The 144,179-nt window shown below is 40.3% G+C and overlaps 2 protein-coding genes across 3 annotated transcripts; one reads left to right on the top strand and one right to left on the bottom strand.

The window, feature by feature from the left end:
- Positions 1–27,723: 27,723 nt before the first annotated feature.
- ctnna1 (catenin (cadherin-associated protein), alpha 1) lies at positions 27,724–114,861 on the bottom strand. 2 transcript variants are annotated; one of them, XM_050041773.1, is made up of 18 exons: positions 114,740–114,861; positions 112,640–112,757; positions 111,982–112,177; positions 102,997–103,163; positions 102,291–102,410; positions 100,175–100,444; positions 95,097–95,300; positions 68,872–68,952; positions 68,400–68,552; positions 61,018–61,110; positions 59,069–59,225; positions 58,065–58,265; positions 54,598–54,749; positions 50,980–51,090; positions 48,170–48,351; positions 41,959–42,064; positions 30,609–30,743; positions 27,724–29,624 (listed from the first exon to the last, which is right to left on the bottom strand). In XM_050041773.1, the coding sequence occupies exons 2-18, from the start codon at positions 112,742–112,744 to the stop codon at positions 29,334–29,336; spliced, it is 2,724 nt and encodes a 907-aa protein (XP_049897730.1). In that variant the 5' UTR covers positions 112,745–112,757; positions 114,740–114,861; the 3' UTR covers positions 27,724–29,333. The 2 variants fall into 2 exon arrangements, with proteins under 2 accessions (XP_049897730.1, XP_049897729.1); XM_050041772.1 differs by having other exon boundaries at positions 114,527–114,811.
- On the top strand, positions 73,364–79,536 carry lrrtm2 (leucine rich repeat transmembrane neuronal 2). The gene is made up of 2 exons (XM_050041774.1): positions 73,364–74,154; positions 74,817–79,536. The coding sequence occupies exons 1-2, from the start codon at positions 74,151–74,153 to the stop codon at positions 76,457–76,459; spliced, it is 1,647 nt and encodes a 548-aa protein (XP_049897731.1). The 5' UTR covers positions 73,364–74,150; the 3' UTR covers positions 76,460–79,536.
- Positions 114,862–144,179: the final 29,318 nt, after the last annotated feature.

The following is a 144,179-nucleotide window of genomic DNA, read 5'->3' on the forward strand; positions in this document are numbered from 1 at the left end:
TAAAATCATCAAGTTTTGAAAAAGTATTGCAATTTAATTTTGTCTTTAATGTTATTATCTTATATATATTATCTTTGCAATATGATTATCTTATATAATGTTATTACTATCCTAAAACATTCTCCAGGTCCTCTGAAACTCTGCAGGACTTAAGCCTCTTTCACACAGAGCTTTCGCGGCGCCCACCGCAGGGTAGGGCGCAGAGGACAGGATTTGGGGGAGTACAGGCTCGTTCAGGAGCTACAGCTCCATGGTGACCGCTTTCGGGTCTACTTCAGGCTCTTCTTTGCTATTGGACGCGCGGCACCGAGGTGTCGTCACAGCGCGTTGCGGTGAAATTAAAAAAATTTCAATTCGAGCACAGGCTGGCGGCGCGCACCGCTCAGCTCGGCGGCAGAGCGGTGCGCTCTTGCGCCGTGGTAGCACATACACAATGAATGGGTTTGTCGGTGAAGTTCTGCGCTTTGCGCGCTCTGTGTGAAAAGGGCTTTATTTCCACCCTGCCCAGCAGCGGTACCGTGGCGAACGGTCCCTAAAGGCCTCTACACATGATCAGCTGTAAAACCGCTTTTTTAATGACAAAAATATAGGCTGCTTCGGCTGATTTATTTATGCGCACATGTGCCCCTAAATATTTTTTACAGTTTGCACACACCTATTTTTAGTCGCAAATGTGAGTGAAACGCTCGCACTGTCGAGCCCTGCGAGGGTATCGAGGGTCTGAATAGTGTAGTTCACCCTTCACTACATAAATCTCTAATGTCGTTATAGGGCTGCACAACTATGGCCAAAATGATAATCACGACTATTTCTGATCAGTAATAAGATCGTTATTTGTCACAATTATTCATTGATTTTATAGACAATGTTTTTATTGCACTTTAACATTTAAACTAACAGAGCACTGCTTTCACTTCCATGTTTTGCTACATTTATGCAACACAAATCTTGACGTCAAAATAAGGCTCGTACTTATTCACAGTGCATCTCCTAGAAGCAAATAAATGTACCAAAACACTTTACCCAAGATTAAAAAGGTCCAGTATGTAGGATTTAGGGGCAACTATTGGCAGAAATGTTAGGCCTATATAATATTCATAATTCATAATAAATATTCATGTGCAACTCAGTTATATACAATATTTGTAGAAGGGGGTCCCTGCTCTGTCTTTCTTTGAGAGAAGGGGTGGTTGGTCTGAAAAATGTTGAAGACCTCTGCCTTAGAATGAGCCATTTATATCTACATACAGAGGGGGTAGTCTTCCTCAGAGTCCATGATGTTGTTCAACGGTAGCCCTGAACAGACAAACCAAATACTGGCTTTAGATCGGGCCATTCCTGTTGGCTACCATTGTTTTCCTACAGATGGCAAATAGTGGAAGTTTCGGTTCTGCAACCTCACTGTTAGATGCCACTAAATCCTACACACTGGACCTTTAAATCAACAGAGCACTGCTTTCAGTTTCACATTGTGCTACATTCCTGCTAATTAACAAATCTGTGCATCAAAATAAGACTTAAAATAAGGTTCTTCTTCACCTTAATTCAGTGCCTCTCCTAAATGCAAGTAAAGTATGGGTGAAAGTGTTAACTTGACACACATCATTTGACAAATTAAATGAGAAGCACTGGTTATTTCTGTCCATCTTTAAAAGGCTGGATGGATATGGTGATGCACTGTACAGCATCACTGGGTGATTGAGTTGATGCTGGACACGGAGTGGGATTCAGTGAGGCAACATTATTCTTCTTTGCCTTGATGCATTGATCATATGCAGTTTGTGGTTTCACATGGTCGAACAAGTTAGTTGTGTCGCTTTGCTGCGCAGACAAAAGTCTCATGCACTCTGAATCTGAAATACTTCCAAACAGCAGATGATGATTCGTATAGAGGGACTAGCACCGGCTTCTGCTCCAGACATTTGGTTTTTGTTTTGCCCATCTGCTCTCTGTTGTATAATCAGGGTTCCCACACATTGCCATGGACAAAATTTCAAAACTTTTCCATGACTTTTCAAGGACCCATAATAAAATATCCATCACCATTTACAACATATAACATGAACAGAACTGTGTAGTATAGCTTGCTCCAAATGTTAATTATATTAACTTGCCCAGCGTTATTCAAACGTATCACATTTAGACTCTGTGCAAAAATAATTCCAGCTAGCTGGCATACATGGAGAGAGAGATGGAAGGCACAGGGACAGTGAAGAAACATTCATATTGGTAAAGAAAATGTCACATGCTACATTATGTAAACAGCTGCAGAATATTAATTTGCTGTTACGTTATATTACATGGAGGGTTATGCATGGGAAATCAGTGTAACAATCTAATTTCACAAAACAATATCCAATGCCTTTTCCAAAAGTTTAACAGATTTGACTAATTCCATGACTTTTTCAGGCCTGAAAGATAAAACCGTGATATTCCATGACTTTTTCAGGTTTTCCATGACTGTGCGAACTCCATATAATACTCTACCGCTCTACTCTGGACTGCAGCCACAACATTCAGTGTAAGTTTCTTACAAGCTGCTGCTGAAGGGAGCTGCTGCGCACAGCGGCATGACAGCTGCGGCTGTTAGTTTAGGAAGTGCTTGATTTGATATGCAGCGGGGTTTTCTATAAGCAGGTATGCAGCCGAGTTTTCTATGAGCAGAGCCGACATTTTAAACATCATCATCACAGGTGATCATCTTCATTTATTGTGGTTAAGACTATTATTCAATTAATTGTTCAGCCCCATGTCATGGTCTGACAGGTCCCTAGAGGTCAAGTCCAATGGAGGGGCCGTCAGTAACTTCTCTTCTTGGTTTGCTTGCAATGCAGGACAAAGAGAAGACATCCACTCTACATTCCACATTTCACTGTGAATGCTATTCTTCTGTATAAGTAGTTCTTCTGAATGATACCCTTTTATGTCCTGGGAAAATTGCTCCCACTCCCACTCATGACTGACACACAGACAGACACACAGACACACACACAGACACACACACACACACACAAGAAAGGGTTCATGTTTGTAACACAAGTTGCATGTTAACCCGTCATAAGAAAACAACCTGGATTACTGACAGGGTCAATGGAAACCTACATTAATGAAATAAAAAATGAAACAAAGTTAACCTTTCACCTTTCTGTTATAATTTGTTTTAAACAACTCATTTATGTGAACAAGTCAGCACATTTGATCTACAGCAGGTCTGCAAACCTACATCTAACTACACCTACACACGTCACAGGACACGTCAGATTGCTAATAAAGGATGGACATTTGATTCAATAGTAATAGCAACTGCAGTATTATGATTCAGAGATGGGAACTTTCAATTTCTGAGTTGTTTAAAAACGTCTGAGAGTCAACTTACAAAAAAAAAAAAAAAAAAACACCCTTTGAAAGTGAGCCGTGTCCAGGTTAGCAATGATTGGCTTGTGCAGTGGAAGCGACAGCCCATCAATAACACCAGACATGGCAGCTGGGCCGGTGTTATCTGTGTGAGCCCAATACTTCAGTGCTACTGAGAGTGCTTTTCTGGTGCTTATTATGCTTTAGTAAGTAGCTGCAAAAAAGATGGAACCAAACAAAGCTGCATCTGTTTGGTCTCTGGTTCTGCTGTGGTTATGTACCAGTTGTGTAAACATCAGTAATATTAAAACAAATTCACATCTCGAAAGTAAATATAATATTGCAGATAGTTTGAGCAACTTCCAGCTCCCTCAGCCAGAGATTTCACCCGCAGCTGTAAAGCTACAACAGAGCTATGGAGTGCAAATTGGCACACAGAACTCTGAAAGCTGAAAAGAAATTAAATGACACCACCTTTTTTTTTCTTTACCAACATCTCAACATGACACACGGTTGGGCACATTACACAAGGGCGTGTAAAATAATTTGAAATTAATGAACTACAGTTGTAAGGACTAGGATTCCAACATCCTGTTTACCTATTACCATCATTTTGGTATGAATGAGTATCTAATATCCTGCGCGATACACAGTTTAGTGTGTCAAAGTGGTATAAGACACATCAGCTGAGAGAGAGAGTGTCACTAGTTGTCAGAGAGCCCAGAATTCATAGTGGCTCTCCTCCAGACAGTGCTGCATGGTTGTGCAGAAAAGACATCCGATATAAGTCTCTTACTACATTTTAATAGCCCACACCTTAATAAAACAATGTTCTTTCTATATTTTGCATGAAATTACAAGTCATTTACAAGTCAGTCAAGTCAGTTTTAATGACTGAACTTCATCCTTAAATACCTTAAATCAGCATATCACAAAAGGGATTTTGTGGGTTAGGTTTCATGGTGAGATGGCTTGATAGAGACTCATAATAATGTAGCCACTGCTGGTTTAACTTCGTACTTTCCTGAGTTTGAAAGGAAATAATGACATTTTTCTAAACCTCTCAAATGGAAGAGGTTTAGCAACTGCTAAGTTACAGTTGCTATGGTACAGAATAATTAGAGAGCGTGCACATGAGGGTGTGACTCAGCACTATCAGTGTACGAATGGCAGCCAGTGAATAAACATTAAGAGGATGTGAAATAAAGCATTGTTTATGCAGCTGCTGCCTCCGTCGAGTAAGTAGCCTATGCCAGCATCTCAATTCTATTCCTGTTCTTCAAGACTGTCCAAGGAAGAGGGAAGCAAAAAGACCAGAAACCAGCTTTTATGGTTGCTTATATAAATGCAGATGAGGAGTCCAGGAGTCCCTAAATCTGTGCAAAAGTGAGTACACCCTCCAGATAAGATGCAGAGGTTTGTGCTTTGAGCTGTGAGAATGCAGTGATCTGTTCACAGCGTTGATATATTTAGCAGAGATTAAAGAACCATGTGATGCAACAGCAACACAAATGGCTGAAAGATGCACTTTCTGTTTTGTGATTTTGTATGGTTCAGTGTGTAATTCATTTAAAAGAGGACAAGTCGATTCTACACAGTGGCAGGTAACATGAAAAGATGACTCATTCAGCACTTCTCTACGTCAAGGTTCTCTCTTACCTTTCCCTCTGCTGTTCTATTCCACACTTTAGGATGAGAATTACAGTCTCATAATATATGTCATGTATATGAAGCCAGACCTTCATTTCCGAAGCTACATCGTCTGTAATTTACTCTTTTCATTTTAGGACGAACATTCTCTCTAACATTACATTTCACTTAATGGTATGTGAGAATTTATGTCCTTAAGGATTTTTCACGCTAGGGCTATGTAATAACCACACTGTGAAAAAAGCAGCTCCAAACATCCATCACTCCCTGCTCTGCTATGATCCACTTTAAACACTACTGGGCTTTGGCAGCAAAGCTGCAATAAAAGCAACTTGACATTGCACATTGTCACATGATTCCCTGCCTACAATAGTCTTTCTATGAGAGCTCAGCACAAGAGGGATAAATATGAATACGCACTGTAAATATATAAACAACGTTTCATGAAAGATTTTCTGGGGGATGATATTTGACAGTTGTGTTGCATCTGTCCTCTGTGTTCCTGTCATGTAAACAACATAAGCTCTGAAGTTTGGGTTAGTTTTGATTATATCTGTAAATCCTCAGGGCCATCCTCAAGAAAAGCACAATGTACTTTAGTAGAGGCAAATGGAGATCTACTGGTGCATGACCCGATCAATAGGCGAGACACAGACTCTAGGTTGGGGTGTTACGGATTTCTCCGTATTTATCTATCTAATTCTGCCGGCAGCAACCAATGCGTCACTGTCAGTCTGCAACTGGAAGGCTACAAAAGAGTAAGACTCAGCCAGTTCCAGGTCACATGGGGTGAGACGCTGGACTTCACAAAACTCTCTGAACAGGACTGGAGAGAGAACTGCCAGAGGCAGTGTGGTGCAAAGCTTCGGATCACACCCTGGTGGAGAAGCTAATTGGCCAGTGGTGTGTTTTAAGGCTAGTCTGCTTATGATTTAACTCCTTCATTAATTGGAGCCTGCTTGTATGTATCCTCTGCAGTTAGAAAAAAACAAAAACTAAAGTGTCCATGGAAATGATGCACTTACCCACAATGGACCTCATTTATGAATTAAACAGTGATGAAGTGCACCGTGTGCTATAGCAGGACACAAATTCAACCACCGTTCTCCAAGCACCATGGACAGTGTTACCGCTAGTAACATCGTCCAGTCCCTCCAGTCTGTCCCAGGGTTGCCTTGGTGAGTAAGCAGTTTAATTTCAAGCCACAAACCCCCTTTAGCATTGATAACTAGCCCCTTTTCCACTGCACAAATAACAAGCCAACACCTGCTAACATCTGGCTTTTTAATGTAATGGGAAAGGCAGTCACTCCCAGGTCATGCTACTTTCTACTATTTACTACCCTGTTTTCCAGCCTGTCCATGACGCCAAACATGATAAACCCATACACACACAGAAAGGTATACTGGTCTGCTGCAGAGCCGTGTTCACAGCTCTGGTGTGCTGGCAATGGGATAGCCTATTTTTAGCGAGTTTACCTGTGTTTAAAAAAAACAATGTACACACGCTAATTTTGGTGAGAAAGAGGTATAATTTATCACTGTTAGCTCTATTAGCACCGACAGCAGTGTCAGCATGGCTAGTGGTGTTAGTGGCTCAAAATGACTCCACTTACCCACCAGGGCTACCTGGGGGTACAGGGGAAGGCGGCTACCATGTTCCCGCAGCAACACCATCTCAGTGGCGGGACTGCTTTACCAGCAGTAAACACAAATAAGCAGCACTGCTTGCTATGTCCCAGCAGACCCAGGTAGTGCGCAGTAAACTGAAGAGCAACAAAATAAACCTATGGACCAACATGCATAACCAGTCACACATATTCTCAGCAGTCAACAGATAACCTTTGGCACCCCTGGTGTCAAGTAATACACTCTTGTAAAGGTCTAGGGTGTAGGATTTAGGGGCATCTAGGTCAGCTTTAATTAAATTATCACATTAATAAATGATAATCTGGGTTTACGTTAGCCAGCATATGCTGGTTTTTAGCTGGTATCACATATAATTGTCCAGCAAATGAAAATAGCAATGGCCAAAATGTCCAGTGGGAAATATGCCAAATAAATAAATAAATTCATTAATAGCACATTAAATAGAATAATATTGCATGACCTATAAGATATGTTGCCAAGAAAACTTAAATAGAAACGTTTATGCAGGCTATATGCAGGCCGGATTTTAGGATTTTAATTTCCAGAGCATATGCCACAGCCACAGTGAGCATTGTCTTCCTTTGAGCATGCTCGGTGTAGTTAGATGACAGCATCACGGATCACGTTCTCCAGGAAGACCTCCAATGCACTGCGGGGCACTGCGAACAGAATGGAGATAAAACTTCACTCCACAATGGTAAGCAAGATGGTGGATAGCGGGCTTGGTGATTTACAGTGCCACTGTCACTAAACCTGTGATTAATCACTTTGTTCAATAGGCCGCTTCTTCATTTAGCTTATTTTCAATTTATTTAATTAGAAGGATTTTATTGCTATTTAAATGTAAGTGACTATATGGCTATTTAAAACATATGTCCGATACTTCTTCTATATGGCAGGGAATTCTGGAATATTAACGGCCATATTGGCCATCAAAAAAAAAAAAGTCTAGCATAATCCATAAAAGCATAATATGAAATAATATAAATAATACAAATTTCCCATTATCAGTCGACTGTATTGGCCCGATATATATCATGCACCCCTACGAAACTGTTATGAATATTATGTACCATTTCTCCCAATAGATGCCCCCAAATCCTACACACTGGACCTTTAAAATGATGCAACAAAGAGAATTTAAAATAAAAGGCAAAACATTTGCATCACAAACATAGAAATTTCACTACCTCTAAATGGACAGCACTTTAAAATGCAGTGCTAGAGCTCACATTGAGTCAATGGAGCACTGGACTAAAAGGAACGGCCTCTTGTATTTCATATCATTATGCTTTTTTTCCCCCTTTAAAATTAAAGCTGCAGTAGGTAGAAAGCCTGAAAACGGTTGATTTTTGAGTCTCATCTGAGTTAGGTTTCATTCGTCTCCGCCCTGAGCCCCTCCTACCAGACGAGCACGCGAGTATTTTATCCTACTTGGTTCTATTTCTCCCTCTCTGGGAGCCTCGGCTCTCCCTCACCGTGCAGCAGCCTGCCCCATCCCCCCCTCGCGGCCCCGCACATACTCCCGAGCCTCGGCTCTCCCTCACCTTGCAGCAGCCCGCCCCACACATACCCCCAAGGCTCGGCTCTCCCTCGGCCGACCCTCGCGCCCTCCGGCCGGACCCAGCCCCACCTCACCCTTCCTCTCCCTCCAGTGCTCCGGGGAACCGAGTTCTGTCTTCCTTTTTTGGGTTTAGCCATGTAGGCAGTTGTAGCCAATGCTGGAATAGCTATTTTACCTGGTGCACTGTTCGCCATTGCCGCTTGCTCTCCCCTTCTGGGAGCGCGCATATGCAGTAGAACAGCCAATAGAAATGCAGTGGTCTGAGCTGACCTTTGATTGATTGATGCACACCGGCACGATACTGGTGAGGTGCAGAAACCTATTGTTTGTCTCAGACCACCTGATTTACATTATGCTTAGAGGATATTACAAAATTTTTACTCAATTATAACAAAACAATGTTGCCTACTGGAGCTTTAACTAGTTATCTACCGTTAATGGGTGTCAGGCTATTAAAAGCAAAATTAATGGAAACTGACATCCCTACCTGACACAACAAAAAAAACAGGCACAAATTAAATTTTGAGTGATCAGTCTTGTGGGAAATTTGAATTAGCGGATTCTTCAAATGTAAAGGTTTGGCTGCAGAGATGGAACAACCAACCTTCAACATTGGAGACATTTTAACAAGGAACTCAGGTACAATTATTGACTGAACAGATGTTGTGCTCTTATTTCAGGGCACAGTTGTCATGTCAACCGACAGAACTCAAAGGAACTCATCCATTTCACTTTTTAGACCGACACTTATTGAGGGAAAAACTAATAAGCTTTTGGGTTGTGCTGCATTACTGTTCCTCAGTAGCGGCATGTTTTTAAGGCTTTTTAGCCTGGAACAGAACAAGTGTGATGAAAAGAAAAGCAAGATCCGGACGATGCATTTGTGTCTATTTATAAATGGACTCAACCCCAGCTCTTCAGAATATATTTGGACTTGTTTGACCATGCAGGGAGGCAAAGATGGCCTGCTGACCGGAGTTATTGCAGGTCAATTAACCAGTGATTTTTGCAGTCATGGGCACTGAGTTCAGAACAACATCAGTGATGATGTGCAGTGATGGCTGCCAGTGCAGCTGTCACACTGAACACCAGCGCAGTTCAGGTGGCCACTGGCTGGCTATGGCTGACTGCTACAAAACATTACATTTTCCAAACAACACTATCACACCTCACTAAAACCTAATTTAAAATAGATAAAACCAGATGGCATAAAAGTAAATGCATTCAAAGATGAAGCCAGCCGTTTGCTGTTATTCACATACTGTCATAGGGGTGTGACTTTATGTCTAAAATAAAGTACACATTAATGCAAATGGTGCTTCGTGTAACGTTTAATTCAAATCGGTGCCTGTATCCTTATCACATATTCATAGGGCCACTCAGCATGCTATGAAGTATTTACATTAGGACCCCTTGAAAAGCATTCTACATACTGGAGCACTTCAAGTTAGTTGCACCGCCTGGGGCAAGAGCAAAAGCAGGAGGCCTCTGCAGATGCCACCGACTCACTGATTACCAAAGTCCAAAAATCACTGCTGCCGCCAGAAACAGTGTGTGCTCTTCATTTTGCTGCACACCTATTACTTTGCACTCTGTCTGTCTGGGCAGAATCTATAGGGCAACAAAAATTACCCGCACGCAGATGTTTGAGTGTTTCTCCGAAGCGTTTAAGGCTTGATGTATGCTATTATAAAAGCAGTGTGACGGCGGCTGCATTGTCAGCACTCTGCTGTTCTACAGGCTGATGGGGGCTGGGGGCTGTTTGAGAACTGGCTGACTGAGGATATGACAAGATAAAGAATATTAAATTACACACTTTCAACAATAATTACATTTTAAATCAAGCCTCTACATATTAAGAGATATTGGTTAATTTCTAATGATACTTTTGGGACAACTTGTACTTTTTTCCTTTTATATTTGACATGGTAATTACAACATTTCCGAATGTGAAATGTTGTATTTTTTCTACATTTTCCTGTTGATGGCCAAAATAAAAATAATCCATATTTCTGACAGGACTGAGACGCTGCTAGGAAAGCCCTGCTTGAATTTACTGATCCTCCTGCATGACAGACAGACTTGATATCATCATGTCTGTCATATCATGCTTAAAAAAATCCCATTGGTTGCTTTTAAATTGAAAATATGTCTGCAGCATCATCCGTGACGCAGTGTGAAGTAGTTCTAATGAGGCTGAATCATGTTGTAATATATGACTTCATCCTAAGCCTATTTCTGTGCGACGGAATCAATCTCCAGGAGAAACAGGATAGGACTGTTGGTGTGCGTGTGTGCGTGTGTGCGTGTGTGCGTATGTGTGAGTGATGCCATGACAAGTTCATTCAACCCTTAGACGAGTTTAATAGTACTCCCTCCCTCTACTTTCATATTGAACTGTCGTCCATATTACACAGCCTTTGAGGAACACGGAGCAATCAAGACAAAAAAGCAGACACTCCTGAGGCACTGCTCCAAAGCAGAGCCTCATTTTTCTGTTGTTCTGCACCTCGCTTCATCAGATATACAGTCGGACAATCATCCTGATTCACTACTAGAAAGTGGTGGTGGGGGGTTAAACGTACAAATCCAAATTTAATGTTATGGGTGGTTTTCTTAGGCAAGATAAATACTCTCTTTCTGATAAATACAGCTTCTCAAGTGTGCATGATGACTGAAATCAGCCGTGGAGAAGAGTACCAGGTCGCGCTGTGAGGCTGAGCCGAGTTCACGGCACCATCACCACAGAGAAATTATTTAACATCACTTTTAATTAAGTCAGCCCACACAGCAGCTCATTACAATGGAAGGCTGATTTACTCAGTGCATTTCGAGCTCAGTTCAGTTCAGTGGCGTTTATGCCTGTGTCTGCGTCCGCTCAGGCTCACCCCCACGCTCAGTGGTGTCACTGCAGGCCTAAAAACATTACAACATACATGGCAGCAGTAATATGGGACCTGACAGCAGCATAAGAATAGCACTGGTCTTTGCCATGCATATGTCTAAATGACCTCCAAAGAGATACTAAGTAAAGGCCGCGCAGGCATTTTGTGCGTGCATTGTTTTCCTGAAGGTTAAACTCGCCCTTCATGGAATTAATTCATTCTTAATGCACCAGTCTGGTCCTCCAAAAATGTTGTTGAGTAAGGAGGATACGTGCTCCATGCACAAGTGAGAAACTTTTCACAGCATGAAAGGATTAGTGCTGTTGTTTGACACTGGAAGAGAAGTGCAAAACAAGGGTGTTGTGGTTGGAGATGAATCACCGTGTGTATGCCTTCCTCCTCGGCTTCCCTACCTGGGCTCAACTCCCAGCTTGTTCCATAACTATTTTATTATGCCTGAGGCTGAATTTTTTTATTTACTTATTTAACATTGACCAACACATGACATTCACCTTCGCCAAGCTTGTGAAAATACTAAACAATAAAGGATCATGCTGAATATGGTTAACCTGAGCCTTCATTTTGAAGTTATGCCGTCACCTCAGTTCAGTAACCATGAAGTATAACACTGGTGATATTTTATATTTTACTTGTCATTAGTGTATCACAACCAAAAACAACAAGTATTGCCTGTGTAGCCAAAGCCTGATAAAGCATTCTCCCTGTTGCCATAGAACACTATTGTTGCCCAAAAATAATTAACACATTGAGTCACACTGTCGCACTGGGTAACATGTTCTGTAATTATGTTTAATATGGCATGTAGTTTATTTGAGTGCTTTGATATTACAAATTATTGCCACTTTTGTTGCCTTTTTTAACACATGATCATGGGAAAAAGTTGAATCATACATCTCTAGAGACTGTATTTCATGAGATATATTTTTTCAGCAGCATCACTGCACAGAAAAGTGGGAAATAAACTAATAACTGTTTTAACGGTCTTATTTTTAAGTCATTTTGTTCCAGTTAAGTAGTTTGTGACCTTGCTCTGTGGAAGGTGCCATATTAAATATACCTAAATTATTTAGGTGCCTAGTAAAATGGATGTTACATGTACAAGAGAATGAAAAGAAAATACATTAAGTTAAAGTGCTACATTCAGATGTCCCTGCTTTTTTTGTATTATTTAAAATGAGTAAAACCTTAATCCATTGTAGAGCTGCGTGCAGTGCATTGATTCACTCATCCCCTCACCCCGCTTTTGCTCTCTCTTTGTTTATCAGACCAGAAAAAAGACAAGGATTAGCTAGATAGCTCAACAGTTCCTCCGCCTCTCATCGCTGCAAGGAGACTATTTGCAGGGGTGGCTGGCTCCAGAGAGGAGCTCACAGTAGTGGGTGTAGCAACAGCCTGGACAAACCCCAGTGCCAGGGTTCCCAGCAGGCTGGGTCTAATCTGCGTAACCACAGCAAGAACGTACCCGGCAGGGTGTTTGCGGTGGGCTGGTTGAATTCAAGTTGCTATTGGAGCTAGGGCTGGGCGGTATTCGCGGTGATGGTAACATACTGTACCACAGTAAACATGAGCCGCGGCACTGCTTTTGTGGTTACCTTCATTCCGGCCTGCCTCATGCACCTCCCTCGCTACGTGACGGAGGTGGCCTGGCCCCAAATCCAGGCCCGCAGGAGAAGGGGGCCCGGGAGCCGCCGGCCCTCCCTCTTCCGTCTTATACACAGTAATAGATGGATTAGCAACCATTGTACTTCTGACGATAAATAGTTTCCATCCTAGACTTGGATGGCTTTTTAAATTGTTTTATTTAAGGTGTTAAAAAAAAGAGAGAAGACGATACCGCGATATCATACTGTCAACCCCCCCCCCCCCAAAAAATAATACCTTGATATCGATTTTAGGCCATACCGCCCAGCCCTAATTGGAGCACATGAAAGGCCGCCTTTGGCCCATCAGCCACCATCTGTTGTCTTGCTTCAACTTTGTTTTCCATGAAAAGGATAGAAAAGGAAAACAACAACTTCTTCCCACCTCCACATTTGAATTATATTGACTCAGGCAATTAAAAAAAAAATGCTAAGACAATTGTAAAAAGAAAAACTGGAATATTTACAAGAACTGACACTGTCATTAAATAGAATAATTGTGTTTTTATTATAGATTATAAAAACAGTATTCACTTCCATTTGATTTTTTTTTTACTTGTTACTTGAAAACAAGATTATATACGAAAAAAAGACAGAAAATAAGATTGCAGTTTTGTTTTGCTTATACTTTGCACTTTATTGCTGTGACAATCAGAGGCATATGAACATGTGCACTACCTCGAGAAGACTATAGTTTTCATTAGGGCTGCCCCCGACTAAGAATTTTGCTAGTCGACCAATAGTCGTCATTTAGGGCAAGTAGTCAAGTAGTCACCCACATGTTTACGATATTAATCTAAGTATTACATTATATATTTTGAGCGGGGCAACACAATGGTTCGAGTTCAAGGTGTGAGAAAGAATAGTATCAGTAACATTGTTAACACTGTGCTACATTACAGAGAAATACAAACCGTACTAATGAACCTTCATTAATATAGGCCTATATTTTATCTACAAGTGCACGTCACACACTGAGCGAGCCGCCTGTTAATGACGCTGTCAGCAAAGCAGTAATGATTGTCCTTCACCTTCTCAAAATGATTCCACACTTTGGATTTCCTGCCCGACATGTTATTAACTAGTCTGTGGAATAACCGCAGGTACCAGCCCTGTAAATTAGGGGCCGTAATCATGCTGCGTCTCAAACCACCTGGAAAACCCAAGGTCGGGGACTGGGCGCTACTCTTGTGCCTTTTTTGTGCCAGCTTTCAAGCGCGTGGGGCAAGTTGCGTCTGAGGTTGCTAAGCAACCTTAACAAGCATCCTATAGCCTATTTACCTGAAATCCTGAGAGCAGAGCTGATCTTCTTCCAGGTGCTGTTTATAAGTGTGTAGGCCTATCGTCGGTGGGACAGATGTAAAGCTCTGGGTAGCCCTGCACTAACATGATCAACTTTTCCATATTTATCACAGACTGAATATTTACAGAAGAAGGGAAAGATATCTGTCACTGTGATTGGTTTGTAACATGACTTATGCCTCACAGCTGAGCGTGGCCTCTTCCTGTGTCTGTCCTTCCAAGTTAAATTCCCACATGTTCCAGTCATATCGGTTTTGATTTATTTTGACAAGGTGCAGCTCCTAATAGAGTTCCACGTTTCTTTGTTGTTGTTTTTTGTGACTAAGTGACCAATGAATGCTTGCTGACTAATGACCTTTCTGGTTGACAAACGTTTGGTCAACTGTTGGGGGGCAACCCTAGTTTTCATTAATTTTTAATTTAATTGTAATTATTGTTAATGTTTACTACAGTAATTTTGTTTGCCTCCACTACTAGCCAAGACAAGAAACGTCTTCATTGTCATGTTATAGCCTTGTTAATCTTATCTTTAAATAAAAATCTAAAATGTTACGCCCTCAATGTTGTGTAAATTTCCCCCTTTGGTATTTTTCCAAGGTAAGGTATCGAAGTTGGAAATTCCAGGATTGTGACAACACTACATTGCTAGTTTTAGTCTTTTCACAAGACGTATTGACAATAACAAAAATATAGAATACCATCCACCTTATACCTAACATAATGTGCAAAAAATAAATACATTTTTAAAATAAAGTAAATTATTCTTTAAATTTTAGTGGCACAAAACAAACAGCCACCAGTTATTTTAGTTGGCTACATGTGATCATAAGCTAGGCTAACACTTCCACGCCATGCACAGATGAAAATGACTTGTCCAATTTGAGTTCTTGCCATAATCCAATCTATGGTGGAGGAACATCACCTTCATATAATTCCTGTCCGTGAGAACTAATTTGCATTACAGTTACATTACAGAGTTTTATAAGAGTCTTTTGGAAGCATTGGCGTTTAGCTCATTAAATATTGAAATACACATAAAGCGTTAACTCCCCACCTGAGGGCTGCATTAGCCACTTTCATTTGGATGCGGATGATTTAGGCCAACACAGCAAAATAGCTGCTTATATAGTTGGCAGAGAAAGCACTCTTGGTGGGAAAAATACAGAATAAACAATTCTACTAGTGTAGAGGGACAGGTTTCACAGCAGATAAAGTTGAGAACTGAGGAGGGATTATTAAGTGAATAATAAGCTGGGTGCTTTGCTGCTGGAGTTGTTGTTGTTGCAGGTCTTGCTCATGATAATTAATATGTGACACCAGCGGTACACAGCATCATAGGGAAAGCAACAGACCAATTAGTGATTTATATCTTCACTATCCTACTCTATCACTCCTAATTCTGGCTCTATCGCAAATAATTCTAGACTAATAAATTGGTTGTCATGCATGTTCCTGGCTGAATGTCACAACTTTCACAGGTAACCATGGTGACAGAGGCAACTGCTCGATTGGTAAATCATCTCTTTCTGAGAGACGTCACAATGCTGCTCTCCCGTCTGGTATAGCAATAACTACACGACATGCTGGTCTTTTCATCTGCACTCTGTATTATATTAGATAGCCTTCGCCCCCCAGTTTTCAAAAGGAGATCTGGCCCCGCTGTGTACTGTGGCCCTCACCATTGGCCAACTCACTGCCCCCCCGGGCAAACATACATTTTTGTGGTCTAACTAACTCTCGCCCTAATTAGCCACAAATCACAGAGTGCATTTGAAAATCATCACTAACCTTACCTATAAAGAACACCAATAAAAATGAGCAGGTCTTCGATTAAAGCATTTAAAGCCCATATGTAGAGTGGGGCAGTAGAGTACATTAAGTGATTGTAGTGGATTTCTATTGACATTATGCTATGAAGAGAGAGGAATGCACACACACCCACACAATTCTGCAACCATGAACTATGAGGTCCATGGTTTCTCTGCTAAATTACTCTATTATGTAGTGCAGGGACTCTCTGCCTCTCAAAAACAACCCTCAAAGTATAATTCTGCCTTCCTTTTTACTTTCCAAGGTGCAGAAAACATCTCCACTCTAAGGACAAAACATCATTCAACACTCTGACTGTGTGCTTGACAAAATATTATTCTTGTAAATTGTTTTTGAATTATGTCAGGACATAATTTTTATGCTTTTCTGTACAGCCTAAAACACACAGCAAAATACCAAACCAAGATAAATAAGAGCAATATTAATGCAATCAATAGGTCACAAGCACGTTTCCCAGCACCATATATCTAAATAACCTTCACTCTGGCTCCCTTTCAAAGCTCCCTGCAATCCTCTTGACCTGTCAAATCTGTGTACAGTATGTGTGAGACGCTTACTAAACAAATAACTGTGCTGCTTCACAGCCTGTTACCACAGCGGAAGGCATGTAGGACACACTCCCTCAATCTTCAAATGCGGAGAATATGTCTGGCTATTTGATTAATGCTGCAGCTGGGAGCAAGATCTAATTGTAAAAGCAGGATAAACACTTACTAGGAGAAAGGAAACGGTGCAAATCAGACCACTCCCCAGAGTATTGAGGAAGGAAATTGGTTTAAGGATGCGACACAGGCTTGCGTACCAATGCAGAGCCCTGTCACCCCTCTCTTACTCTCTCTATCTAACCTTCTCCACCCCTTCTGCGGCACCTTTGATTCAAATTTTCACAAAAAATTGGGAATGTGACACAGCTCTTTTTATTTTGCCTCCCCTCTGTATTAGCTATGCTTGTCCAGCGAGCACAAAGTCAGATCCTTGGATCCGATTGTAACTGATGACTTGAGAAGATATAAATCACACTTGAATTGCAGCCCTGAGATGTCAGCCATTAAAATACAGTGCAGGGTACCCGGAATACATATGAGATGATTGGTAGTCAGCAATGCTGTATGACACCACTGGATTACCTTATGCAAAAGGTGTTCGACTGAATGTTTAATACCTGGGTCTGTTTAAATAGCTGTCAGGATGTATTTCAACTAAAGCACCAGAGTGTATCATTGAGGAAATCTTAACACCTAGAATAAGGAATAAGGAATGTACTGTATGTTTTAAAGCAGCTCTTTCTTGAGGTCAGAGAAATCACCTCCACACAAGAGAGAGCTGAAGAGCTGATCGAACAAGTCCAGCTCAAGAAACTGGATTTAGGTGTTTGCAAATAATCCACTGGCCTTGACTGGAGACAACACCGTGCCACGGGGGAAAACCTGATAGCCACAAATCACTCTAGCCAAAAGTCAATTAAAGAGCCAGCTAAAAAGCATTTTACATCTAATTACATCACACAAATCGTCCTGGACAGCACACACATGTTCACCACAGCCATTTATTTGCAATACAATGACAGCAGCCCTCACTGTGAGGCTTACAGTACAAGCTTTTTTCTGAGCTTGCGTTGTGAAAGGAGTTTTTAACATAATTACCTATGTCTGTGCCACTGCTGATTCTATTACTTTTTACTGCCTTTTTTTTTGTGATTCCTTGGGAGCTGATTATAAAAGTGACTTTAAATGAAAAGATAGTGCTCTTTTTAATGCTGGCACCATTTCACCAGATTACATAGCATCCAACTCTACAATGTTTTCAGACTCACAGCAGTACCCTGAGCATGCACTCACATTAGAAAGAGGTGATTTTAGGATATAGATTTTATATAACTGGTCTCAGAAGCCACGCATGAGACAAACATGTGGGTGGGGGTTCTTTATGAGGAAAAAGCAATGGATTCAGATAGGTAAATTACAGGCAAACTACCTAAGAACTAAAGTTTCTCCACTAGGATTTTTCCAGCACTGGTTTTGCACTGCCAGAAGATATCTAACGTGCCTGCTGACACAGGGAAGGCTTCAGACACATATGTACACAGGAGTAGATGTCAAATTGTGTTTAATAAAATGCTTCCCATACCCCACATGCTGTTACATCACCCCTGCACATGGGGGCAGATGTAACATTTGACATTTCAATCACTATTGTGTCATCTGATCACTCTTCTGATCAGCTTTCAAACTATTCAGAACAAATTGAGATCGACCAGATTGATCGCAGCCCCCTTATCTGGAGGTGTTCAATTTATAACCCCTGCTCATCCCTGACTCCATTTGCTTAAAGTAAAGACAGCAAGTTAATTGTGTATGGGAAGATTTCTATACAGCAACGGCGCTAATCATTTCCCCCTGTATGCTTTCATCAGCGACACTACTGCTAAATGCACATAGGGGAAACACTGAACCATGATTTTCAACCCGGAGTCAATGTTTCATTTTCATTATCATCAAAAACATCCATTTTCCAATGCACCATTAAAAGTCTAATTTTAAATTTAATTTCATCCCTATACTCAGTCACTGGTTTATCACCATGACCAGTGCCGACAGGCTGAGTGGTAGTGCTGCATGTGACACTGAACTGCTTCTCATCTTTGGCTAACATGGCTCACCACTGGCAGACTCATGCCTATAAAAAGACTGGCCATAAGACTCAGCAGTCACAATAAAAATCTCTGACCAGCCAACAGGGGAGGTTTTTTAAACTTTATGAGATGAACGCTGAGGAGATTGAAAGCCCCATACCACATCACTAATTACACTTCTACCAAGAAAAGCAAAATGAAATCCCCCAAAGGACAATACTTCCATTAAACATGATAGGTGGGTTACTGTGCCACTATAAACCTGACACAGGCAGACCAATATACAATGCAGTACCTTACAACAGTTACCATTTTTCCTGCTGGCCCTCAGGTAATTAATGTTCTCCCAAATTCCCAGCTCTCAGCCTGAAGCAGTGGCTTTCGGGGACTTCTGGAACCTTTTTCCTCCAGACAGCTCCTGGCAATTTTTTTTTATTAATGTGAAGATGTCAGTATTAATGATGCCCTGGAAAGGTTAAACTCATAAGGTCAGGAGACCTTCAAATTGGATTAAATACATCCCATTTTCTTCAGAGTTTCCACTCTTGCAAGTTGCCCCTAGTGTTTGTTAAATAAAGAAGAGACATTTCATTGTCTGTGCAGTGACTATTAAGTAACTCATCTGAATAAACAGACTATGCTCCAATACCTTGTCTGGTTTGATATTGTACATCTGAAACCTCCACCTGTCAAATGATTCTACAACAAAGAGGCTCAGCACAACGCATAAAAGAGCTGCTCTGATGTGTCTGTGGGCACTGGAGAGTATTAAAGCTCAGCCTCCCTGGGTGTCCTGCTGAACTCACAGGACTCTCTGATGCTGTGTAAAGCTATTGACATTTTAGTAAGAACTACCTTATTTGGCATGATTTCACTCTGGCATCTGTATGGTGTGGTTCACTGGTCCTTTCAACCAGTCATATTTAACATTTATACTCCACCAGAGCCAAGTCTATCTATCTAAGACGTCCACCTTGGCACTGACAGATTTGCCAGTCCAGCAGCCTGTGTTTATTGCCAATTCTCTCTCACTTGGTTCAGGGCTAATACTTCAGAAGCCTCTCTATTCCTGTTTATGTACAGCAGCTCGACAGCTATAAGCCTGCCCCACCCCTTCCTCCACAACCTGCTCCAATTTGTCCCTGCCTCCCCCAGCCCAGGTCCTCTAATTTCAAAATAATGGGAATCTCTGGGAAAACTTACTCTATTGATTAAACTGTCACACTTGACCACTGTGATTGATAAAACTTCATTCAAAAATGTCACGCGACGACAGCAGTTTGAGTGACACAGCGAAACACAGATGGGAGGAAACCGGCAGTGTGGGGGGGCTGACACGAGGGGCTGGCCTGTGCTGTCACCTTTGCATCATATCTGCATTCACATGTCTCGAACTTACAGCTACACTGTATTGTTTCACTCCACAAGGCCTTGGAAGATTTAGGTCTCCTGTTTCACGGCAGAGGAGAACCCATCCTCTTATTATCTGTCAAGATTCAACTACTCTCTGGGGACCAGCCATATTTACAAAGATGTATACATCTGGGGACAACTGTGGAGGGTTCTGGCTTAAACTTGAGGCGATGCCGGAGCAATGACATGTTAAACCAGGTTTAGAATCTATAAGCCTAGCCACATACCAATGTGCATACATTTTTCACATACATCAGACAACTCTGACGTTAATCGTGTTTTGTGTGACTTCATTTTGTGAACATGACTGGGAGTCTTGTCTAATAGGGCATGAATTTCCCTGAATTGTTGTGATGGGAGAAACGAAGCAAAAACCACTCTGAGACAATGCCCTGTAAATGTGTCATATCATTAGAAACTGATTTGAATAACGGACTGTAACACCAGGTCTCGCCAGTATTTAATCCAGTTCCTACTAAATGGACATGGTGATGTATGATTTCGCACTTGCTTGATGGCAACGAGAAAGCAAGATGTTTTTTTTTGTTTTCACAACAGATTACATGTTGACATCTGCGAGGTACATAAAATATTTAGGATTGTTCTGCATAAAATCAGCTAGAGTTGGGCCAAATATACAAGATCCTCTAACACAGTATGTATTACTATATCAATATGTATTGTAATAAAGTACATTCTTTAGAAAATCAATTGAGAAATAGTTACCAGACAGGAATGTCTGTCTTGAGCTAATCCAGTTAACTGAACACCATACAACAAAAATTGGATAAAAATCCAATTCGCTCGCAAACAAGTACCTCTTACTGATTTGCAATATTGTCCTCAATGACCTAATACACCGTGAGATATAAAAAGGATGACTACAATGGTGTAATCTGTATGGAGAAATCTCTGATGGCAGTCATAGTGCCCAACCCTAAGTGCATCTATAGTGAACACTACTTATATTTTCATGATTACAAAGCAGCAGATTTGCCATTCTATTTCACTCAACTAACAGTTTAACGAGACAATACATAAGCCGTGCATAACTGAGCAGTTTGCCTTTCTCTGAAATAATAATTATAAAATGCACATTCACAAATTAGAATGATATGGCCTGGATCGAGCATAATCAACCCACTGTTTTCTCAATAAATCTATTAATCATTTGGTCTATAGCCTGTCAGAAATCAGTTTAAAAAAAAATGTTTGTTGTTTCCCAGAGCCCAAGTTAACACTTTCAGATTGCTTGTTTGGTTCTTCCAACAATCCAAAACCCAACGACATTCAATCTACTATCATACAAGACTAAGAAAGCCAGAAAACACTCATATTCGCAGGTCTGTCTTTGTAATCTAATGCTTAAAAAATTACTTAAACAAATTCCCGATTATCCAAAAAGTCAATGAATGATTTTATGTCTAATGATTCACAGATTAAGCCGATCGCTGACTGAGCCCACTGATCATTTCAGCTGTAGCTGAAGCTGTGTATTAGACTCTGACTAGCTCTGACTTAGAGGGAAACCAGCCTCTCTGCCCAGACAGTAATCAGCACCACAGCAGCCTGGACAGCTCCACCTCAAGCACAGCAAGGTTCACCATCAGTCTGAGTATACATAGAAATAACAGTGTCAAACATATAAATCTAGGACAGGGCTTTAATCATTTGGGACTGAAGGCAGCCCTATGCGAACATGTTTAATGCTACATGTGAAATAGCCTACAGTGAGTAATCTGATACAAGTTTATATTGAAAACTTGACGGTTACTGTGATTGGACCATTGAAGGTTGGATTTGCGTTGGTATGGAATTGTACAATTTTGCACAAAGACAGGAGCACCAGAGAGCCGTGGGGAAAATGGGCTGCAAAAGAATGCAAAGTTTTTTGAGGGCAGACTGAAAGTACTGCAAGGGACTGCAAAAGTTATCTTTAAAAAATTCTTACGGCCCTTGAGGGACTCCATAATACAAGGACGGTATTGCAAAGTATTAAAACTATGCAAACAGTAATGAAGAAAAGTCAAAAGTTATTGCAATGAAATGTAAAATCATATTAAAAAAATCCCACTGTGACCTCCAAGGGTTGAAAACTTTCTTAGCCTAATGTATCAGGCTTTCTGGATTAAGCAGGAACTCGTGGCGCAGAACACAACAGCAAAGAATGTTTGTGAGCCTGATGGAAATCAGTCATATTTTTGGGTACGTTTGCATGACAACATTGTTGTCTGCACATTCTGTACAAATACAGTCCCTACGATTTTCATTGTCCTATGTAGTTTGCTACTAGGGTCTACCTGTGCACTAAAAAAACTCAAGTCAAAGGCTACATCAACACTCAGAACTCACTGAAATACACAGGAGATTTATTATGACCATTAACTGATGTGTGAGGCCTTTACAGTTTCAGACTTTACTGCTTTATCCTACAGGCAGACTAATTCAAACCACCCTGGATATATTAACATTGTAGGGAGCAGATTTTCTCCTTACGTGGCCACTCATAATAGTCAGTGAGGGCCCACTTTACACAGAGATGAAGTGGAAGATTTATATTTTAAAATTCTATTCATGATAATGAATATGGGTAATATTGAATGGGTCATTATGGAGCTCCAATCCTACAATGAATTTAGGGTACAAGCCTAAATACCACTGAGACAAGAACAGCCCATGCTGACTCGGTCTACCCAGGCTTTTCTTTTCCTTCTCTTTCTTTCTTTTTTCAGTCAACAGTGTGTGCATGGTAGCACATACTGATTCATTTTATAAAGCACAAGTTCAGTGAAGATGTCAAGGCCTGGTGTCAGTGACATTTCTGGAGTGAGGAGGATAGTTTCAACTTTGTGTGGTGGTGCAAGTAGATCCTTAACTTAGAGATGCTGCAGCACAACAATCTAAAAAGTGTGGATTACAAGTCCTGCACTCAAACTTTTACTTGAAGCTGCATTTTAACAATACTCGTCTGCTAAAACGCTGAAGGAGATCTGGTAGAATCACAACCCTCATTTAGATAGCACTGCAAAAGGCTGCATCCTAACACAGGCACCAGACATGAGCATCCTGCTTTGTGTATAACTGCATGAGAAACAAGATGTATAGGTATGCTTCAAGGCTGCTCAACAAAGAGAAACAACTTCAAGGCCATCAAGGGTTTTGACATCAAACCAGAAATACAAATACACAACCACATCAAGCACCAGCACACTGAAGATGAGGCATAACCAATGTGTCCATGTCTTACATCCATCAATAGCACAAAAAAAATCTACGAAGAACATACAAAATCAGGCCGCAGCTCGTGTGTAGTGTGCAAAAAAATAATAATACCACTCGTAAAAAAAAATAAATAAGGTTTCACTTACCATTGAAACAGCTGAGGGCAGTGAGTGTAGGTGTCGAGCCATCTCATGATAACATCCATTCCCTCCAGTCATTAGAGCACTTGCAGGTAATGTTTCTCTCAAAGGTCAGCTGGACCCCCCAGTTATGCAACTAACTGGTCCGTCAGTGTGTAAAGCATGACTTGCTGATGTTCATTGAAAAGGTTTTCACGAGTGTAAAACAAAAGTTTAGGGAAGGAAACAGAAGGGATTCAGGTATGCGTGGTCTTTAAAACGGTATATTAATAAAGCTGGGCACAACACTAGCCAACGGTTGTTCCGGCTAGTCTCTGTCCATATACAATACACTTCGGGGTAATTTATCTTTGTAAAAATGAAAAAGGTGTAAGCAGACTTGGCTTGGTTTGTCTTGTTAGTCCCAAACCTCACAGCAGAGCAGCAGAAACGAGCGAGGGACCGAAGGTTGACAGTCTGCACCGACTAGCATTAGCCGCAGAGCCGTTAGCTCAACTGAAACCGTTATGTGGTATGCTAACGGCTAATGCTAACTTTCTTCACAGGTGAAACAGCAGCTTTCCTCCATGCTGGTTTAAAAACTTTTCAGTCTCCGGGGGAAAAACGTATATTTTTTATGTCACATAGCTAGCTTGCCTAATTTTGGCAGTTTCTCGGTCATTTTAAGACGACTCGCTTCATGGCGGACATTTTGTCTTGTTAAAAGCAGCTAACAGGTGAAATTAATGACGTTAATTAGGTGAGTTATGCTGCATTCAGGTGCTCCTCGGATAATCCCCTTTTCCCGAGTTGGGGCGTTTTCCTTCTGACCTTTGGTGTAGTGTGGAAAAAACGGACGCTACCAAGGGCGTAGCTTTCATTTCAACATTGGTGGGGACACATATTAAGGTGGGGAGGGTTGGGGGTCAAATACTTAATTTCCTGCATTCTGGTGAAGTTTTATGCATAAATATATGGTTGAAATGTCTTTATGTGAAGAAAAACACAAAATGCAGGCAATAGGTGACAATCAAATATAAAACTGTTATAATAGAGTGTTCCACGAATGAGTTAGCATTTAACCATTCACGGTTCCTTTGTCTCAAAGCCAGTTTTTTTAAATGTGTTTTTGGTCAGATGCTTGAAATAAGGTCTGTGGTTAACACATGCTTAGGAGACTTTCAGGCGACATGGTGTTGCAATGGTTAGCACCGTCGCCTCACAGCAAGAGAGTTTCTGGTTCGAACTTAGTGTGGGATGTTTGAACCACATTTATGGCAAGCCATTTTAACATTAAATCGACCATGCTTCTATCTGTAATTACATTTAAGGAGCCCTTATGTGCAGAGTTCGCATGTTCTCCCCGTGTCAGCATGGGCTTTCTTCGGTACTCCGGCTTCCTCCCACAGTCCAAAGACATGCAGGTTAATTGGTGACTTAAAATTGCTCATAGGTGTGAATGTGGTCGTGAATGGTTGTCTGTGTTAGCCCTGTGATAGTCTGTCAACTGGTCCAGGGTGTACTCCACCTCTCACTCAGTGTTAGCTGTGATAGGCTCTGGCACACCCACGATTAAGCAGTTACAGAAAATGAATGAATAAGAGTCTTCAGTGTTTTGTTTTTCAACATCAAATACATCAACATCAACAACATGAGTACATACCCCACACGTGAACAAGGCGGTTGCTAGCAAGTGGTTAATGAAACTACAGAACATTAACACACTGAGCACGGCTTTACAGTCTTGTTATGATAGTGGTGATGATAAGTCATCATATAACAAAGGGATTTAACAACGATATTAAAAATTACGTGAGCAAAAACTGACATGCAATGTGTGAATTAATAGCTTATTGTTAGTTTAAAAGTTAATTACCATCGACTAAACAATTACTTTTGCTCGCCATGTTCCTGCATAGGCCTACATGACGTCACCTTGGCAACTCTTGTACCAAAATTTTCAATTTTCAGAGTTGCTGTAGGACTTGAGGGGGCATTCACGTGAATTTTTCCAGTCGCAACCTAATTTTTCAAACTATTTTGACACCCATGAATGCGGGGTCATTTCAGGTGCTCACTGATAGGTCTCACTGGAATGCTCAATGGAATGGAACCATTGTTATTAATGTTATTATATAGCAGTATGAGTGTCATCACTCTGGAAGAATAAAAGCTGTTGCAAGCGCTGTTCCGTGTTGCAGCCATCCCCAGTCTCCCCTACTTGTCAGTACCCTACAAAAGGTCTTCACATTTATTGCATTGTCGTAGATAGTCAGAAATATGTGACCAAAAACATCTTTCTAAAATGTGTTACAAGAAGCTTTTTGAATATTTTGGCCTAATAGCCATCGTTTTGGATAAAAAAACTAAAATTATGACAAGTAACAAGTGGGTTATAGAAATCTGAAAAGGATTTTTTTTCTGAGTAAGAACTCTATTGAAGATACCCAGAATGTTCACTCTGGTTATCTAAAATGATGTGGATATCTAAAATTGACAGCCCAACACACATAAATTGCAAAAGGAACATAATTTGTCCGAGTTAGAATGATGTTTCGGATATCTCAAATGGCAATTGTGGATAGGAAGAATGTCATTGTTGATATCTGAAATGTTCATTTTGACCAGGAAGGATTGAATTATGGATATCGTCAATATATATCCAGTATAGCTATTAAATGTTAAAACGGCCACTTACACTTTTTAAGGATATAAAGATATTTTAAATGTAGTTTTGACAAGTACAATCGAAGCTGTAGATATCATGAAATACAATTTCTACTGGTAAGAATGTGCTGAGCCTATCCCAGCAGTCATTGGGTGAGAGGCGGGGTACACCCTGACAGGTCGCCAGACTATCGCAGGGCTGACACATAGACAGACAACCATTCACACTCACATTCACACCTACAGCCAATTTAGAGTCACCAATTAACCTGCATGTCTTTGGACTGTGGGAGGAAGCCGGAGTACCCAGAGAAAACCCACGCTGACACAAGGAGAACATACGAACTCCACACATAAGGGCTCCCCCACCCCCAGTTTGAACCAGGAACCCTCTTACTGTGAGGTGACAATGCCTGTCTGAAATCCAAAAATGTATGGAGCAGTGTTTGTTGGGTCCTCCTGCATCGGTTCCAATTCATTGCTCACTTTTGTTTTTCTGCAGCTACACGGCCAGTTGTTATTGTTTGTTGAAGTTAGATGAAATGCCTTATTTGTGGTTTAAACACAACACTGGGTCACAAGGGATGTTATGACCCAGGGATTTTTATAACATTTTCCCAGAAGACTTCATATTATTGTACAATCTCAAACCATGTGGAAAAATGTGCCAACGACGATGAGTCAACAACACCCACCTTATACAATGTGACAGGAGCGAGGTTTCTATTTATAAAGTTCTATACCTCCCAAGTGTNAGGGATTTTTATAACATTTTCCCAGAAGACTTCTTATTATTGTACAATCTCAAACCATGTGGAAAAATGTGCCAACGACGATGAGTCACAACACCCAGCTTATACAATGTGACAGGAGCGAGGTTTCTATTTATAAAGTTCTATACCTCCCAAGTGTGATCCAACCTCTGGCTTTGTGATAATAATCCTTATTTGTAAATTACATCTGAAAGTAAGGCTGCGTTCAAGAAGTCTGATTACCAAAGTCATCAAGCCAGAGAATGTCTATCTTTTCGCTCTGCTTCTATTTCACATCTCCTGTCTGTGGGTTGTTCAAAGTTATACTGAGAAACTTTAGAAATCAAAAATCTTGCGCGCAAGTGGTTGAGTTAGGGTAACTCAATAAAGAAATATCACACCCCCACCCACCCCCAACATAGTGATACTTAACATGACCTGCATGTGTAAGACTATAAAAAAGTGGATTTGTCTTCTCGGTGTCCTCTCAGAGATGAGTCAGACTGACTCTGATGTGCGATTGCTACAGCAGTCTGGAAAGAATAGGCAATTCATTCCAAATACTGTCTTGCTTCAGATATATTTATCCTCACACTGTGCACTTTGGTGGGTCTCCCACTGCATTTTCTTCACAAGCTATTGTTAAAGAGACACCACCAGAAGACTGAGGAACATGTTTGATGTTAAAAGCTGCACTTATTTCTTTTTAGGAGGAAAATAACCCACAACAGCAGAGCAGCCAAATTACAGGAGTTACAAGAGCATTCTGGGTAGAGCCCTCAAGTCAGTAATGCAGACTGTATGGGAGGTATGTATACATAATATAATGCCTTAATTATGCACAGCAGCATATTTGGGGGGTGCTAAAACTCATTTTGCCTTTGAGAGCGAGAATGACTCTTAAGGGCTTACACTTTCCACTGCTAAACCTTGTTACAACACAAATCTGGTATAATGGCAAAACAAAGGGGAGGGGAGGAAACATTACTTCAGTCTGCAGATCAGAAAGAAACAAACAAGTGCTTTGTTTTAATTGTTTATTAAGATATAAAGCAGGCACATGAATATAAGAAACGTGTGCACTAATAAGTCAGCTCTCAATAACAAAAAAAAAATCCACAGCAAAGTAGTTTGATATCACTCAAGAGTCAAATCCAAACTCAAATACAGCAAATGACAAACTGTCAAAATGCCTGGTTCTACGGTAAAAAACAAATCAACCCACCTGTCAGATATTCATACATGCCCATCCTGCTAGAGTTCACAGATGTCAAATGAGCAAAACAAAGATTCAGCCCAAGACCAAAGCAGCCAGCTTTCAAAGCCTCGCTGTTCGTCAATGCTGTACTGTGCAGCAGAGTACTATGTATGACTGAAAAACATCCCGCAGTTCTTACCTGAAGTTAGAAGAAAAAACAACTCTTTCCTGTTTAATTTTAAAGCTCCAACTCCTGGAAACTTGTTTCTAGTCTTCTATAAAGATTGTGCCCGACATAAAATCTTGATTAGTGTTCAAGCTTACGGACAAGGAAAATACACAATAAGCAGAGTTTAAAGAAATCCCCCTCATCTCCTCGCCTACCTCTAATCTGTGAAGAGAAAACATATTGATCCCTCAATTTGGACACATTCTTAGATTGTGGAGGCGTTTGGTCTCATTGACAGTTAATGAAGCTTGTCGGCTTTGGAGAGTAACGACACGGGGTCTACTCATTGTTTAGCCCACTGGGTTCTCCCAGACTCTGAGGAGTCGAGGCTTATTTACAAAGTTTGACTGAACTGGGTGGATCATCGGAGTGCCTTTAGTGTTGGATTAAGCACATGTACCAGTTACGCCGCAACACAAAAGGCTGGAAAGAATCACTTTTGGTTTGCTGCATGATGTGAACATAAAAAAAATACATTAAAAAATATAACTTGAGATGCTTAAATCATAATGACATTTATCAGTCCAAATGTTTAAGGGGGTACAAATCATAGTGTTTAGGTCAGTTCAAAACTGTTTATAGTGGCATAACAAAGTCTGTATAAAGTTAGAAAAAGACAGGCACACATGGAAATATATCCACTTTGGTTCCTTAACCAAAATATATTTAAAATCTTACCAGTTAGCCCAGCACATCCAAATGAACTACAGTTATTGCTCAAGTTAAAATAAGGCAGACAGATTTGCATAGTTGATATTTGCAGTACAGAAGGTATTTTGCCATAATCAAACATTGGAGTGGAAAACACCAGCGACCCCACGGTATTATAAAACTGGTTAGAATACAAAACAATCAAAAGCCTCTTGGAATTAGTTCTTAGAGTATCTATGAAATCTGCTCCCCTTCCTCCCACAAACACATAGGGAAAAAGTAAATGTGTATAATAAATGCAATAGTCCAGTTGATTTCCCTCAAACTGCATTTTCCAGAGAAGAGACAGTTAATGCTACAGACTAGGGCAAAACTGAACTTATGGAATAGACATGAGGCAGTGTAGGAATATAATAGGTCAAACAGACAAGCCGTCTATGCAATCGTGGAACAAACATAATAAAACTTTTTCTGTTTGATAGAATGACAAGCTCTATCTATATATAAACTCATTGGTCAATATTCTGTGTTCTCTTGAATGGAAAGTAGGGCAGTCTAGATGCTATCCATGGCTTTGAACTCACTCAGAGCCTGCACGGGGTTAACGTGCTTCTTCTGAGAGGATCTCTTGACCCTGTTGGTTTGGCCGTCGTCCTGCTTCTCTCTCTTCACCAGAGGCTTCTTCTCGGGAGCTTTCATCCTCCAGGAGATGGCTGGCATGTTGAGGGACTCCATGTTTTTGCTCTTCTGGTACTTAGTAGATGCGACGTAGGAGGCCTTGACGGTGGACACCACTGTGTTCATCAGGTTCTTTGCGGCCTGGATCAGGGACATAGCGCTGTCCAACTGAGTGAATGGAAGAGACAGGAGAGAGCACCGGAGAAGAAACGGTTAGCCTTGTGAAGTGGTGAAAGCAGAGCCTGTTTTTTATTTATTTATTTACATCTGTTTTGAATTCATGTGGAGTAACAGTAAAATATTCCTATCTTTCTAATGTCTTCCAGTATTGTACTGCAAGTTTTCCTGGGGAAAGCCAAGTGTTTGTACGGAGGACCTTTCACAGTTTGTCTGGCATACAAACAGATGTGAGAAATTTGAGAATATGGAAAAAGGTCACACTAATTTAATCTCCACAGTTTAATAGCCTCAGAGACACCGGTGACACTTGACTGGAAGTGTTGGAAGCACAGGCTCATTTCAGCCCTACAGAAAGGAGGGAGGACTTCATTATTTCCTACGGACAGGGACAACCTATTTTAATTAATTTGACTGGCAACTAAGTAGTTAAGTAATGCTTAAAGGGTCCATAAACATTGGCCTTGTACAGTCTTATCTTAAGTAGCGAAAAGGTTAGAAAACATTTGGGCAACATTAGTCCTTTCCAGCACAGAGAAAGCCATTATTTCTGTTATCTGTTTATTCGATATAAAATAAAAGCTGCAGATTACAGTGCACAGAATAAATCACTAACTAATCACAACCAACAGCCAATGCCATTAAGTCTTAGTATTTTTAATTAATGTGGGCAACACCAGATAATATAACTTTAGAAAGTAGCCAGTGCGTTTTATTGATTTAATTATCTTTCTAACAAGAGATTTCATTGTAAATAAACACAGTTCTTTTAACTGTCATTGTTTCTCGCCCAAATACACTGTTTGTATCCTTAAGGCTTCAGAAAAGACTGCACTTCCTTCCTCACTTCACATTTACCCTCCTTTGTGAGTGCTTTTAAACCTGCATCAACTTTCTGTCTTCTTGCTCTCTTCTTCACCTGGTACATTTCCACCTTGGACAATGTGTCCATGGTTTAAATGATGTTGAACTTACCCCAGAGACAACCAGCTCTCCTCCCAGATTCTGCACCTCAGCCTTGACTTTGCTGCAGATGTTCAGCTGGTGGCAATACAAGGCGATACGCTGCAGGTAGGCGAGCAGGTCCTGCTTACAGGTAGAGTCTGGGCACTGCGGGGGAGGAAAACAACACGTGTCAACTATTGTGCACATCATTTAGTATCTAAGCACAAACAATGTCTGTGGTTCTAATACTACCTGCACACAGGTTGCACAATGAATCAATTTAGTCATTTGCTGGTACTGCTCAATCTGAATATTGATGTGATTCTACTGGCGCAATGATCTCACACTTTATCAAGATGAGTTAGTAGCAGTGTGACAGGTAAGGTAGACACCCACATTAGGGACGTGCTCAGAGCCAAAATGACAAACGCACGCCCACAACCTGGTAGATTGATAACTCATCTTCACAGGGTTAAGCACGATCAAGTCACACAGAATGCAAATTCTATTAGGAGGCAAACACGGCTGTCAATCAACTACTTTTAGGTGGTGGTAATAATCTTGTGTGAAGTCTTATTTGAAACAAAAATACTTGATCTAAAGTGTAAACAGCAGCCGTGTCCGCAGATAAGAAATGTTTTTAAACTTTAACAAAGTCATCATTCTGATTCCTGCCTGTCAGTAATCGGAGTTCTTGCGAAAAACAAGTTTGGGAATGCTCCATCCCAGCAATTTAAACAATGACTGTAGGGTGAAGGTGCCAATACACCGCTCGGGGCTGGAGAAGCACTGAAACATGCTTAATTCTCAAAGGAAACATGCAATGGATGAGACGAAGCTTAAAATGGTGGCAAAACAGCGACCAATACAAAGTGGAAAAAGCTTCTTATTCTTGTTTCCAACAAGGCATTACAGTATTGTCAAACGTCAACTAGGAACACAAAGCAAAATACATTGGAGCCATAAAAAAATCCATCAACTTCAAGAAATCCAATAAATTATCATAAAACCCACTTGAAAGTGGCAGTATGGGAAGAGCTCCACAAATGCATGTCATTTAGCATTGGCAATCTTATTGAATTATTTCATCTCATCATAATTACAGTCGGGTTCTACCTTGAAACGCCATTTCCAATCTCTTTCCTAGTTTGCTAAACAAGCCCCCTGCCAGCAGAGTAATTAGGCCACAGTACTCTTATTAGCTGCTCATCAAGTGAGAGATGTAAACACCCTGATGGGGCTCTGACGCTTTACATCAGATTGTAGATCTCCTCAGAGTGACCTGACATACTAACGGTTTGTCAGCGATGATCATGACGTGGCGAGACAGTCTCTGTTACAGATAATCAGAGGCTGGCAGCTTTTCGCATCCCCTACTAAACTAACTATACCTGTGAAAAGCACCGGGGTGACCATGTGAGTGAGCAAGCCAAGAGAAAATACTGGCTCAAACACCAGTGTTTGCAGGTGCTTGGCAGTCTGGAGGAGGAGTCCTTTGGCAGCTGTTAATTCTGAGTGCAGGGAAAAGGTGAAAGGGAGGTAATAGCAGCCAATCTTTTAATTGATGGAATCTCTGCAGAAAGGAGTCGGTGAGGTCAGTGCTGACGAACAGAAGTGTGAAAGAGTGTTTGCATGTGTCTAGACAAACTGGAGAGGCATTTTGTCTGGCTATAAGTGAGCAAATGACACAGAGACTCAACATCTCTCAATAATGGCCATTACCACTATTAAAGGGCAGTGAAAATCCACACAGAGTGAGGAATAAGGCTGCTCCCTTAAAGTCGAAGATTTGAATCATCAGTTTGGAGACCCCTCAGTCGACTGAGATTCTTCAAGCAGTCAATTTCTTTTTGGTTTTAATTTTCAGTGTGAATCGTACGTCTGGGGACATTTCAGTCGCCAGACGTGGCTGCAGAGTAAGCACTCTTCGCTTTCAGGTTGCTCTCCCTTACAGGCAGCTGCAGACCCAGACCCAGGGTGAGTATGAGTAAGACAGGGGCAGCTGCCTGGACGAGGAGAGGCTCTGCCCAATAAGGCTCCCAGAGAACGTTATCTTTCGCTTTCAGCTTAGAGGTGATGAATTTACAGTTCACAGAAACTTAAAATTAAAGTCTCTGTTTTTTGTTTGATATCTAGTGTTGGCAAAAAAATGTTGTTGCACATTCCTGATGGGTCGTTAGTGTAGTTAGCACACAAAAATATTCAATATTCATATTGAACAACCATAGCCGATTCAACTGACATAATTCTGAGTTGGGTACAGCCTTAGTGAGGAAACCCCCGTTTCCGTCTCTCTATGCAAAAAAGAAACATCTCTGGTATCAAGATTTTTTGACACTTCAAACAGACTAGGACTTATGATGCCTCTAATCCTGCTGAGAACGCCATCCCTGGTGGGAGTATAGAGCGCTCCGCTGAATACAGTAAACTCACTTCCAGACATACAGCCATGCACGCATGCATTTACACACCACCACAGCCAGCACGACTGTGCTCCTTCATACACATCATGAATCAGATCTATCAGATGGATAGAAGAAGAAGAGCACAGAAACATTTAAGCAACATATACTTTCACCTTACTCAAAGAAACCCAACCCATCTACGCACATAAACACAAATGAAATAAATAAATGCAGCTAAACCCATTGCACTTCTGCCCTTATTGAGAGCTCTATAGATGTCCTGTGACAATATTAATAAAATTGTCTTCTCTCACTACCATCCACTCCTGATTAATACAAGGATGGGCTAAGTAGGGAGAAGGAAAATGTAAGAGTTGACATTCTATTAAAGAAAGGTATGCAAGAGGAGATGAGGGGAAAGAGAGCTGGAGGGGATGATCATCATACATGGCTGAGAGACTGGAGAAAATGGGAGAGGGAGGAAGGTTGAAAAAAGAGGAAAGAACCAGAGAAAAATAAGTAGTTGGAGAAAAGACGAGGATGTGAGCCAGAGGGGGAACGGTATGGAGGAGTAAATAAGGGGGAGAAATCCAACTGGGGAAACGGGACATAGACAGGAGGATTCAACTGCAGTTGGGAGGGGGGTTTAAGTAAGTAAGAGAGAGAATGTGTGTGTGTGCACAGACACACACATGCAATAGCAAAGACCTGGGATGTGGCTGAATGCAGCAGCCATGCTAATGAGGGCTTGGGGAAGTATTCAGACGGCTGAGAGCAGGGCACTGTGAAAGCATCACTTGTGCTCATACTCAGCTCAGCTGCTGGCTTCACTCAGCACTCAGGAAACTCTGCAAGGCTGCTCTGAGTGTGACATGTGAATACAGAAGTTGCACAGAGAAGAGACAAGAACACCTTGGATTGTTTTGGTAATGCAAATATAAGCACCGTGTGTGTGATTAACTCGGGTGGTATTTACAAGCTGATCTTTGTTTCGGGGGCTTAAGTGCCTCGCTGACTACCTGCACTGTGCCGTTGCAATGTTTCCACTAACCAGATGTATCAGTAGGTAAACATTTCACAAAGACTCACAGGTCATCAGTGCAGTGTGTCATTTTGCTACTACAGTTTGCTTTGGTTGTGCATTGTGCAATGCCCTCTGCTAATGACACATCCTTAATTACAAAGTTCCACTCAAAACTGGTGAAAGGGCAGACTGGTTCTCTGTTTAGCACCAACTTTCCAAGAATCCTGAACGTTAAGATCCAGAGCTAATTTGGTGGAAAAAGAATATGAGTGATGCTCTCCTCTAATAGTGACTTCAACCATTAGAGCCCAATATTGTACTTTTTTTTTTTTTCGTCTCCTCTGAGTGCTGCTGTAAAATGTTCATCAAGCCTGATGATATAGCCTCCTGCAGTTCGCACATGCTGTGTGTCCAGTTATGGTCTGGGACAGTTAACCTTGCTTGGTCAGCTACTATTGAGAGATGGCACAGCAGAGAGAGGGGCACTAGAGACTTCATCACAGGACTCTGGATATCTTTTCAAGGCAAACTAATAGAAAAGGTGAGTCACCATCTTTCAAACAGGAGCCAGCAGTACAGGTAGAAATGTCAATGATTCTTGTGGAGTTGCCCCCGTCTCCTCACTGCTGGCTGTAAGTGCCTTTTTTACAAAAATACGGGTGAAACATCAAAGTTTGGTCACAGGGCAGCAGATCATTATTCTAATTTGCTAATTGAATCTCTTGAATAACAATGCCTTACATGACTTTTAGTACATTTCATATTCATGAGGGTCTCACTTCTTAAGTGTGTGGGTAGCTTTTACTTTATTTTGCATTCCCTAGCATTTAAGCTTTTGCTCGAGAGACGGTTCAGAGCACAGTCTAAACCAAAGCAAAAACTCTTCCTCCCTTTAACAACATACAGCCCACGAAGTAAGCAAAAGGAAATGAGGCAATAACAGTGACAGAGCAGGATGTTGAACAAAAGGATTTCGCTGTGCTACGTGTTGGGTAATGTCCATGATATAAATGATGATCAGGAAGGTCAGGTCCCATCATTGGAAATGCCATGCAGTTCCGCTGAATTCCATTATACAGAGGCAGAGCCACTGTGCTGCTGCCGCCCAGGACTGACCTTTCAGGACGCATCACCCAGAGGAAATGCCAATTTCCAATATTTACTGACAAGGCAGCATTCTAATGTGCAACTGCCAGCAACCTGTTGGGGGGTGCCACAGGGCAGTGAGCACAGAGGTATTTTCTGATATGTTTTGTTTTCAGTCACTTCCTGTCATGAGAAAATTGATACTTCCACTGTTCTCAGATCCCAGTGGGGTCATTTTGACTGTTTCTGCTTGGTGTTCTCATTAAGGGGTTCTCTGTCTGTTGCTTTATCCTTTAGACTTTGGCCTGGTTATTGGAGAGCTGGAGACAGTACAACGAAAAAGGCTAAAAAGAATGCGTTTCTATTTCCAAAACTATACTGATAACTACGCCTCAACCATATAAATCACTCCATATCATAACGTACTGACAGCCCAATTTGTTCTCCTGTCACAGTTAAAAGACAAGCTCAAACACAAAAACCTTCATTCAGGCAAGCTTCACTGTGTGGTGTTGTGGCTGGATTTTCATAGCTCAAAGGGAAGGAAACAAATCCCAAACCTTAGATCAGCCAACATGTTTCACCATGCGGCTTTATTGGTCTGACACACAAAACATCTACTGGGGGGAGGGGGATAAAAAAATCTGACATTTGTGTGCCTGTGTGTGCGGTAGACGGTTGTGGATAACTAACTGCGCCTAACCTGAGAAAGGACCTTCAGGACAAGAAGCCACCGGAAACCTTTATCTGCCTTTACACCACTCAACACTGCCACAGGGGATGCAGGGATGCAGTGATATATACAGTAAATATATATATATATATATATATATATGCTACAATGTGCTGACTGCCATGGGAAAAAATAAGTGTGAAGGAGATCCATGGGAGATCCATGGAAAAGTTTAAGGAGATACAGGGACCAAAGCACTGAAAAGAACATTTTGTTACTCGAGGTGGAAACTGAAGTAGTAGATGTGCCAACACAGGGATAGGAAATAATTGAGTCGGAGCTTAAATTCACGATAAATACACTGCAATATAAAACATGTTTAATATATTAAACATAACTTAAAAGTCTAAAACAGTGGTGGTGAATACAAAGGTGAGAAATGACTGAAAAGTGTAAAAGACGAGATCGCTTCAAAAGCACTGAGGAAAGTGATTTTTTTTTTTAAATAATCTTGAAATTAAGACTGCTGGAAAGAACCTTGAACAGAGCAGACGTCCTATATACGAGAAGACCTCTGATGAAGTTGAGTATGCTGATGTTTTCTGTGTGCACAGCCTAGTTAATGGGCTTTACAGTTAATGTGCTGTACATTAGATTTTGTCAGTCTGGTGCTGATTCTGTTAGTGTTGATGGCTAAATATAAATCTGCCATGGTCTACCAATATCAATCAGGATCCATTTCAGACATAATGATGATGGCCAGATCTCCCCTCCTCACTGCATCTGCTAAAAAGATGCTCCGTATTTGCGTGGGGCCAATTCAATCACACTGGCACTCTGGGAATGTTAATGTGACACCGAGGCAGACAGGGAGTCTGGGTATGACAGGAGAAAATCAAGCTGGGGGCAAGCCAAAAAGGCCGACTTTAGAGGTAACCACAGGGACCAATTAACTGGCCCTCATCATTTCTTAATGTTCATGCTGCACCTGTCAGTCCGGTATTTCACTCTGGCGCTTGTAAGCAAAACTGATAACTTAACACGGCTGCTACAGAATCGGTAAGTACCGACAGGCATGTTAAAACATTTATACATTAACGTTTTGACATTCAGACTTTGACTTTTATTTGGCCTGAAGGGTCCTTTGCTGCTTTTTGGCTCACTTGATACCAGACGGCTCCAAAACCCCAGATTTACAACTGCAGGTTGAAAGTCAAGGACTATAGCTAAGGCCTTCAAAAAGATATATTTAATAGCTATACACTATTTTGCCTGTCCAAATCGAAGCCATACAACCATATAGTGTAGTCAAAAATATTAATGTATTCATATCGATTGTGAATATTTGAAACGGTTTCAATGATTTTAATTTTTCATGGTACTGATACACCAGTATCAGCTGCACTTTCTCACTCTCTCTTATAGTTAGTAACTACAAGCCTTGTTATATTTATCTTTTAATTTAAAAAAATAATGTCAATTTTATCTCATGGCATCAAAAATGGGATTGTTTATCGACAGTTTTCAAGGTAATGTATCAAAGTTAAAAATTCTATTATCTTGACAACACTACACCCACATCAATACAATGTTTGGCCGTTCTTTCTATGTTCCCCCCAAATGATTATCCACCTCTGGGAGCTCTTTGGTTCCCGACAGTGGCTCTTTCAAGCATAAACTCTTTATATCAGGCCTTTAGGATTGACAAACAGCATTAAAATATTGAATTATCATGGGTAAATGCTTTTCAAAACAATCAATTGGGAGTTGATACATTTTCTCAGCCAGCAAATAAGGTGGGCTTCACTTGGTTGGGCTGAACCGCAGTTGGTTGAGGGCTGACCCTTGAACTGCTGAGCTGAAATTTGTGGGCTCTCTTGGTGATTTTGCTTCTCCACTGCAGTAGGTAATTTACAACCCTGTCTGCTGTAAAGCGTCTGGGGCCAGAGCCGGGATTAGACTGTGACCAGCAACAGAGCCCATGGATCACCATAAATCTCCACTGATTGAATGCAAATTGGAAAAGTACACTATGTATGTCAGTATACATCATGAGAATAAAGCTCGCACAACACACACACACACACACACACACACACACACACACACACACACACACACACACACACACACACACACGGCAAGCACATGCCCATTCTCTAAATATGCAAGTCCTATTTTATGTGCATGTGTTTGTATGTGTACATGCGAGTGTTTATGTGGTGAGCAGGCAAGCAGCAGAAATTTATGGACTACACAGTGGCTAACACATTTGCATTATAAATCTCAATTACATAGCATTATTTGTTTACCAGCCTGCTCAGATGGAATTCTCATAAGGTGCCCTGCAGAGGAGGGTCATAAATTCTTAATAAACTGCAGTGCAGACCTTTGTACGGCACTGACCTAAATCCTGCAGCTCATCTCTGCACTACACTCATTTCTTTAAACTTTAATGAGGCTCTATTACACATATTTAACTGTTTTGCAGAAACCCCAAACTAGACTGTGTCCACCTAAACATCTCAGCAGAACACTATGTGTACGTAAGAAAACACGCCGTGACACAGTCTTGCGAAGGAATATGTGTGATAAGATGCTGTGCTATCTGTCTGGGACCATCTGCCGATGTGTTTTATATGAGGAGTAAACCCTCATAGGCCCTCCAGGCCAGAGGCACAGAGCACAAGTGATTAATATGCCTAGGTTAATGAGCAGTCCCAGCATTGCCTTTGCTCCTCTGACTCCGACAGTATGTGTGCATCCTGCTGCTGGAGTATGTAGACCATCCCAATGTGCCATGCCTTTGCTGTAAGTGGGCCTGTGGCATCTCCTGCTTTGTTAGATATATGGCCTAAATATAAACTGCCTGTGTAAATAAATAAATTTAAAAAAACTGCCACCTGGCAATTATATTGCTAATTAAAAGGCGAAGCACTCTTAATGGATTCATCTCTCAGGAGGGATGTTCCTCTCTCCATTCAAATGCACTCCCCCTTATTTCCACCTCTGCTATCTCTCCATCATTCTCCTCCCCACCCCGTGTCCATCCCTGGGAGCTGTGGCTGATGTGTTACGGGTGAGTGTCGCCTGGTCTGCTAGTGTTTTGGTCTCTGCTGAGAGGGAAAGGCTAAGAGGGACAGCTGGATGGGTTCAGAGGCTGGAGGGGTCCTCACTCTTGGCAAAGACTTCTGTTCCAACAGCCAAAGCTCTTCATTTATTCATACTTTGAGTGCTTCAAACCCCAAAATCCCCTAATAGTGTGCACACACACACACAAACATACATATACACAGAGGACGAGATAAAGAAACAAGTACCTACAAATAGTTGAGGACGGGAAAATAAAACATTCACACAAATCTAACACATCCGTACACATGTGCTTGTGAGAGAGGCAGGCCAGTCAACAGACGTGTTCATATGGAGGCGCACACACGCACACAAACACATACGCACAATCACACACCTGCACAGTTGCCCATCTGTTTTCTTTGGGGGATAACACTGTTTTCATTAAAGTGAATAAGCATCTTCAAAAGCGGCAGTGAGGCATAAAAAAGTCACTTTCCAGAACGGCTTATTCCCTGTTCAGATGATTCGGATACAATTAGGTCAGAACAGATAAGAATTTTACTTTGTGATAGACATGGGCATGTAATATTATGGATCTGAGGTCACCTTAAATAAAATATCAGATGTGTGGGGCTCTTGAAGGCCAGCAGCTCATTATGTAGGACTATGAGGGAGAGATTTAAATGCAGATGTTGCCAGTATGTATCGGTGTAATTGAAACCCCTTGTCATGTACCAATTAGACAAAAGTACTTAATATATCTCTAACATCTCCTCTGAATGCGAGTACAATTTATTGAGAGATGTTTTCTAAGCTTTGGCTTTCTGTGCCAATATTTGTACACACAGAATATACAGCCACCCCAACACATCTCTGATCATGACACAAACAACTAGCAGAATAAAGATATTATCTTTACTTAAATCAATTATCACCACTGCCTTGTGTGGGCAAACCTGCACTGTTTAAAGACAAATATTTAATTCTAGTGCTATCAAACAGATTTGTTATTAACCAATGCATACCATCACAATCCTTGTGTTGTAGTAAGCCACGAAACATTCGACTTGAATTAACTCATTACTCAACAAAGAGACTTTATGCTGTTCCAGTGTTTTGCCAACAGCTCAGTAGAGATGTCAACAAAACCAAAGCAAAAGAGACTGACAATGCCTCCAATGTTATCAAAACTGAAATCTTACAGCAAACATCTAAAGCCAGTGTGTGCCTTCCTGGGCGACTGTTCTTGGTAAGAAATGGAAGAAATCCACAGCTGTTACATCTGAAACCACAAAGGCGACTGACGTCTTTATGGGAGAAGACCTCAATCTGACAACCATGTCTTGTTGCAAACATCACAAGTAAACTCTTCCATGATTTAACAACAAAATGTATACATATTGCAGACACCGAGGCTATAAGTCTCTGCCTAAGAGATGGCAAATGAACAAGTTGGGGGATAAATCATGTAGAGTGTCTCCCTGAGGAATGGTACAGTGCAAGTATTTAAGTGAAATATGAGGCCATGGATAATTGAATGTGTGTTTCCCAATGTCAAGGACCATAGTCTCTGGGGTACGGCAGAGATGTGGAGGGATGATGGAATCGGGAATTGGGGAGTGGGAGATGGAAGAACCAGAGTAACGGAGGGACTGTTTGATCCTGAAGGAAATTGGCAAAGGCTGGGAAGGGGTGGCTCATGAATAACACAAATCAGAGCAGTTGTTAACATCTGAAGTGATCTGTTGTGCTAGCCCTTCACTTGGATATGCTCCGAAATGTACAAATGAGGGGAAAAAATACATAAATAATGAAATAAAAAAACAGGTGCGCAAATTAATCACATGTACTGGATGTTGGTCTGTTTCTATCTTTTTCTATACAGCTACTAAAGTAAGCAAAAGGAAAGTTTGCCTTCTATTTCGAGTCTTTAATTGCAGCTTACACACAGTGCTGTTAGGGACAACATTTAAAAACAAAAGGAAGGGGTGTCAAGATGCAATCAGTATGAAAGCTTTGCTTTTTTCCAAACCCAGCCCGAGCACAACAGCACGCAGCAATGTCAGTTCCTTCAGCAACACTGGAGCAGAGAGCGAGTCGTGCATTTGGGTAATGAAAAACTTTACTCAACTCTTCACATGGTGTCAACTTGTGTACCGTAGTCACAACATTCATGACTAAGTAGATGTTAAGTGTAACGTCTGAGGCGAATTAGCGATCCTCACAGTGATGCAATGCACGCACCCCTTGTTGATACAAAACTCATACTTGTGCTGAAAGGAGTAGGATTAGTGATGTGTGTGTCCATGTCTTCTAACAAAGAAATTACACATAGGTTTGATTCTTTGAGCACATTCTGAGGTCATTCTGGGCCACCTGCCTAAACATGCCATTTTGCAATTAGTATTGAAACAGTATTAATTTCATGTCAAAATTTTAGTAACCAAAATTATTGCAGTTCTCAGAATATCGCAGTATGTTCTAAAATGTGCTGTAAATGTTCAGAAGTACTGATACACACTCTGAAATCGTTTCAGCAAGTTTTATTTTATCCTGATGGTTAAGCAGCCTGTCTTTGAAATGCTTGCCCGTGTGTCTGTGTCACTGTAGATGAGGACAAGGGACCAGTAGCATCACAGGGTTTGCCTGCTGCACGCCCACTCTGTAAACAACAAGGCTGGGAAATCTTCCGAGCTCTGTCACTGCCTTCCGCCATGTTTTTATTGGCGCAAAACAAATCCACGCTGCATGCTGCGCCTGCATCTGGAAGACTGTTGCAAACTTTGGTTGATGCTGGACAGTATTTAGCCTTTAGAGTTTTTCAAAGCACAGTAGTCAAACACGGTTTTAATGATAATTAAAATTTGTAATGTTAATACTAACTGTTGGGAATTTATCGTGGTTTATCCTGAAACCAGCAACCGTTTAATCCCTATTGCAATTAGTGTTATGTCCAAAAGTTTGTGCTACAAATTTTCTGCTGCACTTGTTGCTAATTCATTGTGCCCCGACAGTATTGATGTGGTACAACGTGTTTCTAATTATACATCAGGGTCAGAAGCACAAAGGTGCAGTCTACATCAATCCCTTTGGGGTGGAGGTTCATTAACAACTTACATTGTCAGCGATGGTGCGGCCCAGCTTGTCCATTCGTGATCCTGCCTCTGCAATCTTCTTGGCAGCGCTGATGACATCAGACGTATTCTTCAGTGGCCCTTTACCCCTGGGGAGAAAAAAAGTTGGAAAGATCAGTCACTGTTTCTGATCTGCTGCAGCCTCATTCAATATGCAGAAGGAGCATCTCGGTCATGAAGCAGCTGTTTGTTTTGGAGGGTTGTTCTTTTTGGTCAGAGGCATGTATGGATAGAGAAGCCTGACTAATGGGAATAGTTCAGGGAAGCGTCACAGAAATACATGCATACGCTGGTGCACAAATGATTACACAGACACAAAACACTAACAGCCTGGCACCATATTGTTCAGTCAGAGATGAGCACGTTTTATAACCCATTAAATGCAAAGGGGCAGCATTCACTCTCAAGGCTGTCCTTAAAGATTGGGACCATGGCGCTGTACTATCACATTCTTTTGTAGCACCATTACCCCACTTACAAAAAAAGTGTGTTTAACTAGATTTTTTACTGTAATTTAAGCATATGTTATTTCTATCTATATCTACTCATACACACACACACACACACTATCAAAATCAGGAATTCTAAGGAAACCCTGATTCACAGAGCCATCATATTATAGTGGTCACCAGTGCCATATGCTTTCTATCGCCACAGAAATTCTCAATTCAATCTACTTGGCCCCTTTTATTCAAGCAGCTTTGAGGGGTTTATTAGAGGGCTGAGGCGCAAATCCGACTGGTTTCGTGTCTGATGGCAGAGAAATGTTTTTGCCCTCAAACACGCTACACATGCACAGCAGCTCGTCATTGGAATAGTCATGTTCATCCAAGTATGGGACAAAGACAGAGAGCCAAAGAAAAGAGGAGATAATTGAGAGTGCAATTCAATTTAAAGACTTGGTCACTGTCCTAATGTTAAACATCCATCCTTGACCCTTCTAGAGCCAAACGAAGCCCGTCCCAACACAGGTCAGTCTAGCCCTGACCTGACCCACTGTAAAGCTTGTCAGCCATTTGTGGGTTTTTTTTCCTGCCCCCACAAGGGACTCTGGGACACAGTTGGCAAGAGGCACAAATTGGATTCAAAGCTGCTCTCTCCAGGCTAAAAAATGAGCCATCCAACCCAGAACAGATGGAATTTTGTGTTCTGTTCTCTCGCTTCCTCTTCCCTCCCCTCCCATCTCCAACCCTTCCCCTCTCTTGCTCTCCCTCTGCTGCTCTGCTGTAAACCAAGTCAGGGTCCTCGTGGAGGAGGCCACGCGTCAAAGCACAGACTGGAAGCTCCCCGGGGAAAAGTCAACCCCTGGAGACAGAGCTGGAGGCATTGTGGGCTACATGGAGTGTGTTTAATAGAGTGTTGCTAGTATAATGTTTAGTTTGCCTCAATAACAAACATCACATCACATTACATAAATACAGCAACCACTGATTTCCTTCCTAAAAAAATCCCTTGCCTTAGCCCCAAGAAATAAAGGGCCAGCTGCTAAATTCCTTCACCTCTGCCTAGATGGCCGAATAAGGGGAAAGCACCAAGAGCCCACGGAGATAGACAACGGAACCCCTGACAAAAGGACACCCTTGTAAGATTTACGTAGTGGATTACATTCAGATCTTCAGATCCGGTGACAGTTGCAGGCCTCCAGATGGGTGTAAGCCACATCGGACAGAGCACTCCAAAGCACAGAATGCTCGAAGACAGGTGGCGTCCAAATATGTTGCATGTTTCCGAGCCACACATGCCTTATTCATGAGTGCCGCCATACAGCCATAAGCGATGCGGGAGTCCACAAGAATCTCTCTAACTCGCTGCAGATTTGTCAGGAGAGAGGTCCAGAACAATTACCTCATGCAGCATTAACCTTGGCAGGGCTTTGTGCCAGCTCAAGGTTAAGGGGGGCAATCATTTGGGCCCGGCTGAATTAGCCAGTGACTGACCTTCCATGTGCTAGTGCCGCATGCGTGAGTCAAGGCATAATGTGAAGATATATATTCAGCCTGACAAACATCCATGTGTGGTCTCTCAGACACTCACACTGCCATGTCCAGACTGCAAATCTAAACTCTCACTGTGCCAAATAAGAAAAGTCACAATACTATCATCCATTAAATCATCAAACTCTCAGAGTAACTGCACTATTGACAACACAAAAGCCTTTTTCCACAGCTTTCTTTTGTAAACGGTGTCTAATGGCAATAACTGAGCACTGAAAAATATTACAGTAATCAATACTGAATTCTGGCCATATTGGCTTCACTAAGAACAAAGACATTAAAGTTTGACCTAAAATACTCTCTGTATTCAAAACTTGGCAACCCAGGATAAATATTACTCAGTAATATTGTTTTTAAGGTCTTAATGTTTCCTTTAGAATTCTATAATCAAACGCATTAAGTGAATGATGCAAACTTTTTCAAAGAACAAATAAAGTAATGATGTAAAATATGATGCAAGACCGGCTTCTTTGTGCACAAGAAACCAGGAGAAACACGTGAATAATGCTCATAAGCTCAAGACATCACATAGTTACAGTTGCTAGGTGACAGTCGCAAGTTAGCCATGCTGCATTAACAATACACATTTCATTTGAAAAAAACCTCAGCTGATGATGTCCAACTATGGAATGGCAGTCCAAATTAAAAACATCCATTTTTACAAGACGATTTAGAGTGGTGGTTTGTTATTAAATCCTAGATGAAATACGCAGGAAATAAGAGGCTTGGGGTTTTTTTATGGTTTAAAATCCAGCCACTGTCTACAAAAATGCCTGGTCAGTCATTCAATAGAAAACAGCTTCAACCATAACATACCATAAAGTAGTCCACAGGTTACCTCTCTCTTAAAGGGACAGTTCTTTCCTCTGTCTTTGGTGCTATTTATCAGCGTAGACTGTTTTGGTGTGAGTTGCCGAGTGTTGGACATATTTGCTATAGAGTTGTCTGCCTTCTCTTCAATACAATGGAACTGGATGGCACTTGGTTTCTGGTGCTCAAAGCGTAAAAAAAAAAAAAAAAAACATTTGAAAAAACTCAAGCGCAATGTCTCTTTCCAAAAATCATGACCTGGTTACTCAAGATAATCCACAGACCTTGGTGTAAGCAGGAACCATTTTCTTTCTACCGAACTACACCCACTAGTTACAGCAGATAATGCTACCTTCTGCCCAGTGTGTAATTTTTTTGGGTGCTTTGAGCACCACATCGAGCGCCATCTAGTTCCATTATATTTAAGAGACAGCAGTCATCTCTACAGACGATATCTACAACACTCAGCAACTCTGGCCAAAAGGATCTAGACGGATAAATAGTACTACAGGTAAGAGGAAAAAAATGTATATTTTTGATTTTGGAGTGACTGTCCCTTTAAGCCTGAGTAGCTACAGACTGAACTGTGATATAGTGTTCAGCAAATGTTGGGTACCAACAAAATACCTTTATGATTAGTACAAACAGTCAAGTTTGATGCAGTCAGCTCAGTATTTAAAAACTTATGTAAATGAATGTTGTGTTTTTGAAATTGGAAAACCAACAAAATGATTTTTAAACCACATTTGGAATTGTGCAAAATGAATACATGTACTTGATAAAGCGTGATGCTCAGCATGTGATGGTAGGCCTGTTATGTTGTAAATGGAGGGAATGTTTTCCAGTAAGTGCAGAAGGGAAAAAGCTTCAATGGGCTATTTTACTTATTGGAGAGTTCTTTTTCATTTGAATTCCTTGGGTCTGCTTTATATTGTAAAACTGAGAGAGAAGCAGGCTTTATGTTGATATAAAGATGCCTCTGCAATCAATAATCTCTTAAAATATACACACACAGCTGACGCCATCTAATAAAGAAACATGGATGACACACTGAGCTGGAAGCAGCATCATTTGAATTCCATTTACATGCGTGTCTACAGTGAATGTGGTGCAAAACGCAGCAGGTTTTTTCTTCTTCTTGGTACTTGGAATGAAAAAGCAACAAATAAAAATTGCAGGGTTCTGTGTGACCTCAGTCGGATCCCTGGCTGTGTTAGTATTTGAAACTCTGCTACAGCTTTGCAGTATTGTGCCGCTTTGGCCAAGGAGACGGGATCTTTGACCCATTCAGAACATGAAGATAGAGAGGCAGCATTTCGTCGTCATTACGGATGTGACTCAGAGTTAGGCACAAAATGTCCTCTGAGTAATTCACTTGAAATTTTAAAAAGGCACAGTCATACAAATACAGTCAGGCGCAAATACAGTCAGCTCGTCGAAATGTCTCCTCACATCCTCCACACACACCAACACAAAGGCGCTCACACTGTGTGAGCTAGACGATCATGCAGAGATAGAAATGCTGTCCAGCCCTCATCAGAGTGTGTCAATATTATTGCACCCAGTGACAAACTCCACTGTCATGTAGACACATGCATGCACACTACCATGACTACATGTACAGAAATAGATTATAAAAAACAATATCCTACACATTCTATTAGGTGTGTCTGTTCTCCTCTCTTGTGTTTTTAAGGGTCCAATGTGTAGAATTTAGGGGGATGTATTGGTAGAAATGGAATACAATACAATAACTATTTTGTCTTCAGTGTAAAATCATCTGAAAATTAGAACTGTTGTGTTTTCGTTGCCTTAGATTGAGCCATTTAGATCTACATTCGGAGCAGGTCCTTGTCTACATAGGCCATGTTGCACCGCAATGTTTCTACAGTAGCCCAGGACAGACAAACCATACAGTGGGCCCTTTGCATTGGCCATCGTAGTAAGCAGCCCCGGCATGACATGAGTGCCGGAAAAACACGGATTTGTCAACGTGAAACTGCTTTATTCAGTGTTTTTACCGGTTTGAATATGTTTGTCTTGAAGAGGAAGAGACCTCTGCCAATAAAATGGCTACCACTAAAAACCTCCTGAACGCCTGGAAGGTCTGGTGATTACATTATTCCAGGTGCTTGGCTAATGGCCATCTCCGACACGCCAAGCAGCATCGGTGAAATGCTGATTTGTAATGTGAAACTGCTTAATTCATGTTTTGACTGGTTTAAATCAACAGGTCTGTTTGTTTTGGAGAGGAGAAGACCTCTGTGGATAATTTGGCTCCCAGTAAAAACCTCCTGAACAATGAATAATAAATCTTACACAATGTTCTGTTAAGGTGTTACGAACAGCACTTAGAAAAACAAACATTTTACGATATCAGAAATCATTACATAAATATTGTCCAGACAAGAGTGCTGATTATCTTGGGAGCGACAAATTGATTTCAATCCTGTTTTAATTTTGGTGGTGGTGACATCCTTTTGTTTACATTTGGATCAGTGATGCTATAAAACCTATGTGACGTTAATTAAATCCAAATACATTTTTCATCTCTCTCAAGTAGTTGTTTACACCGTCAAGATTTTACCAAACAACAGCTTTTCTGCAGAATCAATACTTCTGAAATATGAAAGAAGTTTTCAAGTTTTCATCAAATACCCTGCTCGTAACCACAGATTTCAGACACTGATTATTAGGACAGACATATTTTGTAGCCACATTTACGGCAAAGAGGTTTTATACTATACCACCACACATCATGAGTCCTAACATTGTTTTTTTGTTTCAACCATTTCTCTTTCATCTTTATTGTCCTAAAACCCTGACAAGGGTGACTGTGGCATCCCTGTAGCAGCTCTGCTGAGTGAAACTGTCCATTTAAGATTTACAGTGCACACCCAGCTTTATTCGTGTACCAGAGAGAAGGAGATTTGATGCACTGCTTATGGTTGTGCATATTAAGATTAGGGGAGGAAGGAAAAATAATCAAGGAGAAAATCCTACCTACAGTGCTGCTTAAGGAAAATGAAGAGCGTTGATGCATGAACAGTGGTGTTAAACTGGGTGCACAGTATTGTGCAGATACGGGCAAATGTTGGGAAACAAATGTGGGCTTATTGGGCGATTGTATTTGGCTTAGCTTAAACATGCATTCTGTCTTGGAGGCATTTTGCTTGAATTGCACAACTTTTGGAATATTAATGTGAGGACTGCAAGATGACATATGCATATCGGCCCCCGTGACACGGACTGCAAACTTAAAATGGGCAGCCATGCTACAAACCATTCATTCTGAGGCCAGGAAATGATCTGCAAATACAAAATTGGCCATCATTTGCTGGGGGAGAAAAATGGCTCTGGATGTGAGCCAAGCTGTTAGTCCAAACTCACCTGGTGAAGTCTGTCATCTCCATCATGATCATGCACATCTGCTTAGCCAACACAATGATGTCATTGCCACTGTCATCCCACTTGGACACCTCAGCGTCCAGCTTGCTCTTCTCCTCCTGGAAGCTAGCCACCTGTTCTGCAATCTTCGCCTTCTGCTCCTGGGGCAACTGAGCCATGATGGCCTGAAGGAGGAATTATGGAAAGCGTTGAGGGTTAGCGCACGAGACCTCAACATACTGTTACAGAGGCTACTTCTGTCTCTGGGGAATTTGTTTTACATCATCTCCTATGGTTTCCTTGGATGCACACATGTTGTTTTGCCAGGCATGAGCGTAGTGTTGTTTGAGATAAAGGCAGAGGACCACTGTGGTACTATGATGCACTACACTACTGTGCTCCTATTTTAACTTCTTTCACGCATTCTTCCTGTTTGTTTTTTAACCATGCTAAAAGACCACTTTATTAGGTACACCTAGAGTCTGAAGCAATCAGTACAACAACTCTGCCATAGAGTCCTTCATTTAAAAAGCTTATAATGTTGGGTTTTTGTTAAAACCTTCCTAGAAGTGTTCCATTGGATGTTTCTTATTGAAGTTGGAGTTGGTGGTGTTGTACTCAACTGCGTTCTACGGAATTGTGTTTCTTTGTAATGGCAGAATTCATAGCTGAGCTCTTGTATTGGGTTGCATTACATTTTACAGGGTTGAGTATATATTTATTAGGTCAGTCGCTTGTTTTTTCACTGATAGTGTTGAATTTTATCTATCAAAATGCATACTAAGCATGTAGGAATGAAGTCTTAAGACTGAAAAATGACTACAAGAATTGCTTCATGTCCTCTCTGTAAATAAATGTCATCACCACCAGTGCTCTAAGATGGACATTTCGCTGATTGGCCCAGGTTAAGTGAGGACTGTAATCTTTTTTTCAACTACAAAAGCTGGGTTCAAAAGGAGGTTCACGGCCGCTAAGTAATATTATGTGACATCTTACGGAAAAAATATACATCTATTGAACCCTGTGCCTCCGGCCACTGACGAAGATCAATATAAGGGCATTTGTTTAGCGGTACTTAATATCATGTGCAAATGTGTTTAGCACCATCTCTAGCTATCCTCCTGGGCTTGATGGTTAAAGGGCAGTTTCCAAACAGGCAATCAGACATTCAATGAATGAGCTTGTGAGGCCAAAGTGGGCAGACGCTTAAGAGCAGGAAATCGAATATCATCGCACAAGCGTTCATTCCATTACTGGTAAATAGGACTCTCTCTCTAGAGTCAACTAAGCTTGAATAAAGCAGTTCAAGGCCGTGCAAAGATAAAAAGCCCCTACATAGTGAAACAGCCACATAATCATTGGTGAACAAAACAAAAACAAACAAACAGCATGTAAATGTACTAATGGATCACTCCACCATTAGGGCTATTTGAGATTCATTTATTAATCTGTATTTTTAAACATTTTAATTCCCCTCCTCTATGACGAGGGCAAAACATAGCTGACTTATTATCTGCTGAGAGTCTCTGAACCTTCAATATATCAACCACCAACGCAAACCCACTGGTTCAGACTGGGGCCTGATATTTGAATATAAAATAAAAAATAAACAAAACAGATGGCATAGATGATTGAAATTTGAGAAATTCTGAGCATTTAATACTGAAAATAATAATTTGCTGCGTTTCTCCTCTCATCAGAGTCATAAGGGCTGAAGCCAGAGGGAATGAAGACATCATGGACAGATACACAGTCTGTTGTAGGACCAGAGGCTGAAGTATCTTTTAAAGACGAGAACTTACTTAACATCTTTGAATTGTGGTTAACAACTGTTTAACACAGGAAGTGAGACACAGTTGTAAACAAGACTTGTATGAGGAAAACTTTGGGTCAAGTTAGTTATGGTGGCATTAAGCCAACTTTCTGTGACCTGTTAACAGTAAGTATGTGAGTAGTGTTTCAGAAAGCAGTGTCTCTGACAACATTAACATGAGCGCACTGTTACAAAAGGACCATTGATTAATCTTGTTATTTCAAAAGCTACAGCATTATTAGTCTGAGTGGGCGGAAGTTTGCTGCAGAGATCAGCCTCTCATTGGGCGGAACGAGCCACCCGCTGAAGTCCCGCCCTACCACCTCCGGTTGTGTAGCAGTTTTCAACCGTTTTCAACACGTCCTTTACTAACTTTTGCGGTGTTTGATCTTGCGGGGATGTAGCCATTTTTCTGCCATGGTTCGCGTCCTGTAGGTGATATTTTTGTGGGCGTGTTACACCAAAACCTGTTTCCCCCCGGCAATATTTTTGCAAGCGCACTGTTGCTTTGGCACCGCTCAGAACAATTATGATTGGTTGAAAGAAGTACAAGCAGCCGGGGCGTTTTTTCCTCCAATCTCAAAGTGAGAGTCGGCCCAGCCAGACCTTTCTTTTCTTGAGAAAGGTCTGGGGAGCGAGACTACAGCCTTATGAATGAGATATCAAATTGCTCTTCTGATTATGCAGTATTCTGAACCGTGTATTGTACAAGGCAAGTGATAACATTTTTTCTCTAATGCGTTGTCAAACATTATTCAACTCAATGTCCAAAGCATGTGATCATCTTCAAGTACGCTTCTGTTCTGTGGGGCACTAGTCACTGCAATCTGCTATGGACATTATCAAAAAACATAAATGTGTGTACTTTTAATATGTATATGCGTTTTTCCTTCGCACATATCTCATATTTCTCATCATATCTTACAACCAAGGGTTTTAAAGGCAGAAGATGAGACTCAGGAATGTTTGTAAATACAACAAAAATTGATGGACATCTTACCCGTGCACTCTGCCCAGCAATGAGCTGGTCATCCTCTGTCTGCACACTGGTCCTGCTGCGAACATCAAAGTCTTCGGTCTCAAAGTCGGAGTCGTCCAGCTCCTCTGGAGTCTGTAATGGATCGACAGAGAAGGAGAACGGGGCAAAGGAGGAGACAAGAAAGGTGGGGAGAAGAAACAAGGGAAAAAGGTCAGGAGAGGCAGTTAGGTGTAAGCGAAGAACAAAAAATAATATTGGCATACTACACTCTTTTGAACACTATCAAATAACCAACCTGCTTACTATCTATGAGAAATGCCTTGACGCTGCCAGCCAGGGCAGCACCAGATAAATGTCTTCCTCCCCATAGCTTGGTAGAAGAAACTGTAAACTCTAAATGAATTTGTAAATCAAGTGTAATGTGCTGCCTGTGCATTTTGAGAGGGAAAATGAAGGTACAAGCTGGTATGAAACATATTGGGAGCAAAATGCTTCGGCGTCCCATCTGTCGCTGCTATCTGCAGAAAGGCGGGTGAGGCATGACTTGTGCTCTTCACGAGTGTTGCTACTTCATCTCCGATCGTTCACCTCTGCCTTGGCTTTGAATGCAAAACAAGCTACAAGCAAGTATTTTTTTTCTGTAAATATTAATATTCAAAAGAATTTCTATCTCAACAGGTCACGCTTAAGGCAAAATACAATACTGATTGACAGGAAAATGTATTTGGTGGCGATATGGGCACAGGAGAGATGATGTGGACAGATAAAGGTGCATTATCACGCCTGTGCCGCTACTTGTGCTTATCCAGCTGTCTCAATACCTCCCTTCTGTAATGGATTTGGAGCCCTCATGTCTAAAAATAGCTGAAGGTCTCTGAACAACCTTACACTGCTTTATGAAATGTAGAGATGCTCTTGTTCTCAAGGGAATGGGGGTATGGTTTCAGATACAAAGCTGTAGTGACTCATAGGCATCTCTTTCAACCCAGACAATGCTGCTCAGTGGGGCAGAGATATCACCTGCTGTGGCCTGTGCAACAGATAACCTGTGAATGTGGGAGGCTCAGAAATGATAACCCGTGGTGGGCACCCAATGGGACACTACTGTAGAGAAGTGACAACAATAGCCTGCAGTTTAATTAAAAGGGGTTTTGTTGAGGTGGTACTACTGGCACAGCAACTGAAATTTTAATACTGTTTTTCATGCTGTGGTAAAATATGTTAATCAATATTTAATTTTGTAATGTTCACACTCTACACAGTCTGAAAACTGAAACATCTAGTTCCACCTGTATTGTCTCTGTATGGCACATATGGCCGCATGCTTTTTGAAGTGTAACAGTCGGGAGAGGACAGGGAGAGAGCTGAAATTACAGTATTGTGACAACTCTAGAAAGTAGGCTTTGGTGTTATCTGGTATTTGTGTCTGCTGATGTAGATGTGGACAAGACAGTCCAACAGTAAAATTGCCCTTTGCAATTCTCTTTGTGACATTTTTCTTATAGCGTCTGTGAGTAGAGCAGGGTTTTTTTAAGGACAGAGCCAGCAAAATCACCTTGGGCCATGACGCACTGCACAAATCATAAGGTAACGACAGCTGCCCCCTGTATCTCGCTGTCAGCAGCTCCCTGACTTTGAGACAGTTTGATGTCTGGGAGGTATATTCTCTTATGTCGCTGTAGGTGGGGAGAAGGCTCTGTCCGCTTGTCAAATATCCGAGAGATGTCCAACATAGGCTGCCTGTGCACCACTTACTGAGGTTAAAGACTTGTCTGTCCTAAGCAGCCCCAGCCACACACTTGTCTGTTCTGATTTACAGAGTGGGCCACTGTGCCGCGCATGCACGTGAGGGTTTTTAGAAAGATGGCTGGGCAGCAAGCGTGCAAACACGTGCGTGTGTGTGTTTGGATATACCCTCTAGAGAAGTTGTCTCATAGTGCTCAACTCAGCTGATCTGTAATATTTCATATTTATTTAGACTCAGAGCAGAACATGCCCAGTTTCACATGTAAACTATGCTATTGAACGACAGTTCAGCCAAGCAAACAGTTCTTCTAGATAGAAATTATTGTTTTTGATACACTTGTCTAATCTTATTACAAACAACAGCAATTAAGAGTGAGCTTAAGTAGACTGCTGTGCAGATGCTGCTGGAAATGCCATAACTACCCAGCTAAGCAGCTGAGGCACTTCCTGCTGAATAAACACCATAAATGTGATGATTACCTCATGCACCTGATCAAAAAAATTCTGGCATCACCCAGGGGGAACTGCATAATTTACCTTTATAAGATAATGGATGACATTTGAGTTGAGTCTCATCATCTGCTCACAGTTCAGAATGGCAGAATAAATCTCACGGATAAATTATAAATAAGCAAGATTTTTCATAAATCCTCTGTTATTTTTAACACACGTGCACACACCTACACACCTACCAGGTAGCGCGCAGCCCGCCCCACAGGCCCAATGTTAACAGCTTAATCAATCTGGATAACAAGAGTGGAGCTGGGGCAGATGGAAAGTGAATGTAGTTCTCTGGCTCGCAGTCCAACTCAAGAATGCTAATTAAAACCTCCGTCTTAAATCAATTGCTTATTATAATGCAAATACTGCATAATGGCCCCTCTCTCATTTGGTTCTTGTCTGTCTGAGCAGCATTATTCATGGGAGCCCAGGCACAGTTTTGGAGCACCACTGTCAACACAAAATGTGCTGTCAAGACTAATGATTCCAATTCAAAAGACTAAAGTGTTGAAAATAATGGAAGATGGCATAATACAACCAACCAGCACATTGTATCTCCACGTAGTAAATACATAATTAGGTACTGCTACACATGAGATGCCGTTTAAACAAATCCACTGCTTAATATACACAAAATCTAATTTGGCAGCGTTGAGTAGTCAAACTAGTTATACTATAAAGCCTTAAGAACTATCCATTTCTTTTTATAACTGGGGCGGGTTTTGTTGTTAGCTCATTGTCAGTCAATTAGGTACCCAACTACCATCTGTCTCAGTTATAGTTCTACTCAAGCAAAGGCCATTAACCCACAGACAACTAGGGCTGTTGTTGCACTAGATTGCAAGTCTGGTCAATTAGGTCTGCTCTTGCATGAGACAAGTTAATCATTGGCTTCTTGGACTGCACGCATATACAGTTTCTCACATACCATTAAAAACACCATCTCGTGCACACACCAATGGCCATATAGTAGATATAATTACATTACATTACACTACAATAACCAAGGACTCTCACAAAGCTGTGGATTAGATGGCTTCTGTTGAAATGTTTTAAATTAAACTTCATCAAATGAATGCTTCCCATGGTAAATGAATTTCCACCTTTACTCAGAGCTTGTGTGGTTTTCAAGGGGTTACAGCTTTTTAATGTGGCCAAAGGCAAACCTTTCTTTACATGAGAAAACATGCTGAAGTGGAACAGCATTTATTTACTCCTGACAGTTTCAACCGTGTCCAATGCTCTAGTGAGGAAAAGGTTGCACTCGCACTGTCTAGATTTAATACAGAACAGGGAGGAGAACAAAAAATATTTGTTTTTAAGCTCATGGCCCGGTGAAAATCAAGTATGCTGCAGGAGCAGGGAAAAAAAACAAAAAACAGTGGGACTTACTCGGATCATGAGGACAGCCTTGCGAATGTCGCGAATGCCATCATACACCAGACGGGACGCATCAATGAACTCATTCTCATCCACAGGTTGAGAGGGGTTTGCACTCAAGGCCTCCACTGCAGACTCCACTTGCTCTGTGAACCGTGGCATGACTGTTGAAGGTGAGATGAAGGGTGGGAGGAAGGAAGGAGGGAGAAAAACAATACTGATGAGGATCTACTCCAAAAAGCACAAAGTGAAGGAAGGCACATTACTAAAGTAAGCATGGCATAACAGAGCAGACAGCAAGCACGAACCTTGACTATTCATGTATTTTATCACATGAATAGCTGAAAAAAAAAAAAAAAAAAAAAAAAAATGAACACAGAGCGAGCTACATGTTGGAAAAAAACTGTCTGGCTACCATCTCCAACACAAATACAGAGCCAGTGGGTTTGTGAAAGCATTTGCACAGAGGTGAGAATTTCCCAGTGCATGGTGCCTCTGCTCAGCTTCCTTACCACTCCATATCTATGACATTTCTCCTGAGATTGCAGGTTATCAAAAGCTACTTGACATAAAACGTCAATGCAATCAGTCTTCTGAGGAAATTATATTTGAGATTATTATAAATGATCCCCTCAAAGATACTAATAAGGTCTGGTTCTGTTCTGTTAAAAAAAAAAAAAAAAACTAAGGAGGTTTCTCTTAGTGTGCCAGTGAAGATAGTGGCCTCTGAATGATTAATTAAAAAGTGTAGTCATTACATTCAGCTTTGACAGATGGAATTTTGCACTGTTGGTCTGGTTACTTACAGCCTTCTTGGGTTGCATGAGAAATAGGGAACAAAATGCTCAAGGGAATAGATTCCAGATTTAGCATAAAAGAGTTTTCCAACAGAAGGTTTCACAAAGCTCTCCCAGCAGGCTTGTACTTTGCCCCATTGACGATATAATAACAGCTCCAGAGGGCTCTCCAGCACATCTGCATTAATAGTATTTCAAATACAGTATTTAGGATTCAGCTGGGCCTTCATGGGAGAGGCGTGCATGTAAGGATGCAGATGTGGAGGCCGAGAGCAGCAGGAGAAAGAAATAAGAAAGAGGATTTGGTTTTGTGCTTGCAGAACGTTCATAACCTGCAGGCTTCTGGGTGGAAATGATGTCAAAGAGAGAGCTGAGAATCTGGTAGTACTGTGATTATTACAGTGGCAGCGATCACTTCCCTCAACCTATTACTGATGAGTCTTTCAATTCACATCACATTCAAAGACAAAAAGCAGAAACAATGCACTGTCATTTGTGTCAAACGTACAGCTAATGAACTCCGCCAACTCTCAGTCGCATCTTTTTTCTCAGTGGCACAATCCTTCTACTAAATCCATTAAATATAAAACATTAGCTCACATAATGTTTTTCAAAGAGATAACCTGTAGACAACTTGGGGAGTTTTTCACTGTGTTTAATATTTTTTATTCAGTCAGCCATCTAATTGAGACAAAGATTAGGTTTTTTATTATTCTAGTGTGTGGTGAAATACAGTCATGCTTTGGATTTGTCAATGTAGTTTGCTTCTTACAACTAGGATTCTTAATAAATGCACAATACATACCCAGGCATTTACATACCTGTTATTTTTATTTTCAAATTAATGACAAATGAAAGGAAAATCTATTTTGACGTTGAGTCAGAAAGCATTCAAACCTACGAAATGACACCCTGACTTATGAAATCCAAATTCTTTTGATATTCTTTTGATGTAAGTCTCTGAAACTTGACCCCGAGTCTACCTATAAAAGATGTAAAATTCTTGCAAGGTTACATGCACAAATACTTGCCTATATTTGTCACACAGATGACAGTGCATGTCAGAGTAGAAATTCTACATTAAAGAGCACCTCTGTTGAGTTTGAACCTGAATTCCATCACTTTATTGTTGCACCGACATGAGAAAATCTGACAAAAAGTCTCACGACAGTCTGTCTCCAGAGCTCACAGAAGAAATCCTGCTTGAGCTACAGCCTGCATTTCCTGATTTTTAATGGGCCCACCCTCGAGAGGACCAAGCCGTTTCCAAATCTGACAACCGACAAATCGCTCTGCCATCTTGTTAGCTTGGTACTGATGGAAGCTAACACAGCTCACACAAGCAGGCTGATAATGATATAGCACAAAATGCAGGCAAACACAACTTCTATGATATAACTTGGGTTAAGATATTCAGGGCTATCTGACAACTGAACAGTGCCGGCTGTGCAGATTAGTAGTGTCAGTTGAGTCAGGATGGTTGGATCTCACAATGCAGCATTCATAATAAATACAGGGAAGGGCAGAAAACAAGCCTCAACTTCTCTGAACAGAAAATTGCACTTTACAAGACAATTCTGGAGGTATCAGAAAAATGTTTTGCTTTTTTTTAAAATGCCAATAACATTCAAAGTTGAAACAGCAGTCACAGGAAAGACAAAAGCTGTAACTAAGGCTTAAAAAGCAAAACCCGACTCGTGAAGCCAGACCTATCCCATACGCCAGTGCTAGAGAAAGGTCTGGAAGCACACATTATCATTATGCTACTGGGCAGAGAAATGCTTTGGCTTGTTTGTATTTCTTTAAACCAATCACAATCGTCTTGGGCAGGGCTAAACCCAGGATGCAACAATGATGCCTTTGCAGAATAGTGTAGGTTTGGTGGACATTTGGGGAGGCGAGCAATGTCATAAAAACCACTAATTCTTTGCAAAAGACCTTTACTGATATTTTTTTTTTTAGCTAATTGGACCTGTTTAAACCACAGAAGATTTGCTAGCTGTATGTGGCTCTTGTAGAACATTATTATGATGATATTACAGAAGCTGATTTGAAGTTGAACTGATGAGTATATTGGTGAAGTCACTGTCACTGGTGCATGCCGCTGCCAGGATCAAAAGATGTGGCATATCAACTCCACCTAGCCCTGTCAGGATGCCAGCTGGAATAGTGGGGCGATGGCAGGTTTATACCCACAATCTACTTTGGATGAATCAGACTACACAAAAACTAACATAAGGCACTGTTTTAGGCATAAAGTGGACACAATACCACAAAAGACAGATGGGTTCAGATAATTTTACACATGCTGAATTCATAATGAGAAATCAACAATTAGCAAAAAACTCAAGGAAGGCTGGCAATGTCCACCATGCCTGCCTTACTGACAGAGACGCTTTCAGAATCGATAAGAAATAAGGTAGGAAAGTTTCTCATCACACAAGTTATATTAATATAAAGCATAGTGTCTCCTTTTCTTGCTAATGTGCAGAGTCAAAACAACAAAACAGCTAAGACTAGGGCAAAACATGCCACAATGACTCAGAGTAATCCTGCTGTGTGAAAGACAGTTGTAATCATCTGAATTCTCTGTTATAATTAAATCATCTACATGTATGTAAATGCAGTCTTTTGGCTGTTGACTATTCTTTGGCTCATCACATGATCCAGTTTCTGCAATACCTGTGTCAGTGAGGAGCTTGGTGGCCTCCAAAACCTTCTCTGTGTAGATTCCAGGCTCATAATTGTCCATTTCAGAAGTGACCACATGGACGACTCTGGCAGCACGGCCTCGAATAGCCCCAGCAGTACGATCCAAACCATCAACATCCTTCTCCTGCAGAGCGATGACACACTTATTCACATCCTCCAGGATGTGGTTCTCTGGGGACATAAAACAATGTTGCAGTTAGTAGTGTACACTTTGTATTACTCAAACACTTTAATCCAAATATGCCATCAGCCTGCCTGTATGCAAAGTGGTTAGAGAGGAAGTTTAACTTAGGACAGTATTTTAATTTTTTTCCATCCAAGACATGCTTTACTCAATGATGGAGCATGTTTATATGAGTAATAATAAGAAAATGCATAGAGTCAGGGAACCCTCAGCCTTCATTCTGTGTTTGCATAGACCTCAAATTAAGAGGGCCACTGGGAAACTCTAGTGTAGGATGGGGAGGGCCGAAGACAAATTCTCAGTCTGCTTATTAATGGGGAGCCTGTAAAATGCAAATGTCCACTGTGTAAATTACAGTCTGTCCTTGGCTGGAGGTGAGAGAAGTCACTCTACTTAATGCTTAACGAGAACTCTTTAAGGCTATGCCCGACAAACCATTTGTGCGCTTTAACACACGTGACAGGATGTCAATTTCAGACGTAGTGCTGCTGATGCTTCAGTGCTTTTCTCTGTAGAGCCTAATCAGCCTCTGTATGTATGGCTCTCATCAGAAAAGACTAATACCACAGATACTTTACAGCCGTTTTTACCTCCTCTTAAGAATGGTCTTAAGTGCTCCGTGCAAATTTATCTTAATACAAACCAAAAGCGCTGTCAGCCAATCAACAGTGCATTGTTTTCACATTAAAAAAAAAAAAAAAAAATCACAAACCATCAATGATCATTCCAACAGTATGAAACATTTATTTTGTTGCTGCATGGATATGAAATGCAAATGACGGCCACTCACCAGAAACACAAAGGAAGTCATCAATTGATGTTATATCATCAACAGCATCGGTGAGGACACGGACCTGCTTCTCCCACGACTCCTTGAACAAATCCATATTGTCCTGGGCCACCTTACTGTTGGGCTTGGCAGCAAGGGCTAACGCTGCATTAATCACCTGTAATCACCCAATTACAGCCATTAAAGCTCCATTACAGCATAGCCCTCAGCCACAACATTAGCATAGGTTGATTGCACGAAGCCCCCTACTCTCCCACCCCAATGTTGGGACTGCAGCATGAAGCCAATTCATTCCTGGGAGTGATTATAGACACTGAGTGTTTTGAAGGATTGAATGAAATAAAACTAATAGCTGCTTGTTTTTGGGGAAGAAACATCTGTGAATATCAAAGCTCAGGATGAATGGGAGTCATTAGATGAGATTAAAAGGAGCGGTGGCAGCATAGAGGGGCAAGCTGGCAACACTCAGAGGTACAGATGAGGGACTGGTAGTTAAAATGGTAAGTGGTATGAAAAGATGGGCTCAATGATGGACACATGGATAACAAGACTTGAGGTATTGAAGTTTTTCCTATATCCGCCCCTTTATCCACTGTAGTGTATGTGAAATTCAAATCATAAAGTTGTCTCTGATACGTATAATTATGCTCCTAAACTAGGGATGTCAACAGTTAACCATTGATCAGTTAACCGCCAAGAACAGTTTGACCGGTCACAGATGTCGGTCCACGGGTTAATTTTGCTACTGCACCGTTCACTACCCAGGTCTGCTGGGAGCTAGCTAGAGGCACAGCTCATTCAGTAATTACTGGGGTAAAATGACAGACCCAATGGTGTTCAAAGAGTCCAGCACATGGAAGAGATTTGAAGTGGGGGCTCAGGAAGTGTGTGAATCAATGCGCTCACATAAAAACAAAAACACTGTCACTATAAAGAACCACAACAGTTTAACTTTCCATTGTACTTCACTTGTTTCAATTTTCCCATTGTCTTTATCTAATGTATTTGTTTCACAATCTAACAAAGTGAGCTGCTCCATGTAAACAGAGCGCCCTGACTTGTATCATGCACTGTTCTTGTAATTTAATTCATATGACTCTAATTGGCCTTTAGAGACATACTCTGTCAGTATTTTATTCCTCTGTTGTGTGCAGAACCTCTTGATATCGGGGGAGGGGGGTAAACAGGTTGTGCAGGGGCAAATTTCTACCTTGCAAGCACAGAGTCCTGGAATTCAATTCCAAGTTGTGTTGCATTTGGCATGGTTGTATGTTCCAACAAACAACAAAAATCAGGTGGGAAACCAGTGGGGGATCACGTCCATGTCGCTGCGCTGGCAACTCATTATCATTATCATTATCTCTAAATATGCCTCTTTTTGTGTGGCATGTTTGTGACTATTTTCCATATTCTATTTAATTCTATTATTGTTAAAAATGAATACACTGTGAGAAGAAAGACAACACCCACACACAGTTTTGTGTCCAGTTCACTCCAGCACCTCTAGCACAAATGCAGAATCACAGCACTGAAAGATATTAGACTACAGTGTATTCACACCACCCTGATTTAAAAGAAAAGAAAGCAAGGTCTATTATTTGCATTAGCCAACTCTGACTTTGGAATTAATTTGTTAACCCAATCAAGATGTAACAATTGCAAAAAGTAGAATATTGTCCTAATCTAGTTATGAAATACTTGATATCATGTAAGTAGGCCTTAGTTGAAGTCTTTATGTCAAAATTATGAACTTAATTTTTTTCTTTTTTAAGAAACATTGGAGCTGCAATTTTAATTAGACTGCAATTAGTGAAGCCACTGTGTGTATGAACTCCATTTTTCATACTGGCAGCTCCCAGTGCGAGTATTAAAAGCTAATGTGGAAGCCTCTCAAAGAGATGCACAATCAATGAGATGGGTGGAAGTTGGAGGCAAAAACAACAAGGTACCTGGGGGCAAAGAGTTTCCAGTTGAGATGCTGCCATGCGGACCAGTTTCACTCCCTCTTCATTGTTGGAGATGGAGCATGCCAGGTTGGCCACCTAAACAGAAAGCACACACACATCTATTTTAGCCGCAGACAGGGACTCCGACACAGTCTTATTTGGAGAAAAACAAAGAAAGCATAATTAAACTTAAGAGGAGAATCCCTAACCCAGGCTATCATAATGAACTTATCTATCAGAAATGGAGCAGCTCTGCAATACAACCAATCCCTGTGGAATACAAACCCACTGCTGAGGATTAATTTATAAAGCTGCTAAAATGATACAATATGAGAGCACAGAGGGGGGGGGAGGAGAAGCGAGAGGGAAAACAAAGCTAAGCTGGTGGAAGAATACCGGTAGATAATATACAACTTTTGGATTTGTTTCCCAAAAAATAGACAATTTCTCCGAATGTAAATGTAAGTTGTAGCTGGTGACTCAAGGACGTGGTTATTCTGTGACTAAATCACAAGGCTGCCAGATTGCCATTACGCTCCTGGATCAGAGAGGCAAATATTCCTGACACTTTCAAAACGAGTGAGAACAGGAGTGCTGAGCGAAGCAAGTCTTCCCTGCGGCTGCCAACATTTATGGTTTGTGAGTATATTTCCTTGTATTGACCAACAAATCAAGCTCCCCCACAATTATTTCTAAATATTCTTGCATCTCCCCGAGTAACATTATGCATCTACTCATATTCACAGAAATTTAGGTCAGAGACTTTAAAGATTCCCATTTGTTGGTAGGGATGTGTTGGCAACAATGCTGAAACAGAATGCCTGTGATGTGAGAAACTGTGCCAGAGTGGGATTATCCAATGGACAGAAAATGTGCTGAAACATAATCAATTACAAAGGCAAAAACAACTCTTGATTGCACTACAGCAGGAACAAGGACTGAAAAGGTTTTTTTTAACAACCTGGATCTTATTTCCGTAGCTTTGGCCATCAATCTGTTCAATTTTAATCACTAATTTAACCACTGAGATCTGGGTCACGCAACAAAATAATCTGCAAGAGTATTAGGGATGCACCGAATGTAAAATTCTGGGCCGATAGCGATGTTTAAAATAACAATATGGCCCATATGGACACTGATGATTTTTGTATTTATTCCCCTTTTTGTTTCAGGAAAACTAAGAACTCTTCATTATGAATGAAATAGCTTAAAAGTTTTAAAGTCAGTCAAGGCACTTTTCTTTGAATGAGCACAAAATTATACACATTTATGAAACAACCTTTAATATAACCGCCTTTTTACCATACATACGCTGTCATAATTCCCTCTCTAATATCTATTTTATATTGTTGTGAGAACATCAACAAATTTCCCTTTCAAACAACTGTATTTAGTGAAGTTTCTCGTCAAAAGATTACATTTAAAATCATCATGATAACATTCTAATTTATCTTTGGCAAATACTCATTTTACCGAGTAGAGCTTTAACGCATCATAATGTAACTCATTGCAACCTTCATAAGCTGTTAGTTGAGGTCACAGGCTGCTAACAGCTAACATTTACTAGCGCTTCTCCTGCTGAATTCAACACAGATTGTTCTGGATGCTTACAATGCAGCATTATCAGGGCAACAATAGGGTGTGTCCCTTGATGCGTCAATGGTGAGTTTACTGCGTCTTTTCATCGTGAAGGCGTACCAAAGAAGATTTCTGTTCGTCCCAAATGTTTTTACTGTCACCAGGATGCTGGGACGCCATTAGTCACAAGCCCTGCTTTTTAGCCTGCACAAAACTGATGTGACACAACAGATATAACACCAGCCACTGCCATCGGTGATTGCTATCTTATTTGACGATAGGCCGGTGGCAGTCAGCGAGGCAAATATGGTCCGATACTGATGTGTGGCTGATAATTCAGTACACCCCTAAAGAATATCATATAGGTTGAAAACATCACCTTAGTTTTACCATAATACTATAAACGTGAGTGCAAAAGAATTGTCAGATTTGATCATACACTGTATTTAAACACCACATGCATTCACAACTATGCAAGTTCAACTGGACAAAGCTTAAATAGAGAGTTGCCTTTGATCAAATGGATGTTAACAATGCACAGCAGGGGTATTCATTTTAATATCTGTAATCATTTTCTCTTCAAAATAAGAAGGGAAACTTGCTCATGTTTGCCCTAATGAACTCTACTAGGGTCTGGCATCTTAAGATTTAAACTGGTAGATAAAATGCTATTATAAAAGCACAGAAATGTGGGGCATATTCTTGAAAATCAGACCCGGGTTGTATAAAAATAAATAAATAAATGAAAAGAATTTTCCATTAAAGCACTGGTGGTGGAATGCATCACTGGCTGCAAGAGTGGCAGAGTGAATGAGAGTGTGAAAGATCCTCTCCTCCTCCTCCTCCTCCTCCTCAGTCTCTTCAATTCTACAAGAAGATGCCCACCCCCCACCTCAAAAATTCCTAAGCAATTTTGCTGATGAGAAGCACTTATTCCACTGCACCGGTGAAGCACTGAAACATTGATATAAACACATCCTACATCACTATGCAAACACATGCGGGGACCACAGGGAGAGCATTCAGTAACCCAAGAGGAGGGGTGAGAGAGCGGTTACATAAAGAAAAACTGGCACTTTATGGAGAGACCTGTGTTTTCACTTTCATGATCTTTCACATAAGCTTTCTCTTACTCTTACTATGATACCACTGGGAGCGCAGCCATTTCAGCACAAAGGGACTGTGGGGGAAGCCAGACAAAAAAGATTTCTTCCCTCAAGTCAAGTAATGCTATTCCACTTGTCATGGTGTAACCATACCATTTAAAGTGTCAGGGGGAGTCACAGTTTACCAAGTCTGTGCAAACAATTATCAAAATGCGGAAGTTTTAATTCTTACTTTCTTTCCAAAGAAAAAGCATAATAACAGCTTTATCGGCTACAAAGTTAAACCAACCTATACTCCTGCACCAGTATGTATTTCACTCAACGACAATTAACATGTCACATCACTTGAAATGAATAAGGGCCAGTAATTCAATTATGCTGCTGAGGCAGATACAAGAAGGAAGGACAGTCCTATAAACTTTATACTTAGGGCTTTATCACTGTGTACCGTTTTACCACACCATCTCTTTAACTACCGTCATCGCACACTTGCATTGTAGGAATGCTTTCTGTGTGAGTCTATGTGTAACATGATGGATATTATGTCCATTTCAATAGATGAGATGACATACACGCGCACCTCTACCATCTCATTATTCCAACATTGTGCAATAAAAGCAGGTTCAATGAATCAGTGTGTCATGAATATCATGCAAAATAATATGTATCCGTCTTAATGAGGCAACTGTGAAATGCTAAGAAAATGCAGACAGAAAGCTCGAGAAGGTATAGCCACACAGGGTTAGATACCGGATCGTAAATATTTCCCCTTGGCTGCCAGGAGAGGAGAGAGGACAGGCGGGGGAAAGAGGAGAATGTGTTTTGGAAGCTAAATATGCAATGTCATCATTGTGTTAAATGAAATCAGAGGTAAAAATCTGTAGCTGTAATTCTTTTTTTAGCAACTCTTAATAAAAAGGTTGACAAAAGTCATGCTTGAAAACTGAGAAGGATTCAGCTTATGCTAATGTAATTTTATTTTTAACAAAAACATATATGTATTCCATTATTCTATCAGTGGAGGAAAGGAATTAGACTTCAATAGTGAGATATTTATCATACTATTAAATAAAGAAATGTAAAAACATCTAATTATATGAGAGTTATGTAAGGGTATTTACTGTTAAAATTCAGAGGAGGGTCCCCCCCCTGGTATATTCTGGCAGTTTCCACTGCTGATTACACTATTCCACTGGATCACTGGTCACACCTCAACGGAGCCATCTCTGCATCTTCACTTGTCATGTTGCAAATCTCTCAGACTTATAGCGTCTTTTCACTCCAAAGCTCATAATCAAAGCAGAATGTGCAGACAAAACCAACATCAACTCATCTAAAAAACACGAACTAACATTTCTAATCCCTTTTCCTGGTTGAGAGCGTCAAAGAAGACATTACATGATGACATTATAAATGCTGTATATATTGGACTGTTTTCTAGGCTACATTGTTTCTCTGATAGTGCTAAAATCTTCACATCGTCCTGAGCACCCTAGAACCTATAAAAACATGGCCTTAAGGCAAAACTAAACTCAGTGTATTTTTTCCCCATTCTTAAGATGATGCATTTCATTGTATAAAGATGCCTAGTAATATGGGGGGGGAAACACTAAACCATTGGATTTGGTAACAAATGGCAATATGAACATTTATTGCCATCGTTTCCTTTCAGATGTTTCTACATTTGAACACAAAGTGAATAGATTATGAACGCAATGTGGAATATTTCAGCTCAAGTCCCAAGAGCAAAAGGCTATAGTAGTGGCAATGGCTGTTGCCAGGTCAAATAATCTTAATTTAATTCATTTAGAGATGAAGTGAACTTTGTCATCATTACAATTACAGGGTGTTGTTTGATAGCTTACACAAAAAGAGCATCAGCAGGATTTGACACTTCAAGCAAATGAGTCCAATACAGTCAAACCTGTAATTATGCTTTATTTTATCATATAAATACTAGGTTTTAGAGGAATGGTGAATGTGGGTCAGTCATGATGCTGCTTTCAAACAAATGTGTGTATGACCTAATGGACCATTTGCCTTGAGGCAGCCTACACATGCACAACTCATGATGTCATTCAAACAGAGCTGTTTCTTCCTCTGAATCAGGGACATGCTGCAGCTGCATTTAAAATATATTCATTCCCTTATGTGATGATGAACCAAACATTTTGTCGCTCCTCGCTCTGGACATTGTGACTCCATTCATTTGCATCTCTAGCATTTGGCAGAGGCTCTTTTCATGAGCAACTTACAGCACCGTTCAATACCGACTCTTGATGCATGTGCAGGGAAATGTCAGTCAGAGGTGAAGATCAAGAGTCTTACTGTGGCTTCCCTGTTGCTCAGACAACTGTATTAATGTTGGCTTGCTCCACAGCAATCTTTCCCTGAAAATGATACAATGCTTGACTGTGTACTTTGGCAATTATATCAGCTAGTGCTACCAAAAAAAGCTAACATTCGATATAAAATGATAAAAAGCAACACTGGCGACTACTAAGACCACCGTGGTAGTTACTGAACAGGTCGCAAACTTGAAATTTGTTACTGCAATGCTTACAGAAAACATGCATTTGTCAATTTAGCTGATGACATCATCACTACACTCAAGTCACGCAGAGGCATCTTTGCCTCAGATTACCACAACGAGAATGAATCACTGCATGGATACATCTGCTCCTGTCTCTTTATTGCCTCTGGATGCAATCACGGCGCCTCCACAATTCACTTAGCATCTGAACATACCTTAAGATGAATTCAGCTGTCTACATTCGTGTCCTTTCTTGTGTGTGCACCGTCATTATCTTGAAATGTCATTACAATGTGTTCATAAAATTTGCCTTAATGCAAAACAGAGATGTGTGATTAGATTTTGACACTAAGACTTTTTTATGTAAGGGGAAAATATAAGCCAAGTTTGCTTTAAACGTTTACTAATAGCATTATGTAGGTGATTCTTCTATCATCTGTGTCCGTTGACTGTTTTCATATCAGCGTGGGAGAAAATGTCTTTTCCCTTCTAGTTTTATTTATAACTAAACTGGGCTCGCAAAACGTTTTAATGCATTATATTTAGATATCAGAATTCAAGCTTGGCCAGTTCTAATAAAACAGCACGGCACCTACGTGCTATTCAGTAGTGCTCCTCTGATATTTCACTACTGTTCCTAATTTATGTGTGACAAAAGATACTTTTGCTGATAAATATTTTAGTAAGAATTAGACTGAGCTAGCAGTTTAGTGCCACTTTACAGACCTGGAGACTGGGCAGGTATTAAAATACATGACAGTGAAAACTGCCACCATCATCCACTAGTATAGTTGTATAGACTAAATGTACAGTAGTTTATCTACAGCACATTTTTTTCCTCAGTCATTGTTGACGTTTTATCAGTCTATTGAGGACAGTTTGTTCTTTTTGTCACTCACGCAGCTAAAATATACTTTTACAGCCTTTATATTCTGTGCTTAATTTGACACCACACACTGCCTACTTCAATGCTAATGTATTCTAGTTCATTGTGAGATAACTCCATCACATCCTACTGCCTTTAAGAACTAAAACAAGCATTTTCCTCTTTACTGCCATTCATTAGTAATATCTAATCAAAGCAGTGCTTCTTCGTGTATCCCACCCGAGTGTTAAAAGCACATGTAGTGCCCAAGCATTAGGGGAGTCCACCAGTGTCATGCTTTAATGCCACTTCTGACACTCAGGCCTTCGAGTCTACTCCCCGGTGTGGTCCCCTTTTCCCTCTGATGCTTCAGCGATTTCCCCAGTGAACGCTGATACTGCCCTGTTTATACTGGGCCAACCCATCCAGCTACACTCATTGTCATCTGCCCCTGGGAAGAAGTTCCTTTCAAATGTCAGCATATGATGGACGGACGCAGGTATTCAAGAAATTGAAGGAAATAGCCTGGATTTCTGTTAGCTTGTTGCCCCCCTTGTATCTGTATTCTTGTTGCTATGTATACAGCACTGGAGTGACAATAATCCCAGTCATCCCCAAAACATGCACCTCTGTTAAGACATAAGACCAACCACAGAGAGGGGCTAAGAAGCAGAATGCACAAGGCCCCTTTTAAGATATTTATCTTTGTAAGGATCACTGTGGCACACATGTGGAGTCGGCCAATAAGAAGCACTACATCAATCTGTTGTGGCAAGGACAACATTTTTCAAGAGGTAGCACTTATTCTTGAGTTGTGGTTGTTTCATTCTTCTGGTTCTGCTTAAAAATGTGATCTGTTGATACAACCACACATAGCAATGCTCTGCCTGTCTGCTTACTATAGCTTCACAGCAGCAGATTAGAATCACCTTCTATTTGCAAATGTGTGCGTGCGTGTGCATGAGAGACAGAGAGTGAGAGAAAGAGAGAGACACACACGCACACAGTGCCAGACAAAGACAGCAACCACAGAAAATAATTTCAATGTTTACGTCTTTGTTTTCATTAGGGGAAAGAAAGATCCCAGATTGTTGTTTTCTGAGGTGCTATAATCCTGAAATTGTATCACAAGGGAATCTCTGAGAACAGAGTCAGAGACAGAACAGACAAGCTGGATAACGACTGATGTTTACTATGAGCTAAGCTCGAATGTAACCGATGGGATGGGCAGGGAAAATATGAATGCTCTGTATTTGGGTCACATCAGGTTTTGACTATGAAAGCATCCAAAATCTTACATTACCTCGATCAGCTTGTTGGCGTGCTCACGGAACACCTGTGCATATTCCTTGACTTCTTTCTCATTGCCATTCTTGGCAGCCTCAATCAGGACCAGGAGGGGAACGTTGGTCTCCAGGAAAGAGTCAGAGACATGGTCCATTACAGCTTTACGCAGCTGTGAAGTAAAAAATTAAAAAAGAAAAGAAAAGGCATTATATCCCCCTTTGCATATGCACTGACATTTCCAGTACAGCTTGTTTAACTCACTACATAGAACACCTTACTTCCATATTCATACATATACACACACACACACACACACACACACACACACACACACACACATATATATATATATATATATACACACACACACACATATAGATTAATAGATAGATAGATCGATAGATAGATTACATTAAAAGCTCCGTGAGCAAGCTAAGTGCTGAAGACACAGCGAGAGGAAAAAAAATTCAAGACGGAAAAAAACAAACCTGTCTGCGAAGGTCTCTGGTCTTCTTTGTCATCCTGTCAATGGCTGTGTTCAGAGCATCACTCCTGTCCTTCCTTCCAGCCTGAAACAAGAACATGGGAGAGGTATTAGCCAGTAGTTTGGTGAGGTGAGAGCTTTTTTCCAACATATTTGTTGTGGATGGCTACTCATAAAACATGCACTGTAATAACCCAAAAGATCAGAGCAAATTTACAGGAACAATTCTGCGGACATAACACAGCTTCAGAATTTACAGTTAAAAAAATGTTCATAGTTTTAAGTTGAGTATCTCTCTCGCTTTCTTCCTCTTTGTTTTTAGCGATAAGACTACTAGAGTAGTTGGACAACCTAAAATGTTACATGTCAATAAGCAGTCCCTCGAGGATCTTTGTTTGTGTTTGCTTCCTAAAATTACAAGTTATTGAAGTCACCCTAAGAAGCACAGCTATTTGAGGCCATGTTTGTATTTATTTTGTAAGAAATTAAAATAAATTTGAAAATTAAAAGTCAGCCATGAAAAAAGATTATTTCAAAAACTTTCTGCACGAGGTCAATATACTTACAGTGTAGCTAGATGCTGGTGGGTATATAGATCAGAACGTTTGGTTTGTTATTTAAGAATGTGTCATGAGGGATGCGTTGAGTTGTGTAAATGACCAGACATCCATTAATCCATTTATTTGTATGTAAAAAGTCCAAGTAAGGGTAAAAGAGATCTTCACAGTTTAGTGCAGCTAATGTTTTGCAGATACCCAGCCTGATCCACTTTGGATCCTTGTATTTATTGTAAACCATTGTGATGGACCAGCTGTCAAAAGTGCCACATTGTCCTCTGTTGAAACACTGGAACCATTTCCTAACTGATAGCATTACAAGTGAACTGTGGAGCACACAAAGAAACAGTGGCCAGCAGTTTCAATTAATAATATACACACACTGAAAGTGTGCATCAGTAAAAGGCACAGCTGCTTTGCGTTAAAAAACAGCTGATTTGCATCTATATCAGTGCTATAATTCATGGGCGCCACACCCTCTTAAGTGCTGCTATTGCAAACTGCATTTAATTCAAATTTTTATTCATGCAGGGATCAAAAGAGGCTATCCAAATCCTGTCCAAGCTGTCCTGCCACCACAGCTCTTTACATGAATATTGTACAGCTCAGTGCAAAATATATAATAGTAAACCTATAACCTATACACCTATACCTTAGTTTCTTAATGAGATAGATACTGAGCTCAGAGAGATAGAGAAAGAGAGAAAAGCCCCTTTTACATTGCATGTTTAAGGCAGGAATGTCATGCTGTTTTTCCACCTCACCAATCTTTATAAAAAGGTAAAATCTCGCAATCAGGGGAAACAGAGTTGTCTTGCCTTTAAGCCAGGATCAGAGGTAGTAACAGCCCTGAATCTATGTCTGGCGAAAGGGACAGCCAGGTCCATGGACGGGACAGGTGTGATGTTTTGACGATGTGTTATGTGTGTGACCCACCACCAGAAAAGCAGCTGGCAGCAGTTAGCAGATAAGTCAAATGTCCAAAAAAATTGGGAAAACAGTGAGTACTGGGAGCTCCTTACCCTCCAAGCAGAGGACGAGATCAGCCACCAGATACCAGGGACAGTCAATTACTGTTATTGCCATATTATGCCATTGTTATTGTTTACAAAGCGCTGACAACGTCTATGCTGCTGTGTTACATGTCACACCCGTCACCCTCTTTTGCTTTTTGGGATGCCGGCATGCTGTCTATTATCACACTCTGTGGCCGCATTAATAAGCGAAAAGTTTAATAGATCTGTCTTTGTGATTTCTATTCATTGTTAATCCACTATTGTCAAAATCAAGCCGTGCTGGAAGAAACTATTTGTATAGCTTTTATTCTCTTATTAGTACCACATATATTTATGTCTTTTGGGGCTTAACAGGCTAACATCAGTGACGGCTACCAACTGTAGTAACCCTGGAAACAATGTTCTCAACAAGCAAGGACTGGCTTGGCTTGTGTGAAAGACTTGACCTGTGAAAGACTTGACCTAATCCTTACTTACCAAAAGCACTTTGACCATGTTTGGGAAAACACTCTTCTCTATCCATCAATGGTGCACCTTTAGATTGATATTTCCCACAGATCTCAATTTCTGGGTCTATTCTTTGTTCAAAAATAAAAAGCAGCTTTAAAATGGTTAATTGCAGCGAGCACTAATAATGTAAAAGTAACACTTAAAATATTACAATCTCTTCCCCACAGGTGCATTTTTTTTCTCATATTCAGTGAGAAATTTGTGTTGATGAAAGGTTACAATTTACTACACATGGCTAACTGTGTAAATTATATATAGTAATATTGCAACTCCACTGGTAGAAGTGACACAGCTAAGCACTACGCAGCAGTCAAAGCCCCTAACTACTAGTCCCCACTGAGAGCAGAGATGTTCAGTCACATTCTGCAAACTGCTCAAGCGAAAAGTGGAAAATCTTAAACTTTCAGGAAAGACGTAGAGATGGAGAGAGATGGAGAGAGGGGGTGTGAGAGACGGATAGACAGATAGATGGACAGAAAGTGGAGAATAATAAAATTAGAGCAAAATTAGATGAGCAGGAAAGGGCAACAGGGAAAAGGAAAAGAACCAGTTGGACTCTGGGCTGTTCATCCCCTTTATAATGCTCAAATCAACTGCGACATAACACCATGGAGGGTGGTGGCATTGACCTGCCCCATCCCCCACTGCCCTTTGCCCATTGGGGGGTTGTGTACATAGTTAGGGGCCGGGGAGCTCCAACGGCACTAATCCCCTGTGATTTTGTGCTGGTTGGATGCAGTGCTGTGGTAGGGCTTTAGTCTGCTCTGTCCCTACTCTCTCAATCCTATTTCATTCAAGCCTAGCCTATATTTCATTTCCACGCCAGAGGGTTCTAAAGCACTTCTTCAGGTGCTTATTATGGAGGCAGTTTCTCTGCGGCATCTTTTATGATACTCAAGCGAGTCTCTATCCATCTCCTTTAGGACAGATTTAGGAACATCCCCTTTCTACAAAACCACTAGTCCGCTAGATTATGGAAAAATTCAATGGAAATAAAGTATGCTTCAAGTGTCAAATGATCACAGAGTTCTATGATGTTGTTTTTTGATATTTCAGGAAGTTGATTTGATTGAACGTCGTATGGTATAATTTCATGTTTTTCCTTTAGAAAAAGCTTTTTAAACATCTTGAATTCAGAATGGGAAGCTAGCACAAATCAAACATAGGAAATATCCATCATGCCCTTGAGATTTGAGAGTTTTCCCCCCATGTTTTCTACTCTCACATTCTTCGGAAAAGTCCCAGCGGGAGATGTAGTCTACCACAATAAATGTGGAGAATGACAGCAGCATGCTGGTCAAGTGACCTGGAAAATCACAGACAGATGCATGCTTTGTATTCAGACCTGAAAATTATGGAATGAAATTAATTAGGAAGCATCGAGTTCTCCGTACACATTCAAATTTGAATTATTGAAAAATTGTTTCAGTTACTCTTTCACTATCATCTACTGCCAAAGCACAGAGCGGAAATGTAATTTGTTGCTTTAATTAAGTACAATATACTGCCTGTAACAGCTGCAACAAGGGTTAAAATCCATATCAAATATACCACAGTGAGGTAATCAAAGTAATATCTCAGTATAAAGCAGGGCAGGGTGTGGCAGGCTCCAGTTAGCTGAGGTCAAGTTTAAGTTAAAGATGCTTGAGTGAAATAGCAGGTGTTTAAGTTCCAAAGACAAAAGTATTGGTGCTTCATATCATCTCTAAGATCTGGTCTTCAGCTGCTTCAGATCTAGTTCACTGGAATTAGACTCACACCCATCTCCACCCACATTAAATAATTAAGGAAAAGTCAACATTTTTATGCATTGAACTACAGACAGCTCATTCTGTTTAGCACTCTAAATGGTGCTGAAATGTAGCCTTCTTTGTACAAATCCACAAATAGAATCCATTTACTAAATGTAAGAAAAAAATCAACAGCATTCAGTTTCTTTTTATCACCCTGTGGTTCACCCCATTAAGCAAGTATTCAACCTTGTCTATTACATGTTAAAAGCTAGCTTAATTTAACTTCAGAGCAGCTGGCCATACATCACATGCCAGCACTGCACTCAGGATATGTAAATTATGAATATAAGCCAGACATCCTATGTTAGCATTGCTATAGCATACTTGCTCCTGTACAGAGATGTTGGGATGCAGCACATTTTTGCTCATCCATGCTCATGTTTATGTTGTCTAGAGCCACATGTTACAAACTATATTTTGCTTTGTTGTTATTTTGTTTATGTCTCCAATATACATTCATACGTAGCGCATGCAGAACAACAGCAAGGCGAGGCAGAGATTTACAGCTGTGGTTAATTTCAACAGCAAGCTGCCGCAACACGTTCAAGATATCAATATTCTGATGGTGACGAGCCAGTGGGAGGGAAGTGGGGATGCAAGAGGGAGGTGGAGGAAGACTGAGGTGCACAAGCAGTGTGTATGAGGCAGAGAGCAAGTGACTGAGCAAGAGAGTGAGAGGGTGTTTGTGAGTGTGGGAGAGAAAAAGAGAGAGAGAAACAGTAGTGATGATCGACGCCAGGCTGCCACCACTCTGTAGCAGTGAGTGGCTGCAACAAAAAGCACAGAATAACATCCCTGACTCCCTGCTCTGCTTTTTTCTCTCTCCCTGCGTCTCAGCTAGCAGACGAGGGCTCCGCTCACAGCTCTGCAGAGGCTATGCTGAGACTGAGCCGGCGTCGGAAGCAGGATCTCTGGCTGCCATCAACAAGTTAGGGTTGGGAGACCACAGCCATGAAAGAGGAATGCTTGATCTTCAATTAACCATCTGAGCTGACATCATTGCGGTGGAAGGGAAACAAAAGGGTAAAAAAAAGAAAAAGAAAAAAGGAGAGGAGGGGGGGGTCTGTTCACCGGAGTCGCTCTGGATGCAACTGATCAACTTAAAAAAATATATATATAAATATTTATTTCAAGGATTTTGGGGATGAAGGAAGATTCAACCCTTTCATTGAGCTTGGATTTTAAAGGACTCTAAGCAAAATAACCGGAATAAACGTCATCTTGGGACATGGAATTTCATATTTTGTTTCAATTGGGTGGGCTCAGAATTGCTTTATTTCCAAAGAGGCTGATTCCTTTTGTGCTCACTCAAAAGGGTTTTTTCCCTTTGGATTTTTCTTCCATCTGGTTGCTCCAAGAGTCTGCGGAAAAGGACAGTTGAATGCAGCCTCCGATGTGCACAAAAGAATGGGTAAGTTAGTCCCTTTATATGGCAGGTCTGGACATGAATAGGGAATACAAGTAAGAGCGAGGGAGGCTAAGGACTAAAAGCTCTTCAGCCGACTCTATTTACTGCAATTGTCCTTCATTTTTCCTTCTTCACCGACACACGAGTTGGGAGCACATACATTTTAAATACCATCTGTACTGCGCAGCAGACCTCTTAAGTGATGGAAAAGAGTAAAAAAAAAAAAAAACTCAATTAATTAAAAAATCTCAGATTTCAAAAGCACAACAGCATCTGAGCTGCTAAAAAAGAAAAGAAAACATATTGCAATAATAGATGGATGACAATCATCAGCAGAAGATTAGCATTTAAGCCAAATTACAGAGCACAAAACGAGAATAGGCTAAATATAAATAGCAAGGGAGTGCAAACAAAGTCCAGCTCATTTCTGTAATGGACCATTAAATGCCAAAGTAATTTACATCTCCATTAAACAGAAGCTCAAAGAAATCATATTTACGAACACTGTGAAAGTTGTCAATGTAATATCTAATCTGGTACATGTATGAGAAAGAACGAGAGCATACACAAAAAGCACAATCGTCACCATGAATAAGTAATAAGTGCTCTGCAGAGATAAGCTTTCCCGCCCCACAGTTCATTTTGTTATCTTTGAACCCACCCAGGTTTCCATTCAAGGTGGCCATTGGTGGGACCTGCACCAGCGGCTCTGTGTCTGTGTGTGATCAGCATGCTCCTAGTGTGCCTGCTGCCTCCTGCATCGTGCACAACCTGCCCTCAAAAATGCCGCTGTGAGGACCTGCAGTTCTACTGCGACACCCAGGGGCTTCAGGCACCCCCAGATGGTGTAGACAAGGGGGCCCTGGGGTTGTCACTACGCCACAACAGCATCACTGAGCTCAGCCCTGATCAATTCTATGGCTTCAGCCAGCTCACCTGGCTACATCTAGACCACAACCAGATTACAACAGTACAAGAGGATGCCTTTCAAGGGCTCTACAAGCTGAAGGACCTCAATCTGAGCTCCAATCGTATCACCAAGTTGCCCAACACAACCTTCATCCACCTCATCAACCTCCAGATACTGGACCTGTCCTTCAATCAGATGACTGCATTGGAACCAGAACTGTTTCATGGACTGAGGAAACTCCAGATACTCCACCTCCGCTCCAATTTACTTCGCACCACACCTGTTCGGGCATTCTGGGACTGTCGCAGCCTGGAATATCTGGGCCTGAGCAGCAACCGTCTACGGAGCCTGGCCCGGAATGGATTTGCTGGGCTCATTAAGCTTAAAGAGCTCCACTTGGAGCACAATCAGCTGACCAAGATCAACTTGGCCCATTTCCCTCGCCTTGTTGCCCTCCAGTTTCTTTATCTGCAGTGGAATAAAATCAGCAACTTAACGTGTGGCATGGAGTGGACCTGGACCACTTTAGAGAAGCTGGACCTCACAGGAAATGAAATTCGTGTCCTGACATCTGATGTGTTTCAAACGCTGCCAAATTTAAAGATTTTGCTGCTGGATAACAACAAACTGAGCAGCCTGGATCCTCAAGTCATGGATATGTGGCAGTCTCTGGGTACCATTGGGCTGTCTAGCAACCTTTGGGAATGTACCAAAAGGATTTGCTCTCTGGCCACTTGGCTAAGCACCTTTAAGGGAAGGTGGGAACATTCCATTCTCTGCCATAGTCCAGAATATGCCCAAGGTGAGGAGATACTGGATGCTGTCTATGGATTCCAGCTTTGCCAGAATTTTTCAGCGCCGGTTGTTCAGACCATCAGTACAACCACAGACGCTACTGTAGCTGCAGAGTTCACAAGCTCTTTGTTTGGAATTATGCAGCCGACCCCCACGCAGGACTATGCAGAGGATTTTGGGAGCTTTACCACAGTCACTACCACAACAACCACAACAACAACACCACGCACTGCTCAAGCAACTACCGCTACATTAGACGAGGCAGCTGTAACGGAGGACTTCTCTGCAATGGACAACACTGTTATGACTCATAGGGTCATCATTGGAACTATGGCCCTTCTATTTTCATTCTTTTTCATCATTTTCGTTGTGTATATCTCACGGAAGTGCTGCCCTCCCACCCTGCGCCGGATACGTCACTGTTCGGCTATTCAGAACCGCAGACAGATGAGGACCCAGCAGCGGCAGCCTATGGCAGATCTAGCTACACAGGTACCCTATAATGAGTATGAGCCCAGCCATGAAGAAGGGGCACTGGTGATCATAAACGGCTATGGGCAGTGCAAGTGTCAGCAACTGCCTTACAAAGAGTGTGAAGTATGAACTCTTATTTATTCCTAGAGCATATGGTTTGCCATTTGACCATTTCAGATGATACAGGGTTTGCTTTTTTTATTTTTTTTCCAGTTTATGTAAAAAGCATAATTTCTACAAGTGAGATTTGAGAATATGTGAGAAATGCTGAATGCTACAATGACAGAGGTTGGACATGACAGTTTAGGGATGATGTAGAGATAGTCACAAATTTATTTTTCTATGAATGCGAGGTTGTTCATATCAGGCAGGGGCAATCATTTTAAACAAGAAAATTGTAAACTGTGAGATTTGTCTCCACATTGTCTCTATATTCTGCAGCACAGAGAAAATACTTAGCCAAATGGCCCTCTGCTAACGGAATACATTAAGTGGAGAAATGTGATTTATGTCTTATTTCTTTTAAAAAGTAAATATTTGAAATCATGTTTCTTACTGCACCACAGGCACTGTAAGCCAATCACTCAATCACTGGGGCAAATGAATTGGATCAATTACCAGAATGTTTTTGTTTTGTAGTTTTGTTTTAAGAGAAGTATTATACATTAAAGGCCACTAAGACCAACATCAAATTCTGAATTATAACTGAAAAATAAATGTCATTACTGCTATGTTACAAATGAAAATAAATCCTCTTGTGAGGAGAGAAGGACCCTGAAATTCTATTCAGTTTATACAAATGTTATTACATTTACCAAATCAGACATGAGTCAAATAGGCAAGTCTATAATCTTCCATCAGATCAAAGGCCTCTCAGTGTTTCCTGTTTACAGAATTTATTTGGGTGCCCCCCTACCCCGCCCCCCTAAAAACTGTACTTAGCCAAAAAGGGATTCTTTTGTTTAAATTTGGATTTCTTCCAAAATTTTACTATGAGTGGAAATGCAACTACAAGTGTGTACTGATTGAAGAGACCGCCGAAATGGTGAATTTATGTTCAATTATATATATTGGAAAAATGCCCTCTTTAATCAGATGTTAGCTCGTAAATGCAATGCTGTTTTGCAGCTTGTTGGATGTTGGAGCTCCCACCCACGAGGGCCAACCGCCACAAATAAATTCTCAACCTGTGGGAAACACTAAGCATTGTTCATCTGTGGTTAATCTACAACATACTACACTGCTTAGCAAAAACACATGGATATCCTCCTCATCTTGGAAATCTAAGAACAAATTATCCCACCTTTACATGTACAATTACCTGTACGTGATTCTTCTAGCTCCCAAATGCCATACACACTGTGACCATTATATTCCTGACAGCTTAACCTGGTAAATACAGTTTGCTGATTTGCCATGATATGCTAGGATCAATATACAGACAAGCTAGTGAGAGGTGTGAGGGTCGCAAGTGAAAGGGTAATGACCAGCTCAAATGCCAGATAGGAGAGCATTTCATTCTGAAAATAAAACCTTTCCTCAGTAGCCCAGGCTCTTTACTGCTTACACACTAATCAGGTCTGACAGCCTCAAGATTGAACCAATTAAGGCAAGGCAAAAAGAATCTAATATTCTGTCACCCACACCAGTGATCCAGCAACATTTAGCTTGTTCAGCCACTCAAAAATAGTTCAAGTAGAATCATCCTCTGTACCACATAAAAACATCATTGAACCTTTTACTTGAAGACTTTGTTCTTGTTAGGGATACGGGGTTGCCATTTACAGTATTAAAAAGGGATTACGGTGAATAATAAATACAACAGTTCCTTCGTTAGCAGTCACAAGTGTCAAGTTAAACTGCGGTCAATAGCCTGAAAGCAAATGGAGATCCTGTGATAAGCAAACAGCAAGCCTGGGTCAGGACACATTTGTATGCAGCAGGGAGAGGATGTGCATTAGCATCAGACTAAAGCTGCTGCCGCAGCTCCGCACTTCTTTGTGTTCAGTTTGGTGGTGGGGGCAGGGTGAAAGAGAGAGGGATTGAGAGGAATTGATAGGACGATGGAGAGGGGCAACGATGGGGTAATGTCTTACTTTATTAAAACCAACCAACTAATCTTTGTGCCAAGTAAAGGGAGCAGAGAATGAGATGATAAATACTGACTGATGGCACATTGGTCTTGAAAGGGACACTGATCGCACAGCAGCAACAATTTCACTTCATGTTAACTGATGAGCTATCAAGTGTTTGTAAGTACAACAAGTGCAACAATATCAAGTGCAATTCTTAACACTTGAGATCAAAATATGGCATTTTCTTGAATTCTTAACTCTGGAAATAAGGATATGGCATTTCTCTACAGTTTAACTTTTGGCTATGTTTAACTAAGTCAGTGACTAAGATGGCAAGATGCTTCTGATAGCACACCTGGAAACGAGATATGTGGTTTTAAGCAGAATGCAATTCCTTGGCTGGTGCCCCCTATAGGTAGCCAGGAGGTGCCATTTGTGACTTTGTCTCTTTCTTGAGGCTTTCAAAATTTGGCTTCAGTCTAAATGGATGCTTTTGTCAATGTCTCTGTGCACTTGGTCATAGGATGCCTAAAACAACTTCTAAGAAAGTGGTTGTGCAAACCAAAAACTGTTACACTTCACATTTGAATTCAATGAAAAACATTGCATACACTGATCCTACTGATTTCCAAAGTCAAGCACCTCCACTTTGTTTCTATTTTTTTCTTCCAGCTTCGCACTGCTTTGACGACTGCCCTTCTAATCTGTCTTGCATGTTCAAAAGTCAATTAAGTTGAATATTTCTTAATGTCATTCAGCAAACATGGAGGGACCTCATTAATGACAACACCAGGAATGGGTGTGTGTGTGGAATTCCTATAAAGTTCTGTCAATCACTTGACATTTCACTGTTTAAGACTACAGTTGTACTAAGTGACTGAAAATCCACAAAATTTGTAGAAATATGCATCCCTTTGCACTCTGGCTCTTTGTAAACTGTTTTTGTTTCCTCTTGTCATCCTCTAGCCCTCGTCCCTACCCTGCCTAAAAATAAAAAAGGAAAAAGAAAAAAAAAAAACAAGTGAACCAATCCCCTCTCTCTTACCCAACCTCTTTGTGCAAAATGAATGCTTTTCTCTTCCCATTTTCCTTTTGTATTGTAATATGTACAATTTCATATCTGTATAGTGGATAAGATGTGCCAAACTGAAAAAAAAAAAAAAAAAACATTTTCCCCTCAAAACATATATTTTTTAAATAAAATGGTTATAATTTGCGGAGTGTTTGCTAACTGATGGATGCTCACAACCTGGTTTGGTCTTTCATTACATTTTGATTTAATGTTTAAATCTTTAGCAAACCAAATTCAACCTAACCCTTGATGAAGTTGACTGTGAACATTCTGAAAGTATGTGTCAAATTAAACACAACTTCAATTGCTAATATTATTTTTGCTAGCCACCGTTCAACGCACCAAAGGTTGAGGGGTCGATTCCAATTCCCTTCTGCCAATGCATATCAACGTAATGATTAGATCATCTACTTTACAGGTCAATAAGTAAAAAAGGAATAATGTTGTTAGGCAAAATCCATGATTCTGGAGTCAGCAAAGTGAAGAGGCTTTAGAAGCCCTGCTTTATGGCAGAATGATGCTGTGTTTTAAATTGTGAATGTGGGAATTAAAATTGAATAATGGGTAATGCAAAAAAAAAAAAGTGTTGTTTGTTTACCAGTGTATGTCTACTGGTAAACATCCTACAGGAAGGGGTCGAAGAAGCTTCGACAGAAGACTGCAACTATTGATTGTTTTACTGATCAATTACTTTCTTTCTTTTTCCAAAAATAACAACAGGTTAACTGTCTAGCCTATTAAATGTCAGAAAGTGGCAACAAATGCCCAACAGAGGTAATGCCTTGGAATTGCAAGTGTTGTCCAAAACGCAAATGTATTAATTTATAATGATATTTAAACAGAGAGAAGGATTAAATCCACAGATTTGAGATGATGGAAGCAGCAAATGCTTTAGGCATTTTTGGTAGAGAAATACATGTATATACATGTAATAATCAATTAACTGACTCTCCAAATCAGCAAAACGTCAATAGTTAAGTTTAATATAAACTCTGAGTAATGCCAGAGATACATCAACCTTCAGATGAATTCAGATTCTGAATTTAGTGTCTATTAGTCATCACAGTGTTTGCTGCCAGTTGTCAGTTAATGCTCCAGTGAAGTACGCTTTTTACTGGTGTACTGCAATGTGGTAATACCTTGTTTTTTATATAAATTTGGGAAAAATCAATACAAAATTAACAATGATAACCAAACTTATATTTCCTCCCTTGTATAAGCTTTGGTATAAATGTCAAAGTGTGAAGGAATAATAATAACTGCAGCATCTTAGACAAACCTGACCATCTTTTTATTTTGACGGACTAAACGTTTTAACAAAACTAGATTTAAATATTGAGGCAAATATAAGTGCAGTAGATTAGCAAATAATCTCAGCAATGCAGTGAAACCAAAAATGACTCAGAGCAACAGATAACACGTTCATTGCTGTTGGGTTTTCACAACAAGTAGATGTGAAAGGATTTTTAAAAAGCTGGCTTTATACTCGTGGCTGAAACTACCTGCACAGACGCAACACTGGGTTTCCAACTGAGCAGACTGTATGAATGTTAATCAAGACAAGGCTACGTATTCTGCCATGTAGCAGTTTTACAAACTGAAGCTGCATGATATATCATCAGGGATGTAGCAGAAGCCCAGCACATTTGACCATAGCATGAATTTTATCTTACCCAGACACAATGTGAATTGTTTGTTACAATGTGTAGATTAAAGTCATCTCTCCATAGGCCAATTAAGGGGACTAAGTAAAAATCGCATCACCCATTTGTAGAGAGAATTAATTTCCTCCATATTCTATGTTTACATAGATACATTGTGAGAAGGGAAACAACACCCACGTGTCATCTGGTAAATGTAACTCTTCAAACAGATATGTTTTTGCCAGGAGAGACATATTTTTTTTAGGATGAGACAATCCATTGATATGACAACTTATGGAGACCAAGAGCTTCTTATGTGCCATTCCACGAACGAGTCTGAATTTTAATGCTCACCTGACAACCTTTCAATATTAGTTAACTAAGAGTATATGCACCACTTACATAGACAACTGATAACAATCAGTACCCATGTAGTCAGTGTTGTATTAAGAAATATGTTATGCTGCAGTATTTGAGACCTCCTAAAGGACACTATACAAAATTTAGCAACAAACCTTTTAGAACTGTGATTCAGCCTTTATCTTCTGATAGCACAGCCATTCTTCTGTCAACTCTAATCAGACTAGGGGCCAAAACACAACAGCTCTAACGAGAAATCACTGATACAAGCTTTACCAATTTGCAGTGGTGGGTGGTATCTCATTACATTTAGTCCGCTACATGTACTTGAGAAATTTTTTAAATCAATTGTACTTCTAAGAGTAGTTGTTTTGCAGAATATCTTTTACTCTTACTTAAGCGCATGTGCGATAAAATATACTTCTACTCTGTTACGTTATATACATACATTTCTCACTACTTTTACTGATACATCTAGCTATGGTTAGTCACAATAATTACATTATTGACTTATTGAGGTCAGTAAAAACGATTGAAATCATATCCATATACTGACAACATCACCCTTGTGTTTACATGCGTGTTTGTTTACTTAAGAATGTCGCCAACATTTAAGCCAACACAATGCCAGAATAATCAGCAGGGTTTTCCTGACTATTATAAGACCTAGATGTAGCGCCTTAGTGTGTTTTTTTAAAAACATATTTTATTGTTAATTCTGGTGGAATTAAAAGTTCATTGCTCTTTGAAAGGGTGTACTTGCATTCTTATGCTATTATATTATCACTATATCAGGTCTTAAAATGACCATAATCGCTATTATTTCTGGGACAATATAATGTCCAACAAAAGTAGTTATTGTGATAGGCCTACATGAAGCTATAAATAATTTTTATGTTCAGCTGAGCTCACATGCACAACTACGACTGTCCGACAGCGAGTGATAAGATAGCTTGTACATGCACACACACCACGCAGACTGTGTCCACGCCTTTCCTTTGAGGATTCAGTTACCTACTGAATTCCACCAGGCACAGCTGTGATGCGGCCACCGGAGCTCGGGAGTGCTTGTGATTTCACCAGAAACACTGCAGACTGTTATAGAAGTGTCCAAGAAGCAGCTCTCTGCTCTGCTAGTGACATCAAGGTTTTTTGATTGTTTTATTTTAGGAGATTAAATGGCATTAGACAGCATGTATTCTGCCATTAGTCTGGTTCTGAATTTGATTTATGTTATTACCTGTTGAGGGCCTGTTTGATATAATACATTGATGTAATAAATTCACTAATTGAGTACTTTTTTACAAGATACTTTTATGCTCTTACCCAAGTAGTTATTATTATCAGTACTTTCACATCTACTTGAATCTATATAATCATAAAGTAACATTACTTTTGCTTGAGTACTGTTTATGTTTACTGTATCCAGCACTGCCAAGTGCTGCCAAGACAGAAAGTCCATACAACAAGCCTAATATGCTCAAAACAAAGAGATGAACAGTTTCCATTTAAGACTTCTGGTAGTTTCAAGTAGACAAGTTATACCAATATGTATATTTTCACTGTATACCAGGCAGTGTTGAGTTTGGAAAGATGCAAACATTGTAAAAAGAATATTGGCTGACATGGCTATCCAACTGTAAGAGCCACTTCAATTTTACCTGCTCTTTTTTTGATGAGGCCTACAGAAAGCAAGCTTCAGTAATTAACCTGCAGAGTGTACCCAGGTGGGGGAGGCACTAAACTGATGAGTCTGACTACATGGCATCAGTAGTCTGCAGGGTTCAAGGACTCGGAGCCCATGTATACTTCACATACTCATTATGAGGCCTCCAATAAATCCGGAAAATGCTTACTAGGAGGGACATATTGATCTGAACTCTCATCAGAAAATACCTCTCTAATATATTTATTGCTTAACACATTTAAAGCCGTTCCTCAGCCATATCACTGGGGGATTTAAGTGCGAACAACAGAGGGATGAGCAAACCAACTAACTTCAAACTGCTGAACTTTCCTGCTGAGGACACCAATGTCAGGGGTAAAAGTAAAGTCAGAATTAAAAGCAACTATATAGAATTTAAAGGCATTTAAGACGAGCAATGCAAAAGGTGTTGATGCAAATTCTGTTAATAAACTTAGGACTAACAAAAGCAATATCTGCAATCTCTTGTCTTTAAAGTTTAATGCCACAATGTGCAAGAGAGTAGATTTTATGCCAACAAACATCCGAGCACAAACACCGGAAAGCAAAAACTAATGAGCCAATTTTAGAGAAGCATTGCCATCACCCACAGGACTGTGTCCATACTGACGGCATCCATGACTGATGGCATCAGCCAGTGGCTCACTCACTCACGTCAGCTGTCACAGACCCTGGTTATTTAGATATGTTCTGGTTTTTGTTTCTCATTTTGTGATGCAAAATGGCTCAATTAAAAAGAGGCTAAATAAAAACAATCCTGGCACTCCAAATGACAAGTCAGCCATCGCTGCCTCCTACCCAGAAAGCAATGCTCGTAAGTTACAGGCAAATGGTTTGAAATGTGATACATCATTAAATAAAATACACTGCTGAAAGCACTTGTTAAGTAACAGCTCTGACAGCTCGCGCTCAAGTCTTGACAAACCTTGTTATCTGTACAAAATAAATGGATACCAGCAAATATTGATACATTACCCTGAATACCTCCCCCTGCCAGATTACAAACACGAGTGGTTAGCATTGTGTTCCCACAGTTAGAAAGTACTTTGTTCGAATGCAGACAGGGACTTTTCTACATGGAATCTGCATGTTCTCTCCATGTCTGCTGGGGTCTCCTCCAGGTGCTTCAGTACAGAGAAATGCAGGTCAGGTGAAATGGAAACACCGTGATTCTGAAAATGTTTTTCTGTATTTAGCCCTGTGACAACATGGTGACCTGTCTATGGCATACACCTCGCTGAATGTGTGCTTGCTTAGGCTCCAGTCCCCTGGGCCCTGAACAGGATATAGGTAATGGATGGATGAATTCTGGTAAATTTCATACGTAATATTCAACATCTTTAGTATGTGTTAAAAACGGAAAAATAAAAGTGCTTTTTAATTAAGGAGTCATTTGGTTAATATAATGAAGCAAAGAAATCCTCATTCTCCTTTCTCATTTAACATCACATCACTAATTTAATACCAGAGTTGTGAACAGTAATTTCCTGTTGGCAAGGTCAGTGGTATGTCTGATGAAAACAAAGGAACTTGCTACAGCTGAGTATCTGTGCGAATGTGTGTGCACGTGGTCCAAACATGCGTATATGTGGTTTGCCTCCCATTCAGAGATATTTGTCACGGGTCAATTCACCTCAATTCATTCCACCTCAAAGCCAATGTAATTCTCTGGCTAAACACACCTGCAAACAGAACATTCCAGCTCTGGTTTTATTATCATTTCTAACAAAATTTGTGCCACTGGCTGGAGGACAACTGCTTATCAGACTTATCTGACTACAAACTAGACTCAGAAAGTGTAGTAATATTGGGCATATAAATGCTCCTGATGTATTTGTTTGACTTGTGCATGTGATTCATACATAAATGCATTTCAGTTTCCCTAAAAGGCAGACCAACAACACATTTAATGTCTCTCTCTATATTTAAAATTCTCTTTATCTTCAGCTATTGCTAACAAGTTTACAATACAAAGTTAAATGTGATAATACGTCAGTCTTGTGTTTCCAGCTCATTTCCGCTGCTCCTAAGTGGCCAAAAATACAAACGAAAAAGTCATTACAGGTTTAATCTTGAGCGTGCTGCAGCCTTTATGTTATGTGAAAGCGTACCATTAAGACTTCATCTATGTGGTAATTGTTATGGAAATGTTAAAAGCAATCTTCAAACCTAGCAAAATGGCAAAGGCATCTTTATGAAACAGTGACATGGGGGTTTATTTACACATGACTGATGTGAAATTTTCAGCATTATTATGCAGTAAAGTACACAGGAGTTTTAACATTTTGGCTATAACTTATAAACTGGTCTCACAGAAGATAAGAAATTAGGTTCTGATCATAATTTAATGAGATCAATCCAATATTTACAAACCAAAAAAGTACTTAGCACCTTAACAACAGAAGACACAGCATTATGCATTGGATTTGTTGTAGTTTTTAATTGACTCCATGAGACTACTGTTTTTTCTTGGTTGATAAGCTGCCACCTTGTTAAGGTATTTCTACCAACACCATTACCCTGAGCTAAAGCCCACGCACAAATATGACTACTAGTAAGTAAATAATACCACCTAAGGTCACAAATTACACGATTTGCTAATTCTAAGGTGTTTTCTACTTGTTCAGCAACTTCGACAATTAAGCATAGGCACCTCCAATCAGCTTTCAATCAGAATTATTTTTGCAAAACAATAAACAACTCAGTTAAAACAGGTCTGTTTTTGGTCTAATACAGCTGTACAATAAAATGAAATCCATTTAAGACTCCTTTCCTACAGTACTGCAGCCCTAAATGCAATGACATTCTAAAAAGTCTACATTTTCATGCTAAAATGTAAATAAATGCAAAAGATGCTGTAAAAAATTTTGTATACACCTGTGTTATCAGGCTTCCTTGTGTCAATGGCCCTGTTTACACCTGGTGTTAATGTGCGTCTTGGGTGATGGGATCACAAATCAACAGTTCTATGTACAGGTGTAAAATGCCCCCAATGCATCCTCAATGCGTCTTATGATCCGATTGCTCAGCACACATTCGGATGTAGGCTGGGCTACTTTTGCCACATTCTTTCAGCAGTGCGTATGATAATATGTCCTGGGCCACACTGAAGAACCGCCTAATCAGCTAAAATTCTTGTTTATCCAACCTCCTGCTGGATAAGCAAACTTTTTTTGCTCCGTAACACAGGTTAGACACAGCACTAAAGAATGCCCCCCTAGTCAACGCCCGCCCAGTTAGCACATGCTATAACAGCAGCAGGTGTTAAGCAACTGTTAAAATATTGATAGAAATCATTGGGTTCCCTTTTAACCTTCAAAACTACTTTTCCTCACTCCTTAGGAATAATAAAACTCCAACTCAAAACAAGAATGCAAGATGAATTAGACTGCTCTGCAGCACCACATCTGCCATGTGTGCACAAAAGGGATATTTGGAGGAATTAAGTAATCCCAAGGGCCAAAACAGAGAGCTTTTAAGGATGGAAGGCAAATTGCATACTTAAATCAGTACTGCAGCTTTACGTGGTGACAACACATTGTGCCTCAGACTGTACAGCAAAGGGGGAAAAGATCAGACAGGCAAACAATTAAATATTAATCTGAAGATATACATATGTATTAACCTACACAGACAAAGGCTGCTTTATTTGCCAGTAAAATCATGCAGCTCCAAAAGCAGCAGACAAGCTTATAAGAACAGCAAGCATGTTTCCTATGGGTTAAGTTCATTCACCCACGCAACTGTGAAGTAGACTTTAGTCACAGCATCACAAAATTTCCATTTGTGAAGCCATGGCATTCTTTCTACAGTTTAACTGCTGCAGGGTAAAAGGGTGCATCTTATCTACCTGCCAGCAAAGCCAATCAAAAAGCTTAGAACTCAACAGCAAAAGATCAAGGGCCAGGTCTGGGAAATGTTGCCTGACAGGCTGTTACTGACAGACCAGTGTTTTATGGAGGCTGTAAATATAGGAAAAGCCTTGGGGACACTAAATCTTTTCCCTGTTACATTGTGTGGAGTGTAATTTGTTTTAATTATGCATTTAGATGAGATTACAACTAGATAAATTGAACTGCTTTCACGCTGGTCTTGCACTAGGTTTTGCCCCCCTTTGACTCTTCCTCAACTTTTTTCAAAAGAATGAGTTAAAAAAAAACCACTTTGGACCATTTCACTAATTGTCTGTTAATTTTCTAACCCCGGATAAACACTATATTCTCACCCTTTGGAACTGACATCATACTTAACACTTTATAAACTTGTGTCAGCAAGAATAAAAGGGCATGTAAAAAGCCCACTGCCATTCCCATTAGAGATAACTTGGTGCGCAGTTGTTTTTAAGTTGAAACCAATCATTTTCTTTGTGAAGTTACAAATAGCTCAGGTAGGCAGGGTAGATGGTCCAGGATCCAGTCAACCTAAAATGTGTTTAAAATGAGCAGCAACTATGCAGCCACAGAGGAATAAGGATAAAGCAAATTTTTTGCCACTCACTGTAGATGCCCAAGGCAAAAAGACAGCACGAGTCATAAAAAGAGTGAGCTGTCGAAAGAGAAAGGGACACAAACGGGAAGAGAAAGATGGCAAAGATGGAGAAAATGGAAAAGAGGATACAGCGAGGAGAAAGCAAGTGTAAGGGAAATGCTAAAGAGCTCAGAGTGGGAGGACTATATTGAGATAAACAGGAAAGGGGCCAGTGAAAGGAGACACAGAGGTCTCACTGCAGTGGCCTGGCAAGTCTTTTTAATGCAGGTCTAAATGATAATGTATCACTTCAAGTTGAAGGAATTTAAATGTCAGTAGCTTAATATGTCAAAGCAACCAAGCATCACTCTCTCCTGTGAAACAAAACCCTTACAGATGCTGGGAACTAGAGATGCATTATTAATAAAAAGTGGCAGAAACAGTTACACTCAACACGTGCCACGCCAAACTGTCATGACAATATAGAATAATTGAGGCCACGCGATGTGGCAGTGCTGGGGCTACATTACCCCCACCCGCCTTTCCCCTTCACTGGATGAGTAGACAAGCTCTAGTCTTGTTAAATGATCATCACAACACAGTACACAATTTCAACTCCAGGACCAGAGAAAAAACACTTGGCATTATCCCAGTAATATAACATCATATGTTCTATACATTTAGACATTTAGACATTTGAACTAACCACAGACACTTGCCTCGTTTATTGACTCATGGTGGTGCGCTTCTACAGTTCATGACAGAGTGAATATAGGGAAAACACTGTAATGGCTATTTGGTGTATTTTTGGTATTAAAAAAAGATTTATTTTGGCCTGGTGGGGGTTCCTGTTGTCCTGTCCTGTACAATTAAAGATGAGATGAATCACTGTATGTAATGCTTGGAAATTATTTATAACGGCTTGGAAAAATATAATAAATGGGGTCTACTGGGAGCTCTGATCTAATAATAGATTGTGTATCCTTACTGGAGTGCATCAAAATGTGTGTCAGAATCACAAAGGCTGGTTCCATACTCGTTCCCTTTGTCAGAGTCCAAAAGCTGTATGTGACACTATTCAGATCATAACACATGATGGTAAGCAACTCTTGATTAGTGACCACTGCCTTCTCAATACTTTTTAAATTTCACTGAAAGATACTTTAAGTTCACTACATAGATTATTTTTACATGTAAAAAATGTTTTGACTAAGTTATGACATACACACTAAACATCAGAACAGTAGTTTGTGAATGATTTAAAGAATACTTGAAATTCCTTACTAAAAAAAACGGTGAGGTAAGGATGTCCAACAGAATGTTTGTCAGTCTGAAGGAGAGGAAGAAACATTGAGAGGGGGGTAAACACAACTTGTAGCTGGAGGGCATGAAGAAGCAGAAGGGATGGGAGCAAGAAAGAGAATGAGTTAGGAGTCCTTCCAACAGCCTCAGCTGTGAGTGTAAACCCATATGCTGTAATGGCAACATACTGTTCCATGACCTGCACTGCCCCGTCTACAATCACAACATGTTGACAGTCATGTCCATCAAAACACATACAGTCACATCTGAGCTAATTGTGGCCCTACAGTCTATATTCTGTTCAAGCAGGCCTTTTCTTTTCCTGCATGAATTAGATATTTCATCGCACCTCTGCAGCTCAGCTGTAGAATGAGAGCACACACATCCTCATCAAGTCTATCTGAGGTTTGTTTAGTCTGCCAAGCTTAATCACAGATACAGTCAGTTTACCTGTCACACTGCCTACTATTAGTTTAAGGCACAAGGTTGAGACACCAGCTATCTACACTATGCTAACTACAAAGACAGATTATGCTCCTCATCAGATTCTTTCATCTGGCCAAATGAGTGGCCAAATTCCTGTCATGTCTACTCATCATCACTGCGGTGATGAGATGTGCTCCCCTGTAAATCTAAGTTCTTAAGTCATACAGGGCTACATGAGTGGCATGGGTAAGTCCAGTCAAGGGGAAAACTTGTTTTGAAGCAAACCAGAGATGCTGCATGAATGGCCTGAACCTTAAAATAAACTGCCAGTGTTGTGGATGAGCAATGAGAGCAAACCATGGCTGTGATGCCCGAGCATGGACAGGACAGTATTGAGAGGAAATGACATGTAAACTTAGCTGACATCTGACTGCTTGTCATTTTGTCTGTCGATATCCAGTGAAAACACACACATAGAAAGGGTTTTGTAACTGAGTCGTTATCAAATCAAACATTTGTTCACAGTCACTGACTCAGTTACAATTATCAGGTTACAAATGTTACATCCACCAGCTCCTTAGTGGTTTAAAAACTGTACCTCCAAGCGGGTTTATGTGATAATTTTCAAAAAAAAACTTTTTAGAACAGAAGACAATAGAAAACAGACATTCAAAAGTCTGTATTCTATTTCTCATGCACAATTCATCCAATGAAATTTGATCACAAGACATCAGTACAGAGGGGAAGGGTAAACATTTTCCATATGGAGCAAAAAAGAAAAACAAAACAAAGATTTAGCCATGGAAAGACTATCGAGGTGAGCCAAACTACTACTGTACTACTACAAAGTACTACTTTACCATACTGAAACAAAGCCACTTTGTCCAGACTGCAGAGTTACTGCGACTGTCATAAATATTTAAGTACCACCTTAATACACAGTTATCATATCAGCCAAAGAGGATGTGTATTTGTCCTGTGTGTTTGTCTGTTACTTTGCAGCGACCCTTAAGACATACTTAAAAGAACTCAAAGACGTTACATGGAGAGTTGGATCAAGAAGACACACATTACTTTGAGAGCAAATTTGTCCACATATGAGCAGGTATGCTTAGCACACTGCCCAACTCTCTGCTATAGTCAATAACAGTGCATGGCAACAATGCAGCAGATGTGCCAGTCCTAAATTGACCTATTAATGATATAACCTACAGCTCTAAAAAATACTGTATTTAGATAGGTTACCTCCTTGGCTTGGAAAAGTTATTACTGTAGGTGGTGAGCAAGTCAGCCAGGCATGCTAAAATTAGCAGCTGCCATTTAAGCTAATAGCAGGTACTTGGACAAATTGGAAATCAATTTGCAACATTTGCATTGTTACGATATTTGTGCTCTGGCAGAACTACCACTGCGTGTGTGGATAAGAGTTGGAATCTGTATGACTATCACACCCTGCCTGGCCAGACATCCATTACAGCCACAGGACCACTGTAACACTTCACTAATGAAATGGGAAAGCAGTGCACTCTCTGATTTTACCTCTAAAAGACAGCAAGAACAGCAGAAAACAGATAAAGTTCAAGCTCATAGATAGTAATAAATAAGGCATCACCACAGCAATGAAATTTCTCTGGGTGACTGACTCACTCTGAAACTCTGCTGTTGCAGCGGGGACATTCAGGGAGTGTTTAAACAGAACTGTTTCCAAACAGAGAAAAGAAAATCTGACCAAGAAATGGGCACATGGAAAAGAAAACTAGATCAGCAGGAGGACAGCATGACAAAAAAGACAAGAATTTTTTTTTGTTTCATTGGTACTTCTTTAACACAAGTCCTCACCACAAGATGCTCTGCTGAAATGATCTCTTGGGGAAGTTCTAGTAACAGATGCAGTCCAAACCAATCATTATTTAAATACTCAAAAGCAATTTTTTGCTAAAATATTGGAAGCCCAAGTAAACTGTCAACTTTCTGGCAGATCACAACATTTCAGCAGATACAGTGTCAGGTTTTAGAGCAGGATGCAGCACTGTTACAGCAAATAGGCTGGTATTAAACGATACTTGGAACAAAACCACACTGTGCTGCTTTATTTGTTGATCTGTCAAAAACATTTCACTCTGTAGACCATGAGCTATTGCTAAACAGATTCAACAATATTGGAATAAGGCTATAAAAGGATTCAAAAATTATCTTGTGGCGCACACACAATTAAGCATTATTACACAAGAGGGCGTGCTTTGCTGTCATGGTTTGCACACCGGCGCTGCTCACAGACCTCGGCGCTATTAACTATGGTAAAGCTCACCCGTGAGTGAAATACTGCAATTATATAACACACTTGACTGGTGTTATCTCTATTTCCATGGAAAAACATAGGGTCAAGTTAACACGTAATGCTAAGAAAACTAAATTTATGACTTCGTCTATGGCCGATCCCAAGATAACAAAAATTTACACTCTAAACAGGGACTCAATTGAATAAGTGTCATCATAGAAATATTTTGGTAGCAAGCAAAAACTTGTGCAGGCCACTGTTTTAAGTATTTTGGACTATAGTGATGTTGTCTCCATGCATGCTGCATCTTGGCGCACTCCATCATTTATATTCTGTGTACCACAGTGCTTTACACTTTATGATATGGTAGACTGGCTGTCACTAAGTCTACGTAGACAACTTCATTGTATAATATGAGTAACAAGGCCATGCTGGGTAAACTCCCCTCATATATATGCAATCTCATAACACAGACCTCCAGCGGTTTTCAGCTTCGTTCCACCAGGTGGCTTTCTAACCAGGTTCCAAGGGTTTGTACTGAGCTGGGGGAAAGAATCCTTCTTCTACTTTGCACCCTAGACTTAAAATAATCTGCTAAGCATAATACATCTTTGAGATCTAGCACCCTTAAAAAAAATCAAAGCCTTGTTAAGAATCCATGAAACAAGAAATGCAACTGCTTTATTTGTGCTGGCTTTAGTCTCTTCGTTGTGTGTTTGGTGATTGTAATTCCGGTCGGTTTTGTTTTATCATTTCTATTTAAACTGTAACTTGTGTGCCATCTTGGCCAGATCTCCCTCGGAAAAAATGTTTCCATTTCAGCCTTTCTTCAGACTTTCTGGTTAAATAAAAATATATACAAAAAAATATAATAAACAGTGCTTTCTCCCCAATTAGAAAAGTGATGACGATTACAGTGACCTAAACACAAAAATAAATTCTTTAGACCATCTGCATTTCCCAGAGCCACACCAACCCCATTAACCCTAGTCACTTCATAGGGATTGGATAGCTATCCAATCTCAAAAAAGTTAGGTGAAGTGTAAATGTATCCGAGAAGCACTCATGAAAGACTGAAATCCAGGGCACTCTAAAACAGTCTAGCCAGATGCTGAAAAGCTGTAAATGCATTCACCTCTCTAAGACTAATGTCATCTTTTATCCTCCTATACTGTAACTCCATCAGTAAGCAGTCTGAGGATATAGCCACTCACTGTCTGATTTTTATTTAATACATCCATGCTATGTCTGCTCTGTCCTTGCCATAATGGCAGCTTAAGTTATACTAAAATTATACTTAAAAGTTAGCCATCGCTCTGTCTCATAAAAGCAATGGAAAAAAAAAAAAAAGAGGTCCAGCCATTTCTACATATATAATGAAATGCAAGGTGATACAAGCTGCTATTCATCTGATCCCTGATCAGTTCAACCACTGTATGGGAGAGGTGTGAGCCTGTGAGGATGGGAACACTTTTGTCTCACTCGTAGTTCATAGATAGAATTAAATGAGGTTAAATGGGGCCTCTGACTTGCCGTTTAAAATGCTGTTTCTAGCTGGTCTTGTACTTTCAGAGGAGAATTATTAACTTACTGAAACTACAACAACAGCAGCAGCAACAGCAGCCACCCAATTAAAGTGCCAACACATAGCAGCTTAAAATCCAACCAGATCAAACACTCCAGCAGTCCATATCAAAACCAGCAAACTCCTACCCCAGTTAAAAACACAATCACAGATCACAGGCATCACATAGCCTACCAGTCACAGAGGCAATTAAGACATGTGCCCAGGGCTTTTGTTTCCCTTAGAGGTTGCCTGGGGGAATTCTGGGCCCTGGGTTGAGACTCACAAGTAGACTTTCTTCTATGTTCTTCAGTATAGAACCCCCATGTCTTTACTCAGGAATTTGTAGAGCCTAACCCTAGCTATGGCCCTAACCTGACAAACTATAGCCTAAAGCATTCGATAGGTACAGCTTGTTGGAGGCAGCACAGGCCCTGAGAAGTACAAGTGTCTGTAAACAGAATCAGGAATATTACAAAGTACGCACTGTAATGAACAAATCATTGAAATTTAGATATTAATTGCTTAATAGTAACACTTACTAAAAAAAAGGTCTTGTTTTTGTGTGCCCAAGGGTACCCACAACCATTTTCTTGCCCTGAAAAACTGACACAAGGACGATAGAGTGTGCCAGGGAGCCCAACATGTGGGGCCAACTTATGATTTGACTTACAATAAATACTTGCTCTCGATACTCAACACCATATATTTCATACCCGAGACTTTTTTTAAATTTAGCTCATTACTTTTTGAGCATTATACAACCTAACAATGACAAAAGTTAAATTTCACTGAGTCAATTCATATGTAAACTACAAAGACCTGATTACCAAGAGACACTGTTGATTGCGGTCCTGTTCATTTAATTTTTTCTGGGCACAGTGACAATGTTAATTTCCATAGATTAATCATGTAATAGGCAGGATGGTGCCATTATCACGACAATGACCTGAGAGCGGGACTTTCATTTGTTCTAAAACAACTCTAACTCTCTCAACACAGGTTAAATAAAGGTAGGATAAGTACATAGTTCTGAGTGTTAGGCTGGTCACGGTAAGTACTTTTGTTGGACAATATTGTCCCAGAAATAATTGCGAAAACCTATAATGTCATTTTAACCGCAAGTGTGTGTATGTGAAGAAGATGCTTGAGCCCTGCCCATGGTGAAACTCTAACACTGAAAGCAGACGAGAGGAAGCAACGCAACCAAAAATGACAACATAATGTGTCTTAGCATAGTTTTTTTTTTGTTCACTCAGCTAAGGCGTTGCATCATGTTAATGACATTCTTATGTAAGTAATCACACATGTAAACACAAGGGCAACATCGTACAATATATGGACATGACTGCGATCATATTTGCTGACCTAGATAAGTTAATAACATAACTATCCTGACAAGCCTAGTAGGTGTAACTGCACATGTAATTATTGGGCAGAAACAGAATTGGTTTCGAATTAGATGACCTTTTTTGGGACATAAAGCGAGATACGTGATTAGGTGTATGACAAATCTAATCATGATTTTTTTCACAGGGATTTTTTACAAACAAGTGCTACAATTTACTTGGATTTCTCTTTGCAGAAGTATGACAGTATTTGTGAAGGAAGTTAACTTCATCACAAAGTGCTTATTTATTGGGTTCAACATTAAAGTTGTACTTAACTGTATTTTCTAATTTTTCTAAGCCGAATTTGAAACCTCATGGTTTATTTTTTAGAGTTTTGTTTGTTTTTTAACTCACAAATTTTGCTGTCCAACAGTCGCATTAAGGCAAAATGCAAATCTAAAATTTCATTAAATGATTGCTGTTGTGTGTAAGATACAGATGTGGGTGGAGTGTGGCAACAGGTAGAAAAGATAAAACACTTACATTGCCCATATACTCAGACAGAAGGTCCTGAAGTGCCTGGCGCACAGAATTGCATTCGGCCACTATGCGCTCCCTGCGGTCATCACGTGTGCAAGATGAGTCGGCCATGAGGGCAGCACCGCTGATAATGCTCTCCAGGCGCTCCTCCAGGGAGGGACGGAAGCGCTCTTCACTAAACGCCAGGGGGTCCACGATGATTTGTTTCTGTAAGGAAAGGGTCAAAGGGGAAATTACACATGGACAAAAATGCTGAAAGTCACCACAGTACACTGATCAAGACAAAGGGAGAAATGTGGCAGGCGAGGGGAGGGATGATTTGCAAGACTGACAGCGTTGCTGGAAAATCTGAAGGGAAGAGTGTGTTAGACTCTTTTATGTCTATAGGCCAGACGACAATGACTTTCAGTTCTAGTAGTGGTGAAATAATGTACCACTTCTTGACTAATTATGGTATGGTGACCAGGGAATCAAGGTACAATTGGTCACAGAGTTGCCTTCAGTTCAATGAAACTGCCCCACAACTGACAGAGACTGATGTCACCTCTGGGTAATAAAGAAATGTAAGGATTTAAATACTAAGAGCTGAATGTCTGTCATAAAGCGCTCAAACATTAACACGCAGAGAACAAAAGATAACAGATTTAAACAAATAAATTAATGCAAATGAAAAAGCTAAATGACAAATCCACTTGCTCTTATTCTAACAAGTCTTGTCAAAAAACAATATCAACAGTTTTTCAGTGTTTTCTGTAATACAGCACAATGTTGGACCAAAAAAAGAAACAGCTAACAAAAAATTCATAACCAAGGCAACATGTCCTTTATCCAAACATAACCCTGATAAACAAAGGCACGAATACAGGAAACAAACACTTCTGAGCACAAAGTCTGTCGTCAGAGGAGCATAAATAACACAGTTCTGTGAAATACTTTAGCCTTCCAAGATTACGCTGTTTTAATGCAATGCACACACTTAGCTGAGAAACTACTTTATTGGCTTGTGGAAAAACATAACTAGCTTCTCCAAATTAAACTCAGGACTGTCCTCTTTTTCATCTGTGCCACACAGAGGAAAAGAAAATGGCTTATCCAAAAACTTTAGTCAGAAACAGTCTATTTCACAAAGAACAAAATTAGCACTGGTGAGGAACTGTTTTTCCCCTATCCTTTGTAAGACTACGCAGGCTCCTCTGCTCTGCTGATAATCATTTTTTTGACTTACTGCAGATGAACACAGCTTCAAAAGGTACTCTTTCCGTGCCAAGACAAGAGAAAACAAGTCAAAAAATCAAACCAATCTTTTGGAATGGTAACACAGCGACAGAAAGTTCTTCTATAAGACCTGATAAATGAATCACAAAAGAAAGCAGTAGTGCCATGTCTGGAGTGTAGACTACAAGATCCATTTCAAAACAACAGATGTGCCTATGAATATGTAATTATATATTTATGAATATATATTCCCTTTTGTGAAAGAATTTGATTTTATGGCCTTTGCTGCCTTTCTTTCGAGTCACAGAAGTGCTGTAGTAAAGCACTGTCCTCTCTTGTATATCTGCAGGATGAGAGAGAACACTTAAATGTCTGATTTCACAGGGGCAAGCCTGCTGAGAGAGGCAACTAGTTGACATGCTGGAGAGGTACTGCAGAGGGTTAAGGTATCACCATGACACTTGTGACAGCCAAAGAAAGGAAGCCAATTCCCCAATGACAAACGAACTCTGAGCCTTTGCAGATGCCTTATTGCTACAAAATATTCAACAATTCATCTGTTAGAATTGTGGTTTATTAGGCAGGCCGCCCTCTATCACAGCCACCTCCAGCCCCCTCCATTCCGTCTCATCTGACCTCCTCTGCTTGCGTGTCATATCACCATGGCAACAGGCACACGAGAGAGACACGGAGGAGGAAAGAGAGAGAGACAGAGGGAGAGAGAAAGAGAATTGGGGAGGGGGGGTTGACTCATTTGCTAATTTTTGCTTTGCACTTGGAATTGGGCATCAGAAAGGAGCGAGTGTGGAAAAGGCCTGCGTCTGAGTTTTTGGGGGGGAGTGAGTTTCTGCATGACTACCTGTAAAATACTCACTGATGCAACAGCTCTGACAGACTGCATTGTTGACACTTGTTTCATGTAGATTAATCATTTGGCGTGCCATCTGTCAGAGTGAAATGCTTTTGTAGTTTTTAACAGTGTGACATAAATTTCCTGGACTGTAATCCACTAAGCCTGAGTAGCCAGCCATCAGTCCACTCCTGAATACAAAAACCTGAAACAGGAAGGTCCAGTGAGTGAAGCAAACAGCAATATCGAGTGCACAAACTTTGCCTTCCTCTGGCCATCAGGTTACCAATGCACTAAAAATATAAATTTGCTGAAAGACATGTTTGTAAACACTCTGTACTGAGACTACTTTGTAAAGAAATGCTCACTTGATGAAGGGCGCCTTATGAGTATTGCCCAATAGTCCACATTTTATACTTGAAAAGCTTAGCTTAAGGAAATTTTTTATTAGTCTTGCTTAAAGCTACTGACTTAAAATGGAGAATCCAAAAAGTGGGCCAAAGCATTGTTACTGAAAGAAACAGGGCAAAGCATATTGGTGTGTGACTTAAGATTTTAACTATGTTATACCCATTAATACATGCTAAAACACTTCAAAGTCAGAGGCAAGAATACCATAAAATACTTTATCAATATTTAAAGCTTGTATAGGCAGTATAATTTTGGCTTTATTTGGCAAATATCAGATAATTAACTTGGAACATAATGTAATTCAAGTGGACCGAGAGAACACTCGACTTCTGCACCTCCTCTTGGCGCTGGTTTCAGGCTCTGACAATACTCTGGCCAATCACAGGTCATTACAGAGAGAGCGCTATTCTACTAATGCAGATGTGCGTGCACATTAGGAGTGTAACAATACATGTATTCGTATTGAACCATTTAGTACATGGCTTTTGGTTTGGTACCCATTACAAACCTGCTGCCTGTTCTCCTCCCAGGGGAATAATCTACAGCGGCAGGGAGCAAGCAGGGGTGGCTAGCTAGCTAATTCTTGTCTCATTTGTGGTCTGATAAACAGAGAGAGACAGAGTGGGGCACGGAAGGGCTGATTACATAAATCAGTGTATGGGAAACAGTGGGTTACTGTATGAAGAGTGCAATTATGCCCCTGGTCATCTGGTGGTAGGGGCTAAGGATAAATAAGAGGTGCGGGAGAAGGGGATGTTTTTAAATCTGACGTATTTTGTTTTGTTTTTGGCTTTTCCAGATTTCTGCCTCCCCCACCTATAAATTTATGTAGGTATACTATACAAATTTAACTTGTCCAATACATGTTATGATTGCCTTTGTTATCACTTTGGGAGCAGCATTGCGTGGAACATGACATCACATAGATGCAATCACAGCCGTCATGTTGTCAACGTCCAAAGAGGAATTACGCATGTAAATGCAAATTACATGTCTCAAACAAGGCATTAGGTTAATTGCTTGAGATCCTATCATTAAGTAATTATTATAAACATTCATTAACTACAAAGGTTGTTTCTCCTCTTGTTGACACCAAACAAATACAAGCTTTTACCCCAACCTCCACCAACAGAAAATCCTTGGTTTGCAATAACTACCATTAAGATGTCTGCAAAAGGCCATGAGTAATTAAATAGTGCATCATATGGCCATGTAAATCATGAGCATGCAGATTGCATCAGTCACATGGTAAACAATGTCACTGCAGGATTAACACATCAAGTTACACTTTGCTACTTAATAAATGACTAAATAGCTGATCAGCACAAGATGTCATATGCATCCAGAGAAAGAGAAGGCACAATTGGAAAAAAATGTACTCCGATGCCAATTTCTCATTGTGGATTTGTTTAAAGTCTTTGGAAGCTGTCTGAATATTAACAAATCTCCTGTAAACAAAAAGATGTCTGGCAATCTGATGGAAGTCAGTGGCAGTTAGAAATAAATAATATCAGGTTAATCATCTTTGCATTTATCACCCCAGGCAGCATTAAGGTGATTAGCTCAATGTTTTATCCAGCTGCTATCTTGATGCTGTTTCATGTCAATATTATGATGACTAGTCGTACATTTCATATACCTTTTAGTTTCATATTCTTATTAATATTAAGCCCTCCTTTACTGACTATGATCTTAAAAATTAAGTTAGATGCTGAAGCTAAAGGCAGTTTTAATCCAATAACGACTACATGAACGATTAGCGAGCAAGTGCAGGAAAATAGAGAAAAGAAATCAAACAAAATAAAACAAAAAAAGCTAAAGCTAAAACTATTTCATCTGAATCAACTGTGGATTTTAGGGAAAGCGCTGGATATAGTTTGAGTCAACACTGGATAACACTCACTGACTTTCAGAATCTTAAAAGTTTTAAGCATGAATATAAGAGGGACTAGACAGCAACATGCAAGGTGTTTTAGTATACTGTAATTCTTCCCTGTGCTAAACGTCAAAATGAAGTCCACTTTTGTTTGGAGCATAAGGACAGTTCCTTGCATGCTCTCACCGCTTCCCTAAATGCAGATATTAAGTTTCAGTTTGCTATGCTACTCTAATAATGAAGACTAAAATATACTTCAGCTGTATTCTTTAGAGCCAACCGACCTAGCAACAGTGAAGCAAAGCTCAGTAGCTACCAGCTGACAAGTGGTTTAATCAAGGTATTTATAAGATGTGTTTATAAGTACAGTCCATTTTTTTCTGAGCACTAGAGCTGCCTAAATCTCCTTCATTTGACATAGAAGCAAATCAAGGAATGAAGTAGTAGTGACTCAAGAACATTCAGTGTACCCCAAAGCCATGTCCCAATTTGTCCACATATCTCATCCTAATTTTCCACTTTAACCCTGAGCCCTTCAAGGGTTTTGGTCATTTTATGATTCAGTTGGGTAAGTTCTGGAAACTAAAAAAACTGACCAAACTATAACCTTTCCGAATAAGGCCTCATCCATGTGTTAATTAAAGTCTGACATATACCTGGAAGTCTGGCTGGACATGTGGAAAAAAAAGGCAAAAGGGTTGTGACTTGTTAGCCATTCATCAGACTTACATCAAAATTGTTGAGGGCATAGGCAAGCTCTCCACCCCCTGCTGGCTGACTGAGTGCTGAGTCCTCAGTGGCGGTGGCCTGCGCGGCGTTGGAGATGCCGGAGACTGCATGCTGCAGCTGCTTGTAGATCAGGTCACGGTTAGCCTTGTAGGCTGCCACGTCAGGGTGCTGCAGGCAGGCACGAGACGCTGTGTACAGCATGGGGATGTTCCTCTGTAGAACCCCGCGAGCAGCAGCCATTTGGTCTTTGTGGTGGACATCCTTCAGCTCCTAGCAGAATGAGATGAAAAGGAAAGTTAAATAAAAAGGATAAAAACTGATAAAGGGTTAAACTGGAGGATGGAATACTTACAAGGGGCTGGGTGGTAATGTACTTTAAATTCAAAATGGGCCTGTCATGCCCTTATGGAGACACTAAGTGTGACAGAGTTTGTTCTGGATGACCCAGATTTATTTCTGTCCCCTGCGGTAACAACACAGTCATAATCAGGCCATTATAATATGCCTTTGCAAATTAATGCGTTGCTATTCAGACCTCAGCATTATATTGCAAATACATCTTCACAGAAGAGAGGAGAGGAGATAGTGATCACTGGCATAGATTTATGGCATAAAAAAACCAGCTTGCATACACAAAACGAAAGCCTCCCCTCCAAATGGAACACTCCCAGGGCTTTTTTCCACTATTGCTTGAGACATGCTCTAAGAAAAAAAAACAGCCTTTAAGCCCCATTACTTTCTGCATTCACTTTGGTTAAACATATTTGCAATCCATAAAAAAGCGCAATTACAAGTAAAAGCAATTTCCTCACAAGATAATCAGTGATCATTCTGGCAAGTTTTCCATTTAAGGGGAGGGGGTGGTGTTGAGAACAACAACTGTCTAGTCTCAGGGTGGATTTTGCAGTTGCAGATACTATTTAAGTGCATAATGAGTATTAGCTACTTATCACTGCTTCAACTTTTTTGACTCGATGCAATTACATAATTCAATAAATTTTTCAGTATGATGTAACAACTGGGAGAAAACTCCTCATATTCATTATCCATCTCTAAGAAATTGTCTGGATGGAGTTTATAAACTGGAAGGAGTTCAGCAGTGAAAGTTAGTGTTGGCTTTTGTTTGCATATTAAACATTAATATTGTTCTCAGTGACACAGTGCTTTACAGTGCACTCCAAAGCGCTGTCTGAAAAATTCCCACCACTAAGTTGTATTATAACACAGCTTGTCAATGCGTAGTAGGTCAGAGTTTGACTGAGAACATTTTAAACTCTCACATTCATTTTAATTTCCAAACAAGGCTCCAGTTTTAATGTTTTTGATGATTTAAAAATGTGCATACCATAAAGAAAAAGCCATAATGAATCCGAGTTCATTATTTTGATGGCAGTATTGTGTAAAACTAGTGGAGTTAAACATTTAAGTCCTACCACCATTCACTGCAGTAGTCCTATGCTAAGCCAGAAAAACCTAAACATCCACACATGACGTATACCACAGGCCAGCATGAGGGCTGGCTTAAAAATATTACTAAAATATAGACTGCATCCTTTGCAGTTAACTTGATGATAATCTTGACAAATAATGGTGAGAAGTAAAAGTATTTCAATATAAAAGCTCCTTTCACTAAGCTCTCTTCATTTCCAGTAATTAGCAGGTGTGTGCATCTCCTGGATCTGCACCAAGAATCTTATGAAGCAGTTTCATCTGGAAAATGCATCATGAAAAGCACTTTACTGTTGACTGCCACTTATAGCATAGTGGAGATAAACGATGTGCCATTTCTCATCACAAGGAAATGGGTTTTGTCACATTTAGAGTCAAGCCTTTATGCTCTTTTCTTGCACTCCCGGCCCACTTCACTGCAATTGGTAATAAGAAGATTGTTCATGCTTACTGCATCTAATCGTCCAGCAAAAGCGTGAGGCTTACTCTCTGTCATTGTTTTACTTACTGTTTGCTCTGTGGGTTGGAGAGCATGTTTTGTTTTAAGTGCCATGACCACTAACACCCATTCAGGTACCCAATAACCTCCCAACCCAATTAAATCCACTGGACTCCTCTGCTCCCACGATCTGACCTTGTCTCTCTTTTTTTGCTTACTGTACATTACCTGCTGTCTCTTGGCCGCCATGATGTTCAGCTTGTCGACCTCTGGTTTCAAGGCCTTATATTGGATCCCAAGGTCCTGCTCTGTTCCTGCGTTACGCACTTTCACAAGATTTTCCTCCACCTGAGCAGGGTAGGTGGAAAAAGTTGGGAGAAAACACAGCTCTTTACTGTATGTCAGCAAATTGAAACATACTGAATGATCAGTTTGGACAATATCAACCCCTATAACTTACAAAATATAAAAAACATGCACTCAAATCAAGCCAAGCAATCAAGCTATGATTTTAATTTGCTCTGGCTTGTCATTTTAGGGTTCAAGACGAGTAAAACCAGCTGAAAAAATATAAATTTAAAGTGAACTCATTTGAAACAGACCAACAGAAGACCATTTTTTTTAATACATTTAAAAGAAATTCAATAACATTAATTCAGACTAATACAACCTACTTCTTCTGTCCAAACAAGCATTAACATTTGGGATGACTGCTGATGACATTGTGACATGGAAGAGCTAGTCCAAAAATCTGACCCATTTGGTTAAAGATTCTTACAATCATCTTACAAATCAGGCTATACCCAAAAATATATTACCAGAGACCTTTCTAGACATTATCAGACAGCTCGTGTTAACGTTCAGCACTGGTTATCAAGTGAAGAAATTTTATTCTCTAAAATGAATGTATAATGTGCGAAAGACTCTATCTCACCAGTTTAAGCTGCAGTAGAAGTTTGTAGACATCAGACATGTCTGCCAGCACCAACAGATGTGTGACTGCTGACAGGAGGGCTCTTGCAGCACGAACCATATTGCCCCTCTTCACAGATGAGCAGGGGTCTTCGGCAAATTCTCCAGAAGCCTGACGCATTGACTCTCCTGAGGATGAGCAACAAAACAAAACATCTGCTGTGACTCCGAGGTTTTCACTCAAACTTCTAATGAAAACTGGTTCAAAAACAGTTTGAAACCGCACTGTGAACTAGCTTTCAGAGTGCTAAAATGTGAACTTAATCCATGGTTGGCTGTAAAAAGTAGTGTTACCACCTTTGCAATAATTGAAGAACAAATATCCTACTATTAGGGACTGGCAATTTATTAGTTATACTCCATGTAATGCAGCTTATTCCATATAGGATGTATAAAATGACTATACCGAGAACATCTAGCTTCCCTTGGCTCTCTCTCTCTCCCACAGACACACACACACACACACAAAAAAAGACTAACAAACATAATACGTCACACGCAGTCTTCTAGCCCATCCAGACCTCTCTCTTCTGGGCAATAGTGTGAGAAGGTGAGGTATGTGTTTTTGTATTTGCAGGACTCGTGACCGCAACTTCTTCTATTTAGCTGCGACCATGGAGCACCAGTGCAGCTTACCAATACAATCAATATATAAACCTGAGACCTCTGAGTTTGCTTCCTGCTCAGAATGAATAAATCATCATATTAACAGCAGCAACTTTCCACCAACTGCGAACAACAACTATACCAGAAGCTTCAAGTTCACAGCAAACAAAAAAAAATATCAACATTTGCAACTCAAGTCAATTCAGATGCTTCAGAATAAAAGCATCAGTTGTTCTGCTCTGATTTATTCCATTGTAACAACACCACAAATTCATTCAATACTTAATTTAACTTTATTATAACAGTACTCTATTTAACCCTTTTACAGTATTTCATTTAACTTTATTATAACAGTGCTTTAACTTTATGATATAACAGCAGCTACTTTTTTAACTTCACTGTAACTGGGGTTTATTTGGTAGTTTAGTGTTTTGGTATTCTATAGTAGTTTAGAGATTTTAAAATATCTCAATATATATCATGTATGGCTATGTAGCCTAAAAATATTGCATATTATTTATAGGCATATCACCCAGCTTTACCTACTATGAAGCTGTTAATATTTTAATTATGTGGGCATGTACCTCCCCAACAGGTTGTGATAAAGAAATATATATATTAATGTTAAACAAACTGACAAAGAAATTGTTTTTCAATACAGTGAGCTTCCTTTCTTTGTTATCCATTAAATCAAACAAAATTCTTTACATATAGAACACTGTTATTGGTCGTGCTGGTAGTAGTAGTAGTAGTAGTAGTAGTAGTAGTAGTCTACAGGGACTGACAGCAGACATCTGAGAGTAGTCACCCTGTTCCAGGCTAAAAGTTAAGTGCGTCAGAAGCCTTCATTTGAAACAAAGAGGAGTGTGCGAGAGGGAAGCAACGGACTGACGCATTTCCCCTGTCTGCTTAGGGTCAGCACGTGTCACACAGAACTACAAAGACACACACACCTCTTCAATGTCCAGTAATGATTTGTGCTTGCACACAGACATGCACACACAGCCCTCTGGAAAAAAAGAGGTCAAAGCCACGACAAAAGGCTCACTGTCTGGTTTGTCCAGCACCATGCTTTGTCCTACATTGGATGGGCCTGCACAGTTGACTGGGCACACAAATAGACTTTGTAAGCTCACATTATGAACAAGACAGTAAATCCGTAAGTAGTTTTTTTTCTGTGAAGACACAGCCAAACTCAAACTCCAAAAAATGCCTTATAACAGCTATGTCTGTATTGGAGATCCAAAGCCAAAAAGAGACAAGTACTTATCTTGTCCACTCTCCTATGATTTGGTACAGCTCTATAGAGACCTGAGCAAAAAAAAAGATGACAAGCTGTAACATGAATCATTTTCTTACGGCGATGAGGTGGGCACTGGAAAAGCCAAAAGCCAAAAGACAACTGAAAACGAATTCAAGGTTCATTCATTCTCATCAGTTGTTACCATCTAGCTTAACACTGTTTCTATGACAATCGTGTGTAGAGCAGCTCTACTCTTTTGACAACACTGCTTACAAAGTTGTGTTATGATAGAGAGTGTACTTCCCCTTTTACCAAATGTGTGCTGGGATTGACTCCAGCCACCACGGATCTAAACAGGGTAGACAGTTTAGACAATTATGGGTGCTTTCAAAGGAACTATATGTTATAAGTACGGATGCAACAAAATATTGCAGCACAATATCTCATAAAACAAAGAGGCAACACTGAAAAATGGATGGCAATATAAACTCAATCTTATAAACTGGCTATGTGAACGATGCAGACTAAGCTGAGTGTTGTAGAGTGTTTTCTCATTCGACGTCAAAGTGTCACTGTACTCTGTCACTCCAAGATAACGAGGAAGCTGTATTTAGATACAACGTTAAGTGACTTCTTGGCTTTGACCTCTGGAATGTTTTCTGTGTGTTCTGGGCCACAAGCAGTCAATGGACAATTCCCACAGCTGATGTTTGCTGTGAGAACAAAGGCAACTGTATGTGTGACAGCTCAGAAAGGCTGATTTCTAAATTTATCAGGTACTTCAGCTTGTTATTTTTCTCTGGACCATCTCCCTTCTGCCCCCGTGTCTTAACATTCATTGAGTCATGGAATTTAGAATAAGATATTTGCACTGAAGAAACATGGTTAACTTGAGCAGACATAATTTGCAGCTTCTAAAGCACATCTAACTTTGTTTGTCCATGCTCAAATCGATTTGCCGACTTGCATTGATGCTAACTCGCAAGCAATGTGAAGTCTACCTAAGCATCAGCATTTGCTTTGGAAATTGGGATCTGTCAATTAACCACTGTATTTAAATAATAGTGTTGCAACCAAGTTTGTACATTTGCATTCTTCATGCAACTGAGGTAATTAGAGGCTGCCTTTAACAACAGTAAAACTGTATTGAAACATTCTTTTAATAATGTAAATGATGTCTTCACAAAAATGCACATTTGGGAACTACTGAGCATACTACTATATAAATGAGACTTGAATTATACCACGAGTTGTGTGAGAGTTTGTAAACAGAGGTTTTGCTGTTGTTTAACACAGCCCCCTATGGCCTCCGGTGCATGATGAATGTTTACGTTTTTTGGATTTTTCGTTCACTGTGGAGGCATGGGAGAAAAACAAGGTTTACTTCACAAATTCAAGGTAACATGCAGTGAGTCGCTGATTTACAAATGGTCGCCTCACAGCTGAAGCAGTCCTGTAACCTTCATGAGAACATCCGGATTTAGCCAAGCTAGCCATTTCCCCCCGTTTCTAACCTTTATGCCAAATGTGCAGAGTGGTATAAATCTTCTTGTCAAACTCTCAAAAAGAAAAAAAAAGACTTAACAAAAAAATTTTATGTTGAACAATCAACTTGCAACCACAGTAGTAGCACTATGGACTTTAATGTAAGCATTGTTTGTCAAGTAAGAATATCATGGACTTATTTTGTGCATCCAACAGTGGACATATTAACGTAATGAATAATAATTCTTAATGGTTAAGAAATATGATTATAGTTTTTAACCCCTTCTGTATGAATTATTAGCACTACGTTACATTAAGATGGTTATTGGTAATAAAGCCTTCAATTACAATCAAGATTTATTGTTTGACAACACATCAAATATGTGCCCCTTCAAGTCACCCTGAATCAGTAGCTGAAACTGTATAAATTGCAACCCCCTGATCAGTATAAGTGCAAGCTAACAAGTCCCGATGTTACAGGCTTGACTGGACTGAGAGACTTCAGTGCCGGAAAAAACATATAATCTACTCAGTAAATGAAACATCAATAACAAGCCATCAGCAGCCCCCCTCCTTGGGGTAAGTAAACTGACAACCTGTGAGAAACCCTGATAAATGTTGCTTGCTGTGCTAGTACACACATCGACCAACCTCCGCTAACACCAGCATCATGTATGCCCACTAGCCCTTTTAGTTCAATGACTGCACATTTCATCAATTACCTACTGAAACTCTAAAGCCACTTACTCAACAATCAGAGGTTTGGATGTGTTCAAGCAGTCATACCAACCAGAGAAAAACATGTGTAATTGCAGTGTTGCAGTTCCTATCATCTGTGGATGACAAGATTTGAAAGCTCAGGACATCACAGTGTTATGAACTGTAGAATGCTTAGCAGTTACCTAGTAAAATACAATTTTCAGCAATGATTTAAAAACATTTGATAGGAAACTTTTCATGGTGCCATCCTGAATCCTCACTGATGGCACGGTATAACAATCTCCCTTATTGTACCCCTGGAATGTATGCTTCAAATATCTATTTGAGCTTGTCAGCACATCAATGCATATTAAGTATTTTGTAGACACCTGAACTGAAATGCTCACACAAGAAAGAAGAAATAAGCAAACAAAGATTGATCTCTGCTGCTGTCTACGGTGGATCTGTTCAGCCAAAATACTGCTGTGCAGCATGCTCAGGTGAGTTTTGACACTGTGCACAGAGCAGTACAAAAATCAATGTATTTACCTGTGCATGTATAAAGAGAATATACTCTCCATAGTAGAGAGTATGGGCAATATGGAGAAAATTAAATGTCATGATATTTTTGACCAAATACCTCAATGTAGATATTGACAGAAAACTGTACAGTTTTGGTGCTTTCACAAAATATTTACACAGTGACATTTAAAAAATAATAATAATCAGTGATCTGGATATAATAATTAAGTGAGTAAAGGCAAATAATAGAACAGCTAAAGCAGTCTGATAAGTTCAGAAAATAACATTAGTTTACTGTAATGCAGCCTTTAAAACCAGAAAATGACATCAAAATATAACAATATCCAAAATCTCAGACGATATCCAGCCTCATATCACAATATCAATATGATACTGATATACTGTCCAGCCCTACATGAAGCTTAAACAGACGCTTTGTTACGGAGGCAGTGCAGACAGCTACATTAAGTTACGTTTGAGCATGTCTAGTGTGTCATACAAACTGAAAAACACAGCTGTAAAATGGGTGAGGCAGAGGTGACTGTGCCTTTAGCAGTTCCCCATTAGCAGCAACTGTCATCATCACACATTGGATGTAAAAAAAAAACCCTATCCAGTACACAACAATTTGGAAAAATGTCTGAAATATTTCAGATTTTAAAATGATGACAATTACATTGTCCATCACATTTTAAAATGCGGTTCCTTCAAATAAACCACTTGCCTTAATCCTTATGTCACATATTCAGATATCTTGATATATTCAATCACAGTCCAAAATCCAAAAGATATTATTACTGTAGGTAAAGAACAAACATCTTAAATCCTCACATTTGAAGCCTGAACCTGGAAATGTCTGGTGAGTTTGTTTGAAAAATTACTGAACCATTTCATCAACAATTAAAATAGTTGTGGATTATTTTTTTGCCAATCTTCTAATCAATCAAGCAACTTCCCCCATGAGATCCGAAATATAGTCAAAAGTGCTAATGGTGTTTCAATTTCAGTGATATGAAAGAGAGTAAACCACCAAATCCTTAAGATTCAAGTGTTGTTTTGTACTTTTACTGGAAAATTACTTCAGTGACAAATTAATTATAAAGAACTGTCATTTACTTTTTGTTGATTAACTAATCAGCCATTTGTTCCGTCACTCTTCCAGTAAAAAAACTGCAGTTTTAAATGGGCATTTTGCAATTCATTGACAAATTCAGTGAAGATTTGAACTCGAAAAAAAGTCACACTATCAAACCTGTAGAGCAGAGATCTTACACTGATTCTGATCATTTTACTCTAACAAAGACCTAGAGCAGTTTGCGCAAATGATCGACAACACGGACCTCAAACACAGTCCGCACCCTCAGGCTGTTATTCCCCGCTGTGAGCAAAATCAATAAGGCCATTTTCAGGGGGCAGATAGTGATCAGTGCTCCTTTAATAAACTTCCATCCATCTACCGCTTACCTGCGGCCCACCAAGTGCATGATGAAATGATTAAAATGTATATCACACAATAAGCCCGCCAAACAGCAGGACAACAAAGACACAGACAGGGAGGGAAGGGCAAGATAGGGAGAACAAGGACAAGAGCAGACAGAGAGGGCTGCGTAAAGAAAAAGTCTTTTAAAAAGGGGTATAGAAATGTCAACTAGTTTTAGTGATGTATATGGTGATTAAAGTAGGATTTAAAATATTCAGAAAATATGTTAACTGAGGAAAAACATCCACTAATTTCAAATTATCCAAGTAGAAAAACTTGGTCCACTTGCCACTTGAACACGCATTGTAAACGCAGTCATTCTTAATGATCATGTCAGACACTTTTTCTCCCATTTTAAAACAGCTGGTAAGCCACAGCTGGGTGGAAAATGCTCTCTGAATCCAGGGGGTGGGGGGTGTTACTCTACTCAATAGCCGTATTATCAGTCTAGGCACGCTTCGCTGAGCAGCATGGCATAGCTGACAGCCAGGCCTAGGCACCAGCTAACAACAGTCAGTGAATTCCAGCCCAGTGACAGCTTACCACAACTACAGTAACATTCCTGGGCACTGAGCACTGCGCAGGCTATCTAGCTACATGTCATCTACCTCCCAACTACTCAGAGCATAGCTGGAGCGGGGGACATCTAACTCGCTGGGCATCTGGGGAGAAAAGACACAGTGACACAGATGTCGCTTCACAAGGTGATAACAGCCACCCTTAAGTCATAGCTCCCTGGTCTCAGTGGTCTGCTAGTGTGTCAAAAGACAGTCAGATATCTAAAGCAGAGAGGAATGAATGAGACTTCCAGGTTGTTAAATGATGGAATCCGCTATCACAGGCCAAATGGTTATTTAATTGGGTAATTGGCTGATGATTTGATGGTAGATTCTGGTCGTGAGATGCGCAAGTTGTTCATTCTGTCACACAATGAACTGGTACTCCACTGAGCAAACCAGCAGATAATGTTACACACAGAATGCCAGACAAATCTCCACTGCCATCACGCTCGCTCAATAATCTAAACGGATGAGACAAACCCCATAGTGTATAATGATTCACTTTTGAGTTTGTCATCATCAGGACAAATAACTAATAGCTTGCAGAAGCTACAAACTACTAAGTCTTACAGGCTGACACAAAGATCCAGGAAGGACACATTTTTGCCACTTGTTTGGGGTGACACAAGTTAATCAAGCTGACTATATGCTCCTGCTCCTGACAAGTCTCTCAAAGGTCAGATGCCGCTCAAACAAAAAAACTTGATGGCAATTTCATATAATAATATGATGATTATAGTGTAATTATATTGCAGGGCTGAGTGATACAGGGTAAGGCTGCATAATATGGTTGGACATAAGGAAAATGCTCCTATTACAGATGTAAATCACAACTGATCTTTTTGATGTTGAACATCACATACACTACATCCAAAAGAAACTATTAAGCCCAGTTCAGACGAACAATTCTCTACGAGAACGAAACCGTTTTAGAGCATTGCAGAGAAAAGCTGCAGTCGCATAAACAGCTCATGTGTTCACCTGCGACTCAGCCTGCCAAGTCGCCGGCGACTGGTTTTAGAACCTCAAGGCACCTCACCTGTTTCAACAGCTAATCAACCTGTAGCAAAGTGTCCTGGCCAAGTCAGTATAAAACTCACAGCTGACAACATGTTAACTTGCTGTGGCGTTCTCTGAAAACAGCCTTCCATCCCCACTGAGCCCGAGTCCAACTTATTTAGATCACCGCGGCTGGACACACATATGTTGGTCTCTGTCCTCACAGTATGTTGGTCTTGGATGCTGGCTCATTGCTGCTGCTCACTTTATGTGCCCATGTCATACACACATTCACAATGACTGATGAAAATGCATGTTATTTAAATTGTGGTGGCAAATTTATTATAAAACCGGTCCATTCAAAGTATAGGTTGTTCCGTAAATGTTTTTTTTGCCATTTCATCACTACAAAAAAATGCAACTGTAGCAAGTATCTCACTTTCACTATTCTCATTCATATTTTAAGACGTTACAGATCATAATCAGATCCAAGGTTCAGAGAATTGTTGCAAGGGAGACGATGCAGTCTTGTCTAGTTGCATTGGTGCAAACTGGCAGGTTTTCAGAAGACTGAAGAACGGCGCATTGCAAGTAGTTGCAAGTTTCAACTCGTCTCGATGCAAATCTTTGGTCTTAACTGGACTGTTAAACACATAACAAAAACCACCTTTTTTTCAATCCTTAGGAATCCTTGATTAAACAACAGATTTGTTTAAAAGAATTACACAATCATATTGCTTTGGCTGACATGGACTTGCAATCTAAATTTTAATTTAGTTCTATATACAGTCTCCAATGCTGCATCAGCGGTAGATGATGTTAGATCGCTCAATAAGGCACATAGAAAGCAACACATGATAAATCAGTATTCACCATAATGGTCTTATTTCTCTCTAATGGTCTGAACATGGTCTTTGTTGAGCTATTGCTCCCTTTTCGTTACAGAAGAACACAAAACAAGAGGGGAAATATTACACAGCTACTACAAAGAACAAGGTTTGTGATGCTCAAGTCCCAATACTGCCTGAGCAACCTTAACCTGGGCAACAAGAACAAACGCAGGACAGAGGGGAAACACAGTTAAATTGGATCCTGGTAGAAGACGAGGTAATGACAGTGTACAGCCTGATGCGAATGTGAACTGTCTGCATGCTCTCTATTAACTGGCTTCTCTGAATACCCCATAGCAAAAGGAAATCTATCAGGCTCGAAGCATATTCTTATTTCAAGGTCTTCCACTGGGGCAGATGATATGTACATAGCTTATGATTTATTTATCATCCCTCCTATCTTAAGAAGCACTCTGTACAAGCTGGAAACCACACACTGTTGCAATATGTATTTTCAATATACCTTGCTTGCGGACATCTTCCACGGCAGCAGTCAGCTCATCCTTAAGGAACTGACTTTCCTTTGCAATCTTTTCTCCTTTCTCCAGGAAGTTCTGGGTGGCAGTCTCCACAGATGCTGCCAAAACATGAGCCTTCTTGGAGCGTCCTTTCTTCTTGTTAGACGGGCCTTTGTTGCTCGAGTTTACCAAAGTGGTGACCTATGGCGGGGTTATAAAATGGTTCAATGACAGACACTGCAGCTTTGGGATCTCAGATGCATTTGGCAGACTAAAGATATGCCAGCAGCATTTTTGACATAAAAATCTTAAGTAATGCTGTATTATCTTGACAGCAAATGCTAGTAATTACTTGTTTTCGAATAGCCATCAACCTACAACATTTTTAAGTAATAATGCAATAATGTGTTGACATAAAATATGACAATCTTAAATAGGTACTGCAAGCGAAAATGAATAAATAAACATAGTACATCACTCGCAAAAGTAAAGCTGTGAGGAGCTCCTTTTCTATTCAATTAATATTAACTCTGCCTTAGCATCATATTTAAATGATTGTATTTAAAGTATTTTTCTAACCAAAACCCTGAGCCCATTCTACCTATAAGCTATCTGACCCTGCCCTATTATTATTAATAAGAATGCACACTGTGTTTACATTACCTGGGTGACCAGGGGCTCCAGCAGCCTCTCGACTGCAAGAGTACGGATTTCTAGACTCTTTGGGTCCCATTTAAAGTTGATGTTAGCTGTGTTGATGTTTGTCATGGTGTCTGGAATTCTGGGGATAAAAACGGACAGAAAAAACAGAAGAATTTCACTCTTTAGATGCAATGATCAAACACAATATAGACTGCAACAAACATGAACATCATTGTCTTTGAAGACACTGAATATCTATATCGATCTGAGATGTCTTTGGCTGTATATTATAAAAGGACAACTTTTAGTTTGCTAAGAAAAAAAAGTTTTCTTGCTAAATGAAGCTTCCTTTAAGATTGTCGGTCTAGTCTCTAAAAGTTTGTACAATAATCAAAATATTAAGGTCTTTCTTTGAGCCAGCAATGCTCCATCCCTCGCAGAATGACTGCCAAAGACAGAGCACAGTAACACTGTGGCCCACTTTCGATTTCTCTTTTCAGGCAGCGACTGCAACTCCATTGATTAGCTATCTAACATAAAGGGGCACGGATAATCAGCAAGCCCTGAGGGCTGAGGGACCTCAACTGAAAAGTTGGTCAGCTGCATTATGAGAAGAATACCATTCATAGCCATTAGCCTACTATTTCAACAATGAGGCCAAAATATTAAAAACACCAGGAAAGCGCCTGAATGATGACTATGTTATATTGAACCGTTATTTACTGGGTGGGTGTGCTTTCGATTTTACCTTAAAAATCCTAACTAATGTTTGCATTTGGATGGGTGGTACATTTGTTATGATCTATAGCCAGTTTTAACTTTTAATCAAAAAAATCCAGCCAGTATGGATGGATGCATATTGCCTAGCACAGTTGTTACTCATTCTATCATGGACAAAAATATTTCCCAACTACTCACAGAGGCTTTAATCTACAATAACTTCAGCCACTGCAAGTTTCTCATCCAATATGAATCAAGAGGGTCACTTTATCACATTTTTTTAATTTCCCTAGAAGCATCTGAACATGCAGATAGTTTTGCTGTCCTTTGCTGAGGTGTGGACCATGTCTATTTCAACCTCTACCTGAGAAACAGTTGTATTTAATACTGATTTATGTATTGTTCTAAGTAACTGAGGCAGGGCATGTGAAAATGAACTCACCCCCCTCTGTATGGGTGTGGCACAACTCTCAGAGATATCTCAAAATCTGATCAGATGCAAACAAAACTAACTACAAAGCTAGATCCCACAGGGGGTACCCGCCTGTGATTTAGATGGAGTAAACCCTTAACTCACCGCAAGTTAGTTTGACTATTTAGCCTAAGAAACACCGCCAAAATGGTATGTTGTGATAATGTGAATTACCTTTTCGTAACTATAAACGTCCTCAATACAGTAACAACACGTTTAAACTAACACTAATTACTAGTAGAAGAGCAAATGGGTGGGTCGGACACCTATCGTTAGCTAGGCGCTAATGCTGGCATTAAGTAGCTTAGGTTGCACCTGTTGTGTGTTAGCTAACTTTACCTAAATTAACGTTGGTTTCACCGGGCCAAAGTAACGACAATTGAAACTATAAACAATTAAATGAAGCGACTGTGCCGGCTATAGAACTGGTATCAGCAAAATTAACCTATTTTCAAGCAGCGTTGTCTCATAAACCGGTCATGTCAACACTTGAGCCACTTTAGCTTAACGGGCGGTGAGTTAACGTTACCTGCTAACGTACAGTGTGCCAAACACTGCACCTTGCTAATGCTAATGCTAACCGACACAACAAACGTTAAGCGTTAGCTCCATCAGGCTACTTTAACAGTGCCAAACTTACCGTGAAACTTTTACTGTCGGTACAATTAACTACTCCACGTAATAAATACAGTAGTTAGGAAACGCTGTAAACTTACCGAAAACAATCCACCAGAAAAACCGGAGTTTAAAAGTTCAAAATGGAGGAATGGGAATTACGGAGTTCCTTTGCCTCAAAAGTTTTCCTCCCTTTTCCTCCCCTCGCTGACTCAGAATAGTTGTACTCCTGACCTCACAATGTACTTCCCCTCGAAAGCTATCGAACACTAAGCACAAGAGCGGCTTCAAATGATCTTTAGCGGTTTAGTTACCTGAGAAGTTTCGGTTAAGATTGTTTCGATGTCGCAGACTATTGCCCAACAATGGATGAGGCAGAGGGGGGCTGGGGCGGTGACCGAGTTCCTGAACTTCCTGGCAGCGGGGCAGGGCAACCACAGGACACAGCAAGTCCGCAAAACAAGGAGGTGTTTTGGGCGTGGCACTGACTGTATGTGTCCATATATGGATTAATTACTGCTTCCATAAATCTAGTGCAGCTTCCACCAGGCCAGGCTGTGGGACGCAAGTTTCACCTTCTCAGTCTGAAGAAAAAAGTTGTCACTGGGAATGACGGGCCCTGGGGTGAGATAATGAGGGACCTGAATATGAAATTGTAGCAGCTTTTTTATGATCAGCAGGGGCGTAGCACCAAAGTCTATGCGTCAGGGGTCTTGATGGGCTGCTTCCTCTTTTTCTCTTGATCCATGTCTCTCCCACGCACCTTTTTTTTCCCAAAGTCAGTATGCTTTCTTTCTTTGTCCTTTTTTCTTTGTCCAATTTCCCTTTTTTGGGGAAAGACACAACAGTGTATGTTGGTGCTCCAGCAGCATGTAAGCAGTCATTCAGTCAGCTCTAGCTGCATTTAGAGACAAATCCTAGTGAATCCTTTTCGCCCTTAAGGAGTGAGAAGGGCCTCAGGCCGCAATCACACAGCAAGCATTTTGCAGGGTGCAAAACGTGAGGTGCACCGCTCTGCCTTTTAAAAAGAAATAAAAAATGAAATCCCACTAGTAAAAAAATGCTTGCTGTGTCTTTTTATTGTTGCAAGGCAACCACCACATCCAAGGGCGGAAATTCCATTTCATTGTTGGGGGGGACAATAACCAGAAATATTTGGGGGGGACCAACAAAGTTGCAGTCAAATTTACTGTTGTAACACATATAAATAGAACCAGCATGGTTAATGTTTAGAACAGCATCCCTTATCAATACTGTAGCCCATATATCAAGGTTTTTAATATGTTCAACCTGCATTACCAAGAATGACGAGTAAATGGCAATGTACATCAAATATGGGTGTCTTTTTTCTTATTACAAAGACTGAAAATCACAATAAAGATAGTTTCAGCTTGAATTTATCTTGTCATCATTGTTTATGTGGTCATTAAATAAGTGTCACTCATTTTATCTCTGCTACTATGCTACACAAGAATATAAATCTCTAAATAAATGCAAGTTTATAGGCAGAATAAATCCTTCAATGAACAACCCCACCAAATCAAACAAAAATATTTTACACAAAACATGTTTTGTTTTTTTGGTGGCTTCTCTCAAAACAAATTGAGTAATTATGGCTCTGAATGTAGGACAACTTAAATATGCTGTTTGTATGACTGCTACATTCACACTGAAGATTCAACTGCAAGGTAATGAAGTGAACAAAACGCTGTCTGGTTACAACTGGTAACATGTTTTATTCTGTTGAACAGTAAAAGTAAATAAAGGTGTCCGACATGTCTCTTGTTTTAAGTGAACTTTTGCAAAGTAGTTACTTACTGGAGCTCATGGACCAAACCATTGTGAGGCAGATGTGGGGGAAGGATGCAATGTTTTTATAGTTCTAAATGCATTGTGGTGCGTATATAGTTGGCACAAGTGCTTTCAGTTTTTATCATTATTCATTCATTCATTCATTCATCTTCTAACCGCTTCATCCTCTTGAGGGTCGCGGGGGGGGCTGGAGCCTATCCCAGCTGACATTGGGCGAGAGGTAGGGTACACCCTGGACAGGTCACCAGACTATCACAGGGCTGACACATAGAGACAGACAACCACTCACGCTCACGCTCACATTCACACCTACGGACAATTTAGAGTTATCAATTAACCTAATCCCCAATCTGCATGTCTTTGGACTGTGGGAGGAAGCCGGAGTGCCCGGAGAGAACCCACGCTGACACGGGGAGAACATGCAAACTCCGCACAGAAGGGCTCCCACACCCGGGATCGAACCGGGAACCCTCTTGCTGTGAGGCGACAGTGCTAACCACCACACCACCATGCTGCCCTTTTTTATCATTATATAGTTTAAAATTGTATAGTTTCCTCAAATGATATACTGGGGGCAGACAATTCCCCGTTTTTTCAAAGAAGCGGGGGTCTGGACCCCCTGTCCCCCTCGGGATTTCCGCCTATGACCCCATCACATCCTTATACTTACCTTCCCATGTAATAAATCTGTTTTTTGTTTGTTTGTTTGTTTGTTTGTTTGTTTGCTTTTCACATGCAGAGGGTACTTGCTCTAGAGGCTGTCAGCAAATACTTTGTTGGGCATAGGGAAACAGACACCCTAAAAAAGAGGGTGGATCAAGGGGAGTACCACCGGTCCAGGAGCTTCGCCTTGATGATTGCCGTTTCCAGGCGTATTTTAGGATGACTCAGGGGCAGTTTGACAACCTGCTGTCTATCGTCAGGCTGTATAGCTCTGGGTATCCTGCAGCTGTTACCCCTAGTTTCTCCTCCATTGTTTCCCAACTGTAAATTTGTTGTCGTGACCACCACAGAAGGCCCACCTCTCAAATCATTTGATTGGACAATGGGAAAAAAAACATGATGAAAAAAAGAGATTACATGGGCCTCTTTTCTGCTCTGAGTTGATTTTTTTTCAACTCAAGGACTTCAGAGTTCTCCGGCACAAACACCAGGCGCCTAGAATGCAGAAACACAACGAAAAAAACGGCAAGCAAAAAGCTTCTTTCTCATTAAAACAATTACAAAAAGCTGCCTCCAGCTGCTAAAACACTTTCTGTGTGATCAGGGCCTCAGACAGCTTCCACTAATTTATACGAAGTTCAGTCTTTTGACTTATTATTCAACCGATTTTAATGTAGTTATGGCACTAATTACTTAGAGATAAAAAAAACAACTTTTCATTCCAGCCTTTTTGAGGCTCCTCCTCCCATTGGAGTCCTAGGTAATCAGTCCCTCTCTTCTCCCCACTACGACACCCCTTGTGATCAGGTTATTTTGGAATATGTCCATGCAAATTTAACATAAAAGTTTTGAAATAATTTTTTCTACACTTCTGGTCCCTAGTGAGTTGGCTAGCTCATTTAATTCCTAATGGCAGCAATTAACATGGTTTCTAGCTACTTATTCATGACAGAGGAAACTGGTGTTTGATCCAGGACTCTTCTTAGGTAATTTTAACAAGGCAACATACAAAGTACCATATTTCCGTCTTGTAAATCATTTCATGGTTAGGGATTTTAATTCTTCTCTGTTGTAGGGAATTTAATTGCGCCTTTGTCACTTCTCTTCAGTTTTCTAATACTGTCCAGCTGTAGCATGTCAAAACCCGCGACCCAAATTAATCAAAAACTGATCCCATTATTCCACCCTTGGAATAATGGGATCATTCATAATATGCTCTAACCCCCATAGCACACTATTTTTTTGTTCACTACAATAAAAATGATTTAGGTGCAGGGTTTCATTCTCAAGTGACATGTTGTCTATCCACTTGGGGAGAATATTACTTTTTGTCTATTACTAAATCTTCTCAAATCAATGCGACAGTAATCCTCAAAGTGTTTTTCCTCCACGTACACTTATTTGGCAGAATAGGTGACATATTTTGTAAATGGTAGACCTGTCACCTTATTTTCTTGTTTGTCTATTCAAAGTCAAAGCCTCGTCTTTTAAGGTGTCAGATGTGTCAGATTTAAAACTATTTGGTAGTGCACAGTCTGTTTTTATTGCTGCCATATTGTGTGTTCCCTTTGTTTGCTCTCTTTTGGTTTGTCAAAAAATAAATAAATCAGAGCAGCTTCTCTGAAATAATATACTACTGCACACACCCCATGCCTATCATTAATTTAAAGATTTGTTTTTAAAGTCACTGGGTTCAAATGTTGGATAAACAAATTCAGCTGAAGACCCCAGAGGAAGACGGTGTCATGTCACCTGACACGGCATCAGGTGCACGCACACACACAATGAGCAGGTTGTACCTTGGCTTTCTCATATTTTATTAATATATAATAAACACCCATCTACCGCAGCACTGACATTTCGGATGCGACTTTTATTCAGATCGCCCGAGATGGCATGCAGATGGCACACATTTTACAATTTCAAGGTCAAGAAAAACTATATAAGCTATGATCAGTATGCAGATGTCACACTTTTATGGTTTGTTGCAGCTGTGACTGATAACATTGAGATATTTGATAAACATATTCAAGAGCCAAGTATTTTGGTTCAGGCCTAATGAAGTGTGAAAGCCATAAATAGATTATCTAAAGAGACCAGGTGCCACCCCTCCCGCCTCACTTTTCCACCTTACACACACACACACACACACACACACACACACACATTGGATACCCTGTCCCTTTAAACTGTGGTAGCATGCTAATAGATTTTACCTCATGGTCGTATAGAGTGACTGGAAGGAGTCTGCCAGTTGGTAATTTAGTAATTAAGTTTTTCAGCCTGCATCCTTTTAGCACCTTTCCATTAGTGTGTGTGTGTGTGTGTGTGTGTGTGTGTGTGTGTGTGTGTGTGTGTGTGTGTGTGTGCTGGGTAAACCTCATTGGCTTGAGATAAGTGTATTTACAAAAGAAAATATATAATCAAATATACCAAAGCAATGCAAGCTGATAGGTCATAACTCCAATTATATATGTAGGGAAAAATACAAAGAAAAAGAGGAGACAGTCATCTGCAATTCAAGGAGGTGGCCACAAAGAACATTACAAACAACAATGGTGTTTTGTTCTGCAGGCAAGTACAACTAACACACTTCTATTTGTTGGCTGGAGTAGGTGTTAATTAAGAAGCTCCACCAGTGCAGCATGAATTACAGTCCTGAAGAGAATGAGCTTACAAATGTACTCACAAAGCTCTTAATAAAGGCCTCAGAATATAATTATCTTCTGGAAAGACACTCCTGAATATTTTTTTTTTGTGTGCACAATAATAATTTGCCAAGTAATTGTTTTCTCCATAGAGTTTTGACCATGCCGAAACTGAAGGGTCATGCATTAAATAGGCATAATAAGTTCCTGCAAACTGAGATATATCAGTGAACTATCTTGTGCGTGATATTAATTTCAGTCAGACACAGGAGGACCTGCCACTTACGTAGTGTGGCAGAGATTTGTTTATCCAATTAATACTCGGTTGTGCAGAGGGATTAGATGTGGTGCAGTTGCGTGCTTGAATGATGAATGTTTGTCCAAGTAACAGCTTGCTGGGAGGACAAGTTTGGGGTGTCCTTGAACTTCAATCTTTTTGTACCTGTTGGGCCCGACAAATGATAAGAGCACAGCATGCTATAAATAATTCCTTCTCATTAAGAGGAAGTGCACATGTTTGTCACACACTGAATGTATAATTGAGCACATGCAAATCTGTAGCACCACTGTGGCACGATGGTGGATCGAAAAAGTAGAAAAGGCATTTTTATATTTGTAATCATGATATTATGCTCCAGAATATAGAAAGAATACGTTTTATGTTATTAATGTTTTTTTCTGAGCTCTGTGCTTAGCAATACCATAGATTAGTTTTACATTTCTATTCAGGAGAGACAATGTCTTATCAAATGGCAGTCCTGGCACTGCTCCATGCTGATAAGAGAAACACTCGTGATTGCAGCCACAGGTGAGCTTCTTCATAATTGTGTTATCTATTGTTTTGCAGACATGGAAATTACTGTACATCATAGCTTCCTGTCAGTGCAGCTACTCATACTTTGACATTGACTGAATCGGAAGCTCCCTCACCGAAGGAGGATTTTGTTTCCTGACATAACGAACACAGCGACTTTCAGTCTGCCCACATTCACCTGACTCATCCTGACAGCTGTCCATGGAGCTGCATGATGTCATCTGCAGGCTCTCCCTTCCCCGAGTAAGACCTTGTACCTCCGTGATTAGCAATGAGTGTGGTGCAATGTAGGCGTCACTCTCCCACTGCAATGCCCAAGGGGTGGAGAGGAGAGTCAACAGTAGCACTAATGATTATCCTCAATGGCAGTTGTTCACTGTGACTTTCTGGCAGAGGTGAAAAGAAACATACATTATCGCATTGAATTAACAAAAAGTCCCATGGGAGGACGTATCAGACATGTCTAGAGGTAGATGTTGGGACAGTGATGTCATGGTCTCGGAAGGCAGCCTTGCTATCTGATTGGAGCATTGAGAAGGTCGCAGCTCTCATGACTCAACTGCTACTAACCCTTCGTCACCAGTCTGTTGAGCTCCACCTGCTGGTTTAGAGTGTGGTATTGGGCTGCTGCCTTCTGCTCTGGTGTAGTGCCTCTGCTCAGCTTTAGAAGGGGCAGGAAGTGAAGGAATGACATGCTTCTGTGCTTGTTGTGGGACCACTGAGACACATTCGATAGCAAACCATTTCCCTCAGATGGTCTGCTTTTACCTTTGAAACTTAGATCTTAAGTGCCCATCTGAAGCTTTGTATTTAGTCTGAGAGGGGCCCTCAAAGTCAAACAAGTGTTTGTTGCAGAGCAAGAGCTCCACTTGAGGAGGTGATGTTGACTTCTCTGGGAAACTGTTGACAGTATTAAAACAAGTGATTTGCTTTTACTGCTCTCCCTGCAGCTCTTTTTTGTGATCACATTACCTTTGTTCCTGGATATGTTTCACAGATGGGGAGACAATAGCATGTTCATAATCATTTTTACACAATCAATGATTACTGACTGAAAACGCAATTACCAGCAAACCACCGGCTGAAAACACACTCGTCACTCACAGTGCACACACTATTCCAGAAATCTTTTTTTATTCCAATCTTCTCCAGGGAGCGACTGCCCTAATTTCGTGCTTTCCAAATGGGATTCAAGCTAAAAGGAAGGTGAAGAATGTGGAGGAAGCCACAAAATGAAACATAATGCATTTCAAAGCTGTAATGAGTTACAGGTTCAGACACCATCAAAAGCTTTTAAACCAAATGGCTGCATGCTTTAGATATACAGTATACAGTGTACGCTTTGTTGTTGCAAGCACTAAACATGCACAAGGCCACAAAATTACTCATATTGAAGACCTGAAGAAAGCATATGTAACATCAGATGGTGCATTACTGTATGGCTTTCATTTTTTAAACAAGGAGCTCCGAGGACACCTGAGTGCCACATAGGCTTTAAAAAAATCTGTAACTTTTGATAGCTAAGTGCAATTTCTATACACAGAATCTACACATGTAGATATAAATGTCACGGCTGGGCTTTTATTTGTTAAAGAAAATATTATATCATTATATATCCTATACCAAGGACACATCTTTAAGTGAAATAATTGGTATGGAAATAGAATAAAATAAAATGCATAGAAGGATTTAGAAAGTAAGACTTCTTTGAGGTTTCAAAACTAATTATGCCTATAAAAGAACCACTGTAGCCTTAGGTTCCTAATTAGAGCACTACAAACCAGCCTAAAGAAGAAAATATAATTTTGGAGATAGTTTTGGATTTGGGGGGAAAAAAATCAGTGAGTTCTTGATCTCGAGACTTGTAACAAATCTGTGTTCATGATTCAAATACTACTGAAGCCTGAAAATAACATTTTACAGCATATATGGAGGGTTTTTTTATACGTTGAATCAAAGCATGTTTCTTCCTTTGGGTTCAGTGGGTAGGATTTTGGTGTATCTATTGCACAGTTAAAACAAACCTATAGAATCTACACAATAAATATGAGGTAACAATTAAGTAGATTTAGATTTTATCTCATGTCTTGAGTACCTAAATTTTACAGCTATGAGACACTAAAACTTATTAGGTAAAGACAGAAGAATACCTAACATTTTTCAACACATTAAACAACTGATTACTCATAAAAAGTGAGTAATATTAAGTCTTGGTCCCAGACGGTCGGTGGATTCAAACCACAATTATACTCATTCATTCATTTTACGTATCCTGTTAAGGGTCATGGGTCTCACCCTATACCAGCTGTCATCGGGCAAGAGGCGGGGTTCACCCTAGACATGTTGCCAGGGCTGACACATAGAGACAAACAACCAATCACACCTACAGCCAATTTAGATTGGACTGCGCAAAAAAGCCGGAGTAGCTGGGGAAAACCCATGCTCACATGGGGAGAACATGCAAACCACACCCCGGGTTCAAACTAGGAACCTTCTTGCTGCGAGGCAACAATGCTAACCACTGTACCATCGTGCTGTCCTTTCTGTAACCGCTTATCTTGCGAGTGTGCTGGAGCCTTTACCAGCTGACATTGGGCGACTGCTCACACTATACTCAACTGATTAGTTTGTGTCTTCTGAGAAACAGCGGCCCAAGAAAAGAATGCATTGTTTCAATGGAGCTCAACACTCCAGTCCCATAAATGAACCTGACTTTTGCCTTGCTGCCTGGCCGCTGACACATGTGCACATAGCAGTGCATGGATTATGCAAAGCATATTTTCTGATTTTTTCATGTTGCAGTTGAGTTGGTTTAATTCACACATTATAAATTATTGATCTTGCTTACTAATATACTTAATTAAAATTTAAATAATATGCATGGATTTTATTTACTACCCTCCAACCCCCACCCCCCCCCCACCCCCCCCCACCCCTTTTTTTTTTTTTTTTACAGTGTGTCAGAAATGGAATATAACACTCATAACTACGTTTTCATTAGTAATCACCTGAAAATAAGAATTGTGGTGTTTTTGTTACTTAAAACGAGTTGTTTATATCTACGTACTCTTCCAATGAGTCTGCCATGTTGCTCTGCAGTAACCCAGAAGAGACAAACCACTGGCTCTAGAAATTTGAGTTGGTGTGGTGGTGTGATGTCAATCACATACTGTATAATAAAGATGGACGGCATGACAGCTCCTCAAAAGTGAAGCCAAAACATCTCAATCACCCCCTGGTGACTGGCTGCAGTACAGGTCTTCAGCCTTCAACATGGGCCAAACTAAAAAAAATCAAAGTACACGTCATGTATTTTTCTGAAATTTATTCACAAATATTTTTTGGTTTCAGTCATTTCAGGTTGTTCTCATCAAACTAATGTATGTTCAAGTGTTCCTTTGTTTGTCATAAGTTTGGTTTTAATTAGTTATTCGACACTGTATAAAGGCTAGCAATGTGTCAATCAATGTGCTCCTGATCAATGACGTTCCTCGTAATTGGTCCAACAGTTGTACAGGCAGGAACTTGATACCTTAGAGATCGCTAATGCGCAGACTCTGGCTCCAAATTACGTCACCAGTGAATATCTGGGATGTGTTTTGGCTTCATTGTTTTTTACAGTGGGAGATAGTGGAGACGTCCATCTTTATAAACACTCATTGTTTGCAATCTGCAACCTCACCCCTAGATGTCACTAACTCTTACACATTAGACATTTAAGTCTATGTTTATCATGTGTGTGACATTGTCAGTATTTTGAGCATCAGAATCTTTTTGATCAGTTTTTGAGTATATTCTACCTCACTGAAAATAATGTGACTTGAGTCAGACTATAGTAGGAGAACACTAAACGGTACATGGTGCTGCCTGTCCATATCAAAGGCTCCACAGGAAACAATAAAAGAATTCGTCAGCTAATTTCCAGAGGAATTTTACAACACTACTAGGTAGTCTTTTCCCAGATAAATAGTAGGAATGACCCAGGCAGTCTTGTGGCAAATTGGAAATTGAACCCAGCATGTGATAGACACGACTTCCAAGAGGGGGAAATGACCTTTCAATATTAATGATGCAGAGAGCCATGACATCATCAGGACCTGTTTGGGTCCATGTGATTCAAAGGAAATGAATAGATGCGACTGTATGAAAGTACCAGCTCACCCACAGCCCCATTTACGCCATATTTACTTTAATAAAAACGTATCAAACCAACTACCACGCTCTAGGCTTGAGTCACTCTTTATTGAATGCAGCAGCAGAAGTGTAGTAATTCAATGAGCACATCCTCCCACTCTCCACACAGCTGATGATGTCTTGTTGAAATGCAGTATTTTTTTTCTTCTTTTCTCCAGCTCAAGCAGAACTGATGCCCCTAAACATGAGTTTGTTTACTGGCTTGGTTAGAAAATATACCTCACACAATGTACAGAATTTTCCAGACATAACAAATGCAATCACCTTCACAGAACCACATCCATTTTTTGTTTGTTTTTTCAGTCGACAAAACAGCGGAAAAAGGGGGGAAGTAATGTTGCTCTTTCTGTGTACTCGGCCGAGCCTTGTTTTTGATACAGTGCAAAGCATGGGTCATTGAAAGCATAAAATTCTCACACATCACAGAAAATGCAGCAAGGGAAAGCGATGCTCTGTCGGTCTGACATTGATTCTTTCCGATGTAAGGACTCCTGGTGGGGAGGATGTCAACAGTATCATCGTATATTTGTGGCTCCCATCTTGAGCTGTTGTCAGTCACTCTCACCTGATGTGCTACTGTGATTTGAATGGATAATGAGCTGTAGAAGTTTTTAGCAGCACCTGAGAGCAGCAAAAGGCATCTCCCCCCACATTCAGGGCTTTAAAATTCAAGATGCATTTCTTGCAAAGATAGCTGTGTTTTGAATAATGAATAGGAGATTGAAGAAGAGCTGAGCCACTCATATGCAAAAATCTTGTACAAAATAAAAAATACACAAACTACAAATGCAACTGAAGTGATTATCCATTGAATGTTTAACGCGCCTAACATTTCCCAATACCAACATGGTAAACAGCAGTTTTTATTTCTCCAAGAGTACTTACAAACCTGAAGGGAATTCAGTCATCGTCACAGCGAGATGCATAATTACCCATAAATTATCCAGATTGATATTCCTTACTCTCCACTGTAAATTCAATATACCTGCAAGTGAAAACATCAGTTTGGAGAAGCAGCGGCACACATAAACACAGCAGGTCTGTGCTGCAGTTTGCTAACAAACCAACAATGCTTACTTGGGAGTGTGTGGTTGCTGTGAACCTGCTTGCTGATGGCTCTGAGGAGTGAGATGCAATGTTGAAATACTGCTGGACCAGACAGCAATAAACGCCCAGTCGTTGCCAGGGTCCACCACAGTAAACAATCGCTGGGTATCTGTCAGCTGGATGTCTAATCAATCATGGGGATGTGTCCACTTTAATGCACTGTCAAGGGAGGTTTATGGATTTCTATTTTGACACGTCAATGTTGCCAATAACAGGGAATCCCATGCGTCTATTATCAAAATTTCATGATATTTCATATGAGGAGATAAATTCTGTTGTAGCATAAAATCAATGGGCAGATTTCTTCGACTGGACAATTTTAATTCACTAATGTCGAACACCAGATTGCCTCATCCAAGCATGCAAGTCAATAGGAGTTTGTTCATTCAACACTTATTTTCATTGTTAATTAATGTACCTCTACTACTATCTTAATTAAACATTTGGTATAGGCAGCAAAAAGCAAATCCTAAAGCTATTCAGTTTACTATCACAGAAGACAAAGAAAAAGAGACCAAAAAAAGAAATAACAGCAAATATTGAGAAGCTGGATTCAGATTCAAATTTGCTTAAACTTTAATGATTAATTCGTTATCAAAGTTGCAGATTTGTCGACTAATTGACTCAGCTCTAAGGCAAACTGTACACAGCACACAGCTATGGAGTCACGGTGGCGTCAGTAATTTACAGAGACACTTTAAATAATTGATATTTTTAATGCTAACAATGTATCAAATGAAATGTGAAAACAATGCTTCATTGTGAGAGGGGTTGTTCATAGTGATGAATCTGCAGAGAATTATCACCTGAATGTGCAGCTCCTCTCAGCTTTATAGAGTTTTATAATGACTTTCAGCTCATTGTTTAGCTGTTCGGCCTGCTGCTTTACTGTTTCGGTTCACTGTCACTGCTCTGATAACGTTGCTTACAGCCGCAGCAGCTTTTTTTCAACACAAAGCTCTTAAACTGGCTGTATACTTCCTGCTCAGAATCAAGGCTATTAAATGAAGACTGGGACACGGTCTCTTACCCAGTGGCAATGGGATCTATGTGGTATGACACATCAACACATTCTCACTCCGACGTCGTCACATATTGACATTTTGGTCATGGACTTTCCATGTCCACATATGATGCGCAAGGTACCCTGGGTGCGTTGATAGTTGACCTTCTGGGACACCATGTCAAGATATACTTCCGTTTTCATAGGGACTTTACCGTTAACATACAGTCTCTTTCAAAATAAACAACACTGCGAATTGACTTTTTTTTTCCGTCAACAACAAACACACGTGGTTAGATTTAGGCAACAAAAACTGGTGGTTAGGCTTAGGAAAAAAGAACAGGGTTTTGCTTTCGAATCTTATGGGAGGCGAACGTTGCTCTCTTGGGTGAAAGTCTGTCACCCTCCCACCTGCCTCACATGGATTTTTGTTGCCTTAACTTTTGTCCTTGTCCCACCGTGTTTACCCCTGACGCAGCCGAACGCTGTTAAACAAGCCCAAGTGCCGGATTTCGATGAGTTCGGTGTGAGACCGGGCTTCACACATACACAACGTAGTTGGAGCTGTGATATTGGAAGGTTACAGCTGACGGCGCGAGAAATAAGTGTCCTCTCAGGTGCTCTTTCGGTGCCCTGACAGAACTTTTTAGGTATGTGCTTGAATAGTTGGCAGCTGATACACAATAGAACATTTTCAAACAGTAAACATTTGTTTATGGTTCTTTATTAAAGATCTATTCAGTAATTGCAGAATTGTAATTCTCACCCATATTTTATTTTCCACATGAAAAATACTTGGACCCAAGGACGACTGCAGACGCCATAGTGAAACGAATCAATCATCCCCATATTCTGTGAACGTGATCCAGCTATTGAGCCTTTCAGCAAGTGCAGACCAGACTTAACTGTGCATGTGTTGCACCCCAGTGATATGACATGACAGGACGCCATGACTTCTCCTGTTTTAAGTGTCTTTGCTCAGGATCAACCTGCAGACAGACACAGTTAGCAACCACCTGGTAAACACAGTGAACCGTTTTTGGTACCATGTAAAATGCCTTTGAGTATCTTAAAAAGCGCTATAAAAATTAAAAAGTATTATTATAATTATTATTATTTAGCAGCTCAAGAACCAGATATTTCCCTCAGTAGCTGGTAGGGACCAAACCCAGAGCTAAAAGAGAGTGAAAATTAGACTTACATTCATCAGCTTGCCAGAAACAGGACTCCAGGTTTACAACATCAGCTTAAAAAACATGTCAGTGTTGTGTTCACAACTTGTAATTTAATGTTCACTCCATGGACTAAGATGAGGAGGAAAATGAATACAGCAAATACAAACACTTCTCAACAGTTGAAAATATAGCAAAGCAAAACCAGTATTGTATTATCTGTAAGACCATATTTGTTATACAAAACACAAAAAGTCAAATGTTGATAGACACCATCTGCATTAATGTCACATCTCTAATATTTAGCTCAGTGTGCAAATCTGAACATAATTCAGATGTCTAGCATAGGTTAAATGCCAAGGTCTTAACACTGATAAACTGTAATAATTTGTCCGGTAATTAGGGGTGTTGCAAAATGACATTTCATTTAGTGACCTTTTATTGTAAAGTCCTTTAATTACACTTGGATGTGTACAAACGACCTAAACTGAAAGACAAGGATTAATGTCCAGAAAAAAAAGATCACACCCTGTCAGTTTACATTTTGTGTGACAGAGCTGACATCCACTCCGTGGCAGAACATCCACAGTAGGATAAAGTACATGGCAGCGAAAACTAATCCCAGGGTTAAACTATGGTTGACTGTAGCACTGACATTTCTTTGAAGACCGACAAAGACAAGACAAAGTGATAATAAAAGAAACTGTCACATTGCAATTTCATTGGGGAAAGAACTATTGTAGCTCCATTTAACATACCAAGGTTATCTAGTGACAGGAGACAAGCCTGAAAAAATACTGTGACAAATATAATGCAACTTATCCAAAAATGTGTCCGCTCTTAAGTATAATGAAACCATTAAGCATGAAGCATGAAAAGATGAGAATAACAAGTGGAAGGAGAAGAATGACCCAGCTGTGTTTTTCCAGAATCGGAGTGGGGGAAATGGGTTTGAAGGGGCTGAATAAAAGGAGAACGCAAAGTAAGGGATGATCCTAGTTAAGGAGAGGCAGTGATCAAAGCACAGGAATATGTAAAGAATCTGAGGCCGGCCCGGGTGTTGCAGCATCAGGTCCCCCATTGCGTGCATGTCAAAGAGCTTTGGTTGGCCCCTTTCTCACATGCACGACCACAGTCTGCACCTTCGACTCATTTCTTGCTGATTGCTCAGCTTCATTTCACTGATTGTGGTAAATGTTTCATACACTATTGGAGAGGGTATGCCCACAAGGAGAGCTTCCTTATGAAAAATTTATCCCAACAGATGTCTAGGTCTGCCTCCCCTGCCACATAACGCTCGTCTAAGCCAACAGAGAATTGATTAGAAAGCTATCTATTCTCACTGTGAACACAAACTCTTCAAATGCTGCCTTGCATTCAGTTGCATTTGTAGAACATAATTGCAAATCAGTAATATTAAAGTTACAGAGCCACTAAGTTGCAAAATCATAAATTGGGCTGGAATAATGCATATGTCTGTCCCTCCAGGATTTCGGCAGCTTTTTTTTGGGGTTGCCTGATTTCATAGCAGCTTTTCTGAAAACCGGCGATGCATGTTGTGATGTTTTTAGGCATATTTTTGCATCGAAATTGCAGGAGCAAGTGAAAATAGCAAAACTAGTTGCCCATGTTTTTTTGTATAACTCATTAAAAATCAAAGGCAACTTCAAGTGAGGATAAAACCGCACTCTTCTGAGTTTGTGATTTATACCACACTGACACTACCACTAACCCTGCATATTTCATCTAACTCACCTTTATTCTGTTAGCACATGCAATAGATCTGGATGCTACAGCCTCTGTCATTGTCTTATCTGTTGTCCATGCGTGTGTTTTGCAGCTGAAAAGTGTTTGAAACACCTTTCTCATCAGGGAATTGCCTTGTACGACCTGTAGCAGTAATTTATGATTAAAACGAGACTTGTGTTGCACATGCATCTTCACAACCAGAAACGAGGAAGTGAGTTTGACGTTACGTATGGGACTGCTGTTATTTGTGAAACTCACAGAAAACTATGATGATTGTTCAGATTTGTGGAAAAGTTGTGGTGTACATGGTATTCTAAATCATGTAGAATGAAGTTATTTCTTCTAAACACATCATCAATGCTCCTGATATTTACTTTAAACAAAAATATGTGTGATATGAAAGATGCTGCTCATGTGTGCCAAAATTATAGAGAATAAAAACTCCTCAGCTCTACAGATCTTTTGGGCTGTTTTTGCTCATTATTTTGGTTTTGCAGGCAGCCCACACGTTTACTGTAGGGTTGAGTGGGAGCCATTCTCATCAAACAAAGAGAGAGATTAGCTACTGGCTGGTGAGGAAAAAAATGAACACCTAGCAGCTAAAAACCCAGATATTTCCTCTCAGGAGTTGATGGACTCCAAGAGAGAGAGCTAAAAGAGAGTGAATATTGATCTCAAATGCATCAGTTATCAAGGAAAATATCTCCAAATGACAGCTAATGTTGCCCTATGTCTGCCTAATGTGCTGTTTGCTAATATATTAGACATTACTACTTGCCGTAATAGGCTGTGGTCGTGACTGCCTCCCTGTCACAGGTTTTTCGCCCCCTACTGGACACAAACAGCATGACTTGAGTCTAAAAAGATTTATGGCATAGTAGCATGAGTCGCTTCAATTTAATTAGAAGGTTGTGTGCTATGAAGTACATATGGAGTACAAGTACAAATACTGACACTTCCTCACTTATTGTTTAAAAAGATTACCAGCTTCAATGACGACACCAGTACTGTGTGTGTGTGTGTGTGTGTGTGTGTGTGTGTGTGTGTGTGTGTGTGTGTGTGTGTGTTATGAATACGTATAGATTGAGTCAACACATTTTTCATAATAAGTGCCCTTCACTTGTCAGCAGATGCCTTTCTATACAGAAAGATGAGCCACTTCCTAATCTCTTTATGAAAAAAGTAGAAGGACAGTTAATACTCTTGACAGATTTCACTGTTATTTAATTATTACAGCATTTTTGTCCTTCCGCACTCTTTAAACTTTTTGGCATACTATAAAACTTGAACTGACCTAAACTGAGCACTTGCTTAGTCTTCATTTCTAACATGTTATTTAAAATCTTTGGTCACTGTAACTAAAAGCAAGCTGTGGACTGTAGGGCTAATTCTATGCCACAGCAAGGAAAGGTATCCATATTATGACTACTAAACATCTGAGTGTTGCTTTTAATGCATGGCTGACAGGTTCGTCTGAATAGCCCCACAGGGACCGGCACACAATGTTGACATGTTGAAGAGAGAAAGTAAAGAAATAGGAAGGCAGTGCAGGTTTTAAATTGGAAATAGACAAGTTTTTTGGCTTTAAATTATCATTAAGAGGTAAATGTTGATTTCACAATGTAGTGGCTCTAGTATAATGACACCATCAGCTTTTAGATTGGTTTCCTATAAACCTCGCTTTCACATTACAATTCTGTTTGCCACTGAGTACGATCTTCAGCAAAAATGAAGGCTTGGTTTACAACACAAAGGAAGTGTGTCGATCACTGCCCAACCAAAACAGGAAGAGGATAGCCCCTTTGTTTTCCCTAGTCGCTATCAGTAGCTATCCCCAGTTACCAAAGAGCATCACTGTATGTTCTTTGCAGTCCACCATTACCCAGTAGCCTATTGGAAATGGTAGACACTGGAGCACCTTAAGTGTCTGTGAAAATTTTAGTAGTTGCTAAGTTCTGAGGACAACAGAAAGCGATTTGGTTGTTTTTGCAACAGTGGCGCCAACAGTAAGACCACTCGGAAACACTGGGGGGAAGGTTAAAAAGCTGTCTGTTTCCACTTTAATTCTAAAAATGTATTATCTCAAAGCCCAGCAAACCTCAGTTCAGGGCTAACTTCTGTTTTCTTTAGCCCCTTTCTCGCTGTTTGAAAAAAAACTATCATCAGTTTTTAGTGGAAAAGTCTACAGTCTTCATTCATTCCTGGGACAAACGACCACAGCAGTCACTGTATTTATCTAATCCAGCTCCTACTGGCAGTGATGGAAACATGACACTTGGCAGGACACACTGACTTCTGCAATTCTTTATTATCTCAGCCACAAACTCCATCTGTCTCCGTCCAAGAAGTGCTCTAACATTGTTTAAACGTACCAGGTTTGAAACAGAAAGGCTTACTCGTCTAATGGCGATGGGAAAGAAGTCTATCGCTTATTTTTAGTGAGTATACTCTTGTTTAGGCTAAATTTAGTTGAAAAAGGGTGTATCCTCTGAGTTTCACCACTCATTTGTAGTTTTCGGCTTTTTTTACACTGCTATGCCGATGACTCTGAACTTTATCTAAACATTATACAGAACAGATTTTTTTGCCACCTCTCATCTTAGAGACACACTAAATTCAAACTACAGATGTCTGTAAATGTGCTGCTCCTCAGTCATATCAAAACTGACAATTTGCTTTCAGCAAGAGGGAAAGTTTGCATTTTCTCCCAATATTTGTGTTGGTTTTCCTCAAGATGCTTTACTTCACTCTCGCAGTCCAAAAACGTTTTGGTGCAGTTAGCATTTGACATATTACTATGATTGACATCATCCTGTTTATCTGATCTTGTTGATTCATCACTGCCATGCAGGGTCATAGCTATCAATCAATGCCACCAAGTGGCTTGAACGATACTCCCTTGCATTAGAATGGTGTGTCTGCTGAGATTGGGGAAGCAAACTCTGCAGATCTCCTTAGAGCCGGCCTGAAAATGTTATTTATTTTCCCCTTAATGTGTTCAACCTCGGCTTTACACAGTTACCGCAAGTGACTCAGTGCCTCATAGTTAGCATTAGGTCAGGTTCCTGCTGATTGGAATTGATTTTGCCTTCTCTGTTTTCCAGTTCTGTGTTTTTCTGTTGATTAAAATTTATACATGTCTTTTAGTGCGACTGAGGGTAAAGCATGAGGCTAAGTGCACATTCTCTCTGTGTGTGTCTACAAACTCATCATGTATTAATTATGTTGCAGTGCTATTAAGTTGGCCAGTGTTGTGGGGAACAAGGCGTGATTAAAAATACATGTTGTACTGATTGAGTAAGCTGAGGTAATAAGCATTCAGGCTTGTAATAAGCCTTGGAAAACATTATTTATATATATATATATACTCTTAACAGTGTAAAATGTTATTCCACCTTAAGATATGCCTACTGTTCAGAACTGTGAATCCGTGCTGTGTCTAAGCTCTGTTAACTGTTCAGTTTATGTCTTTGCATTTCAGATTCTTTTTTTGCATTTTGCACTTTGAACATTTGTTGCAAAAACTGGACCAAATCCATCCTAACTTTAAGACAGATGTGCATAAGGAGCTAAAGAAATATCTTTGACACTGTTTTGCTCATTGATAGGCTTACAGTATGTTCTTCCTCTGACCTTCCTCCCTACACTGCACTGAAATGCAAAGTTGTCAATGGCAGAGTGGTCAGGAATGTTGAGTAGCAGAGGACCAGAGTTCAAATACAGATACGATAGCCAGAGGCATGAGTGGGAGAAAGCAGTGCTATTGTCAGTGCTTGTAAGCTAATGGTGTTAGAACAAGTATTTCTGCTAATGGATTGCAGCAATCTGTTTGGTAATTGGTAAGTGATTGGCATTTTCTACTCGAATAAAAGAGTAATGATGTGGAGTATTTTATTATTTTTTTAAATGTTATGCAAGTCTTATATAAACGTGAAAATATATCACTGGGGTTTTTAGACAGCAGTCAATGATGTGTTGTGAAATCTGTCTGGAACCTGGCATGAATGTGCTATATTAAACCTAAGAATGTGGCAAGAAAATGCTGCTGTTCTGATTTGTGTGTGTGTGTGTGTGTGTGTGTGCGTGTGTAGAAGAAAGGAGGATTTCTCGGCACGCATAACTTAAAAAGCTATTTTTCTGTCTCCGCACGCTCACCTGCGCACCTGATGAAACTGCTGTTATATTACACCTAATCATATTGTACCTGCAGTGACGGCGTGGATTTTATTATTTGAACATAATTATATACTGTTGAGACTTTTTCACAGTTGAAAATGAAATTCCACATCAGCGTACACAAGGCACTGCAGAGTGTCAGCGGCAGATCCAACATTGCCTTAAAAATGGATCTAAATGATGTTAACTGACACATGGATGCTAATAGTGCAGTACTAATGCATACTTTTTTATTTTTTTTTAATTCGAGCTGCTGTCTGCCTCGAAACAATGTCACACCTGCAGCATAAAAACTGTTAGAGCAAATCTGTCATCAATCATCCATCATGCCCCGACGCAGGGCTATTGTGCTGCAATCATGAATGTGTTTACCGTGGTCCATTTACAGTGGTAGTGGGTTGGTGTCAACTGTATATCATGTGCTCTACCTGGAGGTTGTAAATGCATAGGCAATGGGCTGTGTTCATTCTGCGAGGAGCAGAGGACATCATAGCTGGTCTCAGCCGGGCCATTTACAGTAATGTGCTGGGTTATTGTAAATAAATGACTGGCCTTAGGTATGGGAAGCCATTTGGGCACAAATACACAGAGCACAGGTAAGAAACCACAAAAGCAATCACACAAATAAGTATCACACCGAGAATATTTTCTTCCCTTTTTCCCTTTCTTGCTCCCTAACAAACAACTCAAGCATTTGATTGTAATGTTCTGGCCTAACAAAGTCGAGATTGGGATTTATTTTCTTTTCCATTATCTGCCTCTTGATAACAACAAGGTAAATTATTTGGTGATTATGGTGGATGGGGAGGCTCTGAGTCAATCAGTTTCCAAATGGAAACTGGATGGAACAAATACAAATTGAATATGGAGAATCTGTCTCGAGGGACACAGCAGATAGATAGGTGCCTGGTCAGATTCTCAGCATGCTAAACAACTTTTGGATGATTATAATTCTCGCAGCCCGCCCAATGGATGGCAGCGGCCAATTCAGCTGACAGTATAAACAGCAAAGGTTAAAGCTATATTGAGACCCTGTGAACCAAAATAGCTGGGGAGAATTTTCATTAAAAAGCAAGAGAAAGCTAACCACTTTGCATGGACCCTGGCTATAGTCATGGTTGAAATTCCCTCACAAAGCTTTCATCACAATGCATCATTGACTTTGATAAATTCCATTCCACATAGCTTCAACCCAATGATGCCCCGGCACACTCACCCTATACACACACAAACACACACACACACAAGAGTGCAGCACGCACGATCACGTAAACACACAGGAGGAGGAAGAGAAAAAGAAAGATAGGCATGAATTCAGTGCCCTTAGGAGGGTGAAGACGAATGAATCCAGGCCTCCTTGCTCACCATTTCATTGCCAGAGAAAGCACACTTTCCTGTGGCTTTTTTACTGTCACCCCGAGGGACCAGCGCTCCCTTGTGCGCGATACTGTCTGTCCTATATTGTAGCTTTTTCATATCTGGTAAGTATCTGGGAGGACTGCTCTTGCTCTGCACTGTGATAAGTTTCCAGTATTGGGTGAAATCCTTTCTTTCTCCTAAACCCTCCTGAAGAGCTTGAATGCCATAACTCACACAGCCACCCATGCTTTGCAGCCAAGCCCAGGAGCTTCCTCGGAGGAGATTAAAGAAGAAAATTTGGAACGCATGGAGAAACATTCGGTACGCTGAACACTTGTCTTCACTGTCAAAGGAGAAACACATGCACAATGACATATGAAGGTAGAGGGAATTGTTCACATGCACACAAATGCAAACAATGCAAAAAAACCCTACGTTAGCTGTTGTGTTGTTTTCTGCCATGGTGATCACCAAGGTTGAAAAATGCAGGGTTCTTTTATGAAAAATAATAAAAATCTGATCCGTCCACTCCCCATGTTATGAATACACTTATTTCCATCAGCTATCACTGCGAAGACACAGGCTTGCTAAATTAAATCTAGCCTGTTGAGAATAAAGCTATTTTTACCAGCATCATGAGACTGAGAGTCAATCCAAGCTGGAGCTGCCTATAAAGAGGAGAGGCAATCTTGGTTCTGAATGGGTCTGAACGCTCAATCAGCAATACACTGCACTCCAAAGGAAATAAGGCAACCACTTCAATCCTGACATTGATTTCTTTCTCTTTCCTCTCAAACATTGTCTTCATGGTCACAGACAGTCACATAACTCCACATTACACTCACGGAAATGACTGTCTGTGATATTTCGCCCGGGATGAAACACGCGGTGCTGTCCGTGCACTTACATTTGCTCTCATGAATTGCAGATTGCGACGCGCAGCTCAATCTCAGTTTCAGCCCCAATATGGTTATCAAAAGCTCTAATGACCTGGCACAGTTAAGAGCTGCAACTTCAAACCAATGTAATATTGCATCAAACCACAAGAGGGGGAGGCACCACCTATTTTTTATTCCCAATAGCTGAACATCAGAGCAAGATGACAGGCTTAATGTAAAATGCACCACAAGAACAGCTTGCATACTGTCGCCCTATTTAAGAGGAAATTTGCAGCATGGATCACAAATAGGGACGCACTGGACAAATTATATGCACCTGAGAACAGAGGCACAAATCAACGCAGGCCTGTCTCAGCCTGTTTTGATAACAGCTATAAACCCCAGAGGCTGCCAGTGATAGGCTCCACTGACTGCAATCTATTATATAAATATGCTAAATTTTTTTACATGCATGTCTTCTATCTGCCCAAATCTCTATTTTGCAGCAGTAATTTAGATTTGTATCACAAGTTGGAGAATGAAAGGGACAAGGAAGATGTGCAGTGTTATCACTTGACCAGCAGGTGGAAATACATGCATATTAAGTGGCTGAGTCAGTGCCAAAGAGCTTTTACTGCAGTGCCAGGAACAGGGAGAGGAACCTTTAAAGTTTGGAGGCACACTCATACTTTTTATTACAAACAATGTAAATTATTAAAAACAGGTATTGACTTAGAACAGTATGATATATATGAACTATTGATACACAAAATATATTCGCTATACCACTGAAAACACAAGTCTTGTCTCTGTTAAACATGACTCAGGGGTTCTGCTGTAAGTTTTAGGCAATGGTGCCATTATTTTATAAGTAGCATAAAATTAATCTTAACATTACATAACAAAACAATCTCCTCTCAAGGTCCACTTACTCACAAGCTATGGAGCTTTCTCAACACCAGTAGACTGAGTTTGTTAAGTTGCCATGGAAATGGAAATGTTAAAACTTTCCATGATGTAGGTACCTGCAAAAAAAAAAGGAAAAAAGTGAGCTTACCCTTGGAAACGGCAGCAAACAAAAAAAACAAAAATACTCCACTCAAGGTCCACTCATTTGCTTGTTCTGGAGCTTTCAACCATATCAAATAGTGCTCTTAAAGGTCCAGTGTTTAGGTGTTACTGGTATTCTTGACAGCTGACAGGAAGTGGCAAAAACAAAATCCTACGTCAAAAACAACCATACAAACTCGAACCCCTACACAAATTAAGCAACACAAGATTATGCTAGCATAAAATGAATTTACAGACGTAGCTTAACAGTGCTAAAACACAGAAATTGCTATGAGAGCAATGTCGCTTACTTCTCCCACAGAGTACAACAGCAAAAGGGAAGAAGCAAGGCAGGAGACACCCTTTATAGGTGGGGCGCCCTCAAAGGTGAACGTAAGGGTACAGAAACTGAGTATCAGACGATCTACATATTGACTATGGAGGCCTAAGCGTTACAAATGAACATATGACTTTGTTTCACATATTACTGCTGTATAATTGACCCTGCTACATAGGATTTAGTGGAATATATCGGCAGAAACGGAATATAATATACATAACTGACCAGTAGGGTTTGCAACGTCAGTCTTAACTATTTCAAGAATGCAACCCTTGGAAAAACTTTGACAGGGAAATAAATATCATCAGCAATATTCCTCCTCTTGACACCAATGGCTAGCTTCCCACTGTAGCATACAACAACAATGCAGACTTTACATCATGCGCTGATGCTGAAGGTAAAGCTAGCACTACACTTGTGATCACTAGTCGCTACAGCTTGAAACTAAGAATTGTTGTGTTTTTGTTATGTTAGAATGAGCTGTTTATAACTACATACAAAGTGGCTCCTCTTCCACATGGTTTACCATGTTGTCTCTAAAGTAGCCCAGAGGGGACAAACCAAACACTGGCTCAAGATAAGGCAAAGCAAGGCAAGGCAAGTTTATTTGTATAGCACAATTCAACACAAGGTAAGTCAAAGTGCATTACAGAGACATTAAAAGCAACAAGACACAATTTAAAACAACAAAAACAGTCGATTAAAAAGGGAAATAGAAATTGAGAATGATAGTGATAATAATAAAATACAGTAACATAAAATAAAAACAGGCTCAATACATTGAACAGTCAGGATAAGAAAAGAAGTAGAATAATAAAAGGCATAAATCAGCAGTGTGTAGTTAAAAAGTACGGGCAGTAGAATACAGCAGGTAAGTATTTAATCTAAGAGTACGCTTCAGTAAACAATAGTGTTTTTAGCCCTGATTTAAAGGAGCTGACAGTTTGAGCAGACCTCAGATCTACAGGAAGTTTGTTCCACAGGTGAGGAGCATAATAACTGAATGCTGCCTCACCTTGCTTGGTTCTTGTTCTTGGAACACACAACAAACCTGTTCCAGATGACCTAAGGGGTCTGGATGCTTCGTAGGGAACCAGTAGATCAAGCATGTATTTTGGTCCGAGACCATTTAGGGCTTTGTAGACCAGCAGTAAGATTTTAAAATCTATTCTTTGACTCACAGGAAGCCAGTGTAGCGATTTAATGACCGGTGTAATATGGTCCAGTTTCCTGGTGTTTGTAAGGACTCTGGCGGCAGCGTTCTGAATCAGCTGCAGCTGTCTGATTGATTTTTTGTTAAGGCCTGTAAATAAGCCATTGCAATAATCCAACCTACTAAAAATGAATGCATGAATAAGTTTTTCCATGTCTTGTTTAGACAGAAACCCCTTAATTCTAGCTATATTTTTCAGGTGGTAATAGGCAGATTTAGTAATAAACTTTAAATGGCTGTTGAAGTTCAGGTCTGAGTCAATAATAACACCAAGATTTCTGGCTTGATTTGTAGCTGTCAATGACATAGAGCCAAGGTGGGCGCTGATCTTTGCCCTTTCATTTCTAGGGCCAAAAATTAATACCTCTGTCTTTTCTGGATTTAGCTGGAGAAAATTCTGGCACATCCAGTCATTGATTTGATGAATACAGTTACTCAATGAGAGTAAGGGACTGTAGTCGTGTGATGACACTGAGATATAGAGTTGTGTGTCGTCGGCATACGTATGATAGGAGATGTTGTGATGTTCCATAATCTGGGCTAGGGGTAGCATATAGATGTTGAATAGAAGTGGTCCGAGAATGGACCCTTGAGGAACCCCACATGTGATCGTAGTTCGCTCAGATTCATGGTTACCAATTGACACAAAAAAGTCCCTATCTTGTAAGTAAGATTTGAACCATTGTAGCACAGTGCCGGTGAGTCCCACCCACTTTTCCAATCTGCTAAGTAGTATATTATGATCAACTGTATCAAATGCAGCACTGAGATCTAGTAATACCAGGACAGAGGATTTGCATGCATCATTATTCTGATGAATATCATTTAAGACTTTGATAAGTACAGTCTCAGTGCTGTGATGTGGCCGAAATCCAGACTGAAATGTGTTAAAAAGATTGTTTTGCATCATAAAAGTATGGATTTGCTGAAAGACAACCCTTTCAATGATTTTCCCCAAAAATGGCAGATTTGATATTGGCCTATAGTTACTAATTGTTGTGGCGTCCAGATTTGATTTTTTTAGGAGAGGTTTTATTACTGCAGTTTTCAAGGCCTGGGGAAACTGGCCTGCTTTAAGAGAAGTATTTATTATCTGCAGTACATCTGGAGCTATGCAGTTAAAAATGGTTTTAAAAAAGTTTGAAGGCAGAATATCAAGGCAGCATGTTGTGGGCTTTAATTTTGAAACCGTTTCTGTTAGAGTTGTGTAATCTAGGAGGCTAAAATGTCCTAGATTAACCGGAGGACAGGAAGGCACAAGTGTTATCATTCCTGAGCTGGAGCTGCACACTGCCTGTCTTATCTGTAATATTTTGTTTGTGAAGAAGGCTGCAAAGTCATTACATGACTTGTTAGACAGTAGTTCAGGAGGGAGTGATGCTGTGGGGTTGGTCAGTCTGTCCACTACAGAAAAAAGTGTGCGGGCATTATTACTGTTTCTATTGATAATCTCTGAAAAATATGATTGCCTTGCATTCTTCAGTTCCTGGTTATAGTTGTGAAGACTCTCTTTATAAATGTCGTAATATACCTGGAGTTTGTTTTTTCGCCACCTGCGTTCAGCTTGTCTACATACTCTTTTGTATTCTTTAACCAGTATGGCGTTTCTCCAGGGTGCCTTTTTCCTACCTGACATAACTTTGGTCTTAATTGGGGCGATAGAATCAATAACAGTCATAACATTGGAACTAAAACTGCTTACAAGGTCATCAACTAGAGCTGAGGGCAGGGTTTGTGATGGTATAAAACCCAGGGTGAATAATGCACAGGTGTTATCATTTATATAACGCTTTCTGATCACCTCTGCTTCACTTTTCATAGGATTAGCAAGGGTGGTCATTTTGAACGAAACACAGTAATGGTCAGATAAAGCGACATCGTTCACCACAACCTCAGAGATATTAAGACCTTTGGAAATAATTAGATCTAATATGTGTCCTCTGTTATGTGTTGGTTCTGTGACATGCTGAGAAAGCCCAAAGTTATCCAGAATATTTAACAGTTTCTTAGCACCCCCATCTGTAAGATTATCAACATGAATGTTATAATCTCCCACTAAAACAACACAGTCAAAATCCATGCACACAATAGACAGCAATTTGGCAAACTCATCAAAAAACCTTGTATCATATTTGGGGGGTCTGTAGATGGTCACTAAAATTGCTCGACAGGGAGATTTTAACTGAGTGGCAACATATTCAAAGGAGTCAAATTGACCATAAAACATTTGCTTACACTGGAAGCTGTCCTTGAACAGAGTGGCAACTCCGCCTCCTCTCTTATGTATTCTTGCTTCACTAAAGAAACTAAAGTTTGGAGGGGCTGTCTCAATTAAAACTGCTGCACTATTTTATATGGCCATTTGTGTTGATATGTCAGTCGTCGTAGTTCTCCTTTACGCTTGGCACACAGGAGAAGTTTCAGTTGGCTGCAATCTGAAAGCTCGCCACTAGATGCCACTATATCTTACACACTAGACCTTTAACATGACTTTTTGGACTTTTTGGCACTGCTAATTCATGCTTGTTTGTTATGCATGTTACTTACTTGTTAGAAGGATTATACTGGCATGTTTTCATGTGCTATAAATCAAATCAAACACATACTGTCATACTGGGATAAATATACCGGATGAGGAAACTTCAGAGATGGATGTTGCACTTTCCTTCTTATTTCAGCACAGAGAACAACACAAGAATACTTGAATGACAAAGCTGAACAACGGACCTTCACTCAGAATGATAAAACAGAACCAGACCTGATGGATTTTTGATCCACAGGACCATGCTATAATCATATTATATCTGGTGGACTGGATATCACAGAAGAACTCCTTTATTCCTGCCGGCTCCTGCACCTGCTACGCCTCACACTTCTAAAATTTGGCCTGAGTCACATTTTGAGGTGGAATAATGTCTAATAGAACAAAGACTGTCAATTCTCAGGCATAAAGCATTCCTCTCGGGTAAAAAAAGAAGAATATGTATATATATATATATATATATATATATATATGTTGACTCCCACGTCTCTACAGGCTTAGAGCTTGACCGTATCTCCATGGACGTCCACAGAGGATTATGTTTAAGGTTGGCTGCAGGTCGATCTGCTTGTGACCATTTGCACTGACGCAGTATGTACTTCTTTAAAGAAGGAGATGTTATCGTAAATGACATTCTGTTTGACATGTTGATTTTTTTCAATCTCACAAGCTGACATTTGGGCCGCTGCAGGTGAACAAGAGCTGATCCTTTTGTTCAAGAGATTCAAGTGCGGTGTCTGCAAGCATGTAACTTCAGCACAGTATATTTAAAAACTAATCAGATAAACCCACTTGACCACCAGCTCCATCTGCATCAGCACCTATTCAAATTATTCATCAAATTTTATGGCCAGTGGGGAAAAAATTTGCACAACCCCTGGTTGATTGGAACGACTGTGTTGGAGCCTGTGTATTACTCATAAATATAGCAATAAAGTATAGATCAACAAAGGGGCGGGGTGGGTGGGTGGGGGGCATGTCACAGAGTTATTTGCAGACCTGCGGGCATGTGTGCTGCATACTGATAATGCTGAAACCCCACAGACACTGTATGAATCCCCAGATGCTACAGAGAGGTGAGAGCTCTCGCTGTGGAGATGGTGAAGACTAATTCATCAAGCCCACTGGGCACAGCAGGATCAATACGGCATACAGATTTTTCTTTACATCTTCGAGGTGAAAATAAGCTGTTTGAATTTTGTTTATATCTGGAAAGCTGACTGATGTGCACTTACACTCTTTACACGACCATCAAAAGACCTGTTAAGGATAAAGTGCATGGAGGCATTTTATACTTTCGAATAAAAACACTTCGACGACTGTCAGGAAACAAACATTTGTGCCCTCCCTAAAGCCTCAAGAATAGAGTAATTATGCCATTAAAAACTCAAAATGGCATAAAAAGAATAGCACTAGAAATTTGTCAGTTCAACAATGCAGCGTTTGGAATGCCACGCAACGGCGTCGGGCATGGCAGGGGGACAAATTGTGATTTTGCGCTTTGATTGTAGTTGCAAGAAAAATCTACTTTAAAAAATCTGTAACCAAATGTTGTGCACGCTTCTGTGCAGTACAACTGATGGATTTTCCACATCCAGCAAATTTGGCACACATATTAATAGATATAGGTTTTGAAAATACGGGAAGGCAATCAGTCACTGCCTGGTGCATCAATGGGTCTGCTGGAGCCAGGACATTAACAGGAGCCCAGACAGGAGAAATAAAGATAAAGAGATGAAAGGGGCTTGCTCAGAAGCTGTGATTAAAGAAGAGCAAATCAAAGTTCTCCATCAGTCGCATTATTGACACAAATGTCATTACAGAGTAGTGTAAAAAAAAAAAAAATCAGGCTAGAGTTAAATCATAGAGACTATTTGTTACAGTAATGATCTTTCTTTAACACAAGTTGGGTAGGTTGCCACGGGCTATTATTTTAACTTCAATGCATTTTGCCCTTTTCTTTTACTGGAATGACTCCACCCTTAGAGACAGCCGTAGCACACATATTGACATATTGTTATATCCCACACAACACATATATACATACACTGACAGTGTATACTGTGCTGTGGCGATGGTCATCGTGTGCTCAATATGGACAAGACCAGTAGCAGGGATTCTTTGTTAGTGCACGTATCAAAAGGCTATCTTCAAACAGAGTGTTTGCTCCTTTTCATGTATGGTATGTGTAGTTCACAGGGAGGAGATCAAGGTGGATAGATGTGACCACAAATTGTCTGACTTTAACATCTCTGTGTGGCTCCCATTTCCAACCGACAGTCAACGTTGTTTCTCTTTTTCAGCATGGCTTAGATCAAACTCTGACCTTACAGAAAATGTTCACCCCCAAATCAAAAACACATATATTTTTTTTCCTCTTACCTGTCGTGTTATTCATTATTCTGGATTGTTTTGGTGTGGGTTGCTGAGTGTTGGAGATATCGGCCGTAGAGATGTCTGCCTGCTCTCCAATATAATGGAACTAGATGGCACTCGGCTCTGGGTGCTTAAAGTAACAAAAATAAATACATTTGGAAAACTCCAACCTCAATGTCTCTTTCCAGAAATCATGACCCAGTTACTCAAGACAATCCGCAGACCTTGCTGTCAGCAGTTTCATGTAGGAACTATTTTCTTTTTACCAAATTACACCCACTAACCAAATCACCACACAGAAGGAAGCCTGCATTTACTCATGGGCGGAAGGCTCTTGTCATTAACGGCGTCCTCCTCGGCTGAGCTGTGATATTAGCTAGCAGCAGATGCTTGCCTCTGTGTGGTGAACTGGTTGACATGAGTAGTTAGGAAATAAAAAAGTTACAACATGATACGGCTCACAAAAAGGTCCGTGGATTATCTTGAGTTAAAGAGGCATTGCTGTTGAGTTTCTCTAATGTAGTTTTGCTAATTTATTTATTTTTGTCGAGCACCACAAGCTGAGTGCCATCCAGTTCAATTATATCAAGGAGAAGGCAGACATCTCTATGGCCAATATCTCCAACACTCGACAACTCAAAACAAAACAATCTAGATT

Source organism: Epinephelus moara, chromosome 4 (genome assembly GCF_006386435.1).
Source record: "Epinephelus moara isolate mb chromosome 4, YSFRI_EMoa_1.0, whole genome shotgun sequence".
Classification (NCBI taxonomy): Eukaryota; Metazoa; Chordata; class Actinopteri; order Perciformes; family Serranidae; genus Epinephelus; species Epinephelus moara.

Bases quoted from the DNA above. Each gene is read 5' to 3' on its own strand.
- ctnna1 (XM_050041773.1), bottom strand. From the start codon at position 112,744: ATGACAAACATCAACACAGCTAACATCAACTTTAAATGGGACCCAAAG. The intron at 102,411-102,996 runs GTGAGATAGAGT...TACCCTGCTCAG, and splicing joins TTCTACTGCAGCTTAAACTG to GTGGAGGAAAATCTTGTGAA. The intron at 61,111-68,399 runs GTAATGTAAGAT...CTTTCTGTTTAG, and splicing joins ACGCCAACAAGCTGATCGAG to GTGGCCAACCTGGCATGCTC.